Source organism: Aphelocoma coerulescens, chromosome 4 (genome assembly GCF_041296385.1).
Source record: "Aphelocoma coerulescens isolate FSJ_1873_10779 chromosome 4, UR_Acoe_1.0, whole genome shotgun sequence".
NCBI classification, from domain to species: Eukaryota; Metazoa; Chordata; class Aves; order Passeriformes; family Corvidae; genus Aphelocoma; species Aphelocoma coerulescens.
Window position 1 is genome coordinate 38,572,087 of NC_091017.1, and position 138,552 is coordinate 38,710,638.

Consider the following 138,552-nt stretch of genomic DNA (forward strand, 5'->3'; position numbering starts at 1 on the left):
TGAGCTCCTGGCTTTGTGGTTTTCTCAAGCCTAACCCTAGGCGGAACACTAGCCCTAACCCTAGTTTGAGCCAGCAATCGGGCATACGGCTGTGAAGAGTACTAAGCTGATGGAAGAAGAGGGAGCAAGATTTGGGCTGCGTTGCGCTCACTTTCGCCTTCCTTTCGCACGGTCTGTGTCCCTGGAGCTCCTGGCTTTGTGGTTTTCTCAAGCCTAACCCTAGGCCTAACCCTAACCCTAGCTTGAGCCAGCAATCGGGCATTGGGCATTGGCGAGATCCATGGAGAAAGAAGAAGAGTGAGCATGACTTGGGCTGCGCTGCGCTCACCTTGACCTGCCTTTCGCATGGTCAGTGCCCATTGAGCTCCTGGCTTTGTGGTTTTCTCAAGCCTAACCCTAGGCCTAACCCTAACCCTAGTTTGAGCCAGCAATCGGGCATTGGGCTGTGGCGACTTCCATGGAGAAAGAAGAAGAGGGAGCAAGATTTGGGCTGCGCTGCGCTAACCTTGGCCTGCCTTTCGCATGGTCAGTGCCCATTGAGCTCCTGGCTTTGTGGTTTTTTCAAGCCTAACCCTAGGCGGAACCCTAACCCTAGTTTGAGCCAGGAATCAGGCATTGGGCTGTGGCGACTTCCATGGAGAAAGAAGAAGAGTGAGCATCGTTTGGGCCGCACTGCGCTCACCTTGGCCTGCCTTTCGCATGGTCAGTGCCCATTGAGCTCCTGGCTTTGTGGTTTTCTCAAGCCTAACCCTAGGCGGAACACTGGCCCTAACCCTAGTTTGAGCCAGCAATCGGGCATACGGCTGTGGAGAGTACTAAGCTGATGGAAGAAGAGGGAGCAAGATTTGGGCTGCGTTGCGCTCACTTTCGCCTTCCTTTCGCACGGTCTGTGTCCCTGGAGCTCCTGGCTTTGTGGTTTTCTCAAGCCTAACCCTAGGCGGAACCCTAACCCTAACCCTAGTTTGAGCCAGCAATCGGGCATTGGGCATTGGCGACTTCCATGGAGAAAGAACAAGAGGGAGCAAGATTTGAGCTGCGCTGCGCTCACCTTGGCCTGCTTTTCGCATGGTCAGTGCCCATTGAGCTCCTGGCTTTGCGGTTATCTCAAGCCTAACCCTAGGCGTAACCCTAACCCTGGCCCTAACCCTCATTTAAGCCGGAAATCAGGCATTGGGCTGTGTCGAGTGCCACGGAGCAAGAAGAAGAGGGAGCAAGATTTGGGCTGTGCCGTGCTCACCTTGGCCTGCCTTTCGCATGGTCAGTGTTCCTGGAGCTCCTGGCTTTGTGGTTTTCTCAAGCCTAACCCTAGGCCTAACCCTAGCCCTAACCCTAGTTTGAGCCAGCAATCCGGCATAGGGCTGTGGTGTCTTACAAGCAGAAAGAAGAAGAGGGAGCAAGGTTTTGGCTGTTTCATGTTCATCTTGGCTTGCCTTTCGCATGGTCAGTATCCCTGGAGCTCCTGGCTTTGTGGTTTTCTCAAGCCTAACCCTAGGCGGAACCCTAACCCTAGCCCTAACCCTCATTTAAGCCGGAAATCAGGCATTGGGCAGTGTCGAGTCCCAAAGAGAAAGAAGAAGAGGGAGCAAGATTTAGGCTGTGCCGTGCTCACCATGGCCTGCCTTTCGCATGGTCAGTGCCCATTGAGCTCCTGGCTTTGCGGTTATCTCAAGCCTAACCCTAGGCGGAACCCTAACCCTAGCCCTAACCCTCATTTAAGCCGGAAATCAGGCATTGGGCTGTGTCGAGTTCCACGGAGCAAGAAGAAGAGGGAGCAAGATTTGGGCTGTGCCGTGCTCACCTTGGCCTGCCTTTCGCATGGTCAGTGCCCATTGAGCTCCTGGCTTTGTGGTTTTCTCAAGCCTAAGCCCAGGCCTAACCCTAGCCCTAACCCTAGTTTGAGCCAGCAATCCGGCATAGGGCTGTGGTGTCTTACAAGCAGAAAGAAGATGAGGGAGCAAGGTTTTGGCTGTGTCATGTTCATCTTGGCTTGCCTTTCGCATGGTCAGTATCCCTGGAGCTCCGGGCTTTGTGGTTTTCTCAAGCCTAACCCTAGGCGGAACCCTAACCCTAGCTTGAGCCAGCAATCGGGCATTGGGCTGTGGCGAGATCCATGGAGAAAGAAGAAGAGTGAGCATGATTGGGGCTGCGCTGCGCTCACCTTGGCCTGCCATTGGCATGGTCAGTGCCCATTGAGATCCTGGCTTTGTGGTTTTCTCAAGCCTAACCCTAGGCGGAACACTAGCCCTAACCCTAGTTTGAGCCAGCAATCGGGCATACGGCTGTGGAGAGTACTAAGCTGATGGAAGAAGAGGGAGCAAGATTTGGGCTGCGTTGCGCTCACTTTCGCCTTCCTTTCGCACGGTCTGTGTTCCTGGAGCTCCTGGCTTTGTGGTTTTCTCAAGCCTAACCCTAGGCGGAACCCTAACCCTAAGCCTAGTTTGAGCCAGCAATCGGGCATTGGGCATTGGCGACTTCCATGGAGAAAGAACAAGAGGGAGCAAGATTTGAGCTGCGCTGCGCTCACCTTGGCCTGCTTTTCGCATGGTCAGTGCCCATTGAGCTCCTGGCTTTGCGGTTATCTCAAGCCTAACCCTAGGTGTAACCCTAACCCTAGCCCTAACCCTCATTTAAGCCGGAAATCAGGCATTGGGCTGTGTCGAGTTCCACGGAGCAAGAAGAAGAGGGAGCAAGATTTGGGCTGTGCCGTGCTCACCTTGGCCTGCCTTTCGCATGGTCAGTGTTCCTGGAGCTCCTGGCTTTGTGGTTTTCTCAAGCCTAACCCTAGGCCTAACCCTAGCCCTAACCCTAGTTTGAGCCAGCAATCCGGCATAGGGCTGTGGTGTCTTACAGGCAGAAAGAAGAAGAGGGAGCAAGGTTTTGGCTGTGTCATGTTCATCTTGGCTTGCCTTTGGCATGGTCAGTATCCCTGGAGCTCCGGGCTTTGTGGTTTTCTCAAGCCTAACCCTAGGCGGAACCCTAACCCTAGTTTGAGCCAGCAATCGGGCATTGGGCTGTGGCGAGATCCATGGAGAAAGAAGAAGAGGGAGCAAGATTTGGGCTGCGCTGCGCTCACCTTGGCCTGCCTTTCGCATGGTCAGTGCCCATTGAGCTCCTGGCTTTGTGGTTTTCTCAAGCCTAACCCTAGGCGGAACCCTAACCCTAGCCCTAAACCTAGTTTGAGCCGGAAATCAGGCATATGGCTGTTGCGAGTACCAAGCAGATGTAAGAAGAGGGAGCAAGATTTGGGCTGTGCCGTGCTCACCTTGGCCTGCCTTTCGCATGGTCAGTGTTCCTGGAGCTCCTGGCTTTGTGGTTTTCTCAAGCCTAACCCTAGGCCTAACCCTAGCCCTAACCCTAGTTTGAGCCAGCAATCCGGCATAGGGCTGTGGTGTCTTACAAGCAGAAAGAAGAAGAGGGAGCAAGGTTTTGGCTGTGTCATGTTCATCTTGGCCTGCCTTTCGCATGGTCAGTATCCCTGGAGCTCCGGGCTTTGTGGTTTTCTCAAGCCTAACCCTAGGCGGAACCCTAACCCTAGCCCTAACCCTAGTTTGAGGTGGACATCGGGAATATGGCTGTGGCGAGTACCAAGCAGATGTAAGAAGAGGGAGCAAGATTTGGGCTGTGCCATGCTCACCTTGGCCTGCCTTTGGCATGGGCAGTGCCCATTGAGCTCCTGGCTTTGTGGTTTTCTCAAGCCTAACCCTAGGCGGAACACTAGCCCTAACCCTAGTCTGAGCCAGCAATCGGGCATACGGCTGTGGAGAGTACTAAGCTGATGGAAGAAGAGGGAGCAAGATTTGGGCTGCGTTGCGCTCACCTTCGCCTTCCTTTCGCACGGTCTGTGTCCCTGGAGCTCCTGGCTTTGTGGTTTTCTCAAGCCTAACCCTAGGCGGAACCCTAACCCTAGTTTGAGCCAGCAATCGGGCATTGGGCATTGGCGACTTCCATGGAGCAAGAAGAAGAGGGAGCAAGATTTGGGCTGTGCCGTGCTCACCTTGGCCTGCCTTTCGCATGGTCAGTGTTCCTGGAGCTCCTGGCTTTGTGGTTTTCTCAAGCCTAACCCTAGGCCTAACCCTAGTTTGAGCCAGCAATCCGGCATAGGGCTGTGGTGTCTTACAAGCAGAAAGAAGAAGAGGGAGCAAGGTTTTGGCTGTGTCATGTTCATCTTGGCTTGCCTTTCGCATGGTCAGTATCCCTGGAGCTCCGGGCTTTGTGGTTTTCTCAAGCCTAACCCTAGGCGGAACCCTAACCCTAACCCTAGTTTGAACCAGCAATCGGGCATTGGGCTGTGGCGAGATCCATGGAGAAAGAAGAAGAGTGAGCATGATTTGGGCTGCGCTGTGCTCACCTTGGCCTGCCTTTCGCATGGTCAGTGCCCATTGAGCTCCTGGCTTTGTGGTTTTCTCAAGCCTAACCCTAGGCGGAACCCTAACCCTAGTTTGAGCCAGGAATCAGGCATTGGGCTGTGGCGACTTCCATGGAGAAAGAAGAAGAGGGAGCATCGTTTGGGCTGCACTGCGCTCACCTTGGCCTGCCTTTCGCAGGGTCAGTGCCCATTGAGATCCTGGGTTTGTGGTTTTCTCAAGCCTAACCCTAGGCGGAACACTTGCCCTAACCCTAGTTTGAGCCAGCAATCGGGCATACGGCTCTGGAGAGTACTAAGCTGATGGAAGAAGAGGGAGCAAGATTTGGGCTGCGTTGCGCTCACTTTCGCCTTCCTTTCACACGGTCTGTGTCCCTGGAGCTCCTGGCTTTGTGGTTTTCTCAAGCCTAACCCTAGGCGGAACCCTAACCCTAACCCTAGCTTGAGCCAGCAATCGGGCATTGGGCTGTGGCGACTTCCATGGAGAAAGAACAAGAGGGAGCAAGATTTGAGCTGTGCCGTGCTCACCTTGGCCTGCTTTTCGCATGGTCAGTGCCCATTGAGCTCCTGGCTTTGTGGTTTTCTCAAGCCTAACCCTAGGCGTAACCCTAACCCTAGCCCTAACCCTCATTTAAGCCGGAAATCAGGCATTGGGCTGTGTCGAGTTCCACGGAGCAAGAAGAAGAGGGAGCAAGATTTGGGCTGTGCCGTGCTCACCTTGGCCTGCCTTTCGCATGGTCAGTGCCCATTGAGCTCCTGGCTTTGTGGTTTTCTCAAGCCTAAGCCCAGGCCTAACCCTAGCCCTAACCCTAGTTTGAGCCAGCAATCCGGCATAGGGCTGTGGTGTCTTACAAGCAGAAAGAAGATGAGGGAGCAAGGTTTTGGCTGTGTCATGTTCATCTTGGCTTGCCTTTCGCATGGTCAGTATCCCTGGAGCTCCGGGCTTTGTGGTTTTCTCAAGCCTAACCCTAGGCGGAACCCTAACCCTAGCTTGAGCCAGCAATCGGGCATTGGGCTGTGGCGAGATCCATGGAGAAAGAAGAAGAGTGAGCATGATTGGGGCTGCGCTGCGCTCACCTTGGCCTGCCATTGGCATGGTCAGTGCCCATTGAGATCCTGGCTTTGTGGTTTTCTCAAGCCTAACCCTAGGTGTAACCCTAACCCTAGCCCTAACCCTCATTTAAGCCGGAAATCAGGCATTGGGCTGTATCGAGTTCCACGGAGCAAGAAGAAGAGGGAGCAAGATTTGGGCTGTGCCGTGCTCACCTTGGCCTGCCTTTCGCATGGTCAGTGTTCCTGGAGCTCCTGGCTTTGTGGTTTTCTCAAGCCTAACCCTAGGCCTAACCCTAGCCCTAACCCTAGTTTGAGCCAGCAATCCGGCATAGGGCTGTGGTGTCTTACAGGCAGAAAGAAGAAGAGGGAGCAAGGTTTTGGCTGTGTCATGTTCATCTTGGCTTGCCTTTGGCATGGTCAGTATCCCTGGAGCTCCGGGCTTTGTGGTTTTCTCAAGCCTAACCCTAGGCGGAACCCTAACCCTAGTTTGAGCCAGCAATCGGGCATTGGGCTGTGGCGAGATCCATGGAGAAAGAAGAAGAGGGAGCAAGATTTGGGCTGCGCTGCGCTCACCTTGGCCTGCCTTTCGCATGGTCAGTGCCCATTGAGCTCCTGGCTTTGTGGTTTTCTCAAGCCTAACCCTAGGCGGAACCCTAACCCTAGCCCTAAACCTAGTTTGAGCCGGAAATCAGGCATATGGCTGTTGCGAGTACCAAGCAGATGTAAGAAGAGGGAGCAAGATTTGGGCTGTGCCGTGCTCACCTTGGCCTGCCTTTCGCATGGTCAGTGTTCCTGGAGCTCCTGGCTTTGTGGTTTTCTCAAGCCTAACCCTAGGCCTAACCCTAGCCCTAACCCTAGTTTGAGCCAGCAATCCGGCATAGGGCTGTGGTGTCTTACAAGCAGAAAGAAGAAGAGGGAGCAAGGTTTTGGCTGTGTCATGTTCATCTTGGCCTGCCTTTCGCATGGTCAGTATCCCTGGAGCTCCGGGCTTTGTGGTTTTCTCAAGCCTAACCCTAGGCGGAACCCTAACCCTAGCCCTAACCCTAGTTTGAGGTGGACATCGGGAATATGGCTGTGGCGAGTACCAAGCAGATGTAAGAAGAGGGAGCAAGATTTGGGCTGTGCCATGCTCACCTTGGCCTGCCTTTGGCATGGGCAGTGCCCATTGAGCTCCTGGCTTTGTGGTTTTCTCAAGCCTAACCCTAGGCGGAACACTAGCCCTAACCCTAGTCTGAGCCAGCAATCGGGCATACGGCTGTGGAGAGTACTAAGCTGATGGAAGAAGAGGGAGCAAGATTTGGGCTGCGTTGCGCTCACCTTCGCCTTCCTTTCGCACGGTCTGTGTCCCTGGAGCTCCTGGCTTTGTGGTTTTCTCAAGCCTAACCCTAGGCGGAACCCTAACCCTAGTTTGAGCCAGCAATCGGGCATTGGGCATTGGCGACTTCCATGGAGCAAGAAGAAGAGGGAGCAAGATTTGGGCTGTGCCGTGCTCACCTTGGCCTGCCTTTCGCATGGTCAGTGTTCCTGGAGCTCCTGGCTTTGTGGTTTTCTCAAGCCTAACCCTAGGCCTAACCCTAGTTTGAGCCAGCAATCCGGCATAGGGCTGTGGTGTCTTACAAGCAGAAAGAAGAAGAGGGAGCAAGGTTTTGGCTGTGTCATGTTCATCTTGGCTTGCCTTTCGCATGGTCAGTATCCCTGGAGCTCCGGGCTTTGTGGTTTTCTCAAGCCTAACCCTAGGCGGAACCCTAACCCTAACCCTAGTTTGAACCAGCAATCGGGCATTGGGCTGTGGCGAGATCCATGGAGAAAGAAGAAGAGTGAGCATGATTTGGGCTGCGCTGTGCTCACCTTGGCCTGCCTTTCGCATGGTCAGTGCCCATTGAGCTCCTGGCTTTGTGGTTTTCTCAAGCCTAACCCTAGGCGGAACCCTAACCCTAGCCCTAACCCTCATTTAAGCCGGAAATCAGGCATTGGGCTGTGTCAAGTCCCAAAGAGAAAGAAGAAGAGGGTGCAAGATTTGGGCTGCGCTGCACTCACCTTGGCCTGCCTTTCGCATGGTCAGTGCCCATTGAGCTCCTGGCTTTGTGGTTTTCTCAAGCCTAACCCTAGGCGGAACCCTAACCCTAGCCCTAACCCTAGTTTGAGCCGGAAATCGGGAATATGGCTGTGGCGAGTACCAAGCAGATGTAAGAAGAGGGAGCAAGATTTGGGCTGTGCCATGCTCACCTTGGCCTGCCTTTCGCATGGTCAGTGCCCATTGAGCTCCTGGCTTTGTGGTTTTCTCAAGCCTAACCCTAGGCGGAACACTAGCCCTAACCCTAGTTTGAGCCAGCAATCGGGCATACGGCTGTGAAGAGTACTAAGCTGATGGAAGAAGAGGGAGCAAGATTTGGGCTGCGTTGCGCTCACTTTCGCCTTCCTTTCGCACGGTCTGTGTCCCTGGAGCTCCTGGCTTTGTGGTTTTCTCAAGCCTAACCCTAGGCCTAACCCTAACCCTAGCTTGAGCCAGCAATCGGGCATTGGGCATTGGCGAGATCCATGGAGAAAGAAGAAGAGTGAGCATGACTTGGGCTGCGCTGCGCTCACCTTGACCTGCCTTTCGCATGGTCAGTGCCCATTGAGCTCCTGGCTTTGTGGTTTTCTCAAGCCTAACCCTAGGCCTAACCCTAACCCTAGTTTGAGCCAGCAATCGGGCATTGGGCTGTGGCGACTTCCATGGAGAAAGAAGAAGAGGGAGCATCGTTTGGGCTGCACTGCGCTCACCTTGGCCTGCCTTTCGCATGGTCAGTGCCCATTGAGCTCCTGGCTTTGTGGTTTTCTCAAGCCTAACCCTAGGCGGAACACTAGCCCTAACCCTAGTTTGAGCCGGAAATCGAGCATATGGCTGTGGCGAGTACCAAGCAGATGTAAGAAGAGGGAGCAAGATTTGGGCTGTGCCATTCTCACCTTGGCCTGCCTTTCGCATGGTCAGTGCCCATTGAGCTCCTGGCTTTGTGGTTTTCTCAAGCCTAACCCTAGGCGGAACCCTAACCCTAGCCCTAACCCTAGTTTGAGCCGGAAATCGGGAATATGGCTGTGGCGAGTACCAAGCAGATGTAAGAAGAGGGAGCAAGATTTGGGCTGTGCCATGCTCACCTTGGCCTGCCTTTCGCATGGTCAGTGCCCATTGAGCTCCTGGCTTTGTGGTTTTCTCAAGCCTAACCCTAGGCGGAACACTAGCCCTAACCCTAGTTTGAGCCAGCAATCGGGCATACGGCTGTGAAGAGTACTAAGCTGATGGAAGAAGAGGGAGCAAGATTTGGGCTGCGTTGCGCTCACTTTCGCCTTCCTTTCGCACGGTCTGTGTCCCTGGAGCTCCTGGCTTTGTGGTTTTCTCAAGCCTAACCCTAGGCCTAACCCTAACCCTAGCTTGAGCCAGCAATCGGGCATTGGGCATTGGCGAGATCCATGGAGAAAGAAGAAGAGTGAGCATGACTTGGGCTGCGCTGCGCTCACCTTGACCTGCCTTTCGCATGGTCAGTGCCCATTGAGCTCCTGGCTTTGTGGTTTTCTCAAGCCTAACCCTAGGCCTAACCCTAACCCTAGTTTGAGCCAGCAATCGGGCATTGGGCTGTGGCGACTTCCATGGAGAAAGAAGAAGAGGGAGCAAGATTTGGGCTGCGCTGCGCTCACCTTGGCCTGCCTTTCACATGGTCAGTGCCCATTGAGCTCCTGGCTTTGTGGTTTTCTCAAGCCTAACCCTAGGCCTAACCCTAACCCTAGTTTGAGCCAGCAATCGGGCATTGGGCTGTGGCGACTTCCATGGAGAAAGAAGAAGAGGGAGCAAGATTTGGGCTGCGCTGCGCTAACCTTGGCCTGCCTTTCGCATGGTCAGTGCCCATTGAGCTCCTGGCTTTGTGGTTTTTTCAAGCCTAACCCTAGGCGGAACCCTAACCCTAGTTTGAGCCAGGAATCAGGCATTGGGCTGTGGCGACTTCCATGGAGAAAGAAGAAGAGTGAGCATCGTTTGGGCCGCACTGCGCTCACCTTGGCCTGCCTTTCGCATGGTCAGTGCCCATTGAGCTCCTGGCTTTGTGGTTTTCTCAAGCCTAACCCTAGGCGGAACACTGGCCCTAACCCTAGTTTGAGCCAGCAATCGGGCATACGGCTGTGGAGAGTACTAAGCTGATGGAAGAAGAGGGAGCAAGATTTGGGCTGCGTTGCGCTCACTTTCGCCTTCCTTTCGCACGGTCTGTGTCCCTGGAGCTCCTGGCTTTGTGGTTTTCTCAAGCCTAACCCTAGGCGGAACCCTAACCCTAACCCTAGTTTGAGCCAGCAATCGGGCATTGGGCATTGGCGACTTCCATGGAGAAAGAACAAGAGGGAGCAAGATTTGAGCTGCGCTGCGCTCACCTTGGCCTGCTTTTCGCATGGTCAGTGCCCATTGAGCTCCTGGCTTTGCGGTTATCTCAAGCCTAACCCTAGGCGGAACCCTAACCCTGGCCCTAACCCTCATTTAAGCCGGAAATCAGGCATTGGGCTGTGTCGAGTGCCACGGAGCAAGAAGAAGAGGGAGCAAGATTTGGGCTGTGCCGTGCTCACCTTGGCCTGCCTTTCGCATGGTCAGTGTTCCTGGAGCTCCTGGCTTTGTGGTTTTCTCAAGCCTAACCCTAGGCCTAACCCTAGCCCTAACCCTAGTTTGAGCCAGCAATCCGGCATAGGGCTGTGGTGTCTTACAAGCAGAAAGAAGAAGAGGGAGCAAGGTTTTGGCTGTTTCATGTTCATCTTGGCTTGCCTTTCGCATGGTCAGTATCCCTGGAGCTCCGGGCTTTGTGGTTTTCTCAAGCCTAACCCTAGGCGGAACCCTAACCCTAGCCCTAACCCTCATTTAAGCCGGAAATCAGGCATTGGGCAGTGTCGAGTCCCAAAGAGAAAGAAGAAGAGGGAGCAAGATTTAGGCTGTGCCGTGCTCACCATGGCCTGCCTTTCGCATGGTCAGTGCCCATTGAGCTCCTGGCTTTGCGGTTATCTCAAGCCTAACCCTAGGCGGAACCCTAACCCTAGCCCTAACCCTCATTTAAGCCGGAAATCAGGCATTGGGCTGTGTCGAGTTCCACGGAGCAAGAAGAAGAGGGAGCAAGATTTGGGCTGTGCCGTGCTCACCTTGGCCTGCCTTTCGCATGGTCAGTGCCCATTGAGCTCCTGGCTTTGTGGTTTTCTCAAGCCTAAGCCCAGGCCTAACCCTAGCCCTAACCCTAGTTTGAGCCAGCAATCCGGCATAGGGCTGTGGTGTCTTACAAGCAGAAAGAAGATGAGGGAGCAAGGTTTTGGCTGTGTCATGTTCATCTTGGCTTGCCTTTCGCATGGTCAGTATCCCTGGAGCTCCGGGCTTTGTGGTTTTCTCAAGCCTAACCCTAGGCGGAACCCTAACCCTAGTTTGAGCCAGCAATCGGGCATTGGGCTGTGGCGAGATCCATGGAGAAAGAAGAAGAGTGAGCATGATTGGGGCTGCGCTGCGCTCACCTTGGCCTGCCATTGGCATGGTCAGTGCCCATTGAGATCCTGGCTTTGTGGTTTTCTCAAGCCTAACCCTAGGCGGAACACTAGCCCTAACCCTAGTTTGAGCCAGCAATCGGGCATACGGCTGTGGAGAGTACTAAGCTGATGGAAGAAGAGGGAGCAAGATTTGGGCTGCGTTGCGCTCACTTTCGCCTTCCTTTCGCACGGTCTGTGTTCCTGGAGCTCCTGGCTTTGTGGTTTTCTCAAGCCTAACCCTAGGCGGAACCCTAACCCTAACCCTAGTTTGAGCCAGCAATCGGGCATTGGGCATTGGCGACTTCCATGGAGAAAGAACAAGAGGGAGCAAGATTTGAGCTGCGCTGCGCTCACCTTGGCCTGCTTTTCGCATGGTCAGTGCCCATTGAGCTCCTGGCTTTGCGGTTATCTCAAGCCTAACCCTAGGTGTAACCCTAACCCTAGCCCTAACCCTCATTTAAGCCGGAAATCAGGCATTGGGCTGTGTCGAGTTCCACGGAGCAAGAAGAAGAGGGAGCAAGATTTGGGCTGTGCCGTGCTCACCTTGGCCTGCCTTTCGCATGGTCAGTGTTCCTGGAGCTCCTGGCTTTGTGGTTTTCTCAAGCCTAACCCTAGGCCTAACCCTAGCCCTAACCCTAGTTTGAGCCAGCAATCCGGCATAGGGCTGTGGTGTCTTACAGGCAGAAAGAAGAAGAGGGAGCAAGGTTTTGGCTGTGTCATGTTCATCTTGGCTTGCCTTTGGCATGGTCAGTATCCCTGGAGCTCCGGGCTTTGTGGTTTTCTCAAGCCTAACCCTAGGCGGAACCCTAACCCTAGTTTGAGCCAGCAATCGGGCATTGGGCTGTGGCGAGATCCATGGAGAAAGAAGAAGAGGGAGCAAGATTTGGGCTGCGCTGCGCTCACCTTGGCCTGCCTTTCGCATGGTCAGTGCCCATTGAGCTCCTGGCTTTGTGGTTTTCTCAAGCCTAACCCTAGGCGGAACCCTAACCCTAGCCCTAAACCTAGTTTGAGCCGGAAATCAGGCATATGGCTGTTGCGAGTACCAAGCAGATGTAAGAAGAGGGAGCAAGATTTGGGCTGTGCCGTGCTCACCTTGGCCTGCCTTTCGCATGGTCAGTGTTCCTGGAGCTCCTGGCTTTGTGGTTTTCTCAAGCCTAACCCTAGGCCTAACCCTAGCCCTAACCCTAGTTTGAGCCAGCAATCCGGCATAGGGCTGTGGTGTCTTACAAGCAGAAAGAAGAAGAGGGAGCAAGGTTTTGGCTGTGTCATGTTCATCTTGGCCTGCCTTTCGCATGGTCAGTATCCCTGGAGCTCCGGGCTTTGTGGTTTTCTCAAGCCTAACCCTAGGCGGAACCCTAACCCTAGCCCTAACCCTAGTTTGAGGTGGACATCGGGAATATGGCTGTGGCGAGTACCAAGCAGATGTAAGAAGAGGGAGCAAGATTTGGGCTGTGCCATGCTGACCTTGGCCTGCCTTTGGCATGGGCAGTGCCCATTGAGCTCCTGGCTTTGTGGTTTTCTCAAGCCTAACCCTAGGCGGAACACTAGCCCTAACCCTAGTCTGAGCCAGCAATCGGGCATACGGCTGTGGAGAGTACTAAGCTGATGGAAGAAGAGGGAGCAAGATTTGGGCTGCGTTGCGCTCACCTTCGCCTTCCTTTCGCACGGTCTGTGTCCCTGGAGCTCCTGGCTTTGTGGTTTTCTCAAGCCTAACCCTAGGCGGAACCCTAACCCTAGTTTGAGCCAGCAATCGGGCATTGGGCATTGGCGACTTCCATGGAGCAAGAAGAAGAGGGAGCAAGATTTGGGCTGTGCCGTGCTCACCTTGGCCTGCCTTTCGCATGGTCAGTGTTCCTGGAGCTCCTGGCTTTGTGGTTTTCTCAAGCCTAACCCTAGGCCTAACCCTAGTTTGAGCCAGCAATCCGGCATAGGGCTGTGGTGTCTTACAAGCAGAAAGAAGAAGAGGGAGCAAGGTTTTGGCTGTGTCATGTTCATCTTGGCTTGCCTTTCGCATGGTCAGTATCCCTGGAGCTCCGGGCTTTGTGGTTTTCTCAAGCCTAACCCTAGGCGGAACCCTAACCCTAACCCTAGTTTGAACCAGCAATCGGGCATTGGGCTGTGGCGAGATCCATGGAGAAAGAAGAAGAGTGAGCATGATTTGGGCTGCGCTGTGCTCACCTTGGCCTGCCTTTCGCATGGTCAGTGCCCATTGAGCTCCTGGCTTTGTGGTTTTCTCAAGCCTAACCCTAGGCGGAACCCTAACCCTAGCCCTAACCCTCATTTAAGCCGGAAATCAGGCATTGGGCTGTGTCAAGTCCCAAAGAGAAAGAAGAAGAGGGTGCAAGATTTGGGCTGCGCTGCACTCACCTTGGCCTGCCTTTCGCATGGTCAGTGCCCATTGAGCTCCTGGCTTTGTGGTTTTCTCAAGCCTAACCCTAGGCGGAACCCTAACCCTAGCCCTAACCCTAGTTTGAGCCGGAAATCGGGAATATGGCTGTGGCGAGTACCAAGCAGATGTAAGAAGAGGGAGCAAGATTTGGGCTGTGCCGTGCTCACCTTGGCCTGCCTTTCGCATGGTCAGTGTTCCTGGAGCTCCTGGCTTTGTGGTTTTCTCAAGCCTAACCCTAGGCGGAACACTAGCCCTAACCCTAGTTTGAGCCAGCAATCGGGCATACGGCTGTGAAGAGTACTAAGCTGATGGAAGAAGAGGGAGCAAGATTTGGGCTGCGTTGCGCTCACTTTCGCCTTCCTTTCGCACGGTCTGTGTCCCTGGAGCTCCTGGCTTTGTGGTTTTCTCAAGCCTAACCCTAGGCCTAACCCTAACCCTAGCTTGAGCCAGCAATCGGGCATTGGGCATTGGCGAGATCCATGGAGAAAGAAGAAGAGTGAGCATGACTTGGGCTGCGCTGCGCTCACCTTGACCTGCCTTTCGCATGGTCAGTGCCCATTGAGCTCCTGGCTTTGTGGTTTTCTCAAGCCTAACCCGAGGCCTAACCCTAACCCTAGTTTGAGCCAGCAATCGGGCATTGGGCTGTGGCGACTTCCATGGAGAAAGAAGAAGAGGGAGCAAGATTTGGGCTGCGCTGCGCTCACCTTGGCCTGCCTTTCGCATGGTCAGTGCCCATTGAGCTCCTGGCTTTGTGGTTTTCTCAAGCCTAACCCTAGGCGGAACCCTAACCCTAGTTTGAGCCAGCAATCGGGCATTGGGCTGTGGCGACTTCCATGGAGAAAGAAGAAGAGGGAGCAAGATTTGGGCCGCACTGCGCTCACCTTGGCCTGCCTTTCGCATGGTCAGTGCCCATTGAGCTCCTGGCTTTGTGGTTTTCTCAAGCCTAACCCTAGGCGGAACACTGGCCCTAACCCTAGTTTGAGCCAGCAATCGGGCATACGGCTGTGGAGAGTACTAAGCTGATGGAAGAAGAGGGAGCAAGATTTGGGCTGCGTTGCGCTCACTTTCGCCTTCCTTTCGCACGGTCTGTGTCCCTGGAGCTCCTGGCTTTGTGGTTTTCTCAAGCCTAACCCTAGGCGGAACCCTAACCCTAACCCTAGTTTGAGCCAGCAATCGGGCATTGGGCATTGGCGACTTCCATGGAGAAAGAACAAGAGGGAGCAAGATTTGAGCTGCGCTGCGCTCACCTTGGCCTGCTTTTCGCATGGTCAGTGCCCATTGAGCTCCTGGCTTTGCGGTTATCTCAAGCCTAACCCTAGGCGTAACCCTAACCCTGGCCCTAACCCTCATTTAAGCCGGAAATCAGGCATTGGGCTGTGTCGAGTGCCACGGAGCAAGAAGAAGAGGGAGCAAGATTTGGGCTGTGCCGTGCTCACCTTGGCCTGCCTTTCGCATGGTCAGTGTTCCTGGAGCTCCTGGCTTTGTGGTTTTCTCAAGCCTAACCCTAGGCCTAACCCTAGCCCTAACCCTAGTTTGAGCCAGCAATCCGGCATAGGGCTGTGGTGTCTTACAAGCAGAAAGAAGAAGAGGGAGCAAGGTTTTGGCTGTTTCATGTTCATCTTGGCTTGCCTTTCGCATGGTCAGTATCCCTGGAGCTCCGGGCTTTGTGGTTTTCTCAAGCCTAACCCTAGGCGGAACCCTAACCCTAGCCCTAACCCTCATTTAAGCCGGAAATCAGGCATTGGGCTGTGTCGAGTCCCAAAGAGAAAGAAGAAGAGGGAGCAAGATTTAGGCTGTGCCGTGCTCACCATGGCCTGCCTTTCGCATGGTCAGTGCCCATTGAGCTCCTGGCTTTGCGGTTATCTCAAGCCTAACCCTAGGCGGAACCCTAACCCTAGCCCTAACCCTCATTTAAGCCGGAAATCAGGCATTGGGCTGTGTCGAGTTCCACGGAGCAAGAAGAAGAGGGAGCAAGATTTGGGCTGTGCCGTGCTCACCTTGGCCTGCCTTTCGCATGGTCAGTGCCCATTGAGCTCCTGGCTTTGTGGTTTTCTCAAGCCTAAGCCCAGGCCTAACCCTAGCCCTAACCCTAGTTTGAGCCAGCAATCCGGCATAGGGCTGTGGTGTCTTACAAGCAGAAAGAAGATGAGGGAGCAAGGTTTTGGCTGTGTCATGTTCATCTTGGCTTGCCTTTCGCATGGTCAGTATCCCTGGAGCTCCGGGCTTTGTGGTTTTCTCAAGCCTAACCCTAGGCGGAACCCTAACCCTAGCTTGAGCCAGCAATCGGGCATTGGGCTGTGGCGAGATCCATGGAGAAAGAAGAAGAGTGAGCATGATTGGGGCTGCGCTGCGCTCACCTTGGCCTGCCATTGGCATGGTCAGTGCCCATTGAGATCCTGGCTTTGTGGTTTTCTCAAGCCTAACCCTAGGCGGAACACTAGCCCTAACCCTAGTTTGAGCCAGCAATCGGGCATACGGCTGTGGAGAGTACTAAGCTGATGGAAGAAGAGGGAGCAAGATTTGGGCTGCGTTGCGCTCACTTTCGCCTTCCTTTCGCACGGTCTGTGTTCCTGGAGCTCCTGGCTTTGTGGTTTTCTCAAGCCTAACCCTAGGCGGAACCCTAACCCTAACCCTAGTTTGAGCCAGCAATCGGGCATTGGGCATTGGCGACTTCCATGGAGAAAGAACAAGAGGGAGCAAGATTTGAGCTGCGCTGCGCTCACCTTGGCCTGCTTTTCGCATGGTCAGTGCCCATTGAGCTCCTGGCTTTGCGGTTATCTCAAGCCTAACCCTAGGTGTAACCCTAACCCTAGCCCTAACCCTCATTTAAGCCGGAAATCAGGCATTGGGCTGTGTCGAGTTCCACGGAGCAAGAAGAAGAGGGAGCAAGACTTGGGCTGTGCCGTGCTCACCTTGGCCTGCCTTTCGCATGGTCAGTGTTCCTGGAGCTCCTGGCTTTGTGGTTTTCTCAAGCCTAACCCTAGGCCTAACCCTAGCCCTAACCCTAGTTTGAGCCAGCAATCCGGCATAGGGCTGTGGTGTCTTACAAGCAGAAAGAAGAAGAGGGAGCAAGGTTTTGGCTGTGTCATGTTCATCTTGGCCTGCCTTTCGCATGGTCAGTATCCCTGGAGCTCCGGGCTTTGTGGTTTTCTCAAGCCTAACCCTAGGCGGAACCCTAACCCTAGCCCTAACCCTAGTTTGAGGTGGACATCGGGAATATGGCTGTGGCGAGTACCAAGCAGATGTAAGAAGAGGGAGCAAGATTTGGGCTGTGCCATGCTCACCTTGGCCTGCCTTTGGCATGGGCAGTGCCCATTGAGCTCCTGGCTTTGTGGTTTTCTCAAGCCTAACCCTAGGCGGAACACTAGCCCTAACCCTAGTCTGAGCCAGCAATCGGGCATACGGCTGTGGAGAGTACTAAGCTGATGGAAGAAGAGGGAGCAAGATTTGGGCTGCGTTGCGCTCACCTTCGCCTTCCTTTCGCACGGTCTGTGTCCCTGGAGCTCCTGGCTTTGTGGTTTTCTCAAGCCTAACCCTAGGCGGAACCCTAACCCTAGTTTGAGCCAGCAATCGGGCATTGGGCATTGGCGACTTCCATGGAGCAAGAAGAAGAGGGAGCAAGATTTGGGCTGTGCCGTGCTCACCTTGGCCTGCCTTTCGCATGGTCAGTGTTCCTGGAGCTCCTGGCTTTGTGGTTTTCTCAAGCCTAACCCTAGGCCTAACCCTAGTTTGAGCCAGCAATCCGGCATAGGGCTGTGGTGTCTTACAAGCAGAAAGAAGAAGAGGGAGCAAGGTTTTGGCTGTGTCATGTTCATCTTGGCTTGCCTTTCGCATGGTCAGTATCCCTGGAGCTCCGGGCTTTGTGGTTTTCTCAAGCCTAACCCTAGGCGGAACCCTAACCCTAACCCTAGTTTGAACCAGCAATCGGGCATTGGGCTGTGGCGAGATCCATGGAGAAAGAAGAAGAGTGAGCATGATTTGGGCTGCGCTGTGCTCACCTTGGCCTGCCTTTCGCATGGTCAGTGCCCATTGAGCTCCTGGCTTTGTGGTTTTCTCAAGCCTAACCCTAGGCGGAACCCTAACCCTAGCCCTAACCCTCATTTAAGCCGGAAATCAGGCATTGGGCTGTGTCAAGTCCCAAAGAGAAAGAAGAAGAGGGTGCAAGATTTGGGCTGCGCTGCACTCACCTTGGCCTGCCTTTCGCATGGTCAGTGCCCATTGAGCTCCTGGCTTTGTGGTTTTCTCAAGCCTAACCCTAGGCGGAACCCTAACCCTAGCCCTAACCCTAGTTTGAGCCGGAAATCGGGAATATGGCTGTGGCGAGTACCAAGCAGATGTAAGAAGAGGGAGCAAGATTTGGGCTGTGCCATGCTCACCTTGGCCTGCCTTTCGCATGGTCAGTGCCCATTGAGCTCCTGGCTTTGTGGTTTTCTCAAGCCTAACCCTAGGCGGAACACTAGCCCTAACCCTAGTTTGAGCCAGCAATCGGGCATACGGCTGTGAAGAGTACTAAGCTGATGGAAGAAGAGGGAGCAAGATTTGGGCTGCGTTGCGCTCACTTTCGCCTTCCTTTCGCACGGTCTGTGTCCCTGGAGCTCCTGGCTTTGTGGTTTTCTCAAGCCTAACCCTAGGCCTAACCCTAACCCTAGCTTGAGCCAGCAATCGGGCATTGGGCATTGGCGAGATCCATGGAGAAAGAAGAAGAGTGAGCATGACTTGGGCTGCGCTGCGCTCACCTTGACCTGCCTTTCGCATGGTCAGTGCCCATTGAGCTCCTGGCTTTGTGGTTTTCTCAAGCCTAACCCTAGGCCTAACCCTAACCCTAGTTTGAGCCAGCAATCGGGCATTGGGCTGTGGCGACTTCCATGGAGAAAGAAGAAGAGGGAGCATCGTTTGGGCTGCACTGCGCTCACCTTGGCCTGCCTTTCGCATGGTCAGTGCCCATTGAGCTCCTGGCTTTGTGGTTTTCTCAAGCCTAACCCTAGGCGGAACACTAGCCCTAACCCTAGTTTGAGCCGGAAATCGAGCATATGGCTGTGGCGAGTACCAAGCAGATGTAAGAAGAGGGAGCAAGATTTGGGCTGTGCCATTCTCACCTTGGCCTGCCTTTCGCATGGTCAGTGCCCATTGAGCTCCTGGCTTTGTGGTTTTCTCAAGCCTAACCCTAGGCGGAACCCTAACCCTAGCCCTAACCCTAGTTTGAGCCGGAAATCGGGAATATGGCTGTGGCGAGTACCAAGCAGATGTAAGAAGAGGGAGCAAGATTTGGGCTGTGCCATGCTCACCTTGGCCTGCCTTTCGCATGGTCAGTGCCCATTGAGCTCCTGGCTTTGTGGTTTTCTCAAGCCTAACCCTAGGCGGAACACTAGCCCTAACCCTAGTTTGAGCCAGCAATCGGGCATACGGCTGTGAAGAGTACTAAGCTGATGGAAGAAGAGGGAGCAAGATTTGGGCTGCGTTGCGCTCACTTTCGCCTTCCTTTCGCACGGTCTGTGTCCCTGGAGCTCCTGGCTTTGTGGTTTTCTCAAGCCTAACCCTAGGCCTAACCCTAACCCTAGCTTGAGCCAGCAATCGGGCATTGGGCATTGGCGAGATCCATGGAGAAAGAAGAAGAGTGAGCATGACTTGGGCTGCGCTGCGCTCACCTTGACCTGCCTTTCGCATGGTCAGTGCCCATTGAGCTCCTGGCTTTGTGGTTTTCTCAAGCCTAACCCTAGGCCTAACCCTAACCCTAGTTTGAGCCAGCAATCGGGCATTGGGCTGTGGCGACTTCCATGGAGAAAGAAGAAGAGGGAGCAAGATTTGGGCTGCGCTGCGCTCACCTTGGCCTGCCTTTCACATGGTCAGTGCCCATTGAGCTCCTGGCTTTGTGGTTTTCTCAAGCCTAACCCTAGGCCTAACCCTAACCCTAGTTTGAGCCAGCAATCGGGCATTGGGCTGTGGCGACTTCCATGGAGAAAGAAGAAGAGGGAGCAAGATTTGGGCTGCGCTGCGCTAACCTTGGCCTGCCTTTCGCATGGTCAGTGCCCATTGAGCTCCTGGCTTTGTGGTTTTTTCAAGCCTAACCCTAGGCGGAACCCTAACCCTAGTTTGAGCCAGGAATCAGGCATTGGGCTGTGGCGACTTCCATGGAGAAAGAAGAAGAGTGAGCATCGTTTGGGCCGCACTGCGCTCACCTTGGCCTGCCTTTCGCATGGTCAGTGCCCATTGAGCTCCTGGCTTTGTGGTTTTCTCAAGCCTAACCCTAGGCGGAACACTGGCCCTAACCCTAGTTTGAGCCAGCAATCGGGCATACGGCTCTGGAGAGTACTAAGCTGATGGAAGAAGAGGGAGCAAGATTTGGGCTGCGTTGCGCTCACTTTCGCCTTCCTTTCGCACGGTCTGTGTCCCTGGAGCGCCTGGCTTTGTGGTTTTCTCAAGCCTAACCCTAGGCGGAACCCTAACCCTAACCCTAGTTTGAGCCAGCAATCGGGCATTGGGCATTGGCGACTTCCATGGAGAAAGAACAAGAGGGAGCAAGATTTGAGCTGCGCTGCGCTCCCCTTGGCCTTCTTTTCGCATGGTCAGTGCCCATTGAGCTCCTGGCTTTGCGGTTATCTCAAGCCTAACCCTAGGCGTAACCCTAACCCTGGCCCTAACCCTCATTTAAGCCGGAAATCAGGCATTGGGCTGTGTCGAGTGCCACGGAGCAAGAAGAAGAGGGAGCAAGATTTGGGCTGTGCCGTGCTCACCTTGGCCTGCCTTTCGCATGGTCAGTGTTCCTGGAGCTCCTGGCTTTGTGGTTTTCTCAAGCCTAACCCTAGGCCTAACCCTAGCCCTAACCCTAGTTTGAGCCAGCAATCCGGCATAGGGCTGTGGTGTCTTACAAGCAGAAAGAAGAAGAGGGAGCAAGGTTTTGGCTGTTTCATGTTCATCTTGGCTTGCCTTTCGCATGGTCAGTATCCCTGGAGCTCCGGGCTTTGTGGTTTTCTCAAGCCTAACCCTAGGCGGAACCCTAACCCTAGCCCTAACCCTCATTTAAGCCGGAAATCAGGCATTGGGCAGTGTCGAGTCCCAAAGAGAAAGAAGAAGAGGGAGCAAGATTTAGGCTGTGCCGTGCTCACCATGGCCTGCCTTTCGCATGGTCAGTGCCCATTGAGCTCCTGGCTTTGCGGTTATCTCAAGCCTAACCCTAGGCGGAACCCTAACCCTAGCCCTAACCCTCATTTAAGCCGGAAATCAGGCATTGGGCTGTGTCGAGTTCCACGGAGCAAGAAGAAGAGGGAGCAAGATTTGGGCTGTGCCGTGCTCACCTTGGCCTGCCTTTCGCATGGTCAGTGCCCATTGAGCTCCTGGCTTTGTGGTTTTCTCAAGCCTAAGCCCAGGCCTAACCCTAGCCCTAACCCTAGTTTGAGCCAGCAATCCGGCATAGGGCTGTGGTGTCTTACAAGCAGAAAGAAGAAGAGGGAGCAAGGTTTTGGCTGTGTCATGTTCATCTTGGCCTGCCTTTCGCATGGTCAGTATCCCTGGAGCTCCGGGCTTTGTGGTTTTCTCAAGCCTAACCCTAGGCGGAACCCTAACCCTAGCTTGAGCCAGCAATCGGGCATTGGGCTGTGGCGAGATCCATGGAGAAAGAAGAAGAGTGAGCATGATTGGGGCTGCGCTGCGCTCACCTTGGCCTGCCATTGGCATGGTCAGTGCCCATTGAGATCCTGGCTTTGTGGTTTTCTCAAGCCTAGCCCTAGGCGGAACACTAGCCCTAACCCTAGTTTGAGCCAGCAATCGGGCATACGGCTGTGGAGAGTACTAAGCTGATGGAAGAAGAGGGAGCAAGATTTGGGCTGCGTTGCGCTCACTTTCGCCTTCCTTTCGCACGGTCTGTGTTCCTGGAGCTCCTGGCTTTGTGGTTTTCTCAAGCCTAACCCTAGGCGGAACCCTAACCCTAACCCTAGTTTGAGCCAGCAATCGGGCATTGGGCATTGGCGACTTCCATGGAGAAAGAACAAGAGGGAGCAAGATTTGAGCTGCGCTGCGCTCACCTTGGCCTGCTTTTCGCATGGTCAGTGCCCATTGAGCTCCTGGCTTTGCGGTTATCTCAAGCCTAACCCTAGGTGTAACCCTAACCCTAGCCCTAACCCTCATTTAAGCCGGAAATCAGGCATTGGGCTGTGTCGAGTTCCACGGAGCAAGAAGAAGAGGGAGCAAGATTTGGGCTGTGCCGTGCTCACCTTGGCCTGCCTTTCGCATGGTCAGTGTTCCTGGAGCTCCTGGCTTTGTGGTTTTCTCAAGCCTAACCCTAGGCCTAACCCTAGCCCTAACCCTAGTTTGAGCCAGCAATCCGGCATAGGGCTGTGGTGTCTTACAGGCAGAAAGAAGAAGAGGGAGCAAGGTTTTGGCTGTGTCATGTTCATCTTGGCTTGCCTTTGGCATGGTCAGTATCCCTGGAGCTCCGGGCTTTGTGGTTTTCTCAAGCCTAACCCTAGGCGGAACCCTAACCCTAGTTTGAGCCAGCAATCGGGCATTGGGCTGTGGCGAGATCCATGGAGAAAGAAGAAGAGGGAGCAAGATTTGGGCTGCGCTGCGCTCACCTTGGCCTGCCTTTCGCATGGTCAGTGCCCATTGAGCTCCTGGCTTTGTGGTTTTCTCAAGCCTAACCCTAGGCGGAACCCTAACCCTAGCCCTAAACCTAGTTTGAGCCGGAAATCAGGCATATGGCTGTTGCGAGTACCAAGCAGATGTAAGAAGAGGGAGCAAGATTTGGGCTGTGCCGTGCTCACCTTGGCCTGCCTTTCGCATGGTCAGTGTTCCTGGAGCTCCTGGCTTTGTGGTTTTCTCAAGCCTAACCCTAGGCCTAACCCTAGCCCTAACCCTAGTTTGAGCCAGCAATCCGGCATAGGGCTGTGGTGTCTTACAAGCAGAAAGAAGAAGAGGGAGCAAGGTTTTGGCTGTGTCATGTTCATCTTGGCCTGCCTTTCGCATGGTCAGTATCCCTGGAGCTCCGGGCTTTGTGGTTTTCTCAAGCCTAACCCTAGGCGGAACCCTAACCCTAGCCCTAACCCTAGTTTGAGGTGGACATCGGGAATATGGCTGTGGCGAGTACCAAGCAGATGTAAGAAGAGGGAGCAAGATTTGGGCTGTGCCATGCTCACCTTGGCCTGCCTTTGGCATGGGCAGTGCCCATTGAGCTCCTGGCTTTGTGGTTTTCTCAAGCCTAACCCTAGGCGGAACACTAGCCCTAACCCTAGTCTGAGCCAGCAATCGGGCATACGGCTGTGGAGAGTACTAAGCTGATGGAAGAAGAGGGAGCAAGATTTGGGCTGCGTTGCGCTCACCTTCGCCTTCCTTTCGCACGGTCTGTGTCCCTGGAGCTCCTGGCTTTGTGGTTTTCTCAAGCCTAACCCTAGGCGGAACCCTAACCCTAGTTTGAGCCAGCAATCGGGCATTGGGCATTGGCGACTTCCATGGAGCAAGAAGAAGAGGGAGCAAGATTTGGGCTGTGCCGTGCTCACCTTGGCCTGCCTTTCGCATGGTCAGTGTTCCTGGAGCTCCTGGCTTTGTGGTTTTCTCAAGCCTAACCCTAGGCCTAACCCTAGTTTGAGCCAGCAATCCGGCATAGGGCTGTGGTGTCTTACAAGCAGAAAGAAGAAGAGGGAGCAAGGTTTTGGCTGTGTCATGTTCATCTTGGCTTGCCTTTCGCATGGTCAGTATCCCTGGAGCTCCGGGCTTTGTGGTTTTCTCAAGCCTAACCCTAGGCGGAACCCTAACCCTAACCCTAGTTTGAACCAGCAATCGGGCATTGGGCTGTGGCGAGATCCATGGAGAAAGAAGAAGAGTGAGCATGATTTGGGCTGCGCTGTGCTCACCTTGGCCTGCCTTTCGCATGGTCAGTGCCCATTGAGCTCCTGGCTTTGTGGTTTTCTCAAGCCTAACCCTAGGCGGAACCCTAACCCTAGTTTGAGCCAGGAATCAGGCATTGGGCTGTGGCGACTTCCATGGAGAAAGAAGAAGAGGGAGCATCGTTTGGGCTGCACTGCGCTCACCTTGGCCTGCCTTTCGCAGGGTCAGTGCCCATTGAGATCCTGGGTTTGTGGTTTTCTCAAGCCTAACCCTAGGCGGAACACTTGCCCTAACCCTAGTTTGAGCCAGCAATCGGGCATACGGCTCTGGAGAGTACTAAGCTGATGGAAGAAGAGGGAGCAAGATTTGGGCTGCGTTGCGCTCACTTTCGCCTTCCTTTCACACGGTCTGTGTCCCTGGAGCTCCTGGCTTTGTGGTTTTCTCAAGCCTAACCCTAGGCGGAACCCTAACCCTAACCCTAGCTTGAGCCAGCAATCGGGCATTGGGCTGTGGCGACTTCCATGGAGAAAGAACAAGAGGGAGCAAGATTTGAGCTGTGCCGTGCTCACCTTGGCCTGCTTTTCGCATGGTCAGTGCCCATTGAGCTCCTGGCTTTGTGGTTTTCTCAAGCCTAACCCTAGGCGTAACCCTAACCCTAGCCCTAACCCTCATTTAAGCCGGAAATCAGGCATTGGGCTGTGTCGAGTTCCACGGAGCAAGAAGAAGAGGGAGCAAGATTTGGGCTGTGCCGTGCTCACCTTGGCCTGCCTTTCGCATGGTCAGTGCCCATTGAGCTCCTGGCTTTGTGGTTTTCTCAAGCCTAAGCCCAGGCCTAACCCTAGCCCTAACCCTAGTTTGAGCCAGCAATCCGGCATAGGGCTGTGGTGTCTTACAAGCAGAAAGAAGATGAGGGAGCAAGGTTTTGGCTGTGTCATGTTCATCTTGGCTTGCCTTTCGCATGGTCAGTATCCCTGGAGCTCCGGGCTTTGTGGTTTTCTCAAGCCTAACCCTAGGCGGAACCCTAACCCTAGCTTGAGCCAGCAATCGGGCATTGGGCTGTGGCGAGATCCATGGAGAAAGAAGAAGAGTGAGCATGATTGGGGCTGCGCTGCGCTCACCTTGGCCTGCCATTGGCATGGTCAGTGCCCATTGAGATCCTGGCTTTGTGGTTTTCTCAAGCCTAACCCTAGGTGTAACCCTAACCCTAGCCCTAACCCTCATTTAAGCCGGAAATCAGGCATTGGGCTGTATCGAGTTCCACGGAGCAAGAAGAAGAGGGAGCAAGATTTGGGCTGTGCCGTGCTCACCTTGGCCTGCCTTTCGCATGGTCAGTGTTCCTGGAGCTCCTGGCTTTGTGGTTTTCTCAAGCCTAACCCTAGGCCTAACCCTAGCCCTAACCCTAGTTTGAGCCAGCAATCCGGCATAGGGCTGTGGTGTCTTACAGGCAGAAAGAAGAAGAGGGAGCAAGGTTTTGGCTGTGTCATGTTCATCTTGGCTTGCCTTTGGCATGGTCAGTATCCCTGGAGCTCCGGGCTTTGTGGTTTTCTCAAGCCTAACCCTAGGCGGAACCCTAACCCTAGTTTGAGCCAGCAATCGGGCATTGGGCTGTGGCGAGATCCATGGAGAAAGAAGAAGAGGGAGCAAGATTTGGGCTGCGCTGCGCTCACCTTGGCCTGCCTTTCGCATGGTCAGTGCCCATTGAGCTCCTGGCTTTGTGGTTTTCTCAAGCCTAACCCTAGGCGGAACCCTAACCCTAGCCCTAAACCTAGTTTGAGCCGGAAATCAGGCATATGGCTGTTGCGAGTACCAAGCAGATGTAAGAAGAGGGAGCAAGATTTGGGCTGTGCCGTGCTCACCTTGGCCTGCCTTTCGCATGGTCAGTGTTCCTGGAGCTCCTGGCTTTGTGGTTTTCTCAAGCCTAACCCTAGGCCTAACCCTAGCCCTAACCCTAGTTTGAGCCAGCAATCCGGCATAGGGCTGTGGTGTCTTACAAGCAGAAAGAAGAAGAGGGAGCAAGGTTTTGGCTGTGTCATGTTCATCTTGGCCTGCCTTTCGCATGGTCAGTATCCCTGGAGCTCCGGGCTTTGTGGTTTTCTCAAGCCTAACCCTAGGCGGAACCCTAACCCTAGCCCTAACCCTAGTTTGAGGTGGACATCGGGAATATGGCTGTGGCGAGTACCAAGCAGATGTAAGAAGAGGGAGCAAGATTTGGGCTGTGCCATGCTCACCTTGGCCTGCCTTTGGCATGGGCAGTGCCCATTGAGCTCCTGGCTTTGTGGTTTTCTCAAGCCTAACCCTAGGCGGAACACTAGCCCTAACCCTAGTCTGAGCCAGCAATCGGGCATACGGCTGTGGAGAGTACTAAGCTGATGGAAGAAGAGGGAGCAAGATTTGGGCTGCGTTGCGCTCACCTTCGCCTTCCTTTCGCACGGTCTGTGTCCCTGGAGCTCCTGGCTTTGTGGTTTTCTCAAGCCTAACCCTAGGCGGAACCCTAACCCTAGTTTGAGCCAGCAATCGGGCATTGGGCATTGGCGACTTCCATGGAGCAAGAAGAAGAGGGAGCAAGATTTGGGCTGTGCCGTGCTCACCTTGGCCTGCCTTTCGCATGGTCAGTGTTCCTGGAGCTCCTGGCTTTGTGGTTTTCTCAAGCCTAACCCTAGGCCTAACCCTAGTTTGAGCCAGCAATCCGGCATAGGGCTGTGGTGTCTTACAAGCAGAAAGAAGAAGAGGGAGCAAGGTTTTGGCTGTGTCATGTTCATCTTGGCTTGCCTTTCGCATGGTCAGTATCCCTGGAGCTCCGGGCTTTGTGGTTTTCTCAAGCCTAACCCTAGGCGGAACCCTAACCCTAACCCTAGTTTGAACCAGCAATCGGGCATTGGGCTGTGGCGAGATCCATGGAGAAAGAAGAAGAGTGAGCATGATTTGGGCTGCGCTGTGCTCACCTTGGCCTGCCTTTCGCATGGTCAGTGCCCATTGAGCTCCTGGCTTTGTGGTTTTCTCAAGCCTAACCCTAGGCGGAACCCTAACCCTAGCCCTAACCCTCATTTAAGCCGGAAATCAGGCATTGGGCTGTGTCAAGTCCCAAAGAGAAAGAAGAAGAGGGTGCAAGATTTGGGCTGCGCTGCACTCACCTTGGCCTGCCTTTCGCATGGTCAGTGCCCATTGAGCTCCTGGCTTTGTGGTTTTCTCAAGCCTAACCCTAGGCGGAACCCTAACCCTAGCCCTAACCCTAGTTTGAGCCGGAAATCGGGAATATGGCTGTGGCGAGTACCAAGCAGATGTAAGAAGAGGGAGCAAGATTTGGGCTGTGCCATGCTCACCTTGGCCTGCCTTTCGCATGGTCAGTGCCCATTGAGCTCCTGGCTTTGTGGTTTTCTCAAGCCTAACCCTAGGCGGAACACTAGCCCTAACCCTAGTTTGAGCCAGCAATCGGGCATACGGCTGTGAAGAGTACTAAGCTGATGGAAGAAGAGGGAGCAAGATTTGGGCTGCGTTGCGCTCACTTTCGCCTTCCTTTCGCACGGTCTGTGTCCCTGGAGCTCCTGGCTTTGTGGTTTTCTCAAGCCTAACCCTAGGCCTAACCCTAACCCTAGCTTGAGCCAGCAATCGGGCATTGGGCATTGGCGAGATCCATGGAGAAAGAAGAAGAGTGAGCATGACTTGGGCTGCGCTGCGCTCACCTTGACCTGCCTTTCGCATGGTCAGTGCCCATTGAGCTCCTGGCTTTGTGGTTTTCTCAAGCCTAACCCTAGGCCTAACCCTAACCCTAGTTTGAGCCAGCAATCGGGCATTGGGCTGTGGCGACTTCCATGGAGAAAGAAGAAGAGGGAGCATCGTTTGGGCTGCACTGCGCTCACCTTGGCCTGCCTTTCGCATGGTCAGTGCCCATTGAGCTCCTGGCTTTGTGGTTTTCTCAAGCCTAACCCTAGGCGGAACACTAGCCCTAACCCTAGTTTGAGCCGGAAATCGAGCATATGGCTGTGGCGAGTACCAAGCAGATGTAAGAAGAGGGAGCAAGATTTGGGCTGTGCCATTCTCACCTTGGCCTGCCTTTCGCATGGTCAGTGCCCATTGAGCTCCTGGCTTTGTGGTTTTCTCAAGCCTAACCCTAGGCGGAACCCTAACCCTAGCCCTAACCCTAGTTTGAGCCGGAAATCGGGAATATGGCTGTGGCGAGTACCAAGCAGATGTAAGAAGAGGGAGCAAGATTTGGGCTGTGCCATGCTCACCTTGGCCTGCCTTTCGCATGGTCAGTGCCCATTGAGCTCCTGGCTTTGTGGTTTTCTCAAGCCTAACCCTAGGCGGAACACTAGCCCTAACCCTAGTTTGAGCCAGCAATCGGGCATACGGCTGTGAAGAGTACTAAGCTGATGGAAGAAGAGGGAGCAAGATTTGGGCTGCGTTGCGCTCACTTTCGCCTTCCTTTCGCACGGTCTGTGTCCCTGGAGCTCCTGGCTTTGTGGTTTTCTCAAGCCTAACCCTAGGCCTAACCCTAACCCTAGCTTGAGCCAGCAATCGGGCATTGGGCATTGGCGAGATCCATGGAGAAAGAAGAAGAGTGAGCATGACTTGGGCTGCGCTGCGCTCACCTTGACCTGCCTTTCGCATGGTCAGTGCCCATTGAGCTCCTGGCTTTGTGGTTTTCTCAAGCCTAACCCTAGGCCTAACCCTAACCCTAGTTTGAGCCAGCAATCGGGCATTGGGCTGTGGCGACTTCCATGGAGAAAGAAGAAGAGGGAGCAAGATTTGGGCTGCGCTGCGCTCACCTTGGCCTGCCTTTCACATGGTCAGTGCCCATTGAGCTCCTGGCTTTGTGGTTTTCTCAAGCCTAACCCTAGGCCTAACCCTAACCCTAGTTTGAGCCAGCAATCGGGCATTGGGCTGTGGCGACTTCCATGGAGAAAGAAGAAGAGGGAGCAAGATTTGGGCTGCGCTGCGCTAACCTTGGCCTGCCTTTCGCATGGTCAGTGCCCATTGAGCTCCTGGCTTTGTGGTTTTTTCAAGCCTAACCCTAGGCGGAACCCTAACCCTAGTTTGAGCCAGGAATCAGGCATTGGGCTGTGGCGACTTCCATGGAGAAAGAAGAAGAGTGAGCATCGTTTGGGCCGCACTGCGCTCACCTTGGCCTGCCTTTCGCATGGTCAGTGCCCATTGAGCTCCTGGCTTTGTGGTTTTCTCAAGCCTAACCCTAGGCGGAACACTGGCCCTAACCCTAGTTTGAGCCAGCAATCGGGCATACGGCTGTGGAGAGTACTAAGCTGATGGAAGAAGAGGGAGCAAGATTTGGGCTGCGTTGCGCTCACTTTCGCCTTCCTTTCGCACGGTCTGTGTCCCTGGAGCTCCTGGCTTTGTGGTTTTCTCAAGCCTAACCCTAGGCGGAACCCTAACCCTAACCCTAGTTTGAGCCAGCAATCGGGCATTGGGCATTGGCGACTTCCATGGAGAAAGAACAAGAGGGAGCAAGATTTGAGCTGCGCTGCGCTCACCTTGGCCTGCTTTTCGCATGGTCAGTGCCCATTGAGCTCCTGGCTTTGCGGTTATCTCAAGCCTAACCCTAGGCGGAACCCTAACCCTGGCCCTAACCCTCATTTAAGCCGGAAATCAGGCATTGGGCTGTGTCGAGTGCCACGGAGCAAGAAGAAGAGGGAGCAAGATTTGGGCTGTGCCGTGCTCACCTTGGCCTGCCTTTCGCATGGTCAGTGTTCCTGGAGCTCCTGGCTTTGTGGTTTTCTCAAGCCTAACCCTAGGCCTAACCCTAGCCCTAACCCTAGTTTGAGCCAGCAATCCGGCATAGGGCTGTGGTGTCTTACAAGCAGAAAGAAGAAGAGGGAGCAAGGTTTTGGCTGTTTCATGTTCATCTTGGCTTGCCTTTCGCATGGTCAGTATCCCTGGAGCTCCGGGCTTTGTGGTTTTCTCAAGCCTAACCCTAGGCGGAACCCTAACCCTAGCCCTAACCCTCATTTAAGCCGGAAATCAGGCATTGGGCAGTGTCGAGTCCCAAAGAGAAAGAAGAAGAGGGAGCAAGATTTAGGCTGTGCCGTGCTCACCATGGCCTGCCTTTCGCATGGTCAGTGCCCATTGAGCTCCTGGCTTTGCGGTTATCTCAAGCCTAACCCTAGGCGGAACCCTAACCCTAGCCCTAACCCTCATTTAAGCCGGAAATCAGGCATTGGGCTGTGTCGAGTTCCACGGAGCAAGAAGAAGAGGGAGCAAGATTTGGGCTGTGCCGTGCTCACCTTGGCCTGCCTTTCGCATGGTCAGTGCCCATTGAGCTCCTGGCTTTGTGGTTTTCTCAAGCCTAAGCCCAGGCCTAACCCTAGCCCTAACCCTAGTTTGAGCCAGCAATCCGGCATAGGGCTGTGGTGTCTTACAAGCAGAAAGAAGATGAGGGAGCAAGGTTTTGGCTGTGTCATGTTCATCTTGGCTTGCCTTTCGCATGGTCAGTATCCCTGGAGCTCCGGGCTTTGTGGTTTTCTCAAGCCTAACCCTAGGCGGAACCCTAACCCTAGTTTGAGCCAGCAATCGGGCATTGGGCTGTGGCGAGATCCATGGAGAAAGAAGAAGAGTGAGCATGATTGGGGCTGCGCTGCGCTCACCTTGGCCTGCCATTGGCATGGTCAGTGCCCATTGAGATCCTGGCTTTGTGGTTTTCTCAAGCCTAACCCTAGGCGGAACACTAGCCCTAACCCTAGTTTGAGCCAGCAATCGGGCATACGGCTGTGGAGAGTACTAAGCTGATGGAAGAAGAGGGAGCAAGATTTGGGCTGCGTTGCGCTCACTTTCGCCTTCCTTTCGCACGGTCTGTGTTCCTGGAGCTCCTGGCTTTGTGGTTTTCTCAAGCCTAACCCTAGGCGGAACCCTAACCCTAACCCTAGTTTGAGCCAGCAATCGGGCATTGGGCATTGGCGACTTCCATGGAGAAAGAACAAGAGGGAGCAAGATTTGAGCTGCGCTGCGCTCACCTTGGCCTGCTTTTCGCATGGTCAGTGCCCATTGAGCTCCTGGCTTTGCGGTTATCTCAAGCCTAACCCTAGGTGTAACCCTAACCCTAGCCCTAACCCTCATTTAAGCCGGAAATCAGGCATTGGGCTGTGTCGAGTTCCACGGAGCAAGAAGAAGAGGGAGCAAGATTTGGGCTGTGCCGTGCTCACCTTGGCCTGCCTTTCGCATGGTCAGTGTTCCTGGAGCTCCTGGCTTTGTGGTTTTCTCAAGCCTAACCCTAGGCCTAACCCTAGCCCTAACCCTAGTTTGAGCCAGCAATCCGGCATAGGGCTGTGGTGTCTTACAGGCAGAAAGAAGAAGAGGGAGCAAGGTTTTGGCTGTGTCATGTTCATCTTGGCTTGCCTTTGGCATGGTCAGTATCCCTGGAGCTCCGGGCTTTGTGGTTTTCTCAAGCCTAACCCTAGGCGGAACCCTAACCCTAGTTTGAGCCAGCAATCGGGCATTGGGCTGTGGCGAGATCCATGGAGAAAGAAGAAGAGGGAGCAAGATTTGGGCTGCGCTGCGCTCACCTTGGCCTGCCTTTCGCATGGTCAGTGCCCATTGAGCTCCTGGCTTTGTGGTTTTCTCAAGCCTAACCCTAGGCGGAACCCTAACCCTAGCCCTAAACCTAGTTTGAGCCGGAAATCAGGCATATGGCTGTTGCGAGTACCAAGCAGATGTAAGAAGAGGGAGCAAGATTTGGGCTGTGCCGTGCTCACCTTGGCCTGCCTTTCGCATGGTCAGTGTTCCTGGAGCTCCTGGCTTTGTGGTTTTCTCAAGCCTAACCCTAGGCCTAACCCTAGCCCTAACCCTAGTTTGAGCCAGCAATCCGGCATAGGGCTGTGGTGTCTTACAAGCAGAAAGAAGAAGAGGGAGCAAGGTTTTGGCTGTGTCATGTTCATCTTGGCCTGCCTTTCGCATGGTCAGTATCCCTGGAGCTCCGGGCTTTGTGGTTTTCTCAAGCCTAACCCTAGGCGGAACCCTAACCCTAGCCCTAACCCTAGTTTGAGGTGGACATCGGGAATATGGCTGTGGCGAGTACCAAGCAGATGTAAGAAGAGGGAGCAAGATTTGGGCTGTGCCATGCTGACCTTGGCCTGCCTTTGGCATGGGCAGTGCCCATTGAGCTCCTGGCTTTGTGGTTTTCTCAAGCCTAACCCTAGGCGGAACACTAGCCCTAACCCTAGTCTGAGCCAGCAATCGGGCATACGGCTGTGGAGAGTACTAAGCTGATGGAAGAAGAGGGAGCAAGATTTGGGCTGCGTTGCGCTCACCTTCGCCTTCCTTTCGCACGGTCTGTGTCCCTGGAGCTCCTGGCTTTGTGGTTTTCTCAAGCCTAACCCTAGGCGGAACCCTAACCCTAGTTTGAGCCAGCAATCGGGCATTGGGCATTGGCGACTTCCATGGAGCAAGAAGAAGAGGGAGCAAGATTTGGGCTGTGCCGTGCTCACCTTGGCCTGCCTTTCGCATGGTCAGTGTTCCTGGAGCTCCTGGCTTTGTGGTTTTCTCAAGCCTAACCCTAGGCCTAACCCTAGTTTGAGCCAGCAATCCGGCATAGGGCTGTGGTGTCTTACAAGCAGAAAGAAGAAGAGGGAGCAAGGTTTTGGCTGTGTCATGTTCATCTTGGCTTGCCTTTCGCATGGTCAGTATCCCTGGAGCTCCGGGCTTTGTGGTTTTCTCAAGCCTAACCCTAGGCGGAACCCTAACCCTAACCCTAGTTTGAACCAGCAATCGGGCATTGGGCTGTGGCGAGATCCATGGAGAAAGAAGAAGAGTGAGCATGATTTGGGCTGCGCTGTGCTCACCTTGGCCTGCCTTTCGCATGGTCAGTGCCCATTGAGCTCCTGGCTTTGTGGTTTTCTCAAGCCTAACCCTAGGCGGAACCCTAACCCTAGCCCTAACCCTCATTTAAGCCGGAAATCAGGCATTGGGCTGTGTCAAGTCCCAAAGAGAAAGAAGAAGAGGGTGCAAGATTTGGGCTGCGCTGCACTCACCTTGGCCTGCCTTTCGCATGGTCAGTGCCCATTGAGCTCCTGGCTTTGTGGTTTTCTCAAGCCTAACCCTAGGCGGAACCCTAACCCTAGCCCTAACCCTAGTTTGAGCCGGAAATCGGGAATATGGCTGTGGCGAGTACCAAGCAGATGTAAGAAGAGGGAGCAAGATTTGGGCTGTGCCGTGCTCACCTTGGCCTGCCTTTCGCATGGTCAGTGTTCCTGGAGCTCCTGGCTTTGTGGTTTTCTCAAGCCTAACCCTAGGCGGAACACTAGCCCTAACCCTAGTTTGAGCCAGCAATCGGGCATACGGCTGTGAAGAGTACTAAGCTGATGGAAGAAGAGGGAGCAAGATTTGGGCTGCGTTGCGCTCACTTTCGCCTTCCTTTCGCACGGTCTGTGTCCCTGGAGCTCCTGGCTTTGTGGTTTTCTCAAGCCTAACCCTAGGCCTAACCCTAACCCTAGCTTGAGCCAGCAATCGGGCATTGGGCATTGGCGAGATCCATGGAGAAAGAAGAAGAGTGAGCATGACTTGGGCTGCGCTGCGCTCACCTTGACCTGCCTTTCGCATGGTCAGTGCCCATTGAGCTCCTGGCTTTGTGGTTTTCTCAAGCCTAACCCGAGGCCTAACCCTAACCCTAGTTTGAGCCAGCAATCGGGCATTGGGCTGTGGCGACTTCCATGGAGAAAGAAGAAGAGGGAGCAAGATTTGGGCTGCGCTGCGCTCACCTTGGCCTGCCTTTCGCATGGTCAGTGCCCATTGAGCTCCTGGCTTTGTGGTTTTCTCAAGCCTAACCCTAGGCGGAACCCTAACCCTAGTTTGAGCCAGCAATCGGGCATTGGGCTGTGGCGACTTCCATGGAGAAAGAAGAAGAGGGAGCAAGATTTGGGCCGCACTGCGCTCACCTTGGCCTGCCTTTCGCATGGTCAGTGCCCATTGAGCTCCTGGCTTTGTGGTTTTCTCAAGCCTAACCCTAGGCGGAACACTGGCCCTAACCCTAGTTTGAGCCAGCAATCGGGCATACGGCTGTGGAGAGTACTAAGCTGATGGAAGAAGAGGGAGCAAGATTTGGGCTGCGTTGCGCTCACTTTCGCCTTCCTTTCGCACGGTCTGTGTCCCTGGAGCTCCTGGCTTTGTGGTTTTCTCAAGCCTAACCCTAGGCGGAACCCTAACCCTAACCCTAGTTTGAGCCAGCAATCGGGCATTGGGCATTGGCGACTTCCATGGAGAAAGAACAAGAGGGAGCAAGATTTGAGCTGCGCTGCGCTCACCTTGGCCTGCTTTTCGCATGGTCAGTGCCCATTGAGCTCCTGGCTTTGCGGTTATCTCAAGCCTAACCCTAGGCGTAACCCTAACCCTGGCCCTAACCCTCATTTAAGCCGGAAATCAGGCATTGGGCTGTGTCGAGTGCCACGGAGCAAGAAGAAGAGGGAGCAAGATTTGGGCTGTGCCGTGCTCACCTTGGCCTGCCTTTCGCATGGTCAGTGTTCCTGGAGCTCCTGGCTTTGTGGTTTTCTCAAGCCTAACCCTAGGCCTAACCCTAGCCCTAACCCTAGTTTGAGCCAGCAATCCGGCATAGGGCTGTGGTGTCTTACAAGCAGAAAGAAGAAGAGGGAGCAAGGTTTTGGCTGTTTCATGTTCATCTTGGCTTGCCTTTCGCATGGTCAGTATCCCTGGAGCTCCGGGCTTTGTGGTTTTCTCAAGCCTAACCCTAGGCGGAACCCTAACCCTAGCCCTAACCCTCATTTAAGCCGGAAATCAGGCATTGGGCTGTGTCGAGTCCCAAAGAGAAAGAAGAAGAGGGAGCAAGATTTAGGCTGTGCCGTGCTCACCATGGCCTGCCTTTCGCATGGTCAGTGCCCATTGAGCTCCTGGCTTTGCGGTTATCTCAAGCCTAACCCTAGGCGGAACCCTAACCCTAGCCCTAACCCTCATTTAAGCCGGAAATCAGGCATTGGGCTGTGTCGAGTTCCACGGAGCAAGAAGAAGAGGGAGCAAGATTTGGGCTGTGCCGTGCTCACCTTGGCCTGCCTTTCGCATGGTCAGTGCCCATTGAGCTCCTGGCTTTGTGGTTTTCTCAAGCCTAAGCCCAGGCCTAACCCTAGCCCTAACCCTAGTTTGAGCCAGCAATCCGGCATAGGGCTGTGGTGTCTTACAAGCAGAAAGAAGATGAGGGAGCAAGGTTTTGGCTGTGTCATGTTCATCTTGGCTTGCCTTTCGCATGGTCAGTATCCCTGGAGCTCCGGGCTTTGTGGTTTTCTCAAGCCTAACCCTAGGCGGAACCCTAACCCTAGCTTGAGCCAGCAATCGGGCATTGGGCTGTGGCGAGATCCATGGAGAAAGAAGAAGAGTGAGCATGATTGGGGCTGCGCTGCGCTCACCTTGGCCTGCCATTGGCATGGTCAGTGCCCATTGAGATCCTGGCTTTGTGGTTTTCTCAAGCCTAACCCTAGGCGGAACACTAGCCCTAACCCTAGTTTGAGCCAGCAATCGGGCATACGGCTGTGGAGAGTACTAAGCTGATGGAAGAAGAGGGAGCAAGATTTGGGCTGCGTTGCGCTCACTTTCGCCTTCCTTTCGCACGGTCTGTGTTCCTGGAGCTCCTGGCTTTGTGGTTTTCTCAAGCCTAACCCTAGGCGGAACCCTAACCCTAACCCTAGTTTGAGCCAGCAATCGGGCATTGGGCATTGGCGACTTCCATGGAGAAAGAACAAGAGGGAGCAAGATTTGAGCTGCGCTGCGCTCACCTTGGCCTGCTTTTCGCATGGTCAGTGCCCATTGAGCTCCTGGCTTTGCGGTTATCTCAAGCCTAACCCTAGGTGTAACCCTAACCCTAGCCCTAACCCTCATTTAAGCCGGAAATCAGGCATTGGGCTGTGTCGAGTTCCACGGAGCAAGAAGAAGAGGGAGCAAGACTTGGGCTGTGCCGTGCTCACCTTGGCCTGCCTTTCGCATGGTCAGTGTTCCTGGAGCTCCTGGCTTTGTGGTTTTCTCAAGCCTAACCCTAGGCCTAACCCTAGCCCTAACCCTAGTTTGAGCCAGCAATCCGGCATAGGGCTGTGGTGTCTTACAAGCAGAAAGAAGAAGAGGGAGCAAGGTTTTGGCTGTGTCATGTTCATCTTGGCCTGCCTTTCGCATGGTCAGTATCCCTGGAGCTCCGGGCTTTGTGGTTTTCTCAAGCCTAACCCTAGGCGGAACCCTAACCCTAGCCCTAACCCTAGTTTGAGGTGGACATCGGGAATATGGCTGTGGCGAGTACCAAGCAGATGTAAGAAGAGGGAGCAAGATTTGGGCTGTGCCATGCTCACCTTGGCCTGCCTTTGGCATGGGCAGTGCCCATTGAGCTCCTGGCTTTGTGGTTTTCTCAAGCCTAACCCTAGGCGGAACACTAGCCCTAACCCTAGTCTGAGCCAGCAATCGGGCATACGGCTGTGGAGAGTACTAAGCTGATGGAAGAAGAGGGAGCAAGATTTGGGCTGCGTTGCGCTCACCTTCGCCTTCCTTTCGCACGGTCTGTGTCCCTGGAGCTCCTGGCTTTGTGGTTTTCTCAAGCCTAACCCTAGGCGGAACCCTAACCCTAGTTTGAGCCAGCAATCGGGCATTGGGCATTGGCGACTTCCATGGAGCAAGAAGAAGAGGGAGCAAGATTTGGGCTGTGCCGTGCTCACCTTGGCCTGCCTTTCGCATGGTCAGTGTTCCTGGAGCTCCTGGCTTTGTGGTTTTCTCAAGCCTAACCCTAGGCCTAACCCTAGTTTGAGCCAGCAATCCGGCATAGGGCTGTGGTGTCTTACAAGCAGAAAGAAGAAGAGGGAGCAAGGTTTTGGCTGTGTCATGTTCATCTTGGCTTGCCTTTCGCATGGTCAGTATCCCTGGAGCTCCGGGCTTTGTGGTTTTCTCAAGCCTAACCCTAGGCGGAACCCTAACCCTAACCCTAGTTTGAACCAGCAATCGGGCATTGGGCTGTGGCGAGATCCATGGAGAAAGAAGAAGAGTGAGCATGATTTGGGCTGCGCTGTGCTCACCTTGGCCTGCCTTTCGCATGGTCAGTGCCCATTGAGCTCCTGGCTTTGTGGTTTTCTCAAGCCTAACCCTAGGCGGAACCCTAACCCTAGCCCTAACCCTCATTTAAGCCGGAAATCAGGCATTGGGCTGTGTCAAGTCCCAAAGAGAAAGAAGAAGAGGGTGCAAGATTTGGGCTGCGCTGCACTCACCTTGGCCTGCCTTTCGCATGGTCAGTGCCCATTGAGCTCCTGGCTTTGTGGTTTTCTCAAGCCTAACCCTAGGCGGAACCCTAACCCTAGCCCTAACCCTAGTTTGAGCCGGAAATCGGGAATATGGCTGTGGCGAGTACCAAGCAGATGTAAGAAGAGGGAGCAAGATTTGGGCTGTGCCATGCTCACCTTGGCCTGCCTTTCGCATGGTCAGTGCCCATTGAGCTCCTGGCTTTGTGGTTTTCTCAAGCCTAACCCTAGGCGGAACACTAGCCCTAACCCTAGTTTGAGCCAGCAATCGGGCATACGGCTGTGAAGAGTACTAAGCTGATGGAAGAAGAGGGAGCAAGATTTGGGCTGCGTTGCGCTCACTTTCGCCTTCCTTTCGCACGGTCTGTGTCCCTGGAGCTCCTGGCTTTGTGGTTTTCTCAAGCCTAACCCTAGGCCTAACCCTAACCCTAGCTTGAGCCAGCAATCGGGCATTGGGCATTGGCGAGATCCATGGAGAAAGAAGAAGAGTGAGCATGACTTGGGCTGCGCTGCGCTCACCTTGACCTGCCTTTCGCATGGTCAGTGCCCATTGAGCTCCTGGCTTTGTGGTTTTCTCAAGCCTAACCCTAGGCCTAACCCTAACCCTAGTTTGAGCCAGCAATCGGGCATTGGGCTGTGGCGACTTCCATGGAGAAAGAAGAAGAGGGAGCATCGTTTGGGCTGCACTGCGCTCACCTTGGCCTGCCTTTCGCATGGTCAGTGCCCATTGAGCTCCTGGCTTTGTGGTTTTCTCAAGCCTAACCCTAGGCGGAACACTAGCCCTAACCCTAGTTTGAGCCGGAAATCGAGCATATGGCTGTGGCGAGTACCAAGCAGATGTAAGAAGAGGGAGCAAGATTTGGGCTGTGCCATTCTCACCTTGGCCTGCCTTTCGCATGGTCAGTGCCCATTGAGCTCCTGGCTTTGTGGTTTTCTCAAGCCTAACCCTAGGCGGAACCCTAACCCTAGCCCTAACCCTAGTTTGAGCCGGAAATCGGGAATATGGCTGTGGCGAGTACCAAGCAGATGTAAGAAGAGGGAGCAAGATTTGGGCTGTGCCATGCTCACCTTGGCCTGCCTTTCGCATGGTCAGTGCCCATTGAGCTCCTGGCTTTGTGGTTTTCTCAAGCCTAACCCTAGGCGGAACACTAGCCCTAACCCTAGTTTGAGCCAGCAATCGGGCATACGGCTGTGAAGAGTACTAAGCTGATGGAAGAAGAGGGAGCAAGATTTGGGCTGCGTTGCGCTCACTTTCGCCTTCCTTTCGCACGGTCTGTGTCCCTGGAGCTCCTGGCTTTGTGGTTTTCTCAAGCCTAACCCTAGGCCTAACCCTAACCCTAGCTTGAGCCAGCAATCGGGCATTGGGCATTGGCGAGATCCATGGAGAAAGAAGAAGAGTGAGCATGACTTGGGCTGCGCTGCGCTCACCTTGACCTGCCTTTCGCATGGTCAGTGCCCATTGAGCTCCTGGCTTTGTGGTTTTCTCAAGCCTAACCCTAGGCCTAACCCTAACCCTAGTTTGAGCCAGCAATCGGGCATTGGGCTGTGGCGACTTCCATGGAGAAAGAAGAAGAGGGAGCAAGATTTGGGCTGCGCTGCGCTCACCTTGGCCTGCCTTTCACATGGTCAGTGCCCATTGAGCTCCTGGCTTTGTGGTTTTCTCAAGCCTAACCCTAGGCCTAACCCTAACCCTAGTTTGAGCCAGCAATCGGGCATTGGGCTGTGGCGACTTCCATGGAGAAAGAAGAAGAGGGAGCAAGATTTGGGCTGCGCTGCGCTAACCTTGGCCTGCCTTTCGCATGGTCAGTGCCCATTGAGCTCCTGGCTTTGTGGTTTTTTCAAGCCTAACCCTAGGCGGAACCCTAACCCTAGTTTGAGCCAGGAATCAGGCATTGGGCTGTGGCGACTTCCATGGAGAAAGAAGAAGAGTGAGCATCGTTTGGGCCGCACTGCGCTCACCTTGGCCTGCCTTTCGCATGGTCAGTGCCCATTGAGCTCCTGGCTTTGTGGTTTTCTCAAGCCTAACCCTAGGCGGAACACTGGCCCTAACCCTAGTTTGAGCCAGCAATCGGGCATACGGCTCTGGAGAGTACTAAGCTGATGGAAGAAGAGGGAGCAAGATTTGGGCTGCGTTGCGCTCACTTTCGCCTTCCTTTCGCACGGTCTGTGTCCCTGGAGCGCCTGGCTTTGTGGTTTTCTCAAGCCTAACCCTAGGCGGAACCCTAACCCTAACCCTAGTTTGAGCCAGCAATCGGGCATTGGGCATTGGCGACTTCCATGGAGAAAGAACAAGAGGGAGCAAGATTTGAGCTGCGCTGCGCTCCCCTTGGCCTTCTTTTCGCATGGTCAGTGCCCATTGAGCTCCTGGCTTTGCGGTTATCTCAAGCCTAACCCTAGGCGTAACCCTAACCCTGGCCCTAACCCTCATTTAAGCCGGAAATCAGGCATTGGGCTGTGTCGAGTGCCACGGAGCAAGAAGAAGAGGGAGCAAGATTTGGGCTGTGCCGTGCTCACCTTGGCCTGCCTTTCGCATGGTCAGTGTTCCTGGAGCTCCTGGCTTTGTGGTTTTCTCAAGCCTAACCCTAGGCCTAACCCTAGCCCTAACCCTAGTTTGAGCCAGCAATCCGGCATAGGGCTGTGGTGTCTTACAAGCAGAAAGAAGAAGAGGGAGCAAGGTTTTGGCTGTTTCATGTTCATCTTGGCTTGCCTTTCGCATGGTCAGTATCCCTGGAGCTCCGGGCTTTGTGGTTTTCTCAAGCCTAACCCTAGGCGGAACCCTAACCCTAGCCCTAACCCTCATTTAAGCCGGAAATCAGGCATTGGGCAGTGTCGAGTCCCAAAGAGAAAGAAGAAGAGGGAGCAAGATTTAGGCTGTGCCGTGCTCACCATGGCCTGCCTTTCGCATGGTCAGTGCCCATTGAGCTCCTGGCTTTGCGGTTATCTCAAGCCTAACCCTAGGCGGAACCCTAACCCTAGCCCTAACCCTCATTTAAGCCGGAAATCAGGCATTGGGCTGTGTCGAGTTCCACGGAGCAAGAAGAAGAGGGAGCAAGATTTGGGCTGTGCCGTGCTCACCTTGGCCTGCCTTTCGCATGGTCAGTGCCCATTGAGCTCCTGGCTTTGTGGTTTTCTCAAGCCTAAGCCCAGGCCTAACCCTAGCCCTAACCCTAGTTTGAGCCAGCAATCCGGCATAGGGCTGTGGTGTCTTACAAGCAGAAAGAAGAAGAGGGAGCAAGGTTTTGGCTGTGTCATGTTCATCTTGGCCTGCCTTTCGCATGGTCAGTATCCCTGGAGCTCCGGGCTTTGTGGTTTTCTCAAGCCTAACCCTAGGCGGAACCCTAACCCTAGCTTGAGCCAGCAATCGGGCATTGGGCTGTGGCGAGATCCATGGAGAAAGAAGAAGAGTGAGCATGATTGGGGCTGCGCTGCGCTCACCTTGGCCTGCCATTGGCATGGTCAGTGCCCATTGAGATCCTGGCTTTGTGGTTTTCTCAAGCCTAGCCCTAGGCGGAACACTAGCCCTAACCCTAGTTTGAGCCAGCAATCGGGCATACGGCTGTGGAGAGTACTAAGCTGATGGAAGAAGAGGGAGCAAGATTTGGGCTGCGTTGCGCTCACTTTCGCCTTCCTTTCGCACGGTCTGTGTTCCTGGAGCTCCTGGCTTTGTGGTTTTCTCAAGCCTAACCCTAGGCGGAACCCTAACCCTAACCCTAGTTTGAGCCAGCAATCGGGCATTGGGCATTGGCGACTTCCATGGAGAAAGAACAAGAGGGAGCAAGATTTGAGCTGCGCTGCGCTCACCTTGGCCTGCTTTTCGCATGGTCAGTGCCCATTGAGCTCCTGGCTTTGCGGTTATCTCAAGCCTAACCCTAGGTGTAACCCTAACCCTAGCCCTAACCCTCATTTAAGCCGGAAATCAGGCATTGGGCTGTGTCGAGTTCCACGGAGCAAGAAGAAGAGGGAGCAAGATTTGGGCTGTGCCGTGCTCACCTTGGCCTGCCTTTCGCATGGTCAGTGTTCCTGGAGCTCCTGGCTTTGTGGTTTTCTCAAGCCTAACCCTAGGCCTAACCCTAGCCCTAACCCTAGTTTGAGCCAGCAATCCGGCATAGGGCTGTGGTGTCTTACAGGCAGAAAGAAGAAGAGGGAGCAAGGTTTTGGCTGTGTCATGTTCATCTTGGCTTGCCTTTGGCATGGTCAGTATCCCTGGAGCTCCGGGCTTTGTGGTTTTCTCAAGCCTAACCCTAGGCGGAACCCTAACCCTAGTTTGAGCCAGCAATCGGGCATTGGGCTGTGGCGAGATCCATGGAGAAAGAAGAAGAGGGAGCAAGATTTGGGCTGCGCTGCGCTCACCTTGGCCTGCCTTTCGCATGGTCAGTGCCCATTGAGCTCCTGGCTTTGTGGTTTTCTCAAGCCTAACCCTAGGCGGAACCCTAACCCTAGCCCTAAACCTAGTTTGAGCCGGAAATCAGGCATATGGCTGTTGCGAGTACCAAGCAGATGTAAGAAGAGGGAGCAAGATTTGGGCTGTGCCGTGCTCACCTTGGCCTGCCTTTCGCATGGTCAGTGTTCCTGGAGCTCCTGGCTTTGTGGTTTTCTCAAGCCTAACCCTAGGCCTAACCCTAGCCCTAACCCTAGTTTGAGCCAGCAATCCGGCATAGGGCTGTGGTGTCTTACAAGCAGAAAGAAGAAGAGGGAGCAAGGTTTTGGCTGTGTCATGTTCATCTTGGCCTGCCTTTCGCATGGTCAGTATCCCTGGAGCTCCGGGCTTTGTGGTTTTCTCAAGCCTAACCCTAGGCGGAACCCTAACCCTAGCCCTAACCCTAGTTTGAGGTGGACATCGGGAATATGGCTGTGGCGAGTACCAAGCAGATGTAAGAAGAGGGAGCAAGATTTGGGCTGTGCCATGCTCACCTTGGCCTGCCTTTGGCATGGGCAGTGCCCATTGAGCTCCTGGCTTTGTGGTTTTCTCAAGCCTAACCCTAGGCGGAACACTAGCCCTAACCCTAGTATGAGCCAGCAATCGGGCATACGGCTGTGGAGAGTACTAAGCTGATGGAAGAAGAGGGAGCAAGATTTGGGCTGCGTTGCGCTCACCTTCGCCTTCCTTTCGCACGGTCTGTGTCCCTGGAGCTCCTGGCTTTGTGGTTTTCTCAAGCCTAACCCTAGGCGGAACCCTAACCCTAGTTTGAGCCAGCAATCGGGCATTGGGCATTGGCGACTTCCATGGAGCAAGAAGAAGAGGGAGCAAGATTTGGGCTGTGCCGTGCTCACCTTGGCCTGCCTTTCGCATGGTCAGTGTTCCTGGAGCTCCTGGCTTTGTGGTTTTCTCAAGCCTAACCCTAGGCCTAACCCTAGTTTGAGCCAGCAATCCGGCATAGGGCTGTGGTGTCTTACAAGCAGAAAGAAGAAGAGGGAGCAAGGTTTTGGCTGTGTCATGTTCATCTTGGCTTGCCTTTCGCATGGTCAGTATCCCTGGAGCTCCGGGCTTTGTGGTTTTCTCAAGCCTAACCCTAGGCGGAACCCTAACCCTAACCCTAGTTTGAACCAGCAATCGGGCATTGGGCTGTGGCGAGATCCATGGAGAAAGAAGAAGAGTGAGCATGATTTGGGCTGCGCTGTGCTCACCTTGGCCTGCCTTTCGCATGGTCAGTGCCCATTGAGCTCCTGGCTTTGTGGTTTTCTCAAGCCTAACCCTAGGCGGAACCCTAACCCTAGCCCTAACCCTCATTTAAGCCGGAAATCAGGCATTGGGCTGTGTCAAGTCCCAAAGAGAAAGAAGAAGAGGGTGCAAGATTTGGGCTGCGCTGCACTCACCTTGGCCTGCCTTTCGCATGGTCAGTGCCCATTGAGCTCCTGGCTTTGTGGTTTTCTCAAGCCTAACCCTAGGCGGAACCCTAACCCTAGCCCTAACCCTAGTTTGAGCCGGAAATCGGGAATATGGCTGTGGCGAGTACCAAGCAGATGTAAGAAGAGGGAGCAAGATTTGGGCTGTGCCGTGCTCACCTTGGCCTGCCTTTCGCATGGTCAGTGTTCCTGGAGCTCCTGGCTTTGTGGTTTTCTCAAGCCTAACCCTAGGCGGAACACTAGCCCTAACCCTAGTTTGAGCCAGCAATCGGGCATACGGCTGTGAAGAGTACTAAGCTGATGGAAGAAGAGGGAGCAAGATTTGGGCTGCGTTGCGCTCACTTTCGCCTTCCTTTCGCACGGTCTGTGTCCCTGGAGCTCCTGGCTTTGTGGTTTTCTCAAGCCTAACCCTAGGCCTAACCCTAACCCTAGCTTGAGCCAGCAATCGGGCATTGGGCATTGGCGAGATCCATGGAGAAAGAAGAAGAGTGAGCATGACTTGGGCTGCGCTGCGCTCACCTTGACCTGCCTTTCGCATGGTCAGTGCCCATTGAGCTCCTGGCTTTGTGGTTTTCTCAAGCCTAACCCGAGGCCTAACCCTAACCCTAGTTTGAGCCAGCAATCGGGCATTGGGCTGTGGCGACTTCCATGGAGAAAGAAGAAGAGGGAGCAAGATTTGGGCTGCGCTGCGCTCACCTTGGCCTGCCTTTCGCATGGTCAGTGCCCATTGAGCTCCTGGCTTTGTGGTTTTCTCAAGCCTAACCCTAGGCGGAACCCTAACCCTAGTTTGAGCCAGCAATCGGGCATTGGGCTGTGGCGACTTCCATGGAGAAAGAAGAAGAGGGAGCAAGATTTGGGCCGCACTGCGCTCACCTTGGCCTGCCTTTCGCATGGTCAGTGCCCATTGAGCTCCTGGCTTTGTGGTTTTCTTAAGCCTAACCCTAGGCGGAACACTGGCCCTAACCCTAGTTTGAGCCAGCAATCGGGCATACGGCTGTGGAGAGTACTAAGCTGATGGAAGAAGAGGGAGCAAGATTTGGGCTGCGTTGCGCTCACTTTCGCCTTCCTTTCGCACGGTCTGTGTCCCTGGAGCTCCTGGCTTTGTGGTTTTCTCAAGCCTAACCCTAGGCGGAACCCTAACCCTAACCCTAGTTTGAGCCAGCAATCGGGCATTGGGCATTGGCGACTTCCATGGAGAAAGAACAAGAGGGAGCAAGATTTGAGCTGCGCTGCGCTCACCTTGGCCTGCTTTTCGCATGGTCAGTGCCCATTGAGCTCCTGGCTTTGCGGTTATCTCAAGCCTAACCCTAGGCGTAACCCTAACCCTGGCCCTAACCCTCATTTAAGCCGGAAATCAGGCATTGGGCTGTGTCGAGTGCCACGGAGCAAGAAGAAGAGGGAGCAAGATTTGGGCTGTGCCGTGCTCACCTTGGCCTGCCTTTCGCATGGTCAGTGTTCCTGGAGCTCCTGGCTTTGTGGTTTTCTCAAGCCTAACCCTAGGCCTAACCCTAGCCCTAACCCTAGTTTGAGCCAGCAATCCGGCATAGGGCTGTGGTGTCTTACAAGCAGAAAGAAGAAGAGGGAGCAAGGTTTTGGCTGTTTCATGTTCATCTTGGCTTGCCTTTCGCATGGTCAGTATCCCTGGAGCTCCGGGCTTTGTGGTTTTCTCAAGCCTAACCCTAGGCGGAACCCTAACCCTAGCCCTAACCCTCATTTAAGCCGGAAATCAGGCATTGGGCTGTGTCGAGTGCCACGGAGCAAGAAGAAGAGGGAGCAAGATTTGGGCTGTGCCGTGCTCACCTTGGCCTGCCTTTCGCATGGTCAGTGTTCCTGGAGCTCCTGGCTTTGCGGTTATCTCAAGCCTAACCCTAGGCGGAACCCTAACCCTAGCCCTAACCCTCATTTAAGCCGGAAATCAGGCATTGGGCTGTGTCGAGTTCCACGGAGCAAGAAGAAGAGGGAGCAAGATTTGGGCTGTGCCGTGCTCACCTTGGCCTGCCTTTCGCATGGTCAGTGCCCATTGAGCTCCTGGCTTTGTGGTTTTCTCAAGCCTAAGCCCAGGCCTAACCCTAGCCCTAACCCTAGTTTGAGCCAGCAATCCGGCATAGGGCTGTGGTGTCTTACAAGCAGAAAGAAGATGAGGGAGCAAGGTTTTGGCTGTGTCATGTTCATCTTGGCTTGCCTTTCGCATGGTCAGTATCCCTGGAGCTCCGGGCTTTGTGGTTTTCTCAAGCCTAACCCTAGGCGGAACCCTAACCCTAGCTTGAGCCAGCAATCGGGCATTGGGCTGTGGCGAGATCCATGGAGAAAGAAGAAGAGTGAGCATGATTGGGGCTGCGCTGCGCTCACCTTGGCCTGCCATTGGCATGGTCAGTGCCCATTGAGATCCTGGCTTTGTGGTTTTCTCAAGCCTAACCCTAGGCGGAACACTAGCCCTAACCCTAGTTTGAGCCAGCAATCGGGCATACGGCTGTGGAGAGTACTAAGCTGATGGAAGAAGAGGGAGCAAGATTTGGGCTGCGTTGCGCTCACTTTCGCCTTCCTTTCGCACGGTCTGTGTTCCTGGAGCTCCTGGCTTTGTGGTTTTCTCAAGCCTAACCCTAGGCGGAACCCTAACCCTAACCCTAGTTTGAGCCAGCAATCGGGCATTGGGCATTGGCGACTTCCATGGAGAAAGAACAAGAGGGAGCAAGATTTGAGCTGCGCTGCGCTCACCTTGGCCTGCTTTTCGCATGGTCAGTGCCCATTGAGCTCCTGGCTTTGCGGTTATCTCAAGCCTAACCCTAGGTGTAACCCTAACCCTAGCCCTAACCCTCATTTAAGCCGGAAATCAGGCATTGGGCTGTGTCGAGTTCCACGGAGCAAGAAGAAGAGGGAGCAAGATTTGGGCTGTGCCGTGCTCACCTTGGCCTGCCTTTCGCATGGTCAGTGTTCCTGGAGCTCCTGGCTTTGTGGTTTTCTCAAGCCTAACCCTAGGCCTAACCCTAGCCCTAACCCTAGTTTGAGCCAGCAATCCGGCATAGGGCTGTGGTGTCTTACAGGCAGAAAGAAGAAGAGGGAGCAAGGTTTTGGCTGTGTCATGTTCATCTTGGCTTGCCTTTGGCATGGTCAGTATCCCTGGAGCTCCGGGCTTTGTGGTTTTCTCAAGCCTAACCCTAGGCGGAACCCTAACCCTAGTTTGAGCCAGCAATCGGGCATTGGGCTGTGGCGAGATCCATGGAGAAAGAAGAAGAGGGAGCAAGATTTGGGCTGCGCTGCGCTCACCTTGGCCTGCCTTTCGCATGGTCAGTGCCCATTGAGCTCCTGGCTTTGTGGTTTTCTCAAGCCTAACCCTAGGCGGAACCCTAACCCTAGCCCTAAACCTAGTTTGAGCCGGAAATCAGGCATATGGCTGTTGCGAGTACCAAGCAGATGTAAGAAGAGGGAGCAAGATTTGGGCTGTGCCGTGCTCACCTTGGCCTGCCTTTCGCATGGTCAGTGTTCCTGGAGCTCCTGGCTTTGTGGTTTTCTCAAGCCTAACCCTAGGCCTAACCCTAGCCCTAACCCTAGTTTGAGCCAGCAATCCGGCATAGGGCTGTGGTGTCTTACAAGCAGAAAGAAGAAGAGGGAGCAAGGTTTTGGCTGTGTCATGTTCATCTTGGCCTGCCTTTCGCATGGTCAGTATCCCTGGAGCTCCGGGCTTTGTGGTTTTCTCAAGCCTAACCCTAGGCGGAACCCTAACCCTAGCCCTAACCCTAGTTTGAGGTGGACATCGGGAATATGGCTGTGGCGAGTACCAAGCAGATGTAAGAAGAGGGAGCAAGATTTGGGCTGTGCCATGCTCACCTTGGCCTGCCTTTGGCATGGTCAGTGCCCATTGAGCTCCTGGCTTTGTGGTTTTCTCAAGCCTAACCCTAGGCGGAACACTAGCCCTAACCCTAGTCTGAGCCAGCAATCGGGCATACGGCTGTGGAGAGTACTAAGCTGATGGAAGAAGAGGGAGCAAGATTTGGGCTGCGTTGCGCTCACCTTCGCCTTCCTTTCGCACGGTCTGTGTCCCTGGAGCTCCTGGCTTTGTGGTTTTCTCAAGCCTAACCCTAGGCGGAACCCTAACCCTAGTTTGAGCCAGCAATCGGGCATTGGGCATTGGCGACTTCCATGGAGCAAGAAGAAGAGGGAGCAAGATTTGGGCTGTGCCGTGCTCACCTTGGCCTGCCTTTCGCATGGTCAGTGTTCCTGGAGCTCCTGGCTTTGTGGTTTTCTCAAGCCTAACCCTAGGCCTAACCCTAGTTTGAGCCAGCAATCCGGCATAGGGCTGTGGTGTCTTACAAGCAGAAAGAAGAAGAGGGAGCAAGGTTTTGGCTGTGTCATGTTCATCTTGGCTTGCCTTTCGCATGGTCAGTATCCCTGGAGCTCCGGGCTTTGTGGTTTTCTCAAGCCTAACCCTAGGCGGAACCCTAACCCTAACCCTAGTTTGAACCAGCAATCGGGCATTGGGCTGTGGCGAGATCCATGGAGAAAGAAGAAGAGTGAGCATGATTTGGGCTGCGCTGTGCTCACCTTGGCCTGCCTTTCGCATGGTCAGTGCCCATTGAGCTCCTGGCTTTGTGGTTTTCTCAAGCCTAACCCTAGGCGGAACCCTAACCCTAGCCCTAACCCTCATTTAAGCCGGAAATCAGGCATTGGGCTGTGTCAAGTCCCAAAGAGAAAGAAGAAGAGGGTGCAAGATTTGGGCTGCGCTGCACTCACCTTGGCCTGCCTTTCGCATGGTCAGTGCCCATTGAGCTCCTGGCTTTGTGGTTTTCTCAAGCCTAACCCTAGGCGGAACCCTAACCCTAGCCCTAACCCTAGTTTGAGCCGGAAATCGGGAATATGGCTGTGGCGAGTACCAAGCAGATGTAAGAAGAGGGAGCAAGATTTGGGCTGTGCCGTGCTCACCTTGGCCTGCCTTTCGCATGGTCAGTGTTCCTGGAGCTCCTGGCTTTGTGGTTTTCTCAAGCCTAACCCTAGGCGGAACACTAGCCCTAACCCTAGTTTGAGCCAGCAATCGGGCATACGGCTGTGAAGAGTACTAAGCTGATGGAAGAAGAGGGAGCAAGATTTGGGCTGCGTTGCGCTCACTTTCGCCTTCCTTTCGCACGGTCTGTGTCCCTGGAGCTCCTGGCTTTGTGGTTTTCTCAAGCCTAACCCTAGGCCTAACCCTAACCCTAGCTTGAGCCAGCAATCGGGCATTGGGCATTGGCGAGATCCATGGAGAAAGAAGAAGAGTGAGCATGACTTGGGCTGCGCTGCGCTCACCTTGACCTGCCTTTCGCATGGTCAGTGCCCATTGAGCTCCTGGCTTTGTGGTTTTCTCAAGCCTAACCCGAGGCCTAACCCTAACCCTAGTTTGAGCCAGCAATCGGGCATTGGGCTGTGGCGACTTCCATGGAGAAAGAAGAAGAGGGAGCAAGATTTGGGCTGCGCTGCGCTCACCTTGGCCTGCCTTTCGCATGGTCAGTGCCCATTGAGCTCCTGGCTTTGTGGTTTTTTCAAGCCTAACCCTAGGCGGAACCCTAACCCTAGTTTGAGCCAGCAATCGGGCATTGGGCTGTGGCGACTTCCATGGAGAAAGAAGAAGAGGGAGCAAGATTTGGGCCGCACTGCGCTCACCTTGGCCTGCCTTTCGCATGGTTAGTGCCCATTGAGCTCCTGGCTTTGTGGTTTTCTCAAGCCTAACCCTAGGCGGAACACTGGCCCTAACCCTAGTTTGAGCCAGCAATCGGGCATACGGCTGTGGAGAGTACTAAGCTGATGGAAGAAGAGGGAGCAAGATTTGGGCTGCGTTGCGCTCACTTTCGCCTTCCTTTCGCACGGTCTGTGTCCCTGGAGCTCCTGGCTTTGTGGTTTTCTCAAGCCTAACCCTAGGCGGAACCCTAACCCTAACCCTAGTTTGAGCCAGCAATCGGGCATTGGGCATTGGCGACTTCCATGGAGAAAGAACAAGAGGGAGCAAGATTTGAGCTGCGCTGCGCTCACCTTGGCCTGCTTTTCGCATGGTCAGTGCCCATTGAGCTCCTGGCTTTGCGGTTATCTCAAGCCTAACCCTAGGCGTAACCCTAACCCTGGCCCTAACCCTCATTTAAGCCGTAAATCAGGCATTGGGCTGTGTCGAGTGCCACGGAGCAAGAAGAAGAGGGAGCAAGATTTGGGCTGTGCCGTGCTCACCTTGGCCTGCCTTTCGCATGGTCAGTGTTCCTGGAGCTCCTGGCTTTGTGGTTTTCTCAAGCCTAACCCTAGGCCTAACCCTAGCCCTAACCCTAGTTTGAGCCAGCAATCCGGCATAGGGCTGTGGTGTCTTACAAGCAGAAAGAAGAAGAGGGAGCAAGGTTTTGGCTGTTTCATGTTCATCTTGGCTTGCCTTTGGCATGGTCAGTATCCCTGGAGCTCCGGGCTTTGTGGTTTTCTCAAGCCTAACCCTAGGCGGAACCCTAACCCTAGCCCTAACCCTCATTTAAGCCGGAAATCAGGCATTGGGCTGTGTCGAGTCCCAAAGAGAAAGAAGAAGAGGGAGCAAGATTTGGGCTGTGCCGTGCTCACCATGGCCTGCCTTTCGCATGGTCAGTGCCCATTGAGCTCCTGGCTTTGCGGTTATCTCAAGCCTAACCCTAGGCGTAACCCTAACCCTAGCCCTAACCCTCATTTAAGCCGGAAATCAGGCATTGGGCTGTGTCGAGTTCCACGGAGCAAGAAGAAGAGGGAGCAAGATTTGGGCTGTGCCGTGCTCACCTTGGCCTGCCTTTCGCATGGTCAGTGCCCATTGAGCTCCTGGCTTTGTGGTTTTCTCAAGCCTAAGCCCAGGCCTAACCCTAGCCCTAACCCTAGTTTGAGCCAGCAATCCGGCATAGGGCTGTGGTGTCTTACAAGCAGAAAGAAGATGAGGGAGCAAGGTTTTGGCTGTGTCATGTTCATCTTGGCTTGCCTTTCGCATGGTCAGTATCCCTGGAGCTCCGGGCTTTGTGGTTTTCTCAAGCCTAACCCTAGGCGGAACCCTAACCCTAGCTTGAGCCAGCAATCGGGCATTGGGCTGTGGCGAGATCCATGGAGAAAGAAGAAGAGTGAGCATGATTGGGGCTGCGCTGCGCTCACCTTGGCCTGCCATTGGCATGGTCAGTGCCCATTGAGATCCTGGCTTTGTGGTTTTCTCAAGCCTAACCCTAGGCGGAACACTAGCCCTAACCCTAGTTTGAGCCAGCAATCGGGCATACGGCTGTGGAGAGTACTAAGCTGATGGAAGAAGAGGGAGCAAGATTTGGGCTGCGTTGCGCTCACTTTCGCCTTCCTTTCGCACGGTCTGTGTTCCTGGAGCTCCTGGCTTTGTGGTTTTCTCAAGCCTAACCCTAGGCGGAACCCTAACCCTAGCCCTAACCCTCATTTAAGCCGGAAATCGGGCATTGGGCTGTGTCGAGTCCCAAAGAGAAAGAAGAAGAGGTTCAAGATTTGGGCGGCGCTGCGCTCACCTTGGCCTGCCTTTCGCATGGTCAGTGCCCATTGAGATCCTGGGTTTGTGGTTTTCTCAAGCCTAACCCTAGGCGGAACCCTAACCCTAGCCCTAACCCTAGTTTGAGGCGGAAATCGGGAATATGGCTGTGGCGAGTACCAAGCAGATGTAAGAAGAGGGAGCAAGATTTGGGCTGTGCCATGCTCACCTTGGCCTGCCTTTCGCATGGTCAGTATCCCTGGAGCTCCGGGCTTTGTGGTTTTCTCAAGCCTAACCCTAGGCGGAACCCTAACCCTAGCTTGAGCCAGCAATCGGGCATTGGGCTGTGGCGAGATCCATGGAGAAAGAAGAAGAGTGAGCATGATTTGGGCTGCGCTGCGCTCACCTTGGCCTGCCTTTCGCATGGTCAGTGCCCATTGAGATCCTGGCTTTGTGGTTTTCTCAAGCCTAACCCTAGGCGGAACCCTAACCCTAGTTTGAGCCAGGAATCAGGCATTGGGCTGTGGCGACTTCCATGGAGAAAGAAGAAGAGGGAGCATCGTTTGGGCTGCACTGCGCTCACCTTGGCCTGCCTTTCGCAGGGTCAGTGCCCATTGAGATCCTGGGTTTGTGGTTTTCTCAAGCCTAACCCTAGGCGGAACACTTGCCCTAACCCTAGTTTGAGCCAGCAATCGGGCATACGGCTCTGGAGAGTACTAAGCTGATGGAAGAAGAGGGAGCAAGATTTGGGCTGCGTTGCGCTCACTTTCGCCTTCCTTTCACACGGTCTGTGTCCCTGGAGCTCCTGGCTTTGTGGTTTTCTCAAGCCTAACCCTAGGCGGAACCCTAACCCTAACCCTAGCTTGAGCCAGCAATCGGGCATTGGGCATTGGCGACTTCCATGGAGAAAGAACAAGAGGGAGCAAGATTTGAGCTGCGCTGCGCTCCCCTTGGCCTTCTTTTCGCATGGTCAGTGCCCATTGAGCTCCTGGCTTTGCGGTTATCTCAAGCCTAACCCTAGGCGGAACCCTAACCCTAGCCCTAACCCTCATTTAAGCCGGAAATCAGGCATTGGGCTGTGTCGAGTTCCACGGAGCAAGAAGAAGAGGGAGCAAGATTTGGGCTGTGCCGTGCTCACCTTGGCCTTCTTTTCGCATGGTCAGTGCCCATTGAGCTCCTGGCTTTGTGGTTTTCTCAAGCCTAACCCTAGGCGGAACCCTAACCCTAACCCTAGCTTGAGCCAGCAATCGGGCATTGGGCTGTGGCGAGATCCATGGAGAAAGAAGAAGAGTGAGCATGACTTGGGCCGCGCTGCGCTCACCTTGACCTGCCTTTCGCATGGTCAGTGCCCATTGAGCTCCTGGCTTTGTGGTTTTCTCAAGCCTAAGCCCAGGCCTAACCCTAGCCCTAACCCTAGTTTGAGCCAGCAATCCGGCATAGGGCTGTGGTGTCTTACAAGCAGAAAGAAGATGAGGGAGCAAGGTTTTGGCTGTGTCATGTTCATCTTGGCTTGCCTTTCGCATGGTCAGTATCCCTGGAGCTCCGGGCTTTGTGGTTTTCTCAAGCCTAACCCTAGGCGGAACCCTAACCCTAGCTTGAGCCAGCAATCGGGCATTGGGCTGTGGCGAGATCCATGGAGAAAGAAGAAGAGTGAGCATGATTGGGGCTGCGCTGCGCTCACCTTGGCCTGCCATTGGCATGGTCAGTGCCCATTGAGATCCTGGCTTTGTGGTTTTCTCAAGCCTAACCCTAGGCGGAACACTAGCCCTAACCCTAGTTTGAGCCAGCAATCGGGCATACGGCTGTGGAGAGTACTAAGCTGATGGAAGAAGAGGGAGCAAGATTTGGGCTGCGTTGCGCTCACTTTCGCCTTCCTTTCGCACGGTCTGTGTTCCTGGAGCTCCTGGCTTTGTGGTTTTCTCAAGCCTAACCCTAGGCGGAACCCTAACCCTAGTTTGAGCCAGCAATCGGGCATTGGGCATTGGCGACTTCCATGGAGAAAGAACAAGAGGGAGCAAGATTTGAGCTGCGCTGCGCTCACCTTGGCCTGCTTTTCGCATGGTCAGTGCCTATTGAGCTCCTGGCTTTGCGGTTATCTCAAGCCTAACCCTAGGTGTAACCCTAACCCTAGCCCTAACCCTCATTTAAGCCGGAAATCAGGCATTGGGCTGTGTCGAGTTCCACGGAGCAAGAAGAAGAGGGAGCAAGATTTGGGCTGTGCCGTGCTCACCTTGGCCTGCCTTTCGCATGGTCAGTGTTCCTGGAGCTCCTGGCTTTGTGGTTTTCTCAAGCCTAACCCTAGGCCTAACCCTAGCCCTAACCCTAGTTTGAGCCAGCAATCCGGCATAGGGCTGTGGTGTCTTACAGGCAGAAAGAAGAAGAGGGAGCAAGGTTTTGGCTGTGTCATGTTCATCTTGGCTTGCCTTTGGCATGGTCAGTATCCCTGGAGCTCCGGGCTTTGTGGTTTTCTCAAGCCTAACCCTAGGCGGAACCCTAACCCTAGTTTGAGCCAGCAATGGGGCATTGGGCTGTGGCGAGATCCATGGAGAAAGAAGAAGAGGGAGCAAGATTTGGGCTGCGCTGCGCTCACCTTGGCCTGCCTTTCGCATGGTCAGTGCCCATTGAGCTCCTGGCTTTGTGGTTTTCTCAAGCCTAACCCTAGGCGGAACCCTAACCCTAGCCCTAAACCTAGTTTGAGCCGGAAATCAGGCATATGGCTGTTGCGAGTACAAAGCAGATGTAAGAAGAGGGAGCAAGATTTGGGCTGTGCCGTGCTCACCTTGGCCTGCCTTTCGCATGGTCAGTGTTCCTGGAGTTCCTGGCTTTGTGGTTTTCTCAAGCCTAACCCTAGGCCTAACCCTAGCCCTAACCCTAGTTTGAGCCAGCAATCCGGCATAGGGCTGTGGTGTCTTACAAGCAGAAAGAAGAAGAGGGAGCAAGGTTTCGGCTGTGTCATGTTCATCTTGGCCTGCCTTTCGCATGGTCAGTATCCCTGGAGCTCCGGGCTTTGTGGTTTTCTCAAGCCTAACCCTAGGCGGAACCCTAACCCTAGCCCTAACCCTAGTTTGAGGTGGACATCGGGAATATGGCTGTGGCGAGTACCAAGCAGATGTAAGAAGAGGGAGCAAGATTTGGGCTGTGCCATGCTCACCTTGGCCTGCCTTTGGCATGGGCAGTGCCCATTGAGCTCCTGGCTTTGTGGTTTTCTCAAGCCTAACCCCAGGTGGAACACTAGCCCTAACCCTAGTCTGAGCCAGCAATCGGGCATACGGCTGTGAAGAGTACTAAGCTGATGGAAGAAGAGGGAGCAAGATTTGGGCTGCGTTGCGCTCACCTTCGCCTTCCTTTCGCACGGTCTGTGTCCCTGGAGCTCCTGGCTTTGTGGTTTTCTCAAGCCTAACCCTAGGCGGAACCCTAACCCTAGTTTGAGCCAGCAATCGGGCATTGGGCATTGGCGACTTCCATGGAGCAAGAAGAAGAGGGAGCAAGATTTGGACTGTGCCGTGCTCACCTTGGCCTGCCTTTCGCATGGTCAGTGTTCCTGGAGCTCCTGGCTTTGTGGTTTTCTCAAGCCTAACCCTAGGCCTAACCCTAGTTTGAGCCAGCAATCCGGCATAGGGCTGTGGTGTCTTACAAGCAGAAAGAAGAAGAGGGAGCAAGGTTTTGGCTGTGTCATGTTCATCTTGGCTTGCCTTTCGCATGGTCAGTATCCCTGGAGCTCCGGGCTTTGTGGTTTTCTCAAGCCTAACCCTAGGCGGAACCCTAACCCTAACCCTAGTTTGAACCAGCAATCGGGCATTGGGCTGTGGCGAGATCCATGGAGAAAGAAGAAGAGTGAGCATGATTTGGGCTGCGCTGTGCTCACCTTGGCCTGCCTTTCGCATGGTCAGTGCCCATTGAGCTCCTGGCTTTGTGGTTTTCTCAAGCCTAACCCTAGGCGGAACCCTAACCCTAGCCCTAACCCTCATTTAAGCCGGAAATCAGGCATTGGGCTGTGTCAAGTCCCAAAGAGAAAGAAGAAGAGGGTGCAAGATTTGGGCTGCGCTGCACTCACCTTGGCCTGCCTTTCGCATGGTCAGTGCCCATTGAGCTCCTGGCTTTGTGGTTTTCTCAAGCCTAACCCTAGGCGGAACCCTAACCCTAGCCCTAACCCTAGTTTGAGCCGGAAATCGGGAATATGGCTGTGGCGAGTACCAAGCAGATGTAAGAAGAGGGAGCAAGATTTGGGCTGTGCCATGCTCACCTTGGCCTGCCTTTCGCATGGTCAGTGCCCATTGAGCTCCTGGCTTTGTGGTTTTCTCAAGCCTAACCCTAGGCGGAACACTAGCCCTAACCCTAGTTTGAGCCAGCAATCGGGCATACGGCTGTGAAGAGTACTAAGCTGATGGAAGAAGAGGGAGCAAGATTTGGGCTGCGTTGCGCTCACTTTCGCCTTCCTTTCGCACGGTCTGTGTCCCTGGAGCTCCTGGCTTTGTGGTTTTCTCAAGCCTAACCCGAGGCCTAACCCTAACCCTAGCTTGAGCCAGCAATCGGGCATTGGGCATTGGCGAGATCCATGGAGAAAGAAGAAGAGTGAGCATGACTTGGGCTGCGCTGCGCTCACCTTGACCTGCCTTTCGCATGGTCAGTGCCCATTGAGCTCCTGGCTTTGTGGTTTTCTCAAGCCTAACCCTAGGCCTAACCCTAACCCTAGTTTGAGCCAGCAATCGGGCATTGGGCTGTGGCGACTTCCATGGAGAAAGAAGAAGAGGGAGCATCGTTTGGGCTGCACTGCGCTCACCTTGGCCTGCCTTTCGCATGGTCAGTGCCCATTGAGCTCCTGGCTTTGTGGTTTTCTCAAGCCTAACCCTAGGCGGAACACTAGCCCTAACCCTAGTTCGAGCCGGAAATCGGGCATATGGCTGTGGCGAGTACCAAGCAGATGTAAGAAGAGGGAGCAAGATTTGGGCTGTGCCATTCTCACCTTGGCCTGCCTTTCGCATGGTCAGTGCCCATTGAGCTCCTGGCTTTGTGGTTTTCTCAAGCCTAACCCTAGGCGGAACCCTAACCCAAACCCTAAAACTAATTTATGATGGAAATCAGGCATTGGGCTGTGTCGAGTACCAAGCAGATGTAAGAAGAGGGAGCAAGATTTGGGCTGCGCTGCGCTCACCTTGGCCTGCCTTTCGCATGGTCAGTGCCCATTGAGCGCCTGGCTTTGTGGTTTTCTCAAGCCTAAGCCCAGGCCTAACCCTAGCCCTAACCCTAGTTTGAGCCAGCAATCCGGCATAGGGCTGTGGTGTCTTACAAGCAGAAAGAAGAAGAGGGAGCAAGGTTTTGGCTGTGTCATGTTCATCTTGGCTTGCCTTTCGCATGGTCAGTATCCCTGGAGCTCCGGGCTTTGTGGTTTTCTCAAGCCTAACCCTAGGCGGAACCCTAACCCTAGCTTGAGCCAGCAATCGGGCATTGGGCTGTGGCGAGATCCATGGAGAAAGAAGAAGAGTGAGCATGATTTGGGCTGCGCTGCGCTCACCTTGGCCTGCCTTTCGCATGGTCAGTGCCCATTGAGCTCCTGGCTTTGTGGTTTTTTCAAGCCTAACCCTAGGCGGAACCCTAACCCTAGTTTGAGCCAGGAATCAGGCATTGGGCTGTGGCGACTTCCATGGAGAAAGAAGAAGAGTGAGCATCGTTTGGGCCGCACTGCGCTCACCTTGGCCTGCCTTTCGCATGGTCAGTGCCCATTGAGCTCCTGGCTTTGTGGTTTTCTCAAGCCTAACCCTAGGCGGAACACTGGCCCTAACCCTAGTTTGAGCCAGCAATCGGGCATACGGCTGTGGAGAGTACTAAGCTGATGGAAGAAGAGGGAGCAAGATTTGGGCTGCGTTGCGCTCACTTTCGCCTTCCTTTCGCACGGTCTGTGTCCCTGGAGCTCCGGACTTTGTGGTTTTCTCAAGCCTAACCCTAGGCGGAACCCTAACCCTAACCCTAGTTTGAGCCAGCAATCGGGCATGGGGCATTGGCGACTTCCATGGAGAAAGAACAAGAGGGAGCAAGATTTGAGCTGCGCTGCGCTCACCTTGGCCTGCTTTTCGCATGGTCAGTGCCCATTGAGCTCCTGGCTTTGCGGTTATCTCAAGCATAACCCTAGGCCTAACCCTAACCCTGGCCCTAACCCTCATTTAAGCCGGAAATCAGGCATTGGGCTGTGTCGAGTGCCACGGAGCAAGAAGAAGAGGGAGCAAGATTTGGGCTGTGCCGTGCTCACCTTGGCCTGCCTTTCGCATGGTCAGTGTTCCTGGAGCTCCTGGCTTTGTGGTTTTCTCAAGCCTAACCCTAGGCCTAACCCTAGCCCTAACCCTAGTTTGAGCCAGCAATCCGGCATAGGGCTGTGGTGTCTTACAAGCAGAAAGAAGAAGAGGGAGCAAGGTTTTGGCTGTTTCATGTTCATCTTGGCTTGCCTTTCGCATGGTCAGTATCCCTGGAGCTCCGGGCTTTGTGGTTTTCTCAAGCCTAACCCTAGGCGGAACCCTAACCCTAGCCCTAACCCTCATTTAAGCCGGAAATCAGGCATTGGGCTGTGTAGAGTCCCAAAGAGAAAGAAGAAGAGGGAGCAAGATTTAGGCTGTGCCGTGCTCACCATGGCCTGCCTTTCGCATGGTCAGTGCCCATTGAGCTCCGGGCTTTGTGGTTTTCTCAAGCCTAACCCTAGGCGGAACCCTAACCCTAACCCTAGTTTGAGCCAGCAATCGGGCATTGGGCATTGGCGACTTCCATGGAGAAAGAAGAAGAGGGAGCAAGATTTGGGCTGCGCTGCGCTCACCTTGGCCTGGCTTTCGCATGGTCAGTGCCCATTGAGCTCCTGGCTTTGTGGTTTTCTCAAGCCTAACCCTAGGCCTAACCCTAACCCTAGCTTGAGCCAGCAATCGGGCATTGGGCTGTGGCGAGATCCATGGAGAAAGAAGAAGAGTGAGCATGATTTGGGCTGTGCTGTGCTCACCTTGGCCTGCCTTTCGCATGGTCAGTGCCCATTGAGCTCCTGGCTTTGTGGTTTTCTCAAGCCTAACCCTAGGCGGAACCCTAACCCTAACCCTAGTTTGAGCCAGCAATTGGGCATTGGGCATTGGCGACTTCCATGGAGAAAGAACAAGAGGGAGCAAGATTTGAGCTGCGCTGCGCTCACCTTGGCCTGCTTTTCGCATGGTCAGTGCCCATTGAGCTCCTGGCTTTGCGGTTATCTCAAGCCTAACCCTAGGCGTAACCCTAACCCTAGCCCTAACCCTCATTTAAGCCGGAAATCAGGCATTGGGCTGTGTCGAGTTCCACGGAGCAAGAAGAAGAGGGAGCAAGATTTGGGCTGTGCCGTGCTCACCTTGGCCTGCCTTTCGCATGGTCAGTGCCCATTGAGCTCCTGGCTTTGTGGTTTTCTCAAGCCTAAGCCGCGGCCTAACCCTAGCCCTAACTCTAGTTTGAGCCAGCAATCCGGCATAGGGCTGTGGTGTCTTACAGGCAGAAAGAAGAAGAGGGAGCAAGGTTTTGGCTGTGCCATTCTCACCTTGGCCTGCCTTTCGCATGGTCAGTATTCCTGGAGCTCCTGGCTTTGTGGTTTTCTCAAGCCTAACCCTAGGCGGAACCCTAACCCTAGCCCTAACCCTCATTTAACCCGGAAATCAGGCATTGGGCTGTGTCGAGTTCCACGGAGCAAGAAGAAGAGGGAGCAAGATTTGGGCTGTGCCGTGCTCACCTTGGCCTGCCTTTCGCATGGTCAGTGCCCATTGAGCTCCTGGCTTTGTGGTTTTCTCAAGCCTAACCCTAGGCGGAACCCTAACCCTAACCCTAGTTTGAGCCAGCAATCGGGCATTGGGCATTGGCGACTTCCATGGAGAAAGAAGAAGAGGGAGCAAGATTTGGGCTGCGCTGCGCTCACCTTGGCCTGCCTTTCGCATGGTCAGTGCCCATTGAGCTCCTGGCTTTGTGGTTTTCTCAAGCCTAACCCTAGGCCTAACCCTAACCCTAGCTTGAGCCAGCAATCGGGCATTGGGCTGTGGCGAGATCCATGGAGAAAGAAGAAGAGTGAGCATGATTTGGGCTGCGCTGCGCTCACCTTGGCCTGCCATTGGCATGGTCAGTGCCCATTGAGATCCTGGCTTTGTGGTTTTCTCAAGCCTAACCCTAGGCGGAACACTAGCCCTAACCCTAGTTTGAGCCAGCAATCGGGCATACGGCTGTGGAGAGTACTAAGCTGATGGAAGAAGAGGGAGCAAGATTTGGGCTGCGTTGCGCTCACTTTCGCCTTCCTTTCGCACGGTCTGTGTTCCTGGAGCTCCTGGCTTTGTGGTTTTCTCAAGCCTAACCCTAGGCGGAACCCTAACCCTAACCCTAGTTTGAGCCAGCAATCGGGCATTGGGCATTGGCGACTTCCATGGAGAAAGAACAAGAGGGAGCAAGATTTGAGCTGCGCTGCGCTCACCTTGGCCTGCTTTTCGCATGGTCAGTGCCCATTGAGCTCCTGGCTTTGCGGTTATCTCAAGCCTAACCCTAGGTGTAACCCTAACCCTAGCCCTAACCCTCATTTAAGCCGGAAATCAGGCATTGGGCTGTGTCGAGTTCCACGGAGCAAGAAGAAGAGGGAGCAAGATTTGGGCTGTGCCGTGCTCACCTTGGCCTGCCTTTCGCATGGTCAGTGTTCCTGGAGCTCCTGGCTTTGTGGTTTTCTCAAGCCTAACCCTAGGCCTAACCCTAGCCCTAACCCTAGTTTGAGCCAGCAATCCGGCATAGGGCTGTGGTGTCTTACAGGCAGAAAGAAGAAGAGGGAGCAAGGTTTTGGCTGTGTCATGTTCATCTTGGCTTGCCTTTGGCATGGTCAGTATCCCTGGAGCTCCGGGCTTTGTGGTTTTCTCAAGTCTAACCCTAGGCGGAACCCTAACCCTAGTTTGAGCCAGCAATCGGGCATTGGGCTGTGGCGAGATCCATGGAGAAAGAAGAAGAGGGAGCAAGATTTGGGCTGCGCTGCGCTCACCTTGGCCTGCCTTTCGCATGGTCAGTGCCCATTGAGCTCCTGGCTTTGTGGTTTTCTCAAGCCTAACCCTAGGCGTAACCCTAACCCTGGCCCTAACCCTCATTTAAGCCGGAAATCAGGCATTGGGCTGTGTCGAGTGCCACGGAGCAAGAAGAAGAGGGAGCAAGATTTGGGCTGTGCCGTGCTCACCTTGGCCTGCCTTTCGCATGGTCAGTGTTCCTGGAGCTCCTGGCTTTGTGGTTTTCTCAAGCCTAACCCCAGGTGGAACACTAGCCCTAACCCTAGTTTGAGCCAGCAATCCGGCATAGGGCTGTGGTGTCTTACAAGCAGAAAGAAGAAGAGGGAGCAAGGTTTTGGCTGTGTCATGTTCATCTTGGCTTGCCTTTGGCATGGTCAGTATCCCTGGAGCTCCGGGCTTTGTGGTTTTCTCAAGCCTAACCCTAGGCGGAACACTAACCCTAACCCTAACCCTAACCCTCATTTAAGCCGGAAATCAGGCATTGGGCTGTGTCGAGTTCCATGGAGAAAGAAGAAGGAGTAAGATAGGCTGTTCTGCACTCACTTTCGCCTGCCTTTCACATGGTCACTGTCCTTTGAGCTCTTGGCTTTGTGGTTTTCTCAAGCCTACCCTTAGGCCTAACCGTAACCCCAACCATAGCTTCAGCCAGCAATCGGGCATAGGGCTGTGGTGTCTTACAAGCAGAAAAGAGAAGAGGGGGAAAGGTTTTGGCTGCGACATAATCACCTTGGCCTGCCTTTCGCATGGTCACTCTGCCTGGAGCTCTTGGCTTTCTGTTTTTCTCAAGCCTAACCCTAGGCGTAAACCTAACCCTAACCCTAGTTTGAGCCAGCAATCCGGCATAGGGCTGTGGTGTCTTACAAGCACAAAGAAGAAGAGGGAGCAAGATTTAGGCTGTGCCGTGCTCACCATGGCCTGCCTTTCGCATGGTCAGTGCCCATTGAGCTCCTGGCTTTGTGGTTTTCTCAAGCCTAACCCTAGGCGGAACCCTAACCCTAGCCCTAACCCTCATTTAAGCCGGAAATCAGGCATTGGGCTGTGTCGAGTTCCACGGAGCAAGAAGAAGAGCGAGCAAGATTTGGGCTGTGCCGTGCTCACCTTGGCCTGCCTTTCGCATGGTCAGTGCCCATTGAGCTCCTGGCTTTGCGGTTATCTCAAGCCTAACCCTAGGTGTAACCCTAACCCTAACCCTAGTTTGAGCCAGCAATCGGGCATTGGGCATTGGCGACTTCCATGGAGAAAGAAGAAGAGGGAGCAAGATTTGGGCTGCGCTGCGCTCACCTTGGCCTGCCTTTCGCATGGTCAGTGTCCCATTGAGCTCCTGGCTTTGTGGTTTTCTCAAGCCTAACCCTAGGCCTAACCCTAACCCTAGCTTGAGCCAGCAATCGGGCATTGGGCATTGGCGAGATCCATGGAGAAAGAAGAAGAGTGAGCATGATTTGGGCTGCGCTGCGCTCACCTTGGCCTGCCTTTCGCATGGTCAGTGCCCATTGAGCTCCTGGCTTTGTGGTTTTCTCAAGCCTAACCCTAGGCGGAACCCTAACCCTAGCCCTAACCCTAGTTTGAGCCGGAAATCGGGAATATGGCTGTGGCGAGTACCAAGCAGATGTAAGAAGAGGGAGCAAGATTTGGGCTGTGCCATGCTCACCTTGGCCTGCCTTTCGCATGGTCAGTGCCCATTGAGCTCCTGGCTTTGTGGTTTTCTCAAGCCTAACCCTAGGCGGAACCCTAACCCTAGCCCTAAAACTAGTTTGAGCCGGAAATCGGGCATATGGCTGTGGAGAGTACTAAGCTGATGGAAGAAGAGGGAGCAAGATTTGGGCTGCGTTGCGCTCACTTTCGCCTTCCTTTCGCACGGTCTGTGTCCCTGGAGCTCCTGGCTTTGTGGTTTTCTCAAGCCTAACCCTAGGCCTAACCCTAACCCTAGCTTGAGCCAGCAATCGGGCATTGGGCATTGGCGAGATCCATGGAGAAAGAAGAAGAGTGAGCATGACTTGGGCTGCGCTGCGCTCACCTTGACCTGCCTTTCGCATGGTCAGTGCCCATTGAGCTCCTGGCTTTGTGGTTTTCTCAAGCCTAACCCTAGGCGGAACACTAGCCCTAACCCTAGTTTGAGCCAGCAATCGGGCATACGGCTGTGGAGAGTACTAAGCTGATGGAAGAAGAGGGAGCAAGATTTGGGCTGCGTTGCGCTCACTTTCGCCTTCCTTTCGCACGGTCTGTGTCCCTGGAGCTCCTGGCTTTGTGGTTTTCTCAAGCCTAACCCTAGGCGGAACCCTAACCCGAGCCCTAACCCTCATTTAAGCCGGAAATCAGGCATTGGGCTGTGTCGAGTTCCACGGAGCAAGAAGAAGAGGGAGCAAGATTTGGGCTGTGCCGTGCTCACCTTGGCCTGCCTTTCGCATGGTCAGTGTTCCTGGAGCTCCTGGCTTTGTGGTTTTCTCAAGCCTAACCCTAGGCCTAACCCTAGCCCTAACCCTAGTTTGAGCCAGCAATCCGGCATAGGGCTGTGGTGTCTTACAAGCAGAAAGAAGAAGAGGGAGCAAGGTTTTGGCTGTGTCATGTTCATCTTGGCTTGCCTTTCGCATGGTCAGTATCCCTGGAGCTCCGGGCTTTGTGGTTTTCTCAAGCCTAACCCTAGGCGGAACCCTAACCCTAACCCTAGTTTGAACCAGCAATCGGGCATTGGGCTGTGGCGAGATCCATGGAGAAAGAAGAAGAGTGAGCATGATTTGGGCTGCGCTGTGCTCACCTTGGCCTGCCTTTCGCATGGTCAGTGCCCATTGAGCTCCTGGCTTTGTGGTTTTCTCAAGCCTAACCCTAGGCGGAACCCTAACCCTAGCCCTAACCCTCATTTAAGCCGGAAATCAGGCATTGGGCTGTGTCGAGTCCCAAAGAGAAAGAAGAAGAGGGTGCAAGATTTGGGCTGCGCTGCACTCACCTTGGCCTGCCTTTCGCATGGTCAGTGCCCATTGAGCTCCTGGCTTTGTGGTTTTCTCAAGCCTAACCCTAGGCGGAACACTAGCCCTAACCCTAGTTTGAGCCAGCAATCGGGCATACGGCTGTGAAGAGTACTAAGCTGATGGAAGAAGAGGGAGCAAGATTTGGGCTGCGTTGCGCTCACTTTCGCCTTCCTTTCGCACGGTCTGTGTCCCTGGAGCTCCTGGCTTTGTGGTTTTCTCAAGCCTAACCCTAGGCGGAACCCTAACCCTAGCTTGAGCCAGCAATCGGGCATTGGGCATTGGCGAGATCCATGGAGAAAGAAGAAGAGTGAGCATGATCTGGGCTGCGCTGCGCTCACCTTGACCTGCCTTTCGCATGGTCAGTGCCCATTGAGCTCCTGGCTTTGTGGTTTTCTCAAGCCTAACCCGAGGCCTAACCCTAACCCTAGTTTGAGCCAGCAATCGGGCATTGGGCTGTGGCGACTTCCATGGAGAAAGAAGAAGAGGGAGCAAGATTTGGGCTGCGCTGCGCTCACCTTGGCCTGCCTTTCGCATGGTCAGTGCCCATTGAGCTCCTGGCTTTGTGGTTTTCTCAAGCCTAACCCTAGGCCTAACCCTAACCCTAGTTTGAGCCAGCAATCGGGCATTGGGCTGTGGCGACTTCCATGGAGAAAGAAGAAGAGGGAGCAAGATTTGGGCTGCGCTGCGCTCACCTTGGCCTGCCTTTCGCATGGTCAGTGCCCATTGAGCTCCTGGCTTTGTGGTTTTCTCAAGCCTAACCCTAGGCGGAACCCTAACCCAAACCCTAAAACTAATTTATGATGGAAATCAGGCATTGGGCTGTGTCGAGTACCAAGCAGATGTAAGAAGAGGGAGCAAGATTTGGGCTGCGCTGCGCTCACCTTGGCCTGCCTTTCGCATGGTCAGTGCCCATTGAGCGCCTGGCTTTGTGGTTTTCTCAAGCCTAAGCCCAGGCCTAACCCTAGCCCTAACCCTAGTTTGAGCCAGCAATCCGGCATAGGGCTGTGGTGTCTTACAAGCAGAAAGAAGAAGAGGGAGCAAGGTTTTGGCTGTGTCATGTTCATCTTGGCTTGCCTTTCGCATGGTCAGTATCCCTGGAGCTCCGGGCTTTGTGGTTTTCTCAAGCCTAACCCTAGGCGGAACCCTAACCCTAGCTTGAGCCAGCAATCGGGCATTGGGCTGTGGCGAGATCCATGGAGAAAGAAGAAGAGTGAGCATGATTTGGGCTGCGCTGCGCTCACCTTGGCCTGCCTTTCGCATGGTCAGTGCCCATTGAGCTCCGGGCTTTGTGGTTTTCTCAAGCCTAACCCTAGGCGGAACACTGGCCCTAACCCTAGTTTGAGCCAGCAATCGGGCATACGGCTGTGGAGAGTACTAAGCTGATGGAAGAAGAGGGAGCAAGATTTGGGCTGCGTTGCGCTCACTTTCGCCTTCCTTTCGCACGGTCTGTGTCCCTGGAGCTCCTGGCTTTGTGGTTTTCTCAAGCCTAACCCTAGGCGGAACCCTAACCCTAACCCTAGTTTGAGCCAGCAATCGGGCATTGGGCATTGGCGACTTCCATGGAGAAAGAACAAGAGGGAGCAAGATTTGAGCTGCGCTGCGCTCACCTTGGCCTGCTTTTCGCATGGTCAGTGCCCATTGAGCTCCTGGCTTTGCGGTTATCTCAAGCCTAACCCTAGGCGTAACCCTAACCCTGGCCCTAACCCTCATTTAAGCCGGAAATCAGGCATTGGGCTGTGTCGAGTGCCACGGAGCAAGAAGAAGAGGGAGCAAGATTTGGGCTGTGCCGTGCTCACCTTGGCCTGCCTTTCGCATGGTCAGTGTTCCTGGAGCTCCTGGCTTTGTGGTTTTCTCAAGCCTAACCCTAGGCCTAACCCTAGCCCTAACCCTAGTTTGAGCCAGCAATCCGGCATAGGGCTGTGGTGTCTTACAAGCAGAAAGAAGAAGAGGGAGCAAGGTTTTGGCTGTTTCATGTTCATCTTGGCTTGCCTTTCGCATGGTCAGTATCCCTGGAGCTCCGGGCTTTGTGGTTTTCTCAAGCCTAACCCTAGGCGGAACCCTAACCCTAGCCCTAACCCTCATTTAAGCCGGAAATCAGGCATTGGGCTGTGTCGAGTCCCAAAGAGAAAGAAGAAGAGGGAGCAAGATTTAGGCTGTGCCGTGCTCACCATGGCCTGCCTTTCGCATGGTCAGTGCCCATTGAGCTCCGGGCTTTGTGGTTTTCTCAAGCCTAACCCTAGGCGGAACCCTAACCCTAACCCTAGTTTGAGCCAGCAATCGGGCATTGGGCATTGGCGACTTCCATGGAGAAAGAAGAAGAGGGAGCAAGATTTGGGCTGCGCTGCGCCCACCTTGGCCTGCCTTTCGCATGGTCAGTGCCCATTGAGCTCCTGGCTTTGTGGTTTTCTCAAGCCTAACCCTAGGCCTAACCCTAACCCTAGCTTGAGCCAGCAATCGGGCATTGGGCTGTGGCGAGATCCATGGAGAAAGAAGAAGAGTGAGCATGATTTGGGCTGCGCTGCGCTCACCTTGGCCTGCTATTGGCATGGTCAGTGCCCATTGAGCTCCTGGCTTTGTGGTTTTCTCAAGCCTAACCCTAGGCGGAACCCTAACCCTAGCCCTAACCCTCATTTAAGCCGGAAATCAGGCATTGGGCTGTGTCGAGTTCCACGGAGCAAGAAGAAGAGGGAGCAAGATTTGGGCTGTGCCGTGCTCACCTTGGCCTGCCTTTCGCATGGTCAGTGTTCCTGGAGCTCCTGGCTTTGTGGTTTTCTCAAGCCTAACCCTAGGCGGAACCCTAACCCAAACCCTAAAACTAATTTATGATGGAAATCAGGCATTGGGCTGTGTCGAGTACCAAGCAGATGTAAGAAGAGGGAGCAAGATTTGGGCTGCGCTGCGCTCACCTTGGCCTGCCTTTCGCATGGTCAGTGCCCATTGAGCGCCTGGCTTTGTGGTTTTCTCAAGCCTAAGCCCAGGCCTAACCCTAGCCCTAACCCTAGTTTGAGCCAGCAATCCGGCATAGGGCTGTGGTGTCTTACAAGCAGAAAGAAGAAGAGGGAGCAAGGTTTTGGCTGTGTCATGTTCATCTTGGCTTGCCTTTCGCATGGTCAGTATCCCTGGAGCTCCGGGCTTTGTGGTTTTCTCAAGCCTAACCCTAGGCGGAACCCTAACCCTAACCCTAGTTTGAACCAGCAATCGGGCATTGGGCTGTGGCGAGATCCATGGAGAAAGAAGAAGAGTGAGCATGATTTGGGCTGCGCTGCGCTCACCTTGGCCTGCCTTTCGTATGGTCAGTGCCCATTGAGCTCCTGGCTTTGTGGTTTTCTCAAGCCTAACCCTAGGCGGAACCCTAACCCTAGCCCTAACCCTCATTTAAGCCGGAAATCGGTCATTGGGCTGTGTCGAGTCCCAAAGAGAAAGAAGAAGAGGTTCAAGATTTGGGCGGCGCTGCACTCACCTTGGCCTGCCTTTCGCATGGTCAGTGCCCATTGAGCTCCTGGCTTTGTGGTTTTCTCAAGCCTAACCCTAGGCGGAACCCTAACCCTAGCCCTAACCCTAGTTTGAGCCGGAAATCGGGAATATGGCTGTGGTGAGTACCAAGCAGATGTAAGAAGAGGGAGCAAGATTTGGGCTGTGCCATGCTCACCTTGGCCTGCCTTTCGCATGGTCAGTATCCCTGGAGCTCCGGGCTTTGTGGTTTTCTCAAGCCTAACCCTAGGCGGAACCCTAACCCTAGCCCTAACCCTAGTTTGAGGCGGACATCGGGAATATGGCTGTGGCGAGTACCAAGCAGATGTAAGAAGAGGGAGCAAGATTTGGGCTGTGCCATGCTCACCTTGGCCTGCCTTTGGCATGGGCAGTGCCCATTGAGCTCCTGGCTTTGTGGTTTTCTCAAGCCTAACCCCAGGTGGAACACTAGCCCTAACCCTAGTCTGAGCCAGCAATCGGGCATACGGCTGTGGAGAGTACTAAGCTGATGGAAGAAGAGGGAGCAAGATTTGGGCTGCGTTGCGCTCACCTTCGCCTTCCTTTCGCACGGTCTGTGTCCCTGGAGCTCCTGGCTTTGTGGTTTTCTCAAGCCTAACCCTAGGCGGAACCCTAACCCTAGTTTGAGCCAGCAATCGGGCATTGGGCATTGGCGACTTCCATGGAGCAAGAAGAAGAGGGAGCAAGATTTGGGCTGTGCCGTGCTCACCTTGGCCTGCCTTTCGCATGGTCAGTATCCCTGGAGCTCCGGGCTTTGTGGTTTTCTCAAGCCTAACCCTAGGCGGAACCCTAAGCCTAGCCCTAACCCTAGTTTGAGCCGGAAATCGGGCATATGGCTGTGGCAAGTACCAAGCAGATGTATGAAGAGGGAGCAAGATTTGGGCTGTGCTGCGCTCAACCTGGCCAGCCTTTCGCATGGTCAGTGCCCATTGAGCTCCTGGCTTTGCGGGTTTCTCAAGCCTAAGCCTTAGCGGAACCCTAACCCTAATCCTAACTCTCATTTAAGCCGGAAATCAGGCATTGGGCTGTGTCGAGTTCCACGGAGAAAGAAGAAGAGGGAGCAAGACTGGGCTGGGCTGCACTCACCTTGGCCTGCCTTTCGCATGGTCAGTGCACCTGGAGCTCCTGACTTTGTGGTTTTCTCAAGCCTAACCTTAGGCGGAACCCTAACCCTAACCCTAGTTTGAGCCAGCAATCCGGCATAGGGCTGTGGTGTCTTACAAGCAGAAAGAAGAAGAGGGAGCAAGGTTTTGGCTGTGTCATGTTCATCTTGGCTTGCCTTTCGCATGGTCAGTATCCCTGGAGCTCCTGGCTTTGTGGTTTTCTCAAGCCTAACCCTAGGCGGAACACTAACCCTAACCCTAACCCTAACCCTCATTTAAGCCGGAAATCAGGCATTGGGCTGTGTCGAGTTCCATGGAGAAAGAAGAAGGAGTAAGATAGGCTGTTCTGCACTCACTTTCGCCTGCCTTTCACATGGTCACTGTCCTTTGAGCTCTTGGCTTTGTGGTTTTCTCAAGCCTACCCTTAGGCCTAACCGTAACCCCAACCATAGCTTCAGCCAGCAATCGGGCATAGGGCTGTGGTGTCTTACAAGCAGAAAAGAGAAGAGGGGGAAAGGTTTTGGCTGCGACATAATCACCTTGGCCTGCCTTTCGCATGGTCACTCTGCCTGGAGCTCTTGGCTTTCTGTTTTTCTCAAGCCTAACCCTAGGCGTAAACCTAACCCTAACCCTAGTTTGAGCCAGCAATCCGGCATAGGGCTGTGGTGTCTTACAAGCACAAAGAAGAAGAGGGAGCAAGATTTAGGCTGTGCCGTGCTCACCATGGCCTGCCTTTCGCATGGTCAGTGCCCATTGAGCTCCTGGCTTTGTGGTTTTCTCAAGCCTAACCCTAGGCCTAACCCTAGCCCTAACCCTAGTTTGAGCCAGCAATCGGGCATTGGGCATTGGCGACTTCCATGGAGAAAGAAGAAGAGGGAGCAAGATTTGGGCTGCGCTGCGCTCACCTTGGCCTGCCTTTCGCATGGTCAGTGCCCATTGAGCTCCTGGCTTTGTGGTTTTCTCAAGCCTAACCCTAGGCCTAACCCTAACCCTAGCTTGAGCCAGCAATCGGGCATTGGGCTGTGGCGAGATCCATGGAGAAAGAAGAAGAGTGAGCATGATTTGGGCTGCGCTGCGCTCACCTTGGCCTGCCTTTGGCATGGTCAGTGCCCATTGAGCTCCTGGCTTTGTGGTTTTCTCAAGCCTAACCCTAGGCGGAACCCTAACCCTAGCCCTAACCCTAGTTTGAGCCGGAAATCGGGAATATGGCTGTGGCGAGTACCAAGCAGATGTAAGAAGAGGGAGCAAGATTTGGGCTGTGCCATGCTCACCTTGGCCTGCCTTTCGCATGGTCAGTGCCCATTGAGCTCCTGGCTTTGTGGTTTTCTCAAGCCTAACCCTAGGCGGAACACTAGCCCTAACCCTAGTTTGAGCCAGCAATCGGGCATACGGCTGTGAAGAGTACTAAGCTGATGGAAGAAGAGGGAGCAAGATTTGGGCTGCGTTGCGCTCACTTTCGCCTTCCTTTCGCACGGTCTGTGTCCCTGGAGCTCCTGGCTTTGTGGTTTTCTCAAGCCTAACCCTAGGCGGAACCCTAACCCTAGCCCTAAACCTAGTTTGAGCCGGAAATCGGGCATATGGCTGTGGAGAGTACTAAGCTGATGGAAGAAGAGGGAGCAAGATTTGGGCTGTGTTGCGCTCACTTTCGCCTTCCTTTCGCACGGTCTGTGTCCCTGGAGCTCCTGGCTTTGTGGTTTTCTCAAGCCTAACCCTAGGCCTAACCCTAACCCTAGCTTGAGCCAGCAATCGGGCATTGGGCATTGGCGAGATCCATGGAGAAAGAAGAAGAGTGAGCATGACTTGGGCTGCGCTGCGCTCACCTTGGCCTGCCTTTCGCATGGTCAGTGCCCATTGAGCTCCTGGCTTTGTGGTTTTCTCAAGCCTAACCCTAGGCGGAACACTAGCCCTAACCCTAGTTTGAGCCAGCAATCGGGCATACGGCTGTGGAGAGTACTAAGCTGATGGAAGAAGAGGGAGCAAGATTTGGGCTGCGTTGCGCTCACTTTCGCCTTCCTTTCGCACGGTCTGTGTCCCTGGAGCTCCTGGCTTTGTGGTTTTCTCAAGCCTAACCCTAGGCGGAACCCTAACCCTAGCTTGAGCCAGCAATCGGGCATTGGGCTGTGGCGAGATCCATGGAGAAAGAAGAAGAGTGAGCATGATTTGGGCTGCGCTGCGCTCACCTTGGCCTGCCATTGGCATGGTCAGTGCCCATTGAGATCATGGCTTTGTGGTTTTCTCAAGCCTAACCCTAGGCGGAACCCTAACCCTAGCCCTAACCCTAGTTTGAGCTGGAAATCGGGCATATGGCTGTGGCGAGTACCAAGCAGATGTAAGAAGAGGGAGCAAGATTTGGGCTGTGCCATGCTCACCTTGGCCTGCCTTTCGCATGGTCAGTGCCCATTGAGCTCCTGGCTTTGTGGTTTTCTCAAGCCTAACCCTAGGCGGAACACTAGCCCTAACCCTAGTTTGAGCCAGCAATCGGGCATACGGCTGTGAAGAGTACTAAGCTGATGGAAGAAGAGGGAGCAAGATTTGGGCTGCGTTGCGCTCACTTTCGCCTTCCTTTCGCACGGTCTGTGTCCCTGGAGCTCCTGGCTTTGTGGTTTTCTCAAGCCTAACCCTAGGCGGAACCCTAACCCTAGCCCTAAACCTAGTTTGAGCCGGAAATCGGGCATATGGCTGTGGAGAGTACTAAGCTGATGGAAGAAGAGGGAGCAAGATTTGGGCTGCGTTGCGCTCACTTTCGCCTTCCTTTCGCACGGTCTGTGTCCCTGGAGCTCCTGGCTTTGTGGTTTTCTCAAGCCTAACCCTAGGCCTAACCCTAACCCTAGCTTGAGCCAGCAATCGGGCATTGGGCATTGGCGAGATCCATGGAGAAAGAAGAAGAGTGAGCATGACTTGGGCTGCGCTGCGCTCACCTTGACCTGCCTTTCGCATGGTCAGTGCCCATTGAGCTCCTGGCTTTGTGGTTTTCTCAAGCCTAACCCTAGGCGGAACACTAGCCCTAACCCTAGTTGGAGCCAGCAATCGGGCATACGGCTGTGGAGAGTACTAAGCTGATGGAAGAAGAGGGAGCAAGATTTGGGCTGCGTTGCGCTCACTTTCGCCTTCCTTTCGCACGGTCTGTGTCCCTGGAGCTCCTGGCTTTGTGGTTTTCTCAAGCCTAACCCTAGGCGGAACCCTAACCCTAGCCCTAACCCTCATTTAAGCCGGAAATCAGGCATTGGGCTGTGTCGAGTTCCACGGAGCAAGAAGAAGAGGGAGCAAGATTTGGGCTGTGCCGTGCTCACCTTGGCCTGCCTTTCGCATGGTCAGTGCCCATTGAGCTCCTGGCTTTGTGGTTTTCTCAAGCCTAACCCTAGGCGGAACCCTAACCCTAGCCCTAACCCTCATTTAAGCCGGAAATCAGGCATTGGGCTGTGTCGAGTTCCACGGAGCAAGAAGAAGAGCGAGCAAGATTTGGGCTGTGCCGTGCTCACCTTGGCCTGCCTTTCGCATGGTCAGTGCCCATTGAGCTCCTGGCTTTGTGGTTTTCTCAAGCCTAACCCTAGGCGGAACCCTAACCCTAACCCTAGTTTGAGCCAGCAATCGGGCATTGGGCATTGGCGACTTCCATGGAGAAAGAAGAAGAGGGAGCAAGATTTGGGCTGCGCTGCACTCACCTTGGCCTGCCTTTCGCATGGTCAGTGCCCATTGAGCTCCTGGCTTTGTGGTTTTCTCAAGCCTAACCCTAGGCCTAACCCTAACCCTAGCTTGAGCCAGCAATCGGGCATTGGGCTGTGGCGAGATCCATGGAGAAAGAAGAAGAGTGAGCATGATTTGGGCTGCGCTGCGCTCACCTTGGCCTGCTATTGGCATGGTCAGTGCCCATTGAGCTCCTGGCTTTGTGGTTTTCTCAAGCCTAACCCTAGGCGGAACACTAGCCCTAACCCTAGTTTGAGCCAGCAATCGGGCATACGGCTGTGGAGAGTACTAAGCTGATGGAAGAAGAGGGAGCAAGATTTGGGCTGCGTTGCGCTCACTTTCGCCTTCCTTTCGCACGGTCTGTGTCCCTGGAGCTCCTGGCTTTGTGGTTTTCTCAAGCCTAACCCTAGGCGGAACCCTAACCCTAACCCTAGCTTGAGCCAGCAATCGGGCATTGGGCATTGGCGAGATCCATGGAGAAAGAAGAAGAGAGAGCAAGATTTGGGCTGCGCTGCGCTCACCTTGGCCTGCCTTTGGCATGGTCAGTGCCCATTGAGCGCCTGGCTTTGTGGTTTTCTCAAGCCTAAGCCCAGGCCTAACCCTAGCCCTAACCCTAGTTTGAGCCAGCAATCCGGCATTGGGCTGTGGTGTCTTACAAGCAGAAAGAAGAAGAGGGAGCAAGGTTTTGGCTGTGTCATGTTCATCTTGGCTTGCCTTTCGCATGGTCAGTATCCCTGGAGCGCCGGGCTTTGTGGTTTTCTCAAGCCTAACCCTAGGCGGAACCCTAACCCTAGCTTGAGCCAGCAATCGGCCATTGGGCTGTGGCGAGATCCATGGAGAAAGAAGAAGAGTGAGCATGATTTGGGCTGCGCTGCGCTCACCTTGGCCTGCCTTTCGCATGGTCAGTGCCCATTGAGCTCCTGGCTTTGTGGTTTTTTCAAGCCTAACCCTAGGCGGAACCCTAAACCTAGTTTGAGCCAGGAATCAGGCATTGGGCTGTGGCGACTTCCATGGAGAAAGAAGAAGAGTGAGCATCGTTTGGGCCGCACTGCGCTCACCTTGGCCTGCCTTTCGCATGGTCAGTGCCCATTGAGCTCCTGGCTTTGTGGTTTTCTCAAGCCTAACCCTAGGCGGAACACTGGCCCTAACCCTAGTTTGAGCCAGCAATCGGGCATACGGCTGTGGAGAGTACTAAGCTGATGGAAGAAGAGGGAGCAAGATTTGGGCTGCGTTGCGCTCACCTTCGCCTTCCTTTCGCACGGTCTGTGTCCCTGGAGCTCCTGGCTTTGTGGTTTTCTCAAGCCTAACCCTAGGCCTAACCCTAACCCTAGCTTGAGCCAGCAATCGGGCATTGGGCATTGGCGAGATCCATGGAGAAAGAAGAAGAGTGAGCATGACTTGGGCTGCGCTGCGCTCACCTTGACCTGCCTTTCGCATGGTCAGTGCCCATTGAGCTCCTGGCTTTGTGGTTTTCTCAAGCCTAACCCTAGGCGGAACACTAGCCCTAACCCTAGTTTGAGCCAGCAATCGGGCATACGGCTGTGGAGAGTACTAAGCTTATGGAAGAAGAGGGAGCAAGATTTGGGCTGCGTTGCGCTCACTTTCGCCTTCCTTTCGCACGGTCTGTGTCCCTGGAGCTCCTGGCTTTGTGGTTTTCTCAAGCCTAACCCTAGGCGGAACCCTAACCCTAGCCCTAACCCTCATTTAAGCCGGAAATCAGGCATTGGGCTGTGTCGAGTTCCACGGAGCAAGAAGAAGAGGGAGCAAGATTTGGGCTGTGCCGTGCTCACCTTGGCCTGCCTTTCGCATGGTCAGTGTTCCTGGAGCTCCTGGCTTTGTGGTTTTCTCAAGCCTAACCCTAGGCCTAACCCTAGCCCTAACCCTAGTTTGAGCCAGCAATCCGGCATAGGGCTGTGGTGTCTTACAAGCAGAAAGAAGAAGAGGGAGCAAGGTTTTGGCTGTGTCATGTTCATCTTGGCTTGCCTTTCGCATGGTCAGTATCCCTGGAGCTCCGGGCTTTGTGGTTTTCTCAAGCCTAACCCTAGGCGGAACCCTAACCCTAACCCTAGTTTGAACCAGCAATCGGGCATTGGGCTGTGGCGAGATCCATGGAGAAAGAAGAAGAGTGAGCATGATTTGGGCTGCGCTGCGCTCACCTTGGCCTGCCTTTCGTATGGTCAGTGCCCATTGAGCTCCTGGCTTTGTGGTTTTCTCAAGCCTAACCCTAGGCGGAACCCTAACCCTAGCCCTAACCCTCATTTAAGCCGGAAATCAGGCATTGGGCTGTGTCGAGTCCCAAAGAGAAAGAAGAAGAGGGTGCAAGATTTGGGCTGCGCTGCACTCACCTTGGCCTGCCTTTCGCATGGTCAGTGCCCATTGAGCTCCTGGCTTTGTGGTTTTCTCAAGCCTAACCCTAGGCGGAACCCTAACCCTAGCCCTAACCCTAGTTTGAGCCGGAAATCGGGAATATGGCTGTGGCGAGTACCAAGCAGATGTAAGAAGAGGGAGCAAGATTTGGGCTGTGCCATGCTCACCTTGGCCTGCCTTTCGCATGGTCAGTGCCCATTGAGCTCCTGGCTTTGTGGTTTTCTCAAGCCTAACCCTAGGCGGAACACTAGCCCTAACCCTAGTTGGAGCCAGCAATCGGGCATACGGCTGTGAAGAGTACTAAGCTGATGGAAGAAGAGGGAGCAAGATTTGGGCTGCGTTGCGCTCACTTTCGCCTTCCTTTCGCACGGTCTGTGTCCCTGGAGCTCCTGGCTTTGTGGTTTTCTCAAGCCTAACCCTAGGCGGAACCCTAACCCTAGCCCTAAACCTAGTTTGAGCCGGAAATCGGGCATATGGCTGTGGAGAGTACTAAGCTGATGGAAGAAGAGGGAGAAAGATTTGGGCTGCGTTGCGCTCACTTTCGCCTTCCTTTCGCACGGTCTGTGTCCCTGGAGCTCCTGGCTTTGTGGTTTTCTCAAGCCTAACCCTAGGCCTAACCCTAACCCTAGCTTGAGCCAGCAATCGGGCATTGGGCATTGGCGAGATCCATGGAGAAAGAAGAAGAGTGAGCATGACTTGGGCTGCGCTGCGCTCACCTTGGCCTGCCTTTCGCATGGTCAGTGCCCATTGAGCTCCTGGCTTTGTGGTTTTCTCAAGCCTAACCCTAGGCCTAACCCTAACCCTAGTTTGAGCCAGCAATCGGGCATTGGGCTGTGGCGACTTCCATGGAGAAAGAAGAAGAGGGAGCATCGTTTGGGCTGCACTGCGCTCACCTTGGCCTGCCTTTCGCATGGTCAGTGCCCATTGAGCTCCTGGCTTTGTGGTTTTCTCAAGCCTAACCCTAGGCGGAACACTAGCCCTAACCCTAGTTTGAGCCGGAAATCGGGCATATGGCTGTGGCGAGTACCAAGCAGATGTAAGAAGAGGGAGCAAGATTTGGGCTGTGCCATGCTCACCTTGGCCTGCCTTTCGCATGGTCAGTGCCCATTGAGCTCCTGGCTTTGTGGTTTTCTCAAGCCTAACCCTAGGCGGAACACTGGCCCTAACCCTAGTTTGAGCCAGCAATCGGGCATACGGCTGTGGAGAGTACTAAGCTGATGGAAGAAGAGGGAGCAAGATTTGGGCTGCGTTGCGCTCACTTTCGCCTTCCTTTCGCACGGTCTGTGTCCCTGGAGCTCCTGGCTTTGTGGTTTTCTCAAGCCTAACCCTAGGCGGAACCCTAACCCTAGCTTGAGCCAGCAATCGGGCATTGGGCATTGGCGAGATCCATGGAGAAAGAAGAAGAGTGAGCATGATCTGGGCTGCGCTGCGCTCACCTTGACCTGCCTTTCGCATGGTCAGTGCCCATTGAGCTCCTGGCTTTGTGGTTTTCTCAAGCCTAACCCGAGGCCTAACCCTAACCCTAGTTTGAGCCAGCAATCGGGCATTGGGCTGTGGCGACTTCCATGGAGAAAGAAGAAGAGGGAGCAAGATTTGGGCTGCGCTGCGCTCACCTTGGCCTGCCTTTCGCATGGTCAGTGCCCATTGAGCTCCTGGCTTTGTGGTTTTCTCAAGCCTAACCCTAGGCCTAACCCTAACCCTAGTTTGAGCCAGCAATCGGGCATTGGGCTGTGGCGACTTCCATGGAGAAAGAAGAAGAGGGAGCAAGATTTGGGCTGCGCTGCGCTCACCTTGGCCTGCCTTTCGCATGGTCAGTGCCCATTGAGCTCCTGGCTTTGTGGTTTTCTCAAGCCTAACCCTAGGCGGAACCCTAACCCAAACCCTAAAACTAATTTATGATGGAAATCAGGCATTGGGCTGTGTCGAGTACCAAGCAGATGTAAGAAGAGGGAGCAAGATTTGGGCTGCGCTGCGCTCACCTTGGCCTGCCTTTCGCATGGTCAGTGCCCATTGAGCGCCTGGCTTTGTGGTTTTCTCAAGCCTAAGCCCAGGCCTAACCCTAGCCCTAACCCTAGTTTGAGCCAGCAATCCGGCATAGGGCTGTGGTGTCTTACAAGCAGAAAGAAGAAGAGGGAGCAAGGTTTTGGCTGTGTCATGTTCATCTTGGCTTGCCTTTCGCATGGTCAGTAACCCTGGAGCTCCGGGCTTTGTGGTTTTCTCAAGCCTAACCCTAGGCGGAACCCTAACCCTAGCTTGAGCCAGCAATCGGGCATTGGGCTGTGGCGAGATCCATGGAGAAAGAAGAAGAGTGAGCATGATTTGGGCTGCGCTGCGCTCACCTTGGCCTGCCTTTCGCATGGTCAGTGCCCATTGAGCTCCTGGCTTTGTGGTTTTCTCAAGCCTAACCCTAGGCGGAACACTGGCCCTAACCCTAGTTTGAGCCAGCAATCGGGCATACGGCTGTGGAGAGTACTAAGCTGATGGAAGAAGAGGGAGCAAGATTTGGGCTGCGTTGCGCTCACTTTCGCCTTCCTTTCGCACGGTCTGTGTCCCTGGAGCTCCTGGCTTTGTGGTTTTCTCAAGCCTAACCCTAGGCGGAACCCTAACCCTAACCCTAGTTTGAGCCAGCAATCGGGCATTGGGCATTGGCGACTTCCATGGAGAAAGAACAAGAGGGAGCAAGATTTGAGCTGCGCTGCGCTCACCTTGGCCTGCTTTTCGCATGGTCAGTGCCCATTGAGCTCCTGGCTTTGCGGTTATCTCAAGCCTAACCCTAGGCCTAACCCTAACCCTGGCCCTAACCCTCATTTAAGCCGGAAATCAGGCATTGGGCTGTGTCGAGTGCCACGGAGCAAGAAGAAGAGGGAGCAAGATTTGGGCTGTGCCGTGCTCACCTTGGCCTGCCTTTCGCATGGTCAGTGTTCCTGGAGCTCCTGGCTTTGTGGTTTTCTCAAGCCTAAGCCGCGGCCTAACCCTAGCCCTAACCCTAGTTTGAGCCAGCAATCCGGCATAGGGCTGTGGTGTCTTACAAGCAGAAAGAAGAAGAGGGAGCAAGGTTTTGGCTGTTTCATGTTCATCTTGGCTTGCCTTTCGCATGGTCAGTATCCCTGGAGCTCCGGGCTTTGTGGTTTTCTCAAGCCTAACCCTAGGCGGAACCCTAACCCTAGCCCTAACCCTCATTTAAGCCGGAAATCAGGCATTGGGCTGTGTCGAGTCCCAAAGAGAAAGAAGAAGAGGGAGCAAGATTTAGGCTGTGCCGTGCTCACCATGGCCTGCCTTTCGCATGGTCAGTGCCCATTGAGCTCCGGGCTTTGTGGTTTTCTCAAGCCTAACCCTAGGCGGAACCCTAACCCTAACCCTAGTTTGAGCCAGCAATCGGGCATTGGGCATTGGCGACTTCCATGGAGAAAGAAGAAGAGGGAGCAAGATTTGGGCTGCGCTGCGCCCACCTTGGCCTGCCTTTCGCATGGTCAGTGCCCATTGAGCTCCTGGCTTTGTGGTTTTCTCAAGCCTAACCCTAGGCCTAACCCTAACCCTAGCTTGAGCCAGCAATCGGGCATTGGGCTGTGGCGAGATCCATGGAGAAAGAAGAAGAGTGAGCATGATTTGGGCTGCGCTGTGCTCACCTTGGCCTGCCTTTCGCATGGTCAGTGCCCATTGAGCTCCTGGCTTTGTGGTTTTCTCAAGCCTAACCCTAGGCGGAACCCTAACCCTAACCCTAGTTTGAGCCAGCAATTGGGCATTGGGCATTGGCGACTTCCATGGAGAAAGAACAAGAGGGAGCAAGATTTGAGCTGCGCTGCGCTCACCTTGGCCTGCTTTTCGCATGGTCAGTGCCCATTGAGCTCCTGGCTTTGCGGTTATCTCAAGCCTAACCCTAGGCGGAACCCTAATCCTGGCCCTAACCCTCATTTAAGCCGGAAATCAGGCATTGGGCTGTGTCGAGTTCCACGGAGCAAGAAGAAGAGGGAGCAAGATTTGGGCTGTGCCGTGCTCACCTTGGCCTGCCTTTCGCATGGTCAGTGTTCCTGGAGCTCCTGGCTTTGTGGTTTTCTCAAGCCTAAGCCGCGGCCTAACCCTAGCCCTAACTCTAGTTTGAGCCAGCAATCCGGCATAGGGCTGTGGTGTCTTACAGGCAGAAAGAAGAAGAGGGAGCAAGGTTTTGGCTGTGCCATTCTCACCTTGGCCTGCCTTTCGCATGGTCAGTATTCCTGGAGCTCCTGGCTTTGTGGTTTTCTCAAGCCTAACCCTAGGCGGAACCCTAACCCTAGCCCTAACCCTCATTTAACCCGGAAATCAGGCATTGGGCTGTGTCGAGTTCCACGGAGCAAGAAGAAGAGGGAGCAAGATTTGGGCTGTGCCGTGCTCACTTTCGCCTTCCTTTCGCACGGTCTGTGTCCCTGGAGCTCCTGGCTTTGTGGTTTTCTCAAGCCTAACCCTAGGCGGAACCCTAACCCTAACCCTAGTTTGAACCAGCAATCGGGCATTGGGCTGTGGCGAGATCCATGGAGAAAGAAGAAGAGTGAGCATGATTTGGGCTGCGCTGCGCTCACCTTGGCCTGCCTTTCGTATGGTCAGTGCCCATTGAGCTCCTGGCTTTGTGGTTTTCTCAAGCCTAACCCTAGGCGTAACCCTAACCCTAGCCCTAACCCTCATTTAAGCCGGAAATCAGGCATTGGGCTGTGTCGAGTCCCAAAGAGAAAGAAGAAGAGGGTGCAAGATTTGGGCTGCGCTGCACTCACCTTGGCCTGCCTTTGGCATGGTCAGTGCCCATTGAGCTCCTGGCTTTGTGGTTTTCTCAAGCCTAACCCTAGGCGGAACCCTAACCCTAGCCCTAACCCTAGTTTGAGGCGGAAATCGGGAATATGGCTGTGGCGAGTACCAAGCAGATGTAAGAAGAGGGAGCAAGATTTGGGCTGTGCCATGCTCACCTTGGCCTGCCTTTCGCATGGTCAGTGCCCATTGAGCTCCTGGCTTTGTGGTTTTCTCAAGCCTAACCCTAGGCGGAACACTAGCCCTAACCCTAGTTTGAGCCAGCAATCGGGCATACGGCTGTGGAGAGTACTAAGCTGATGGAAGAAGAGGGAGCAAGATTTGGGCTGCGTTGCGCTCACTTTCGCCTTCCTTTCGCACGGTCTGTGTCCCTGGAGCTCCTGGCTTTGTGGTTTTCTCAAGCCTAACCCTAGGCGGAACCCTAACCCTAGCCCTAAACCTAGTTTGAGCCGGAAATCGGGCATATGGCTGTGGAGAGTACTAAGCTGATGGAAGAAGAGGGAGCAAGATTTGGGCTGCGTTGCGCTCACTTTCGCCTTCCTTTCGCACGGTCTGTGTCCCTGGAGCTCCTGGCTTTGTGGTTTTCTCAAGCCTAACCCTAGGCCTAACCCTAACCCTAGCTTGAGCCAGCAATCGGGCATTGGGCATTGGCGAGATCCATGGAGAAAGAAGAAGAGTGAGCATGACTTGGGCTGCGCTGCGCTCACCTTGGCCTGCCTTTCGCATGGTCAGTGCCCATTGAGCTCCTGGCTTTGTGGTTTTCTCAAGCCTAACCCTAGGCCTAACCCTAACCCTAGTTTGAGCCAGCAATCGGGCATTGGGCTGTGGCGACTTCCATGGAGAAAGAAGAAGAGGGAGCATCGTTTGGGCTGCACTGCGCTCACCTTGGCCTGCCTTTCGCATGGTCAGTGCCCATTGAGCTCCTGGCTTTGTGGTTTTCTCAAGCCTAACCCTAGGCGGAACACTAGCCCTAACCCTAGTTTGAGCCGGAAATCGGGCATATGGCTGTGGCGAGTACCAAGCAGATGTAAGAAGAGGGAGCAAGATTTGGGCTGTGCCATGCTCACCTTGGCCTGCCTTTCGCATGGTCAGTGCCCATTGAGCTCCTGGCTTTGTGGTTTTCTCAAGCCTAACCCTAGGCGGAACACTAGCCCTAACCCTAGTTTGAGCCAGCAATCGGGCACACGGCTGTGGAGAGTACTAAGCTGATGGAAGAAGAGGGAGCAAGATTTGGGCTGCGTTGCGCTCACTTTCGCCTTCCTTTCGCACGGTCTGTGTCCCTGGAGCTCCTGGCTTTGTGGTTTTCTCAAGCCTAACCCTAGGCGGAACCCTAACCCTAGCTTGAGCCAGCAATCGGGCATTGGGCATTGGCGAGATCCATGGAGAAAGAAGAAGAGTGAGCATGATCTGGGCTGCGCTGCGCTCACCTTGACCTGCCTTTCGCATGGTCAGTGCCCATTGAGCTCCTGGCTTTGTGGTTTTCTCAAGCCTAACCCGAGGCCTAACCCTAACCCTAGTTTGAGCCAGCAATCGGGCATTGGGCTGTGGCGACTTCCATGGAGAAAGAAGAAGAGGGAGCAAGATTTGGGCTGCGCTGCGCTCACCTTGGCCTGCCTTTCGCATGGTCAGTGCCCATTGAGCTCCTGGCTTTGTGGTTTTCTCAAGCCTAACCCTAGGCCTAACCCTAACCCTAGTTTGAGCCAGCAATCGGGCATTGGGCTGTGGCGACTTCCATGGAGAAAGAAGAAGAGGGAGCAAGATTTGGGCTGCGCTGCGCTCACCTTGGCCTGCCTTTCGCATGGTCAGTGCCCATTGAGCTCCTGGCTTTGTGGTTTTCTCAAGCCTAACCCTAGGCGGAACCCTAACCCAAACCCTAAAACTAATTTATGATGGAAATCAGGCATTGGGCTGTGTCGAGTACCAAGCAGATGTAAGAAGAGGGAGCAAGATTTGGGCTGCGCTGCGCTCACCTTGGCCTGCCTTTCGCATGGTCAGTGCCCATTGAGCGCCTGGCTTTGTGGTTTTCTCAAGCCTAAGCCCAGGCCTAACCCTAGCCCTAACCCTAGTTTGAGCCAGCAATCCGGCATAGGGCTGTGGTGTCTTACAAGCAGAAAGAAGAAGAGGGAGCAAGGTTTTGGCTGTGTCATGTTCATCTTGGCTTGCCTTTCGCATGGTCAGTATCCCTGGAGCTCCGGGCTTTGTGGTTTTCTCAAGCCTAACCCTAGGCGGAACCCTAACCCTAGCTTGAGCCAGCAATCGGGCATTGGGCTGTGGCGAGATCCATGGAGAAAGAAGAAGAGTGAGCATGATTTGGGCTGCGCTGCGCTCACCTTGGCCTGCCTTTCGCATGGTCAGTGCCCATTGAGCTCCTGGCTTTGTGGTTTTCTCAAGCCTAACCCTAGGCGGAACACTGGCCCTAACCCTAGTTTGAGCCAGCAATCGGGCATACGGCTGTGGAGAGTACTAAGCTGATGGAAGAAGAGGGAGCAAGATTTGGGCTGCGTTGCGCTCACTTTCGCCTTCCTTTCGCACGGTCTGTGTCCCTGGAGCTCCTGGCTTTGTGGTTTTCTCAAGCCTAACCCTAGGCGGAACCCTAACCCTAACCCTAGTTTGAGCCAGCAATCGGGCATTGGGCATTGGCGACTTCCATGGAGAAAGAACAAGAGGGAGCAAGATTTGAGCTGCGCTGCGCTCACCTTGGCCTGCTTTTCGCATGGTCAGTGCCCATTGAGCTCCTGGCTTTGCGGTTATCTCAAGCCTAACCCTAGGCCTAACCCTAACCCTGGCCCTAACCCTCATTTAAGCCGGAAATCAGGCATTGGGCTGTGTCGAGTGCCACGGAGCAAGAAGAAGAGGGAGCAAGATTTGGGCTGTGCCGTGCTCACCTTGGCCTGCCTTTCGCATGGTCAGTGTTCCTGGAGCTCCTGGCTTTGTGGTTTTCTCAAGCCTAAGCCGCGGCCTAACCCTAGCCCTAACCCTAGTTTGAGCCAGCAATCCGGCATAGGGCTGTGGTGTCTTACAAGCAGAAAGAAGAAGAGGGAGCAAGGTTTTGGCTGTTTCATGTTCATCTTGGCTTGCCTTTCGCATGGTCAGTATCCCTGGAGCTCCGGGCTTTGTGGTTTTCTCAAGCCTAACCCTAGGCGGAACCCTAACCCTAGCCCTAACCCTCATTTAAGCCGGAAATCAGGCATTGGGCTGTGTCGAGTCCCAAAGAGAAAGAAGAAGAGGGAGCAAGATTTAGGCTGTGCCGTGCTCACCATGGCCTGCCTTTCGCATGGTCAGTGCCCATTGAGCTCCGGGCTTTGTGGTTTTCTCAAGCCTAACCCTAGGCGGAACCCTAACCCTAACCCTAGTTTGAGCCAGGAATCAGGCATTGGGCTGTGGCGACTTCCATGGAGAAAGAAGAAGAGTGAGCATGATTTGGGCTGCGCTGTGCTCACCTTGGCCTGCCTTTCGCATGGTCAGTGCCCATTGAGCTCCTGGCTTTGTGGTTTTCTCAAGCCTAACCCTAGGCGGAACCCTAACCCTAACCCTAGTTTGAGCCAGCAATTGGGCATTGGGCATTGGCGACTTCCATGGAGAAAGAACAAGAGGGAGCAAGATTTGAGCTGCGCTGCGCTCACCTTGGCCTGCTTTTCGCATGGTCAGTGCCCATTGAGCTCCTGGCTTTGCGGTTATCTCAAGCCTAACCCTAGGCGTAACCCTAACCCTAGCCCTAACCCTCATTTAAGCCGGAAATCAGGCATTGGGCTGTGTCGAGTTCCACGGAGCAAGAAGAAGAGGGAGCAAGATTTGGGCTGTGCCGTGCTCACCTTGGCCTGCCTTTCGCATGGTCAGTGTTCCTGGAGCTCCTGGCTTTGTGGTTTTCTCAAGCCTAAGCCGCGGCCTAACCCTAGCCCTAACTCTAGTTTGAGCCAGCTATCCGGCATAGGGCTGTGGTGTCTTACAGGCAGAAAGAAGAAGAGGGAGCAAGGTTTTGGCTGTGCCATTCTCACCTTGGCCTGCCTTTCGCATGGTCAGTATTCCTGGAGCTCCTGGCTTTGTGGTTTTCTCAAGCCTAACCCTAGGCGGAACCCTAACCCTAGCCCTAACCCTCATTTAACCCGGAAATCAGGCATTGGGCTGTGTCGAGTTCCACGGAGCAAGAAGAAGAGGGAGCAAGATTTGGGCTGTGCCGTGCTCACCTTGGCCTGCCTTTCGCATGGTCAGTGCCCATTGAGCTCCTGGCTTTGTGGTTTTCTCAAGCCTAACCCTAGGCGGAACCCTAACCCTAACCCTAGTTTGAGCCAGCAATCGGGCATTGGGCATTGGCGACTTCCATGGAGAAAGAAGAAGAGGGAGCAAGATTTGGGCTGCGCTGCGCTCACCTTGGCCTGCCTTTCGCATGGTCAGTGCCCATTGAGCTCCTGGCTTTGTGGTTTTCTCAAGCCTAACCCTAGGCCTAACCCTAACCCTAGCTTGAGCCAGCAATCGGGCATTGGGCTGTGGCGAGATCCATGGAGAAAGAAGAAGAGTGAGCATGATTTGGGCTGCGCTGCGCTCACCTTGGCCTGCTATTGGCATGGTCAGTGCCCATTGAGCTCCTGGCTTTGTGGTTTTCTCAAGCCTAACCCTAGGCGGAACACTAACCCTAGCCCTAACCCTCATTTAAGCCGGAAATCAGGCATTGGGCTGTGTCGAGTTCCACGGAGCAAGAAGAAGAGGGAGCAAGATTTGGGCTGTGCCGTGCTCACCTTGGCCTGCCTTTCGCATGGTCAGTGTTCCTGGAGCTCCTGGCTTTGTGGTTTTCTCAAGCCTAACCCTAGGCCTAACCCTAGCCCTAACCCTAGTTTGAGCCAGCAATCCGGCATAGGGCTGTGGTGTCTTACAAGCAGAAAGAAGAAGAGGGAGCAAGGTTTTGGCTGTGTCATGTTCATCTTGGCTTGCCTTTCGCATGGTCAGTATCCCTGGAGCTCCGGGCTTTGTGGTTTTCTCAAGCCTAACCCTAGGCGGAACCCTAACCCTAACCCTAGTTTGAACCAGCAATCGGGCATTGGGCTGTGGCGAGATCCATGGAGAAAGAAGAAGAGTGAGCATGATTTGGGCTGCGCTGCGCTCACCTTGGCCTGCCTTTCGTATGGTCAGTGCCCATTGAGCTCCTGGCTTTGTGGTTTTCTCAAGCCTAACCCTAGGCGGAACCCTAACCCTAGCCCTAACCCTCATTTAAGCCGGAAATCGGCCATTGGGCTGTGTCGAGTCCCAAAGAGAAAGAAGAAGAGGTTCAAGATTTGGGCGGCGCTGCGCTCACCTTGGCCTGCCTTTCGCATGGTCAGTGCCCATTGAGCTCCTGGCTTTGTGGTTTTCTCAAGCCTAACCCTAGGCGGAACCCTAACCCTAGCCCTAACCCTAGTTTGAGCCGGAAATCGGGAATATGGCTGTGGTGAGTACCAAGCAGATGTAAGAAGAGGGAGCAAGATTTGGGCTGTGCCATGCTCACCTTGGCCTGCCTTTCGCATGGTCAGTATCCCTGGTGCTCCGGGCTTTGTGGTTTTCTCAAGCCTAACCCTAGGCGGAACCCTAACCCTAGCCCTAACCCTAGTTTGAGGCGGACATCGGGAATATGGCTGTGGCGAGTACCAAGCAGATGTAAGAAGAGGGAGCAAGATTTGGGCTGTGCCATGCTCACCTTGGCCTGCCTTTGGCATGGGCAGTGCCCATTGAGCTCCTGGCTTTGTGGTTTTCTCAAGCCTAACCCCAGGTGGAACACTAGCCCTAACCCTAGTCTGAGCCAGCAATCGGGCATACGGCTGTGGAGAGTACTAAGCTGATGGAAGAAGAGGGAGCAAGATTTGGGCTGCGTTGCGCTCACCTTCGCCTTCCTTTCGCACGGTCTGTGTCCCTGGAGCTCCTGGCTTTGTGGTTTTCTCAAGCCTAACCCTAGGCGGAACCCTAAGCCTAGCCCTAACCCTAGTTTGAGCCGGAAATCGGGCATATGGCTGTGGCAAGTACCAAGCAGATGTATGAAGAGGGAGCAAGATTTGGGCTGTGCTGCGCTCAACCTGGCCAGCCTTTCGCATGGTCAGTGCCCATTGAGCTCCTGGCTTTGCGGGTTTCTCAAGCCTAAGCCTTAGTGGAACCCTAACCCTAATCCTAACTCTCATTTAAGCCGGAAATCAGGCATTGGGCTGTGTCGAGTTCCACGGAGAAAGAAGAAGAGGGAGCAAGACTGGGCTGGGCTGCACTCACCTTGGCCTGCCTTTCGCATGGTCAGTGCACCTGGAGCTCCTGACTTTGTGGTTTTCTCAAGCCTAACCTTAGGCGGAACCCTAACCCTAACCCTAGTTTGAGCCAGCAATCCGGCATAGGGCTGTGGTGTCTTACAAGCAGAAAGAAGAAGAGGGAGCAAGGTTTTGGCTGTGTCATGTTCATCTTGGCTTGCCTTTCGCATGGTCAGTATCCCTGGAGCTCCGGGCTTTGTGGTTTTCTCAAGCCTAACCCTAGGCGGAACACTAACCCTAACCCTAACCCTAACCCTCATTTAAGCCGGAAATCAGGCATTGGGCTGTGTCGAGTTCCATGGAGAAAGAAGAAGGAGTAAGATAGGCTGTTCTGCACTCACTTTCGCCTGCCTTTCACATGGTCACTGTCCTTTGAGCTCTTGGCTTTGTGGTTTTCTCAAGCCTACCCTTAGGCCTAACCGTAACCCCAACCATAGCTTCAGCCAGCAATCGGGCATAGGGCTGTGGTGTCTTACAAGCAGAAAAGAGAAGAGGGGGAAAGGTTTTGGCTGCGACATAATCACCTTGGCCTGCCTTTCGCATGGTCACTCTGCCTGGAGCTCTTGGCTTTCTGTTTTTCTCAAGCCTAACCCTAGGCGTAAACCTAACCCTAACCGTAGTTTGAGCCAGCAATCCGGCATAGGGCTGTGGTATCTTACAAGCACAAAGAAGAAGAGGGAGCAAGATTTAGGCTGTGCCGTGCTCACCATGGCCTGCCTTTCGCATGGTCAGTGCCCATTGAGCTCCTGGCTTTGTGGTTTTCTCAAGCCTAACCCTAGGCGGAACCCTAACCCTAACCCTAGTTTGAGCCAGCAATCGGGCATTGGGCATTGGCGACTTCCATGGAGAAAGAAGAAGAGGGAGCAAGATTTGGGCTGCGCTGCGCTCACCTTGGCCTGCCTTTCGCATGGTCAGTGCCCATTGAGCTCCTGGCTTTGTGGTTTTCTCAAGCCTAACCCTAGGCCTAACCCTAACCCTAGCTTGAGCCAGCAATCGGGCATTGGGCTGTGGCGAGATCCATGGAGAAAGAAGAAGAGTGAGCATGATTTGGGCTGCGCTGCGCTCACCTTGGCCTGCCTTTGGCATGGTCAGTGCCCATTGAGCTCCTGGCTTTGTGGTTTTCTCAAGCCTAACCCTAGGCGGAACCCTAACCCTAGCCCTAACCCTAGTTTGAGCCGGAAATCGGGAATATGGCTGTGGCGAGTACCAAGCAGATGTAAGAAGAGGGAGCAAGATTTGGGCTGTGCCATGCTCACCTTGGCCTGCCTTTCGCATGGTCAGTGCCCATTGAGCTCCTGGCTTTGTGGTTTTCTCAAGCCTAACCCTAGGCGGAACACTAGCCCTAACCCTAGTTTGAGCCAGCAATCGGGCATACGGCTGTGAAGAGTACTAAGCTGATGGAAGAAGAGGGAGCAAGATTTGGGCTGCGTTGCGCTCACTTTCGCCTTCCTTTCGCACGGTCTGTGTCCCTGGAGCTCCTGGCTTTGTGGTTTTCTCAAGCCTAACCCTAGGCCTAACCCTAACCCTAGCTTGAGCCAGCAATCGGGCATTGGGCATTGGCGAGATCCATGGAGAAAGAAGAAGAGTGAGCATGACTTGGGCTGCGCTGCGCTCACCTTGACCTGCCTTTCGCATGGTCAGTGCCCATTGAGCTCCTGGCTTTGTGGTTTTCTCAAGCCTAACCCTAGGCGGAACACTAGCCCTAACCCTAGTTTGAGCCAGCAATCGGGCATACGGCTGTGGAGAGTACTAAGCTGATGGAAAAAGAGGGAGCAAGATTTGGGCTGCGTTGCGCTCACTTTCGCCTTCCTTTCGCACGGTCTGTGTCCCTGGAGCTCCTGGCTTTGTGGTTTTCTCAAGCCTAACCCTAGGCGGAACCCTAACCCTAGCTTGAGCCAGCAATCGGGCATTGGGCTGTGGCGAGATCCATGGAGAAAGAAGAAGAGTGAGCATGATTTGGGCTGCGCTGCGCTCACCTTGGCCTGCCATTGGCATGGTCAGTGCCCATTGAGATCCTGGCTTTGTGGTTTTCTCAAGCCTAACCCTAGGCGGAACCCTAACCCTAGTTTGAGCCAGCAATCGGGCATTGGGCATTGGCGACTTCCATGGAGAAAGAAGAAGAGGGAGCAAGATTTGGGCTGCGCTGCGCTCACCTTGGCCTGCCTTTCGCATGGTCAGTGCCCATTGAGCTCCTGGCTTTGTGGTTTTCTCAAGCCTAACCCTAGGCCTAACCCTAACCCTAGCTTGAGCCAGCAATCGGGCATTGGGCTGTGGCGAGATCCATGGAGAAAGAAGAAGAGTGAGCATGATTTGGGCTGCGCTGCGCTCACCTTGGCCTGCCTTTGGCATGGTCAGTGCCCATTGAGCTCCTGGCTTTGTGGTTTTCTCAAGCCTAACCCTAGGCGGAACCCTAACCCTAGCCCTAACCCTAGTTTGAGCCGGAAATCGGGAATATGGCTGTGGCGAGTACCAAGCAGATGTAAGAAGAGGGAGCAAGATTTGGGCTGTGCCATGCTCACCTTGGCCTGCCTTTCGCATGGTCAGTGCCCATTGAGCTCCTGGCTTTGTGGTTTTCTCAAGCCTAACCCTAGGTGGAACACTAGCCCTAACCCTAGTTTGAGCCAGCAATCGGGCATACGGCTGTGAAGAGTACTAAGCTGATGGAAGAAGAGGGAGCAAGATTTGGGCTGCGTTGCGCTCACTTTCGCCTTCCTTTCGCACGGTCTGTGTCCCTGGAGCTCCTGGCTTTGTGGTTTTCTCAAGCCTAACCCTAGGCCTAACCCTAACCCTAGCTTGAGCCAGCAATCGGGCATTGGGCTGTGGCGAGATCCATGGAGAAAGAAGAAGAGTGAGCATGACTTGGGCTGCGCTGCGCTCACCTTGACCTGCCTTTCGCATGGTCAGTGCCCATTGAGCTCCTGGCTTTGTGGTTTTCTCAAGCCTAACCCTAGGCGGAACACTAGCCCTAACCCTAGTTTGAGCCAGCAATCGGGCATACGGCTGTGGAGAGTACTAAGCTGATGGAAGAAGAGGGAGCAAGATTGGGGCTGCGTTGCGCTCACTTTCGCCTTCCTTTCGCACGGTCTGTGTCCCTGGAGCTCCTGGCTTTGTGGTTTTCTCAAGCCTAACCCTAGGCGGAACCCTAACCCTAGCTTGAGCCAGCAATCGGGCATTGGGCTGTGGCGAGATCCATGGAGAAAGAAGAAGAGTGAGCATGATTGGGGCTGCGCTGCGCTCACCTTGGCCTGCCATTGGCATGGTCAGTGCCCATTGAGATCCTGGCTTTGTGGTTTTCTCAAGCCTAACCCTAGGCGGAACACTAGCCCTAACCCTAGTTTGAGCCAGCAATCGGGCATACGGCTGTGGAGAGTACTAAGCTGATGGAAGAAGAGGGAGCAAGATTTGGGCTGCGTTGCGCTCACTTTCGCCTTCCTTTCGCACGGTCTGTGTCCCTGGAGCTCCTGGCTTTGTGGTTTTCTCAAGCCTAACCCTAGGCCTAACCCTAGCCCTAACCCTAGTTTGAGCCAGCAATCCGGCATAGGGCTGTGGTGTCTTACAAGCAGAAAGAAGAAGAGGGAGCAAGGTTTTGGCTGTGTCATGTTCATCTTGGCTTGCCTTTCGCATGGTCAGTATCCCTGGAGCGCCGGGCTTTGTGGTTTTCTCAAGCCTAACCCTAGGCGGAACCCTAACCCTAACCCTAGTTTGAACCAGCAATCGGGCATTGGGCTGTGGCGAGATCCATGGAGAAAGAAGAAGAGTGAGCATGATTTGGGCTGCGCTGTGCTCACCTTGGCCTGCCTTTCGCATGGTCAGTGCCCATTGAGCTCCTGGCTTTGTGGTTTTCTCAAGCCTAACCCTAGGCGGAACCCTAACCCTAGCCCTAACCCTCATTTAAGCCGGAAATCAGGCATTGGGCTGTGTCGAGTCCCAAAGAGAAAGAAGAAGAGGGTGCAAGATTTGGGCTGCGCTGCACTCACCTTGGCCTGCCTTTCGCATGGTCAGTGCCCATTGAGCTCCTGGCTTTGTGGTTTTCTCAAGCCTAACCCTAGGCGGAACCCTAACCCTAGCCCTAACCCTAGTTTGAGCCGGAAATCGGGAATATGGCTGTGGCGAGTACCAAGCAGATGTAAGAAGAGGGAGCAAGATTTGGGCTGTGCCATGCTCACCTTGGCCTGCCTTTGGCATGGGCAGTGCCCATTGAGCTCCTGGCTTTGTGGTTTTCTCAAGCCTAACCCCAGGTTGAACACTAGCCCTAACCCTAGTCTGAGCCAGCAATCGGGCATACAGCTGTGGAGAGTACTAAGCTGATGGAAGAAGAGGGAGCAAGATTTGGGCTGCGTTGCGCTCACCTTCGCCTTCCTTTCGCACGGTCTGTGTCCCTGGAGCTCCTGGCTTTGTGGTTTTCTCAAGCCTAACCCTAGGCGGAACACTAACCCTAACCCTAACCCTAACCCTCATTTAAGCCGGAAATCAGGCATTGGGCTGTGTCGAGTTCCATGGAGAAAGAAGAAGGAGTAAGATAGGCTGTTCTGCACTCACTTTCGCCTGCCTTTCACATGGTCACTGTCCTTTGAGCTCTTGGCTTTGTGGTTTTCTCAAGCCTACCCTTAGGCCTAACCGTAACCCCAACCATAGCTTCAGCCAGCAATCGGGCATAGGGCTGTGGTGTCTTACAAGCAGAAAAGAGAAGAGGGGGAAAGGTTTTGGCTGCGACATAATCACCTTGGCCTGCCTTTCGCATGGTCACTCTGCCTGGAGCTCTTGGCTTTCTGTTTTTCTCAAGCCTAACCCTAGGCGTAAACCTAACCCTAACCCTAGTTTGAGCCAGCAATCCGGCATAGGGCTGTGGTGTCTTACAAGCACAAAGAAGAAGAGGGAGCAAGATTTAGGCTGTGCCGTGCTCACCATGGCCTGCCTTTCGCATGGTCAGTGCCCATTGAGCTCCTGGCTTTGTGGTTTTCTCAAGCCTAACCCTAGGCGGAACCCTAACCCTAGCCCTAACCCTCATTTAAGCCGGAAATCAGGCATTGGGCTGTGTCGAGTTCCACGGAGCAAGAAGAAGAGGGAGCAAGATTTGGGCTGTGCCGTGCTCACCTTGGCCTGCCTTTCGCATGGTCAGTGCCCATTGAGCTCCTGGCTTTGCGGTTATCTCAAGCCTAACCCTAGGTGTAACCCTAACCCTAGCCCTAACCCTCATTTAAGCCGGAAATCAGGCATTGGGCTGTGTCGAGTTCCACGGAGCAAGAAGAAGAGCGAGCAAGATTTGGGCTGTGCCGTGCTCACCTTGGCCTGCCTTTCGCATGGTCAGTGCCCATTGAGCTCCTGGCTTTGTGGTTTTCTCAAGCCTAACCCTAGGCGGAACCCTAACCCTAACCCTAGTTTGAGCCAGCAATCGGGCATTGGGCATTGGCGACTTCCATGGAGAAAGAAGAAGAGGGAGCAAGATTTGGGCTGCGCTGCGCTCACCTTGGCCTGCCTTTCGCATGGTCAGTGCCCATTGAGCTCCTGGCTTTGTGGTTTTCTCAAGCCTAACCCTAGGCCTAACCCTAACCCTAGCTTGAGCCAGCAATCGGGCATTGGGCTGTGGCGAGATCCATGGAGAAAGAAGAAGAGTGAGCATGATTTGGGCTGCGCTGCGCTCACCTTGGCCTGCTATTGGCATGGTCAGTGCCCATTGAGCTCCTGGCTTTGTGGTTTTCTCAAGCCTAACCCTAGGCGGAACACTAACCCTAGCCCTAACCCTCATTTAAGCCGGAAATCAGGCATTGGGCTGTGTCGAGTTCCACGGAGCAAGAAGAAGAGGGAGCAAGATTTGGGCTGTGCCGTGCTCACCTTGGCCTGCCTTTCGCATGGTCAGTGTTCCTGGAGCTCCTGGCTTTGTGGTTTTCTCAAGCCTAACCCTAGGCCTAACCCTAGCCCTAACCCTAGTTTGAGCCAGCAATCCGGCATAGGGCTGTGGTGTCTTACAAGCAGAAAGAAGAAGAGGGAGCAAGGTTTTGGCTGTGTCATGTTCATCTTGGCTTGCCTTTCGCATGGTCAGTATCCCTGGAGCTCCGGGCTTTGTGGTTTTCTCAAGCCTAACCCTAGGCGGAACCCTAACCCTAACCCTAGTTTGAACCAGCAATCGGGCATTGGGCTGTGGCGAGATCCATGGAGAAAGAAGAAGAGTGAGCATGATTTGGGCTGCGCTGCGCTCACCTTGGCCTGCCTTTCGTATGGTCAGTGCCCATTGAGCTCCTGGCTTTGTGGTTTTCTCAAGCCTAACCCTAGGCGGAACCCTAACCCTAGCCCTAACCCTCATTTAAGCCGGAAATCGGCCATTGGGCTGTGTCGAGTCCCAAAGAGAAAGAAGAAGAGGTTCAAGATTTGGGCGGCGCTGCGCTCACCTTGGCCTGCCTTTCGCATGGTCAGTGCCCATTGAGCTCCTGGCTTTGTGGTTTTCTCAAGCCTAACCCTAGGCGGAACCCTAACCCTAGCCCTAACCCTAGTTTGAGCCGGAAATCGGGAATATGGCTGTGGTGAGTACCAAGCAGATGTAAGAAGAGGGAGCAAGATTTGGGCTGTGCCATGCTCACCTTGGCCTGCCTTTCGCATGGTCAGTATCCCTGGAGCTCCGGGCTTTGTGGTTTTCTCAAGCCTAACCCTAGGCGGAACCCTAACCCTAGCCCTAACCCTAGTTTGAGGCGGACATCGGGAATATGGCTGTGGCGAGTACCAAGCAGATGTAAGAAGAGGGAGCAAGATTTGGGCTGTGCCATGCTCACCTTGGCCTGCCTTTGGCATGGGCAGTGCCCATTGAGCTCCTGGCTTTGTGGTTTTCTCAAGCCTAACCCCAGGTGGAACACTAGCCCTAACCCTAGTCTGAGCCAGCAATCGGGCATACGGCTGTGGAGAGTACTAAGCTGATGGAAGAAGAGGGAGCAAGATTTGGGCTGCGTTGCGCTCACCTTCGCCTTCCTTTCGCACGGTCTGTGTCCCTGGAGCTCCTGGCTTTGTGGTTTTCTCAAGCCTAACCCTAGGCGGAACCCTAAGCCTAGCCCTAACCCTAGTTTGAGCCGGAAATCGGGCATATGGCTGTGGCAAGTACCAAGCAGATGTATGAAGAGGGAGCAAGATTTGGGCTGTGCTGCGCTCAACCTGGCCAGCCTTTCGCATGGTCAGTGCCCATTGAGCTCCTGGCTTTGCGGGTTTCTCAAGCCTAAGCCTTAGCGGAACCCTAACCCTAATCCTAACTCTCATTTAAGCCGGAAATCAGGCATTGGGCTGTGTCGAGTTCCACGGAGAAAGAAGAAGAGGGAGCAAGACTGGGCTGGGCTGCACTCACCTTGGCCTGCCTTTCGCATGGTCAGTGCACCTGGAGCTCCTGACTTTGTGGTTTTCTCAAGCCTAACCTTAGGCGGAACCCTAACCCTAACCCTAGTTTGAGCCAGCAATCCGGCATAGGGCTGTGGTGTCTTACAAGCAGAAAGAAGAAGAGGGAGCAAGGTTTTGGCTGTGTCATGTTCATCTTGGCTTGCCTTTCGCATGGTCAGTATCCCTGGAGCTCCTGGCTTTGTGGTTTTCTCAAGCCTAACCCTAGGCGGAACACTAACCCTAACCCTAACCCTAACCCTCATTTAAGCCGGAAATCAGGCATTGGGCTGTGTCGAGTTCCATGGAGAAAGAAGAAGGAGTAAGATAGGCTGTTCTGCACTCACTTTCGCCTGCCTTTCACATGGTCACTGTCCTTTGAGCTCTTGGCTTTGTGGTTTTCTCAAGCCTACCCTTAGGCCTAACCGTAACCCCAACCATAGCTTCAGCCAGCAATCGGGCATAGGGCTGTGGTGTCTTACAAGCAGAAAAGAGAAGAGGGGGAAAGGTTTTGGCTGCGACATAATCACCTTGGCCTGCCTTTCGCATGGTCACTCTGCCTGGAGCTCTTGGCTTTCTGTTTTTCTCAAGCCTAACCCTAGGCGTAAACCTAACCCTAACCCTAGTTTGAGCCAGCAATCCGGCATAGGGCTGTGGTGTCTTACAAGCACAAAGAAGAAGAGGGAGCAAGATTTAGGCTGTGCCGTGCTCACCATGGCCTGCCTTTCGCATGGTCAGTGCCCATTGAGCTCCTGGCTTTGTGGTTTTCTCAAGCCTAACCCTAGGCGGAACCCTAGCCCTAACCCTAGTTTGAGCCAGCAATCGGGCATTGGGCATTGGCGACTTCCATGGAGAAAGAAGAAGAGGGAGCAAGATTTGGGCTGCGCTGCGCTCACCTTGGCCTGCCTTTGGCATGGTCAGTGCCCATTGAGCTCCTGGCTTTGTGGTTTTCTCAAGCCTAACCCTAGGCCTAACCCTAACCCTAGCTTGAGCCAGCAATCGGGCATTGGGCTGTGGCGAGATCCATGGAGAAAGAAGAAGAGTGAGCATGATTTGGGCTGCGCTGCGCTCACCTTGGCCTGCCTTTGGCATGGTCAGTGCCCATTGAGCTCCTGGCTTTGTGGTTTTCTCAAGCCTAACCCTAGGCGGAACCCTAACCCTAGCCCTAACCCTAGTTTGAGCCGGAAATCGGGAATATGGCTGTGGCGAGTACCAAGCAGATGTAAGAAGAGGGAGCAAGATTTGGGCTGTGCCATGCTCACCTTGGCCTGCCTTTCGCATGGTCAGTGCCCATTGAGCTCCTGGCTTTGTGGTTTTCTCAAGCCTAACCCTAGGCGGAACACTAGCCCTAACCCTAGTTTGAGCCAGCAATCGGGCATACGGCTGTGAAGAGTACTAAGCTGATGGAAGAAGAGGGAGCAAGATTTGGGCTGCGTTGCGCTCACTTTCGCCTTCCTTTCGCACGGTCTGTGTCCCTGGAGCTCCTGGCTTTGTGGTTTTCTCAAGCCTAACCCTAGGCCTAACCCTAACCCTAGCTTGAGCCAGCAATCGGGCATTGGGCATTGGCGAGATCCATGGAGAAAGAAGAAGAGTGAGCATGACTTGGGCTGCGCTGCGCTCACCTTGACCTGCCTTTCGCATGGTCAGTGCCCATTGAGCTCCTGGCTTTGTGGTTTTCTCAAGCCTAACCCTAGGCGGAACACTAGCCCTAACCCTAGTTTGAGCCAGCAATCGGGCATACGGCTGTGGAGAGTACTAAGCTGATGGAAAAAGAGGGAGCAAGATTTGGGCTGCGTTGCGCTCACTTTCGCCTTCCTTTCGCACGGTCTGTGTCCCTGGAGCTCCTGGCTTTGTGGTTTTCTCAAGCCTAACCCTAGGCGGAACCCTAACCCTAGCTTGAGCCAGCAATCGGGCATTGGGCTGTGGCGAGATCCATGGAGAAAGAAGAAGAGTGAGCATGATTTGGGCTGCGCTGCGCTCACCTTGGCCTGCCATTGGCATGGTCAGTGCCCATTGAGATCCTGGCTTTGTGGTTTTCTCAAGCCTAACCCTAGGCGGAACCCTAACCCTAGTTTGAGCCAGCAATCGGGCATTGGGCATTGGCGACTTCCATGGAGAAAGAAGAAGAGGGAGCAAGATTTGGGCTGCGCTGCGCTCACCTTGGCCTGCCTTTCGCATGGTCAGTGCCCATTGAGCTCCTGGCTTTGTGGTTTTCTCAAGCCTAACCCTAGGCCTAACCCTAACCCTAGCTTGAGCCAGCAATCGGGCATTGGGCTGTGGCGAGATCCATGGAGAAAGAAGAAGAGTGAGCATGATTTGGGCTGCGCTGCGCTCACCTTGGCCTGCCTTTGGCATGGTCAGTGCCCATTGAGCTCCTGGCTTTGTGGTTTTCTCAAGCCTAACCCTAGGCGGAACCCTAACCCTAGGCCTAACCCTAGTTTGAGCCGGAAATCGGGAATATGGCTGTGGCGAGTACCAAGCAGATGTAAGAAGAGGGAGCAAGATTTGGGCTGTGCCATGCTCACCTTGGCCTGCCTTTCGCATGGTCAGTGCCCATTGAGCTCCTGGCTTTGTGGTTTTCTCAAGCCTAACCCTAGGCGGAACACTAGCCCTAACCCTAGTTTGAGCCAGCAATCGGGCATACGGCTGTGAAGAGTACTAAGCTGATGGAAGAAGAGGGAGCAAGATTTGGGCTGCGTTGCGCTCACTTTCGCCTTCCTTTCGCACGGTCTGTGTCCCTGGAGCTCCTGGCTTTGTGGTTTTCTCAAGCCTAACCCTAGGCGGAACCCTAACCCTAGCCCTAAACCTAGTTTGAGCCGGAAATCGGGCATATGGCTGTGGAGAGTACTAAGCTGATGGAAGAAGAGGGAGCAAGATTTGGGCTGCGTTGCGCTCACTTTCGCCTTCCTTTCGCATGGTCAGTGTCCCTGGAGCTCCTGGCTTTGTGGTTTTCTCAAGCCTAACCCTAGGCCTAACCCTAACCCTAGCTTGAGCCAGCAATCGGGCATTGGGCTGTGGCGAGATCCATGGAGAAAGAAGAAGAGTGAGCATGACTTGGGCTGCGCTGCGCTCACCTTGACCTGCCTTTCGCATGGTCAGTGCCCATTGAGCTCCTGGCTTTGTGGTTTTCTCAAGCCTAACCCTAGGCGGAACACTAGCCCTAACCCTAGTTTGAGCCAGCAATCGGGCATACGGCTGTGGAGAGTACTAAGCTGATGGAAGAAGAGGGAGCAAGATTTGGGCTGCGTTGCGCTCACTTTCGCCTTCCTTTCGCACGGTCTGTGTCCCTGGAGCTCCTGGCTTTGTGGTTTTCTCAAGCCTAACCCTAGGCGGAACCCTAACCCTAGCTTGAGCCAGCAATCGGGCATTGGGCTGTGGCGAGATCCATGGAGAAAGAAGAAGAGTGAGCATGATTGGGGCTGCGCTGCGCTCACCTTGGCCTGCCATTGGCATGGTCAGTGCCCATTGAGATCCTGGCTTTGTGGTTTTCTCAAGCCTAACCCTAGGCGGAACACTAGCCCTAACCCTAGTTTGAGCCAGCAATCGGGCATACGGCTGTGGAGAGTACTAAGCTGATGGAAGAAGAGGGAGCAAGATTTGGGCTGCGTTGCGCTCACTTTCGCCTTCCTTTCGCACGGTCTGTGTCCCTGGAGCTCCTGGCTTTGTGGTTTTCTCAAGCCTAACCCTAGGCCTAACCCTAGCCCTAACCCTAGTTTGAGCCAGCAATCCGGCATAGGGCTGTGGTGTCTTACAAGCAGAAAGAAGAAGAGGGAGCAAGGTTTTGGCTGTGTCATGTTCATCTTGGCTTGCCTTTCGCATGGTCAGTATCCCTGGAGCGCCGGGCTTTGTGGTTTTCTCAAGCCTAACCCTAGGCGGAACCCTAACCCTAACCCTAGTTTGAACCAGCAATCGGGCATTGGGCTGTGGCGAGATCCATGGAGAAAGAAGAAGAGTGAGCATGATTTGGGCTGCGCTGTGCTCACCTTGGCCTGCCTTTCGCATGGTCAGTGCCCATTGAGCTCCTGGCTTTGTGGTTTTCTCAAGCCTAACCCTAGGCGGAACCCTAACCCTAGCCCTAACCCTCATTTAAGCCGGAAATCAGGCATTGGGCTGTGTCGAGTCCCAAAGAGAAAGAAGAAGAGGGTGCAAGATTTGGGCTGCGCTGCACTCACCTTGGCCTGCCTTTCGCATGGTCAGTGCCCATTGAGCTCCTGGCTTTGTGGTTTTCTCAAGCCTAACCCTAGGCGGAACCCTAACCCTAGCCCTAACCCTAGTTTGAGCCGGAAATCGGGCATTGGGCTGTGGCGAGTACCAAGCAGATGTAAGAAGAGGGAGCAAGATTTGGGCTGTGCCATGCTCACCTTGGCCTGCCTTTGGCATGGGCAGTGCCCATTGAGCTCCTGGCTTTGTGGTTTTCTCAAGCCTAACCCCAGGTTGAACACTAGCCCTAACCCTAGTCTGAGCCAGCAATCGGGCATACAGCTGTGGAGAGTACTAAGCTGATGGAAGAAGAGGGAGCAAGATTTGGGCTGCGTTGCGCTCACCTTCGCCTTCCTTTCGCACGGTCTGTGTCCCTGGAGCTCCTGGCTTTGTGGTTTTCTCAAGCCTAACCCTAGGCGGAACACTAACCCTAACCCTAACCCTAACCCTCATTTAAGCCGGAAATCAGGCATTGGGCTGTGTCGAGTTCCATGGAGAAAGAAGAAGGAGTAAGATAGGCTGTTCTGCACTCACTTTCGCCTGCCTTTCACATGGTCACTGTCCTTTGAGCTCTTGGCTTTGTGGTTTTCTCAAGCCTACCCTTAGGCCTAACCGTAACCCCAACCATAGCTTCAGCCAGCAATCGGGCATAGGGCTGTGGTGTCTTACAAGCAGAAAAGAGAAGAGGGGGAAAGGTTTTGGCTGCGACATAATCACCTTGGCCTGCCTTTCGCATGGTCACTCTGCCTGGAGCTCTTGGCTTTCTGTTTTTCTCAAGCCTAACCCTAGGCGTAAACCTAACCCTAACCCTAGTTTGAGCCAGCAATCCGGCATAGGGCTGTGGTGTCTTACAAGCACAAAGAAGAAGAGGGAGCAAGATTTAGGCTGTGCCGTGCTCACCATGGCCTGCCTTTCGCATGGTCAGTGCCCATTGAGCTCCTGGCTTTGTGGTTTTCTCAAGCCTAACCCTAGGCGGAACCCTAACCCTAGCCCTAACCCTCATTTAAGCCGGAAATCAGGCATTGGGCTGTGTCGAGTTCCACGGAGCAAGAAGAAGAGGGAGCAAGATTTGGGCTGTGCCGTGCTCACCTTGGCCTGCCTTTCGCATGGTCAGTGCCCATTGAGCTCCTGGCTTTGCGGTTATCTCAAGCCTAACCCTAGGTGTAACCCTAACCCTAGCCCTAACCCTCATTTAAGCCGGAAATCAGGCATTGGGCTGTGTCGAGTTCCACGGAGCAAGAAGAAGAGCGAGCAAGATTTGGGCTGTGCCGTGCTCACCTTGGCCTGCCTTTCGCATGGTCAGTGCCCATTGAGCTCCTGGCTTTGTGGTTTTCTCAAGCCTAACCCTAGGCGGAACCCTAACCCTAACCCTAGTTTGAGCCAGCAATCGGGCATTGGGCATTGGCGACTTCCATGGAGAAAGAAGAAGAGGGAGCAAGATTTGGGCTGCGCTGCGCTCACCTTGGCCTGCCTTTCGCATGGTCAGTGCCCATTGAGCTCCTGGCTTTGTGGTTTTCTCAAGCCTAACCCTAGGCCTAACCCTAACCCTAGCTTGAGCCAGCAATCGGGCATTGGGCTGTGGCGAGATCCATGGAGAAAGAAGAAGAGTGAGCATGATTTGGGCTGCGCTGCGCTCACCTTGGCCTGCCTTTCGCATGGTCAGTGCCCATTGAGCTCCTGGCTTTGTGGTTTTCTCAAGCCTAACCCTAGGCGGAACACTAGCCCTAACCCTAGTTTGAGCCAGCAATCGGGCATACGGCTGTGGAGAGTACTAAGCTGATGGAAGAAGAGGGAGCAAGATTTGGGCTGCGTTGCGCTCACTTTCGCCTTCCTTTCGCACGGTCTGTGTCCCTGGAGCTCCTGGCTTTGTGGTTTTCTCAAGCCTAACCCTAGGCGGAACCCTAACCCTAACCCTAGCTTGAGCCAGCAATCGGGCATTGGGCATTGGCGAGATCCATGGAGAAAGAAGAAGAGAGAGCAAGATTTGGGCTGCGCTGCGCTCACCTTGGCCTGCCTTTGGCATGGTCAGTGCCCATTGAGCGCCTGGCTTTGTGGTTTTCTCAAGCCTAAGCCCAGGCCTAACCCTAGCCCTAACCCTAGTTTGAGCCAGCAATCCGGCATAGGGCTGTGGTGTCTTACAAGCAGAAAGAAGAAGAGGGAGCAAGGTTTTGGCTGTGTCATGTTCATCTTGGCTTGCCTTTCGCATGGTCAGTATCCCTGGAGCTCCGGGCTTTGTGGTTTTCTCAAGCCTAACCCTAGGCGGAACCCTAACCCTAGCTTGAGCCAGCAATCGGCCATTGGGCTGTGGCGAGATCCATGGAGAAAGAAGAAGAGTGAGCATGATTTGGGCTGCGCTGCGCTCACCTTGGCCTGCCTTTCGCATGGTCAGTGCCCATTGAGCTCCTGGCTTTGTGGTTTTTTCAAGCCTAACCCTAGGCGGAACCCTAAACCTAGTTTGAGCCAGGAATCAGGCATTGGGCTGTGGCGACTTCCATGGAGAAAGAAGAAGAGTGAGCATCGTTTGGGCCGCACTGCGCTCACCTTGGCCTGCCTTTCGCATGGTCAGTGCCCATTGAGCTCCTGGCTTTGTGGTTTTCTCAAGCCTAACCCTAGGCCTAACCCTAACCCTAGCTTGAGCCAGCAATCGGGCATTGGGCTGTGGCGAGATCCATGGAGAAAGAAGAAGAGTGAGCATGATTTGGGCTGCGCTGCGCTCACCTTGGCCTGCCTTTCGCATGGTCAGTGCCCATTGAGCTCCTGGCTTTGCGGGTTTCTCAAGCCTAAGCCTTAGCGGAACCCTAACCCTAATCCTAACTCTCATTTAAGCCGGAAATCAGGCATTGGGCTGTGTCGAGTTCCACGGAGAAAGAAGAAGAGGGAGCAAGACTGGGCTGGGCTGCACTCACCTTGGCCTGCCTTTCGCATGGTCAGTGCACCTGGAGCTCCTGACTTTGTGGTTTTCTCAAGCCTAACCTTAGGCGGAACCCTAACCCTAACCCTAGTTTGAGCCAGCAATCCGGCATAGGGCTGTGGTGTCTTACAAGCAGAAAGAAGAAGAGGGAGCAAGGTTTTGGCTGTGTCATGTTCATCTTGGCTTGCCTTTCGCATGGTCAGTATCCCTGGAGCTCCTGGCTTTGTGGTTTTCTCAAGCCTAACCCTAGGCGGAACACTAACCCTAACCCTAACCCTAACCCTCATTTAAGCCGGAAATCAGGCATTGGGCTGTGTCGAGTTCCATGGAGAAAGAAGAAGGAGTAAGATAGGCTGTTCTGCACTCACTTTCGCCTGCCTTTCACATGGTCACTGTCCTTTGAGCTCTTGGCTTTGTGGTTTTCTCAAGCCTACCCTTAGGCCTAACCGTAACCCCAACCATAGCTTCAGCCAGCAATCGGGCATAGGGCTGTGGTGTCTTACAAGCAGAAAAGAGAAGAGGGGGAAAGGTTTTGGCTGCGACATAATCACCTTGGCCTGCCTTTCGCATGGTCACTCTGCCTGGAGCTCTTGGCTTTCTGTTTTTCTCAAGCCTAACCCTAGGCGTAAACCTAACCCTAACCCTAGTTTGAGCCAGCAATCCGGCATAGGGCTGTGGTATCTTACAAGCACAAAGAAGAAGAGGGAGCAAGATTTAGGCTGTGCCGTGCTCACCATGGCCTGCCTTTCGCATGGTCAGTGCCCATTGAGCTCCTGGCTTTGTGGTTTTCTCAAGCCTAACCCTAGGCGGAACCCTAACCCTAACCCTAGTTTGAGCCAGCAATCGGGCATTGGGCATTGGCGACTTCCATGGAGAAAGAAGAAGAGGGAGCAAGATTTGGGCTGCGCTGCGCTCACCTTGGCCTGCCTTTGGCATGGTCAGTGCCCATTGAGCTCCTGGCTTTGTGGTTTTCTCAAGCCTAACCCTAGGCGGAACCCTAACCCTAGCCCTAACCCTAGTTTGAGCCGGAAATCGGGAATATGGCTGTGGCGAGTACCAAGCAGATGTAAGAAGAGGGAGCAAGATTTGGGCTGTGCCATGCTCACCTTGGCCTGCCTTTCGCATGGTCAGTGCCCATTGAGCTCCTGGCTTTGTGGTTTTCTCAAGCCTAACCCTAGGCGGAACACTAGCCCTAACCCTAGTTTGAGCCAGCAATCGGGCATACGGCTGTGAAGAGTACTAAGCTGATGGAAGAAGAGGGAGCAAGATTTGGGCTGCGTTGCGCTCACTTTCGCCTTCCTTTCGCACGGTCTGTGTCCCTGGAGCTCCTGGCTTTGTGGTTTTCTCAAGCCTAACCCTAGGCCTAACCCTAACCCTAGCTTGAGCCAGCAATCGGGCATTGGGCATTGGCGAGATCCATGGAGAAAGAAGAAGAGTGAGCATGACTTGGGCTGCGCTGCGCTCACCTTGACCTGCCTTTCGCATGGTCAGTGCCCATTGAGCTCCTGGCTTTGTGGTTTTCTCAAGCCTAACCCTAGGCGGAACACTAGCCCTAACCCTAGTTTGAGCCAGCAATCGGGCATACGGCTGTGGAGAGTACTAAGCTGATGGAAAAAGAGGGAGCAAGATTTGGGCTGCGTTGCGCTCACTTTCGCCTTCCTTTCGCACGGTCTGTGTCCCTGGAGCTCCTGGCTTTGTGGTTTTCTCAAGCCTAACCCTAGGCGGAACCCTAACCCTAGCTTGAGCCAGCAATCGGGCATTGGGCTGTGGCGAGATCCATGGAGAAAGAAGAAGAGTGAGCATGATTTGGGCTGCGCTGCGCTCACCTTGGCCTGCCATTGGCATGGTCAGTGCCCATTGAGATCCTGGCTTTGTGGTTTTCTCAAGCCTAACCCTAGGCGGAACCCTAACCCTAGTTTGAGCCAGCAATCGGGCATTGGGCATTGGCGACTTCCATGGAGAAAGAAGAAGAGGGAGCAAGATTTGGGCTGCGCTGCGCTCACCTTGGCCTGCCTTTCGCATGGTCAGTGCCCATTGAGCTCCTGGCTTTGTGGTTTTCTCAAGCCTAACCCTAGGCCTAACCCTAACCCTAGCTTGAGCCAGCAATCGGGCATTGGGCTGTGGCGAGATCCATGGAGAAAGAAGAAGAGTGAGCATGATTTGGGCTGCGCTGCGCTCACCTTGGCCTGCCTTTGGCATGGTCAGTGCCCATTGAGCTCCTGGCTTTGTGGTTTTCTCAAGCCTAACCCTAGGCGGAACCCTAACCCTAGCCCTAACCCTAGTTTGAGCCGGAAATCGGGAATATGGCTGTGGCGAGTACCAAGCAGATGTAAGAAGAGGGAGCAAGATTTGGGCTGTGCCATGCTCACCTTGGCCTGCCTTTCGCATGGTCAGTGCCCATTGAGCTCCTGGCTTTGTGGTTTTCTCAAGCCTAACCCTAGGTGGAACACTAGCCCTAACCCTAGTTTGAGCCAGCAATCGGGCATACGGCTGTGAAGAGTACTAAGCTGATGGAAGAAGAGGGAGCAAGATTTGGGCTGCGTTGCGCTCACTTTCGCCTTCCTTTCGCACGGTCTGTGTCCCTGGAGCTCCTGGCTTTGTGGTTTTCTCAAGCCTAACCCTAGGCCTAACCCTAACCCTAGCTTGAGCCAGCAATCGGGCATTGGGCTGTGGCGAGATCCATGGAGAAAGAAGAAGAGTGAGCATGACTTGGGCTGCGCTGCGCTCACCTTGACCTGCCTTTCGCATGGTCAGTGCCCATTGAGCTCCTGGCTTTGTGGTTTTCTCAAGCCTAACCCTAGGCGGAACACTAGCCCTAACCCTAGTTTGAGCCAGCAATCGGGCATACGGCTGTGGAGAGTACTAAGCTGATGGAAGAAGAGGGAGCAAGATTTGGGCTGCGTTGCGCTCACTTTCGCCTTCCTTTCGCACGGTCTGTGTCCCTGGAGCTCCTGGCTTTGTGGTTTTCTCAAGCCTAACCCTAGGCGGAACCCTAACCCTAGCTTGAGCCAGCAATCGGGCATTGGGCTGTGGCGAGATCCATGGAGAAAGAAGAAGAGTGAGCATGATTGGGGCTGCGCTGCGCTCACCTTGGCCTGCCATTGGCATGGTCAGTGCCCATTGAGATCCTGGCTTTGTGGTTTTCTCAAGCCTAACCCTAGGCGGAACACTAGCCCTAACCCTAGTTTGAGCCAGCAATCGGGCATACGGCTGTGGAGAGTACTAAGCTGATGGAAGAAGAGGGAGCAAGATTTGGGCTGCGTTGCGCTCACTTTCGCCTTCCTTTCGCACGGTCTGTGTCCCTGGAGCTCCTGGCTTTGTGGTTTTCTCAAGCCTAACCCTAGGCCTAACCCTAGCCCTAACCCTAGTTTGAGCCAGCAATCCGGCATAGGGCTGTGGTGTCTTACAAGCAGAAAGAAGAAGAGGGAGCAAGGTTTTGGCTGTGTCATGTTCATCTTGGCTTGCCTTTCGCATGGTCAGTATCCCTGGAGCGCCGGGCTTTGTGGTTTTCTCAAGCCTAACCCTAGGCGGAACCCTAACCCTAACCCTAGTTTGAACCAGCAATCGGGCATTGGGCTGTGGCGAGATCCATGGAGAAAGAAGAAGAGTGAGCATGATTTGGGCTGCGCTGTGCTCACCTTGGCCTGCCTTTCGCATGGTCAGTGCCCATTGAGCTCCTGGCTTTGTGGTTTTCTCAAGCCTAACCCTAGGCGGAACCCTAACCCTAGCCCTAACCCTCATTTAAGCCGGAAATCAGGCATTGGGCTGTGTCGAGTCCCAAAGAGAAAGAAGAAGAGGGTGCAAGATTTGGGCTGCGCTGCACTCACCTTGGCCTGCCTTTCGCATGGTCAGTGCCCATTGAGCTCCTGGCTTTGTGGTTTTCTCAAGCCTAACCCTAGGCGGAACCCTAACCCTAGCCCTAACCCTAGTTTGAGCCGGAAATCGGGAATATGGCTGTGGCGAGTACCAAGCAGATGTAAGAAGAGGGAGCAAGATTTGGGCTGTGCCATGCTCACCTTGGCCTGCCTTTGGCATGGGCAGTGCCCATTGAGCTCCTGGCTTTGTGGTTTTCTCAAGCCTAACCCCAGGTTGAACACTAGCCCTAACCCTAGTCTGAGCCAGCAATCGGGCATACAGCTGTGGAGAGTACTAAGCTGATGGAAGAAGAGGGAGCAAGATTTGGGCTGCGTTGCGCTCACCTTCGCCTTCCTTTCGCACGGTCTGTGTCCCTGGAGCTCCTGGCTTTGTGGTTTTCTCAAGCCTAACCCTAGGCGGAACACTAACCCTAACCCTAACCCTAACCCTCATTTAAGCCGGAAATCAGGCATTGGGCTGTGTCGAGTTCCATGGAGAAAGAAGAAGGAGTAAGATAGGCTGTTCTGCACTCACTTTCGCCTGCCTTTCACATGGTCACTGTCCTTTGAGCTCTTGGCTTTGTGGTTTTCTCAAGCCTACCCTTAGGCCTAACCGTAACCCCAACCATAGCTTCAGCCAGCAATCGGGCATAGGGCTGTGGTGTCTTACAAGCAGAAAAGAGAAGAGGGGGAAAGGTTTTGGCTGCGACATAATCACCTTGGCCTGCCTTTCGCATGGTCACTCTGCCTGGAGCTCTTGGCTTTCTGTTTTTCTCAAGCCTAACCCTAGGCGTAAACCTAACCCTAACCCTAGTTTGAGCCAGCAATCCGGCATAGGGCTGTGGTGTCTTACAAGCACAAAGAAGAAGAGGGAGCAAGATTTAGGCTGTGCCGTGCTCACCATGGCCTGCCTTTCGCATGGTCAGTGCCCATTGAGCTCCTGGCTTTGTGGTTTTCTCAAGCCTAACCCTAGGCGGAACCCTAACCCTAGCCCTAACCCTCATTTAAGCCGGAAATCAGGCATTGGGCTGTGTCGAGTTCCACGGAGCAAGAAGAAGAGGGAGCAAGATTTGGGCTGTGCCGTGCTCACCTTGGCCTGCCTTTCGCATGGTCAGTGCCCATTGAGCTCCTGGCTTTGCGGTTATCTCAAGCCTAACCCTAGGTGTAACCCTAACCCTAGCCCTAACCCTCATTTAAGCCGGAAATCAGGCATTGGGCTGTGTCGAGTTCCACGGAGCAAGAAGAAGAGCGAGCAAGATTTGGGCTGTGCCGTGCTCACCTTGGCCTGCCTTTCGCATGGTCAGTGCCCATTGAGCTCCTGGCTTTGTGGTTTTCTCAAGCCTAACCCTAGGCGGAACCCTAACCCTAACCCTAGTTTGAGCAAGCAATCGGGCATTGGGCATTGGCGACTTCCATGGAGAAAGAAGAAGAGGGAGCAAGATTTGGGCTGCGCTGCGCTCACCTTGGCCTGCCTTTCGCATGGTCAGTGCCCATTGAGCTCCTGGCTTTGTGGTTTTCTCAAGCCTAACCCTAGGCCTAACCCTAACCCTAGCTTGAGCCAGCAATCGGGCATTGGGCTGTGGCGAGATCCATGGAGAAAGAAGAAGAGTGAGCATGATTTGGGCTGCGCTGCGCTCACCTTGGCCTGCTATTGGCATGGTCAGTGCCCATTGAGCTCCTGGCTTTGTGGTTTTCTCAAGCCTAACCCTAGGCGGAACACTAACCCTAGCCCTAACCCTCATTTAAGCCGGAAATCAGGCATTGGGCTGTGTCGAGTTCCACGGAGCAAGAAGAAGAGGGAGCAAGATTTGGGCTGTGCCGTGCTCACCTTGGCCTGCCTTTCGCATGGTCAGTGTTCCTGGAGCTCCTGGCTTTGTGGTTTTCTCAAGCCTAACCCTAGGCCTAACCCTAGCCCTAACCCTAGTTTGAGCCAGCAATCCGGCATAGGGCTGTGGTGTCTTACAAGCAGAAAGAAGAAGAGGGAGCAAGGTTTTGGCTGTGTCATGTTCATCTTGGCTTGCCTTTCGCATGGTCAGTATCCCTGGAGCTCCGGGCTTTGTGGTTTTCTCAAGCCTAACCCTAGGCGGAACCCTAACCCTAACCCTAGTTTGAACCAGCAATCGGGCATTGGGCTGTGGCGAGATCCATGGAGAAAGAAGAAGAGTGAGCATGATTTGGGCTGCGCTGCGCTCACCTTGGTCTGCCTTTCGTATGGTCAGTGCCCATTGAGCTCCTGGCTTTGTGGTTTTCTCAAGCCTAACCCTAGGCGGAACCCTAACCCTAGCCCTAACCCTCATTTAAGCCGGAAATCGGCCATTGGGCTGTGTCGAGTCCCAAAGAGAAAGAAGAAGAGGTTCAAGATTTGGGCGGCGCTGCGCTCACCTTGGCCTGCCTTTCGCATGGTCAGTGCCCATTGAGCTCCTGGCTTTGTGGTTTTCTCAAGCCTAACCCTAGGCGGAACCCTAACCCTAGCCCTAACCCTAGTTTGAGCCGGAAATCGGGAATATGGCTGTGGTGAGTACCAAGCAGATGTAAGAAGAGGGAGCAAGATTTGGGCTGTGCCATGCTCACCTTGGCCTGCCTTTCGCATGGTCAGTATCCCTGGAGCTCCGGGCTTTGTGGTTTTCTCAAGCCTAACCCTAGGCGGAACCCTAACCCTAGCCCTAACCCTAGTTTGAGGCGGACATCGGGAATATGGCTGTGGCGAGTACCAAGCAGATGTAAGAAGAGGGAGCAAGATTTGGGCTGTGCCATGCTCACCTTGGCCTGCCTTTGGCATGGGCAGTGCCCATTGAGCTCCTGGCTTTGTGGTTTTCTCAAGCCTAACCCCAGGTGGAACACTAGCCCTAACCCTAGTCTGAGCCAGCAATCGGGCATACGGCTGTGGAGAGTACTAAGCTGATGGAAGAAGAGGGAGCAAGATTTGGGCTGCGTTGCGCTCACCTTCGCCTTCCTTTCGCACGGTCTGTGTCCCTGGAGCTCCTGGCTTTGTGGTTTTCTCAAGCCTAACCCTAGGCGGAACCCTAAGCCTAGCCCTAACCCTAGTTTGAGCCGGAAATCGGGCATATGGCTGTGGCAAGTACCAAGCAGATGTATGAAGAGGGAGCAAGATTTGGGCTGTGCTGCGCTCAACCTGGCCAGCCTTTCGCATGGTCAGTGCCCATTGAGCTCCTGGCTTTGCGGGTTTCTCAAGCCTAAGCCTTAGCGGAACCCTAACCCTAATCCTAACTCTCATTTAAGCCGGAAATCAGGCATTGGGCTATGTCGAGTTCCACGGAGAAAGAAGAAGAGGGAGCAAGACTGGGCTGGGCTGCACTCACCTTGGCCTGTCAGTGCACCTGGAGCTCCTGACTTTGTGGTTTTCTCAAGCCTAACCTTAGGCGGAACCCTAACCCTAACCCTAGTTTGAGCCAGCAATCCGGCATAGGGCTGTGGTGTCTTACAAGCAGAAAGAAGAAGAGGGAGCAAGGTTTTGGCTGTGTCATGTTCATCTTGGCTTGCCTTTCGCATGGTCAGTATCCCTGGAGCTCCTGGCTTTGTGGTTTTCTCAAGCCTAACCCTAGGCGGAACACTAACCCTAACCCTAACCCTAACCCTCATTTAAGCCGGAAATCAGGCATTGGGCTGTGTCGAGTTCCATGGAGAAAGAAGAAGGAGTAAGATAGGCTGTTCTGCACTCACTTTCGCCTGCCTTTCACATGGTCACTGTCCTTTGAGCTCTTGGCTTTGTGGTTTTCTCAAGCCTACCCTTAGGCCTAACCGTAACCCCAACCATAGCTTCAGCCAGCAATCGGGCATAGGGCTGTGGTGTCTTACAAGCAGAAAAGAGAAGAGGGGGAAAGGTTTTGGCTGCGACATAATCACCTTGGCCTGCCTTTCGCATGGTCACTCTGCCTGGAGCTCTTGGCTTTCTGTTTTTCTCAAGCCTAACCCTAGGCGTAAACCTAACCCTAACCCTAGTTTGAGCCAGCAATCCGGCATAGGGCTGTGGTGTCTTACAAGCACAAAGAAGAAGAGGGAGCAAGATTTAGGCTGTGCCGTGCTCACCATGGCCTGCCTTTCGCATGGTCAGTGCCCATTGAGCTCCTGGCTTTGTGGTTTTCTCAAGCCTAACCCTAGGCGGAACCCTAACCCTAACCCTAGTTTGAGCCAGCAATCGGGCATTGGGCATTGGCGACTTCCATGGAGAAAGAAGAAGAGGGAGCAAGATTTGGGCTGCGCTGCGCTCACCTTGGCCTGCCTTTGGCATGGTCAGTGCCCATTGAGCTCCTGGCTTTGTGGTTTTCTCAAGCCTAACCCTAGGCCTAACCCTAACCCTAGCTTGAGCCAGCAATCGGGCATTGGGCTGTGGCGAGATCCATGGAGAAAGAAGAAGAGTGAGCATGATTTGGGCTGCGCTGCGCTCACCTTGGCCTGCCTTTGGCATGGTCAGTGCCCATTGAGCTCCTGGCTTTGTGGTTTTCTCAAGCCTAACCCTAGGCGGAACCCTAACCCTAGCCCTAACCCTAGTTTGAGCCGGAAATCGGGAATATGGCTGTGGCGAGTACCAAGCAGATGTAAGAAGAGGGAGCAAGATTTGGGCTGTGCCATGCTCACCTTGGCCTGCCTTTCGCATGGTCAGTGCCCATTGAGCTCCTGGCTTTGTGGTTTTCTCAAGCCTAACCCTAGGCGGAACACTAGCCCTAACCCTAGTTTGAGCCAGCAATCGGGCATACGGCTGTGAAGAGTACTAAGCTGATGGAAGAAGAGGGAGCAAGATTTGGGCTGCGTTGCGCTCACTTTCGCCTTCCTTTCGCACGGTCTGTGTCCCTGGAGCTCCTGGCTTTGTGGTTTTCTCAAGCCTAACCCTAGGCCTAACCCTAACCCTAGCTTGAGCCAGCAATCGGGCATTGGGCATTGGCGAGATCCATGGAGAAAGAAGAAGAGTGAGCATGACTTGGGCTGCGCTGCGCTCACCTTGACCTGCCTTTCGCATGGTCAGTGCCCATTGAGCTCCTGGCTTTGTGGTTTTCTCAAGCCTAACCCTAGGCGGAACACTAGCCCTAACCCTAGTTTGAGCCAGCAATCGGGCATACGGCTGTGGAGAGTACTAAGCTGATGGAAAAAGAGGGAGCAAGATTTGGGCTGCGTTGCGCTCACTTTCGCCTTCCTTTCGCACGGTCTGTGTCCCTGGAGCTCCTGGCTTTGTGGTTTTCTCAAGCCTAACCCTAGGCGGAACCCTAACCCTAGCTTGAGCCAGCAATCGGGCATTGGGCTGTGGCGAGATCCATGGAGAAAGAAGAAGAGTGAGCATGATTTGGGCTGCGCTGCGCTCACCTTGGCCTGCCTTTCGCATGGTCAGTGCCCATTGAGCTCCTGGCTTTGTGGTTTTCTCAAGCCTAACCCTAGGCCTAACCCTAACCCTAGCTTGAGCCAGCAATCGGGCATTGGGCTGTGGCGAGATCCATGGAGAAAGAAGAAGAGTGAGCATGATTTGGGCTGCGCTGCGCTCACCTTGGCCTGCCTTTGGCATGGTCAGTGCCCATTGAGCTCCTGGCTTTGTGGTTTTCTCAAGCCTAACCCTAGGCGGAACCCTAACCCTAGCCCTAACCCTAGTTTGAGCCGGAAATCGGGAATATGGCTGTGGCGAGTACCAAGCAGATGTAAGAAGAGGGAGCAAGATTTGGGCTGTGCCATGCTCACCTTGGCCTGCCTTTCGCATGGTCAGTGCCCATTGAGCTCCTGGCTTTGTGGTTTTCTCAAGCCTAACCCTAGGCGGAACACTAGCCCTAACCCTAGTTTGAGCCAGCAATCGGGCATACGGCTGTGAAGAGTACTAAGCTGATGGAAGAAGAGGGAGCAAGATTTGGGCTGCGTTGCGCTCACTTTCGCCTTCCTTTCGCACGGTCTGTGTCCCTGGAGCTCCTGGCTTTGTGGTTTTCTCAAGCCTAACCCTAGGCGGAACCCTAACCCTAGCCCTAAACCTAGTTTGAGCCGGAAATCGGGCATATGGCTGTGGAGAGTACTAAGCTGATGGAAGAAGAGGGAGCAAGATTTGGGCTGCGTTGCGCTCACTTTCGCCTTCCTTTCGCATGGTCAGTGTCCCTGGAGCTCCTGGCTTTGTGGTTTTCTCAAGCCTAACCCTAGGCCTAACCCTAACCCTAGCTTGAGCCAGCAATCGGGCATTGGGCTGTGGCGAGATCCATGGAGAAAGAAGAAGAGTGAGCATGACTTGGGCTGCGCTGCGCTCACCTTGACCTGCCTTTCGCATGGTCAGTGCCCATTGAGCTCCTGGCTTTGTGGTTTTCTCAAGCCTAACCCTAGGCGGAACACTAGCCCTAACCCTAGTTTGAGCCAGCAATCGGGCATACGGCTGTGGAGAGTACTAAGCTGATGGAAGAAGAGGGAGCAAGATTTGGGCTGCGTTGCGCTCACTTTCGCCTTCCTTTCGCACGGTCTGTGTCCCTGGAGCTCCTGGCTTTGTGGTTTTCTCAAGCCTAACCCTAGGCGGAACCCTAACCCTAGCTTGAGCCAGCAATCGGGCATTGGGCTGTGGCGAGATCCATGGAGAAAGAAGAAGAGTGAGCATGATTGGGGCTGCGCTGCGCTCACCTTGGCCTGCCATTGGCATGGTCAGTGCCCATTGAGATCCTGGCTTTGTGGTTTTCTCAAGCCTAACCCTAGGCGGAACACTAGCCCTAACCCTAGTTTGAGCCAGCAATCGGGCATACGGCTGTGGAGAGTACTAAGCTGATGGAAGAAGAGGGAGCAAGATTTGGGCTGCGTTGCGCTCACTTTCGCCTTCCTTTCGCACGGTCTGTGTCCCTGGAGCTCCTGGCTTTGTGGTTTTCTCAAGCCTAACCCTAGGCCTAACCCTAGCCCTAACCCTAGTTTGAGCCAGCAATCCGGCATAGGGCTGTGGTGTCTTACAAGCAGAAAGAAGAAGAGGGAGCAAGGTTTTGGCTGTGTCATGTTCATCTTGGCTTGCCTTTCGCATGGTCAGTATCCCTGGAGCGCCGGGCTTTGTGGTTTTCTCAAGCCTAACCCTAGGCGGAACCCTAACCCTAACCCTAGTTTGAACCAGCAATCGGGCATTGGGCTGTGGCGAGATCCATGGAGAAAGAAGAAGAGTGAGCATGATTTGGGCTGCGCTGTGCTCACCTTGGCCTGCCTTTCGCATGGTCAGTGCCCATTGAGCTCCTGGCTTTGTGGTTTTCTCAAGCCTAACCCTAGGCGGAACCCTAACCCTAGCCCTAACCCTCATTTAAGCCGGAAATCAGGCATTGGGCTGTGTCGAGTCCCAAAGAGAAAGAAGAAGAGGGTGCAAGATTTGGGCTGCGCTGCACTCACCTTGGCCTGCCTTTGGCATGGTCAGTGCCCATTGAGCTCCTGGCTTTGTGGTTTTCTCAAGCCTAACCCTAGGCGGAACCCTAACCCTAGCCCTAACCCTAGTTTGAGCCGGAAATCGGGCATTGGGCTGTGGCGAGTACCAAGCAGATGTAAGAAGAGGGAGCAAGATTTGGGCTGTGCCATGCTCACCTTGGCCTGCCTTTGGCATGGGCAGTGCCCATTGAGCTCCTGGCTTTGTGGTTTTCTCAAGCCTAACCCCAGGTTGAACACTAGCCCTAACCCTAGTCTGAGCCAGCAATCGGGCATACAGCTGTGGAGAGTACTAAGCTGATGGAAGAAGAGGGAGCAAGATTTGGGCTGCGTTGCGCTCACCTTCGCCTTCCTTTCGCACGGTCTGTGTCCCTGGAGCTCCTGGCTTTGTGGTTTTCTCAAGCCTAACCCTAGGCGGAACACTAACCCTAACCCTAACCCTAACCCTCATTTAAGCCGGAAATCAGGCATTGGGCTGTGTCGAGTTCCATGGAGAAAGAAGAAGGAGTAAGATAGGCTGTTCTGCACTCACTTTCGCCTGCCTTTCACATGGTCACTGTCCTTTGAGCTCTTGGCTTTGTGGTTTTCTCAAGCCTACCCTTAGGCCTAACCGTAACCCCAACCATAGCTTCAGCCAGCAATCGGGCATAGGGCTGTGGTGTCTTACAAGCAGAAAAGAGAAGAGGGGGAAAGGTTTTGGCTGCGACATAATCACCTTGGCCTGCCTTTCGCATGGTCACTCTGCCTGGAGCTCTTGGCTTTCTGTTTTTCTCAAGCCTAACCCTAGGCGTAAACCTAACCCTAACCCTAGTTTGAGCCAGCAATCCGGCATAGGGCTGTGGTGTCTTACAAGCACAAAGAAGAAGAGGGAGCAAGATTTAGGCTGTGCCGTGCTCACCATGGCCTGCCTTTCGCATGGTCAGTGCCCATTGAGCTCCTGGCTTTGTGGTTTTCTCAAGCCTAACCCTAGGCGGAACCCTAACCCTAGCCCTAACCCTCATTTAAGCCGGAAATCAGGCATTGGGCTGTGTCGAGTTCCACGGAGCAAGAAGAAGAGGGAGCAAGATTTGGGCTGTGCCGTGCTCACCTTGGCCTGCCTTTCGCATGGTCAGTGCCCATTGAGCTCCTGGCTTTGCGGTTATCTCAAGCCTAACCCTAGGTGTAACCCTAACCCTAGCCCTAACCCTCATTTAAGCCGGAAATCAGGCATTGGGCTGTGTCGAGTTCCACGGAGCAAGAAGAAGAGCGAGCAAGATTTGGGCTGTGCCGTGCTCACCTTGGCCTGCCTTTCGCATGGTCAGTGCCCATTGAGCTCCTGGCTTTGTGGTTTTCTCAAGCCTAACCCTAGGCGGAACCCTAACCCTAACCCTAGTTTGAGCCAGCAATCGGGCATTGGGCATTGGCGACTTCCATGGAGAAAGAAGAAGAGGGAGCAAGATTTGGGCTGCGCTGCGCTCACCTTGGCCTGCCTTTCGCATGGTCAGTGCCCATTGAGCTCCTGGCTTTGTGGTTTTCTCAAGCCTAACCCTAGGCCTAACCCTAACCCTAGCTTGAGCCAGCAATCGGGCATTGGGCTGTGGCGAGATCCATGGAGAAAGAAGAAGAGTGAGCATGATTTGGGCTGCGCTGCGCTCACCTTGGCCTGCCTTTCGCATGGTCAGTGCCCATTGAGCTCCTGGCTTTGTGGTTTTCTCAAGCCTAACCCTAGGCGGAACACTAGCCCTAACCCTAGTTTGAGCCAGCAATCGGGCATACGGCTGTGGAGAGTACTAAGCTGATGGAAGAAGAGGGAGCAAGATTTGGGCTGCGTTGCGCTCACTTTCGCCTTCCTTTCGCACGGTCTGTGTCCCTGGAGCTCCTGGCTTTGTGGTTTTCTCAAGCCTAACCCTAGGCGGAACCCTAACCCTAACCCTAGCTTGAGCCAGCAATCGGGCATTGGGCATTGGCGAGATCCATGGAGAAAGAAGAAGAGAGAGCAAGATTTGGGCTGCGCTGCGCTCACCTTGGCCTGCCTTTGGCATGGTCAGTGCCCATTGAGCGCCTGGCTTTGTGGTTTTCTCAAGCCTAAGCCCAGGCCTAACCCTAGCCCTAACCCTAGTTTGAGCCAGCAATCCGGCATAGGGCTGTGGTGTCTTACAAGCAGAAAGAAGAAGAGGGAGCAAGGTTTTGGCTGTGTCATGTTCATCTTGGCTTGCCTTTCGCATGGTCAGTATCCCTGGAGCTCCGGGCTTTGTGGTTTTCTCAAGCCTAACCCTAGGCGGAACCCTAACCCTAGCTTGAGCCAGCAATCGGCCATTGGGCTGTGGCGAGATCCATGGAGAAAGAAGAAGAGTGAGCATGATTTGGGCTGCGCTGCGCTCACCTTGGCCTGCCTTTCGCATGGTCAGTGCCCATTGAGCTCCTGGCTTTGTGGTTTTTTCAAGCCTAACCCTAGGCGGAACCCTAAACCTAGTTTGAGCCAGGAATCAGGCATTGGGCTGTGGCGACTTCCATGGAGAAAGAAGAAGAGTGACCATCGTTTGGGCCGCACTGCGCTCACCTTGGCCTGCCTTTCGCATGGTCAGTGCCCATTGAGCTCCTGGCTTTGTGGTTTTCTCAAGCCTAACCCTAGGCCTAACCCTAACCCTAGCTTGAGCCAGCAATCGGGCATTGGGCTGTGGCGAGATCCATGGAGAAAGAAGAAGAGTGAGCATGATTTGGGCTGCGCTGCGCTCACCTTGGCCTGCCTTTCGCATGGTCAGTGCCCATTGAGCTCCTGGCTTTGTGGTTTTCTCAAGCCTAACCCTAGGCGGAACACTAGCCCTAACCCTAGTTTGAGCCAGCAATCGGGCATACGGCTGTGGAGAGTACTAAGCTGATGGAAGAAGAGGGAGCAAGATTTGGGCTGCGTTGCGCTCACTTTCGCCTTCCTTTCGCACGGTCTGTGTCCCTGGAGCTCCTGGCTTTGTGGTTTTCTCAAGCCTAACCCTAGGCGGAACCCTAACCCTAACCCTAGCTTGAGCCAGCAATCGGGCATTGGGCATTGGCGAGATCCATGGAGAAAGAAGAAGAGAGAGCAAGATTTGGGCTGCGCTGCGCTCACCTTGGCCTGCCTTTGGCATGGTCAGTGCCCATTGAGCGCCTGGCTTTGTGGTTTTCTCAAGCCTAAGCCCAGGCCTAACCCTAGCCCTAACCCTAGTTTGAGCCAGCAATCCGGCATAGGGCTGTGGTGTCTTACAAGCAGAAAGAAGAAGAGGGAGCAAGGTTTTGGCTGTGTCATGTTCATCTTGGCTTGCCTTTCGCATGGTCAGTATCCCTGGAGCTCCGGGCTTTGTGGTTTTCTCAAGCCTAACCCTAGGCGGAACCCTAACCCTAGCTTGAGCCAGCAATCGGCCATTGGGCTGTGGCGAGATCCATGGAGAAAGAAGAAGAGTGAGCATGATTTGGGCTGCGCTGCGCTCACCTTGGCCTGCCTTTCGCATGGTCAGTGCCCATTGAGCTCCTGGCTTTGTGGTTTTTTCAAGCCTAACCCTAGGCGGAACCCTAAACCTAGTTTGAGCCAGGAATCAGGCATTGGGCTGTGGCGACTTCCATGGAGAAAGAAGAAGAGTGAGCATCGTTTGGGCCGCACTGCGCTCACCTTGGCCTGCCTTTCGCATGGTCAGTGCCCATTGAGCTCCTGGCTTTGTGGTTTTCTCAAGCCTAACCCTAGGCGGAACACTGGCCCTAACCCTAGTTTGAGCCAGCAATCGGGCATACGGCTGTGGAGAGTACTAAGCTGATGGAAGAAGAGGGAGCAAGATTTGGGCTGCGTTGCGCTCACTTTCGCCTTCCTTTCGCACGGTCTGTGTCCCTGGAGCTCCTGGCTTTGTGGTTTTCTCAAGCCTAACCCTAGGCCTAACCCTAACCCTAGCTTGAGCCAGCAATCGGGCATTGGGCATTGGCGAGATCCATGGAGAAAGAAGAAGAGTGAGCATGACTTGGGCTGCGCTGCGCTCACCTTGACCTGCCTTTCGCATGGTCAGTGCCCATTGAGCTCCTGGCTTTGTGGTTTTCTCAAGCCTAACCCTAGGCGGAACACTAGCCCTAACCCTAGTTTGAGCCAGCAATCGGGCATACGGCTGTGGAGAGTACTAAGCTGATGGAAGAAGAGGGAGCAAGATTTGGGCTGCGTTGCGCTCACTTTCGCCTTCCTTTCGCACGGTCTGTGTCCCTGGAGCTCCTGGCTTTGTGGTTTTCTCAAGCCTAACCCTAGGCGGAACCCTAACCCTAGCCCTAACCCTCATTTAAGCCGGAAATCAGGCATTGGGCTGTGTCGAGTTCCACGGAGCAAGAAGAAGAGGGAGCAAGATTTGGGCTGTGCCGTGCTCACCTTGGCCTGCCTTTCGCATGGTCAGTGTTCCTGGAGCTCCTGGCTTTGTGGTTTTCTCAAGCCTAACCCTAGGCCTAACCCTAGCCCTAACCCTAGTTTGAGCCAGCAATCCGGCATAGGGCTGTGGTGTCTTACAAGCAGAAAGAAGAAGAGGGAGCAAGGTTTTGGCTGTGTCATGTTCATCTTGGCTTGCCTTTCGCATGGTCAGTATCCCTGGAGCTCCGGGCTTTGTGGTTTTCTCAAGCCTAACCCTAGGCGGAACCCTAACCCTAACCCTAGTTTGAACCAGCAATCGGGCATTGGGCTGTGGCGAGATCCATGGAGAAAGAAGAAGAGTGAGCATGATTTGGGCTGCGCTGCGCTCACCTTGGCCTGCCTTTCGTATGGTCAGTGCCCATTGAGCTCCTGGCTTTGTGGTTTTCTCAAGCCTAACCCTAGGCGGAACCCTAACCCTAGCCCTAACCCTCATTTAAGCCGGAAATCAGGCATTGGGCTGTGTCGAGTCCCAAAGAGAAAGAAGAAGAGGGAGCAAGATTTAGGCTGTGCCGTGCTCACCATGGCCTGCCTTTCGCATGGTCAGTGCCCATTGAGCTCCGGGCTTTGTGGTTTTCTCAAGCCTAACCCTAGGCGGAACCCTAACCCTAACCCTAGTTTGAGCCAGCAATCGGGCATTGGGCATTGGCGACTTCCATGGAGAAAGAAGAAGAGGGAGCAAGATTTGGGCTGCGCTGCGCCCACCTTGGCCTGCCTTTCGCATGGTCAGTGCCCATTGAGCTCCTGGCTTTGTGGTTTTCTCAAGCCTAACCCTAGGCCTAACCCTAACCCTAGCTTGAGCCAGCAATCGGGCATTGGGCTGTGGCGAGATCCATGGAGAAAGAAGAAGAGTGAGCATGATTTGGGCTGCGCTGTGCTCACCTTGGCCTGCCTTTCGCATGGTCAGTGCCCATTGAGCTCCTGGCTTTGTGGTTTTCTCAAGCCTAACCCTAGGCGGAACCCTAACCCTAACCCTAGTTTGAGCCAGCAATTGGGCATTGGGCATTGGCGACTTCCATGGAGAAAGAACAAGAGGGAGCAAGATTTGAGCTGCGCTGCGCTCACCTTGGCCTGCTTTTCGCATGGTCAGTGCCCATTGAGCTCCTGGCTTTGCGGTTATCTCAAGCCTAACCCTAGGCGTAACCCTAACCCTGGCCCTAACCCTCATTTAAGCCGGAAATCAGGCATTGGGCTGTGTCGAGTTCCACGGAGCAAGAAGAAGAGGGAGCAAGATTTGGGCTGTGCCGTGCTCACCTTGGCCTGCCTTTCGCATGGTCAGTGTTCCTGGAGCTCCTGGCTTTGTGGTTTTCTCAAGCCTAAGCCGCGGCCTAACCCTAGCCCTAACTCTAGTTTGAGCCAGCTATCCGGCATAGGGCTGTGGTGTCTTACAGGCAGAAAGAAGAAGAGGGAGCAAGGTTTTGGCTGTGCCATTCTCACCTTGGCCTGCCTTTCGCATGGTCAGTATTCCTGGAGCTCCTGGCTTTGTGGTTTTCTCAAGCCTAACCCTAGGCGGAACCCTAACCCTAGCCCTAACCCTCATTTAACCCGGAAATCAGGCATTGGGCTGTGTCGAGTTCCACGGAGCAAGAAGAAGAGGGAGCAAGATTTGGGCTGTGCCGTGCTCACCTTGGCCTGCCTTTCGCATGGTCAGTGCCCATTGAGCTCCTGGCTTTGTGGTTTTCTCAAGCCTAACCCTAGGCGGAACCCTAACCCTAACCCTAGTTTGAGCCAGCAATCGGGCATTGGGCATTGGCGACTTCCATGGAGAAAGAAGAAGAGGGAGCAAGATTTGGGCTGCGCTGCGCTCACCTTGGCCTGCCTTTCGCATGGTCAGTGCCCATTGAGCTCCTGGCTTTGTGGTTTTCTCAAGCCTAACCCTAGGCCTAACCCTAACCCTAGCTTGAGCCAGCAATCGGGCATTGGGCTGTGGCGAGATCCATGGAGAAAGAAGAAGAGTGAGCATGATTTGGGCTGCGCTGCGCTCACCTTGGCCTGCTATTGGCATGGTCAGCGCCCATTGAGCTCCTGGCTTTGTGGTTTTCTCAAGCCTAACCCTAGGCGGAACACTAACCCTAGCCCTAACCCTCATTTAAGCCGGAAATCAGGCATTGGGCTGTGTCGAGTTCCACGGAGCAAGAAGAAGAGGGAGCAAGATTTGGGCTGTGCCGTGCTCACCTTGGCCTGCCTTTCGCATGGTCAGTGTTCCTGGAGCTCCTGGCTTTGTGGTTTTCTCAAGCCTAACCCTAGGCCTAACCCTAGCCCTAACCCTAGTTTGAGCCAGCAATCCGGCATAGGGCTGTGGTGTCTTACAAGCAGAAAGAAGAAGAGGGAGCAAGGTTTTGGCTGTGTCATGTTCATCTTGGCTTGCCTTTCGCATGGTCAGTATCCCTGGAGCTCCGGGCTTTGTGGTTTTCTCAAGCCTAACCCTAGGCGGAACCCTAACCCTAACCCTAGTTTGAACCAGCAATCGGGCATTGGGCTGTGGCGAGATCCATGGAGAAAGAAGAAGAGTGAGCATGATTTGGGCTGCGCTGCGCTCACCTTGGCCTGCCTTTCGTATGGTCAGTGCCCATTGAGCTCCTGGCTTTGTGGTTTTCTCAAGCCTAACCCTAGGCGGAACCCTAACCCTAGCCCTAACCCTCATTTAAGCCGGAAATCGGCCATTGGGCTGTGTCGAGTCCCAAAGAGAAAGAAGAAGAGGTTCAAGATTTGGGCGGCGCTGCGCTCACCTTGGCCTGCCTTTCGCATGGTCAGTGCCCATTGAGCTCCTGGCTTTGTGGTTTTCTCAAGCCTAACCCTAGGCGGAACCCTAACCCTAGCCCTAACCCTAGTTTGAGCCGGAAATCGGGAATATGGCTGTGGTGAGTACCAAGCAGATGTAAGAAGAGGGAGCAAGATTTGGGCTGTGCCATGCTCACCTTGGCCTGCCTTTCGCATGGTCAGTATCCCTGGAGCTCCGGGCTTTGTGGTTTTCTCAAGCCTAACCCTAGGCGGAACCCTAACCCTAGCCCTAACCCTAGTTTGAGGCGGACATCGGGAATATGGCTGTGGCGAGTACCAAGCAGATGTAAGAAGAGGGAGCAAGATTTGGGCTGTGCCATGCTCACCTTGGCCTGCCTTTGGCATGGGCAGTGCCCATTGAGCTCCTGGCTTTGTGGTTTTCTCAAGCCTAACCCCAGGTGGAACACTAGCCCTAACCCTAGTCTGAGCCAGCAATCGGGCATACGGCTGTGGAGAGTACTAAGCTGATGGAAGAAGAGGGAGCAAGATTTGGGCTGCGTTGCGCTCACCTTCGCCTTCCTTTCGCACGGTCTGTGTCCCTGGAGCTCCTGGCTTTGTGGTTTTCTCAAGCCTAACCCTAGGCGGAACCCTAAGCCTAGCCCTAACCCTAGTTTGAGCCGGAAATCGGGCATATGGCTGTGGCAAGTACCAAGCAGATGTATGAAGAGGGAGCAAGATTTGGGCTGTGCTGCGCTCAACCTGGCCAGCCTTTCGCATTGTCAGTGCCCATTGAGCTCCTGGCTTTGCGGGTTTCTCAAGCCTAAGCCTTAGCGGAACCCTAACCCTAATCCTAACTCTCATTTAAGCCGGAAATCAGGCATTGGGCTGTGTCGAGTTCCACGGAGAAAGAAGAAGAGGGAGCAAGACTGGGCTGGGCTGCACTCACCTTGGCCTGCCTTTCGCATGGTCAGTGCACCTGGAGCTCCTGACTTTGTGGTTTTCTCAAGCCTAACCTTAGGCGGAACCCTAACCCTAACCCTAGTTTGAGCCAGCAATCCGGCATAGGGCTGTGGTGTCTTACAAGCAGAAAGAAGAAGAGGGAGCAAGGTTTTGGCTGTGTCATGTTCATCTTGGCTTGCCTTTCGCATGGTCAGTATCCCTGGAGCTCCTGGCTTTGTGGTTTTCTCAAGCCTAACCCTAGGCGGAACACTAACCCTAACCCTAACCCTAACCCTCATTTAAGCCGGAAATCAGGCATTGGGCTGTGTCGAGTTCCATGGAGAAAGAAGAAGGAGTAAGATAGGCTGTTCTGCACTCACTTTCGCCTGCCTTTCACATGGTCACTGTCCTTTGAGCTCTTGGCTTTGTGGTTTTCTCAAGCCTACCCTTAGGCCTAACCGTAACCCCAACCATAGCTTCAGCCAGCAATCGGGCATAGGGCTGTGGTGTCTTACAAGCAGAAAAGAGAAGAGGGGGAAAGGTTTTGGCTGCGACATAATCACCTTGGCCTGCCTTTCGCATGGTCACTCTGCCTGGAGCTCTTGGCTTTCTGTTTTTCTCAAGCCTAACCCTAGGCGTAAACCTAACCCTAACCCTAGTTTGAGCCAGCAATCCGGCATAGGGCTGTGGTGTCTTACAAGCACAAAGAAGAAGAGGGAGCAAGATTTAGGCTGTGCCGTGCTCACCATGGCCTGCCTTTCGCATGGTCAGTGCCCATTGAGCTCCTGGCTTTGTGGTTTTCTCAAGCCTAACCCTAGGCGGAACCCTAACCCTAACCCTAGTTTGAGCCAGCAATCGGGCATTGGGCATTGGCGACTTCCATGGAGAAAGAAGAAGAGGGAGCAAGATTTGGGCTGCGCTGCGCTCACCTTGGCCTGCCTTTGGCATGGTCAGTGCCCATTGAGCTCCTGGCTTTGTGGTTTTCTCAAGCCTAACCCTAGGCGGAACCCTAACCCTAGCCCTAACCCTAGTTTGAGCCGGAAATCGGGAATATGGCTGTGGCGAGTACCAAGCAGATGTAAGAAGAGGGAGCAAGATTTGGGCTGTGCCATGCTCACCTTGGCCTGCCTTTCGCATGGTCAGTGCCCATTGAGCTCCTGGCTTTGTGGTTTTCTCAAGCCTAACCCTAGGCGGAACACTAGCCCTAACCCTAGTTTGAGCCAGCAATCGGGCATACGGCTGTGAAGAGTACTAAGCTGATGGAAGAAGAGGGAGCAAGATTTGGGCTGCGTTGCGCTCACTTTCGCCTTCCTTTCGCACGGTCTGTGTCCCTGGAGCTCCTGGCTTTGTGGTTTTCTCAAGCCTAACCCTAGGCGGAACCCTAACCCTAGCCCTAAACCTAGTTTGAGCCGGAAATCGGGCATATGGCTGTGGAGAGTACTAAGCTGATGGAAGAAGAGGGAGCAAGATTTGGGCTGCGTTGCGCTCACTTTCGCCTTCCTTTCGCACGGTCTGTGTCCCTGGAGCTCCTGGCTTTGTGGTTTTCTCAAGCCTAACCCTAGGCCTAACCCTAACCCTAGCTTGAGCCAGCAATCGGGCATTGGGCATTGGCGAGATCCATGGAGAAAGAAGAAGAGTGAGCATGACTTGGGCTGCGCTGCGCTCACCTTGACCTGCCTTTCGCATGGTCAGTGCCCATTGAGCTCCTGGCTTTGTGGTTTTCTCAAGCCTAACCCTAGGCGGAACACTAGCCCTAACCCTAGTTTGAGCCAGCAATCGGGCATACGGCTGTGGAGAGTACTAAGCTGATGGAAAAAGAGGGAGCAAGATTTGGGCTGCGTTGCGCTCACTTTCGCCTTCCTTTCGCACGGTCTGTGTCCCTGGAGCTCCTGGCTTTGTGGTTTTCTCAAGCCTAACCCTAGGCGGAACCCTAACCCTAGCTTGAGCCAGCAATCGGGCATTGGGCTGTGGCGAGATCCATGGAGAAAGAAGAAGAGTGAGCATGATTTGGGCTGCGCTGCGCTCACCTTGGCCTGCCATTGGCATGGTCAGTGCCCATTGAGATCCTGGCTTTGTGGTTTTCTCAAGCCTAACCCTAGGCGGAACCCTAACCCTAGTTTGAGCCAGCAATCGGGCATTGGGCATTGGCGACTTCCATGGAGAAAGAAGAAGAGGGAGCAAGATTTGGGCTGCGCTGCGCTCACCTTGGCCTGCCTTTCGCATGGTCAGTGCCCATTGAGCTCCTGGCTTTGTGGTTTTCTCAAGCCTAACCCTAGGCCTAACCCTAACCCTAGCTTGAGCCAGCAATCGGGCATTGGGCTGTGGCGAGATCCATGGAGAAAGAAGAAGAGTGAGCATGATTTGGGCTGCGCTGCGCTCACCTTGGCCTGCCTTTGGCATGGTCAGTGCCCATTGAGCTCCTGGCTTTGTGGTTTTCTCAAGCCTAACCCTAGGCGGAACCCTAACCCTAGCCCTAACCCTAGTTTGAGCCGGAAATCGGGAATATGGCTGTGGCGAGTACCAAGCAGATGTAAGAAGAGGGAGCAAGATTTGGGCTGTGCCATGCTCACCTTGGCCTGCCTTTCGCATGGTCAGTGCCCATTGAGCTCCTGGCTTTGTGGTTTTCTCAAGCCTAACCCTAGGCGGAACACTAGCCCTAACCCTAGTTTGAGCCAGCAATCGGGCATACGGCTGTGAAGAGTACTAAGCTGATGGAAGAAGAGGGAGCAAGATTTGGGCTGCGTTGCGCTCACTTTCGCCTTCCTTTCGCACGGTCTGTGTCCCTGGAGCTCCTGGCTTTGTGGTTTTCTCAAGCCTAACCCTAGGCGGAACCCTAACCCTAGCCCTAAACCTAGTTTGAGCCGGAAATCGGGCATATGGCTGTGGAGAGTACTAAGCTGATGGAAGAAGAGGGAGCAAGATTTGGGCTGCGTTGCGCTCACTTTCGCCTTCCTTTCGCACGGTCTGTGTCCCTGGAGCTCCTGGCTTTGTGGTTTTCTCAAGCCTAACCCTAGGCCTAACCCTAACCCTAGCTTGAGCCAGCAATCGGGCATTGGGCTGTGGCGAGATCCATGGAGAAAGAAGAAGAGTGAGCATGACTTGGGCTGCGCTGCGCTCACCTTGACCTGCCTTTCGCATGGTCAGTGCCCATTGAGCTCCTGGCTTTGTGGTTTTCTCAAGCCTAACCCTAGGCGGAACACTAGCCCTAACCCTAGTTTGAGCCAGCAATCGGGCATACGGCTGTGGAGAGTACTAAGCTGATGGAAGAAGAGGGAGCAAGATTTGGGCTGCGTTGCGCTCACTTTCGCCTTCCTTTCGCACGGTCTGTGTCCCTGGAGCTCCTGGCTTTGTGGTTTTCTCAAGCCTAACCCTAGGCGGAACCCTAACCCTAGCTTGAGCCAGCAATCGGGCATTGGGCTGTGGCGAGATCCATGGAGAAAGAAGAAGAGTGAGCATGATTGGGGCTGCGCTGCGCTCACCTTGGCCTGCCATTGGCATGGTCAGTGCCCATTGAGATCCTGGCTTTGTGGTTTTCTCAAGCCTAACCCTAGGCGGAACACTAGCCCTAACCCTAGTTTGAGCCAGCAATCGGGCATACGGCTGTGGAGAGTACTAAGCTGATGGAAGAAGAGGGAGCAAGATTTGGGCTGCGTTGCGCTCACTTTCGCCTTCCTTTCGCACGGTCTGTGTCCCTGGAGCTCCTGGCTTTGTGGTTTTCTCAAGCCTAACCCTAGGCCTAACCCTAGCCCTAACCCTAGTTTGAGCCAGCAATCCGGCATAGGGCTGTGGTGTCTTACAAGCAGAAAGAAGAAGAGGGAGCAAGGTTTTGGCTGTGTCATGTTCATCTTGGCTTGCCTTTCGCATGGTCAGTATCCCTGGAGCGCCGGGCTTTGTGGTTTTCTCAAGCCTAACCCTAGGCGGAACCCTAACCCTAACCCTAGTTTGAACCAGCAATCGGGCATTGGGCTGTGGCGAGATCCATGGAGAAAGAAGAAGAGTGAGCATGATTTGGGCTGCGCTGTGCTCACCTTGGCCTGCCTTTCGCATGGTCAGTGCCCATTGAGCTCCTGGCTTTGTGGTTTTCTCAAGCCTAACCCTAGGCGGAACCCTAACCCTAGCCCTAACCCTAGTTTGAGCCGGAAATCGGGAATATGGCTGTGGCGAGTACCAAGCAGATGTAAGAAGAGGGAGCAAGATTTGGGCTGTGCCATGCTCACCTTGGCCTGCCTTTGGCATGGGCAGTGCCCATTGAGCTCCTGGCTTTGTGGTTTTCTCAAGCCTAACCCCAGGTTGAACACTAGCCCTAACCCTAGTCTGAGCCAGCAATCGGGCATACAGCTGTGGAGAGTACTAAGCTGATGGAAGAAGAGGGAGCAAGATTTGGGCTGCGTTGCGCTCACCTTCGCCTTCCTTTCGCACGGTCTGTGTCCCTGGAGCTCCTGGCTTTGTGGTTTTCTCAAGCCTAACCCTAGGCGGAACACTAACCCTAACCCTAACCCTAACCCTCATTTAAGCCGGAAATCAGGCATTGGGCTGTGTCGAGTTCCATGGAGAAAGAAGAAGGAGTAAGATAGGCTGTTCTGCACTCACTTTCGCCTGCCTTTCACATGGTCACTGTCCTTTGAGCTCTTGGCTTTGTGGTTTTCTCAAGCCTACCCTTAGGCCTAACCGTAACCCCAACCATAGCTTCAGCCAGCAATCGGGCATAGGGCTGTGGTGTCTTACAAGCAGAAAAGAGAAGAGGGGGAAAGGTTTTGGCTGCGACATAATCACCTTGGCCTGCCTTTCGCATGGTCACTCTGCCTGGAGCTCTTGGCTTTCTGTTTTTCTCAAGCCTAACCCTAGGCGTAAACCTAACCCTAACCCTAGTTTGAGCCAGCAATCCGGCATAGGGCTGTGGTGTCTTACAAGCACAAAGAAGAAGAGGGAGCAAGATTTAGGCTGTGCCGTGCTCACCATGGCCTGCCTTTCGCATGGTCAGTGCCCATTGAGCTCCTGGCTTTGTGGTTTTCTCAAGCCTAACCCTAGGCGGAACCCTAACCCTAGCCCTAACCCTCATTTAAGCCGGAAATCAGGCATTGGGCTGTGTCGAGTTCCACGGAGCAAGAAGAAGAGGGAGCAAGATTTGGGCTGTGCCGTGCTCACCTTGGCCTGCCTTTCGCATGGTCAGTGCCCATTGAGCTCCTGGCTTTGCGGTTATCTCAAGCCTAACCCTAGGTGTAACCCTAACCCTAGCCCTAACCCTCATTTAAGCCGGAAATCAGGCATTGGGCTGTGTCGAGTTCCACGGAGCAAGAAGAAGAGCGAGCAAGATTTGGGCTGTGCCGTGCTCACCTTGGCCTGCCTTTCGCATGGTCAGTGCCCATTGAGCTCCTGGCTTTGTGGTTTTCTCAAGCCTAACCCTAGGCGGAACCCTAACCCTAACCCTAGTTTGAGCCAGCAATCGGGCATTGGGCATTGGCGACTTCCATGGAGAAAGAAGAAGAGGGAGCAAGATTTGGGCTGCGCTGCGCTCACCTTGGCCTGCCTTTCGCATGGTCAGTGCCCATTGAGCTCCTGGCTTTGTGGTTTTCTCAAGCCTAACCCTAGGCCTAACCCTAACCCTAGCTTGAGCCAGCAATCGGGCATTGGGCTGTGGCGAGATCCATGGAGAAAGAAGAAGAGTGAGCATGATTTGGGCTGCGCTGCGCTCACCTTGGCCTGCTATTGGCATGGTCAGTGCCCATTGAGCTCCTGGCTTTGTGGTTTTCTCAAGCCTAACCCTAGGCGGAACACTAGCCCTAACCCTAGTTTGAGCCAGCAATCGGGCATACGGCTGTGGAGAGTACTAAGCTGATGGAAGAAGAGGGAGCAAGATTTGGGCTGCGTTGCGCTCACTTTCGCCTTCCTTTCGCACGGTCTGTGTCCCTGGAGCTCCTGGCTTTGTGGTTTTCTCAAGCCTAACCCTAGGCGGAACCCTAACCCTAACCCTAGCTTGAGCCAGCAATCGGGCATTGGGCATTGGCGAGATCCATGGAGAAAGAAGAAGAGAGAGCAAGATTTGGGCTGCGCTGCGCTCACCTTGGCCTGCCTTTGGCATGGTCAGTGCCCATTGAGCGCCTGGCTTTGTGGTTTTCTCAAGCCTAAGCCCAGGCCTAACCCTAGCCCTAACCCTAGTTTGAGCCAGCAATCCGGCATAGGGCTGTGGTGTCTTACAAGCAGAAAGAAGAAGAGGGAGCAAGGTTTTGGCTGTGTCATGTTCATCTTGGCTTGCCTTTCGCATGGTCAGTATCCCTGGAGCTCCGGGCTTTGTGGTTTTCTCAAGCCTAACCCTAGGCGGAACCCTAACCCTAGCTTGAGCCAGCAATCGGCCATTGGGCTGTGGCGAGATCCATGGAGAAAGAAGAAGAGTGAGCATGATTTGGGCTGCGCTGCGCTCACCTTGGCCTGCCTTTCGCATGGTCAGTGCCCATTGAGCTCCTGGCTTTGTGGTTTTTTCAAGCCTAACCCTAGGCGGAACCCTAAACCTAGTTTGAGCCAGGAATCAGGCATTGGGCTGTGGCGACTTCCATGGAGAAAGAAGAAGAGTGAGCATCGTTTGGGCCGCACTGCGCTCACCTTGGCCTGCCTTTCGCATGGTCAGTGCCCATTGAGCTCCTGGCTTTGTGGTTTTCTCAAGCCTAACCCTAGGCGGAACACTAGCCCTAACCCTAGTTTGAGCCAGCAATCGGGCATACGGCTGTGGAGAGTACTAAGCTGATGGAAGAAGAGGGAGCAAGATTTGGGCTGCGTTGCGCTCACTTTCGCCTTCCTTTCGCACGGTCTGTGTCCCTGGAGCTCCTGGCTTTGTGGTTTTCTCAAGCCTAACCCTAGGCCTAACCCTAACCCTAGCTTGAGCCAGCAATCGGGCATTGGGCATTGGCGAGATCCATGGAGAAAGAAGAAGAGTGAGCATGACTTGGGCTGCGCTGCGCTCACCTTGACCTGCCTTTCGCATGGTCAGTGCCCATTGAGCTCCTGGCTTTGTGGTTTTCTCAAGCCTAACCCTAGGCGGAACACTAGCCCTAACCCTAGTTTGAGCCAGCAATCGGGCATACGGCTGTGGAGAGTACTAAGCTGATGGAAGAAGAGGGAGCAAGATTTGGGCTGCGTTGCGCTCACTTTCGCCTTCCTTTCGCACGGTCTGTGTCCCTGGAGCTCCTGGCTTTGTGGTTTTCTCAAGCCTAACCCTAGGCGGAACCCTAACCCTAGCCCTAACCCTCATTTAAGCCGGAAATCAGGCATTGGGCTGTGTCGAGTTCCACGGAGCAAGAAGAAGAGGGAGCAAGATTTGGGCTGTGCCGTGCTCACCTTGGCCTGCCTTTCGCATGGTCAGTGTTCCTGGAGCTCCTGGCTTTGTGGTTTTCTCAAGCCTAACCCTAGGCCTAACCCTAGCCCTAACCCTAGTTTGAGCCAGCAATCCGGCATAGGGCTGTGGTGTCTTACAAGCAGAAAGAAGAAGAGGGAGCAAGGTTTTGGCTGTGTCATGTTCATCTTGGCTTGCCTTTCGCATGGTCAGTATCCCTGGAGCTCCGGGCTTTGTGGTTTTCTCAAGCCTAACCCTAGGCGGAACCCTAACCCTAACCCTAGTTTGAACCAGCAATCGGGCATTGGGCTGTGGCGAGATCCATGGAGAAAGAAGAAGAGTGAGCATGATTTGGGCTGCGCTGCGCTCACCTTGGCCTGCCTTTCGTATGGTCAGTGCCCATTGAGCTCCTGGCTTTGTGGTTTTCTCAAGCCTAACCCTAGGCGGAACCCTAACCCTAGCCCTAACCCTCATTTAAGCCGGAAATCAGGCATTGGGCTGTGTCGAGTCCCAAAGAGAAAGAAGAAGAGGGTGCAAGATTTGGGCTGCGCTGCACTCACCTTGGCCTGCCTTTCGCATGGTCAGTGCCCATTGAGCTCCTGGCTTTGTGGTTTTCTCAAGCCTAACCCTAGGCGGAACCCTAACCCTAGCCCTAACCCTAGTTTGAGCCGGAAATCGGGAATATGGCTGTGGCGAGTACCAAGCAGATGTAAGAAGAGGGAGCAAGATTTGGGCTGTGCCATGCTCACCTTGGCCTGCCTTTCGCATGGTCAGTGCCCATTGAGCTCCTGGCTTTGTGGTTTTCTCAAGCCTAACCCTAGGCGGAACACTAGCCCTAACCCTAGTTTGAGCCAGCAATCGGGCATACGGCTGTGAAGAGTACTAAGCTGATGGAAGAAGAGGGAGCAAGATTTGGGCTGCGTTGCGCTCACTTTCGCCTTCCTTTCGCACGGTCTGTGTCCCTGGAGCTCCTGGCTTTGTGGTTTTCTCAAGCCTAACCCTAGGCGGAACCCTAACCCTAGCCCTAAACCTAGTTTGAGCCGGAAATCGGGCATATGGCTGTGGAGAGTACTAAGCTGATGGAAGAAGAGGGAGCAAGATTTGGGCTGCGTTGCGCTCACTTTCGCCTTCCTTTCGCACGGTCTGTGTCCCTGGAGCTCCTGGCTTTGTGGTTTTCTCAAGCCTAACCCTAGGCCTAACCCTAACCCTAGCTTGAGCCAGCAATCGGGCATTGGGCATTGGCGAGATCCATGGAGAAAGAAGAAGAGTGAGCATGACTTGGGCTGCGCTGCGCTCACCTTGACCTGCCTTTCGCATGGTCAGTGCCCATTGAGCTCCTGGCTTTGTGGTTTTCTCAAGCCTAACCCTAGGCCTAACCCTAACCCTAGTTTGAGCCAGCAATCGGGCATTGGGCTGTGGCGACTTCCATGGAGAAAGAAGAAGAGGGAGCATCGTTTGGGCTGCACTGCGCTCACCTTGGCCTGCCTTTCGCATGGTCAGTGCCCATTGAGCTCCTGGCTTTGTGGTTTTCTCAAGCCTAACCCTAGGCGGAACACTAGCCCTAACCCTAGTTTGAGCCGGAAATCGGGCATATGGCTGTGGCGAGTACCAAGCAGATGTAAGAAGAGGGAGCAAGATTTGGGCTGTGCCATGCTCACCTTGGCCTGCCTTTCGCATGGTCAGTGCCCATTGAGCTCCTGGCTTTGTGGTTTTCTCAAGCCTAACCCTAGGCGGAACACTAGCCCTAACCCTAGTTTGAGCCAGCAATCGGGCACACGGCTGTGGAGAGTACTAAGCTGATGGAAGAAGAGGGAGCAAGATTTGGGCTGCGTTGCGCTCACTTTCGCCTTCCTTTCGCACGGTCTGTGTCCCTGGAGCTCCTGGCTTTGTGGTTTTCTCAAGCCTAACCCTAGGCGGAACCCTAACCCTAGCTTGAGCCAGCAATCGGGCATTGGGCATTGGCGAGATCCATGGAGAAAGAAGAAGAGTGAGCATGATCTGGGCTGCGCTGCGCTCACCTTGACCTGCCTTTCGCATGGTCAGTGCCCATTGAGCTCCTGGCTTTGTGGTTTTCTCAAGCCTAACCCGAGGCCTAACCCTAACCCTAGTTTGAGCCAGCAATCGGGCATTGGGCTGTGGCGACTTCCATGGAGAAAGAAGAAGAGGGAGCAAGATTTGGGCTGCGCTGCGCTCACCTTGGCCTGCCTTTCGCATGGTCAGTGCCCATTGAGCTCCTGGCTTTGTGGTTTTCTCAAGCCTAACCCTAGGCCTAACCCTAACCCTAGTTTGAGCCAGCAATCGGGCATTGGGCTGTGGCGACTTCCATGGAGAAAGAAGAAGAGGGAGCAAGATTTGGGCTGCGCTGCGCTCACCTTGGCCTGCCTTTCGCATGGTCAGTGCCCATTGAGCTCCTGGCTTTGTGGTTTTCTCAAGCCTAACCCTAGGCGGAACCCTAACCCAAACCCTAAAACTAATTTATGATGGAAATCAGGCATTGGGCTGTGTCGAGTACCAAGCAGATGTAAGAAGAGGGAGCAAGATTTGGGCTGCGCTGCGCTCACCTTGGCCTGCCTTTCGCATGGTCAGTGCCCATTGAGCGCCTGGCTTTGTGGTTTTCTCAAGCCTAAGCCCAGGCCTAACCCTAGCCCTAACCCTAGTTTGAGCCAGCAATCCGGCATAGGGCTGTGGTGTCTTACAAGCAGAAAGAAGAAGAGGGAGCAAGGTTTTGGCTGTGTCATGTTCATCTTGGCTTGCCTTTCGCATGGTCAGTATCCCTGGAGCTCCGGGCTTTGTGGTTTTCTCAAGCCTAACCCTAGGCGGAACCCTAACCCTAGCTTGAGCCAGCAATCGGGCATTGGGCTGTGGCGAGATCCATGGAGAAAGAAGAAGAGTGAGCATGATTTGGGCTGCGCTGCGCTCACCTTGGCCTGCCTTTCGCATGGTCAGTGCCCATTGAGCTCCTGGCTTTGTGGTTTTCTCAAGCCTAACCCTAGGCGGAACACTGGCCCTAACCCTAGTTTGAGCCAGCAATCGGGCATACGGCTGTGGAGAGTACTAAGCTGATGGAAGAAGAGGGAGCAAGATTTGGGCTGCGTTGCGCTCACTTTCGCCTTCCTTTCGCACGGTCTGTGTCCCTGGAGCTCCTGGCTTTGTGGTTTTCTCAAGCCTAACCCTAGGCGGAACACTGGCCCTAACCCTAGTTTGAGCCAGCAATCGGGCATACGGCTGTGGAGAGTACTAAGCTGATGGAAGAAGAGGGAGCAAGATTTGGGCTGCGTTGCGCTCACTTTCGCCTTCCTTTCGCACGGTCTGTGTCCCTGGAGCTCCTGGCTTTGTGGTTTTCTCAAGCCTAACCCTAGGCGGAACCCTAACCCTAACCCTAGTTTGAGCCAGCAATCGGGCATTGGGCATTGGCGACTTCCATGGAGAAAGAACAAGAGGGAGCAAGATTTGAGCTGCGCTGCGCTCACCTTGGCCTGCTTTTCGCATGGTCAGTGCCCATTGAGCTCCTGGCTTTGCGGTTATCTCAAGCCTAACCCTAGGCGTAACCCTAACCCTGGCCCTAACCCTCATTTAAGCCGGAAATCAGGCATTGGGCTGTGTCGAGTGCCACGGAGCAAGAAGAAGAGGGAGCAAGATTTGGGCTGTGCCGTGCTCACCTTGGCCTGCCTTTCGCATGGTCAGTGTTCCTGGAGCTCCTGGCTTTGTGGTTTTCTCAAGCCTAAGCCGCGGCCTAACCCTAGCCCTAACTCTAGTTTGAGCCAGCTATCCGGCATAGGGCTGTGGTGTCTTACAGGCAGAAAGAAGAAGAGGGAGCAAGGTTTTGGCTGTGCCATTCTCACCTTGGCCTGCCTTTCGCATGGTCAGTATTCCTGGAGCTCCTGGCTTTGTGGTTTTCTCAAGCCTAACCCTAGGCGGAACCCTAACCCTAGCCCTAACCCTCATTTAACCCGGAAATCAGGCATTGGGCTGTGTCGAGTTCCACGGAGCAAGAAGAAGAGGGAGCAAGATTTGGGCTGTGCCGTGCTCACCTTGGCCTGCCTTTCGCATGGTCAGTGCCCATTGAGCTCCTGGCTTTGTGGTTTTCTCAAGCCTAACCCTAGGCGGAACCCTAACCCTAACCCTAGTTTGAGCCAGCAATCGGGCATTGGGCATTGGCGACTTCCATGGAGAAAGAAGAAGAGGGAGCAAGATTTGGGCTGCGCTGCGCTCACCTTGGCCTGCCTTTCGCATGGTCAGTGCCCATTGAGCTCCTGGCTTTGTGGTTTTCTCAAGCCTAACCCTAGGCCTAACCCTAACCCTAGCTTGAGCCAGCAATCGGGCATTGGGCTGTGGCGAGATCCATGGAGAAAGAAGAAGAGTGAGCATGATTTGGGCTGCGCTGCGCTCACCTTGGCCTGCTATTGGCATGGTCAGCGCCCATTGAGCTCCTGGCTTTGTGGTTTTCTCAAGCCTAACCCTAGGCGGAACACTAACCCTAGCCCTAACCCTCATTTAAGCCGGAAATCAGGCATTGGGCTGTGTCGAGTTCCACGGAGCAAGAAGAAGAGGGAGCAAGATTTGGGCTGTGCCGTGCTCACCTTGGCCTGCCTTTCGCATGGTCAGTGTTCCTGGAGCTCCTGGCTTTGTGGTTTTCTCAAGCCTAACCCTAGGCCTAACCCTAGCCCTAACCCTAGTTTGAGCCAGCAATCCGGCATAGGGCTGTGGTGTCTTACAAGCAGAAAGAAGAAGAGGGAGCAAGGTTTTGGCTGTGTCATGTTCATCTTGGCTTGCCTTTCGCATGGTCAGTATCCCTGGAGCTCCGGGCTTTGTGGTTTTCTCAAGCCTAACCCTAGGCGGAACCCTTACCCTAACCCTAGTTTGAACCAGCAATCGGGCATTGGGCTGTGGCGAGATCCATGGAGAAAGAAGAAGAGTGAGCATGATTTGGGCTGCGCTGCGCTCACCTTGGCCTGCCTTTCGTATGGTCAGTGCCCATTGAGCTCCTGGCTTTGTGGTTTTCTCAAGCCTAACCCTAGGCGGAACCCTAACCCTAGCCCTAACCCTCATTTAAGCCGGAAATCGGCCATTGGGCTGTGTCGAGTCCCAAAGAGAAAGAAGAAGAGGTTCAAGATTTGGGCGGCGCTGCGCTCACCTTGGCCTGCCTTTCGCATGGTCAGTGCCCATTGAGCTCCTGGCTTTGTGGTTTTCTCAAGCCTAACCCTAGGCGGAACCCTAACCCTAGCCCTAACCCTAGTTTGAGCCGGAAATCGGGAATATGGCTGTGGTGAGTACCAAGCAGATGTAAGAAGAGGGAGCAAGATTTGGGCTGTGCCATGCTCACCTTGGCCTGCCTTTCGCATGGTCAGTATCCCTGGAGCTCCGGGCTTTGTGGTTTTCTCAAGCCTAACCCTAGGCGGAACCCTAACCCTAGCCCTAACCCTAGTTTGAGGCGGACATCGGGAATATGGCTGTGGCGAGTACCAAGCAGATGTAAGAAGAGGGAGCAAGATTTGGGCTGTGCCATGCTCACCTTGGCCTGCCTTTGGCATGGGCAGTGCCCATTGAGCTCCTGGCTTTGTGGTTTTCTCAAGCCTAACCCCAGGTGGAACACTAGCCCTAACCCTAGTCTGAGCCAGCAATCGGGCATACGGCTGTGGAGAGTACTAAGCTGATGGAAGAAGAGGGAGCAAGATTTGGGCTGCGTTGCGCTCACCTTCGCCTTCCTTTCGCACGGTCTGTGTCCCTGGAGCTCCTGGCTTTGTGGTTTTCTCAAGCCTAACCCTAGGCGGAACCCTAAGCCTAGCCCTAACCCTAGTTTGAGCCGGAAATCGGGCATATGGCTGTGGCAAGTACCAAGCAGATGTATGAAGAGGGAGCAAGATTTGGGCTGTGCTGCGCTCAACCTGGCCAGCCTTTCGCATGGTCAGTGCCCATTGAGCTCCTGGCTTTGCGGGTTTCTCAAGCCTAAGCCTTAGCGGAACCCTAACCCTAATCCTAACTCTCATTTAAGCCGGAAATCAGGCATTGGGCTGTGTCGAGTTCCACGGAGAAAGAAGAAGAGGGAGCAAGACTGGGCTGGGCTGCACTCACCTTGGCCTGCCTTTCGCATGGTCAGTGCACCTGGAGCTCCTGACTTTGTGGTTTTCTCAAGCCTAACCTTAGGCGGAACCCTAACCCTAACCCTAGTTTGAGCCAGCAATCCGGCATAGGGCTGTGGTGTCTTACAAGCAGAAAGAAGAAGAGGGAGCAAGGTTTTGGCTGTGTCATGTTCATCTTGGCTTGCCTTTCGCATGGTCAGTATCCCTGGAGCTCCTGGCTTTGTGGTTTTCTCAAGCCTAACCCTAGGCGGAACACTAACCCTAACCCTAACCCTAACCCTCATTTAAGCCGGAAATCAGGCATTGGGCTGTGTCGAGTTCCATGGAGAAAGAAGAAGGAGTAAGATAGGCTGTTCTGCACTCACTTTCGCCTGCCTTTCACATGGTCACTGTCCTTTGAGCTCTTGGCTTTGTGGTTTTCTCAAGCCTACCCTTAGGCCTAACCGTAACCCCAACCATAGCTTCAGCCAGCAATCGGGCATAGGGCTGTGGTGTCTTACAAGCAGAAAAGAGAAGAGGGGGAAAGGTTTTGGCTGCGACATAATCACCTTGGCCTGCCTTTCGCATGGTCACTCTGCCTGGAGCTCTTGGCTTTCTGTTTTTCTCAAGCCTAACCCTAGGCGTAAACCTAACCCTAACCCTAGTTTGAGCCAGCAATCCGGCATAGGGCTGTGGTGTCTTACAAGCACAAAGAAGAAGAGGGAGCAAGATTTAGGCTGTGCCGTGCTCACCATGGCCTGCCTTTCGCATGGTCAGTGCCCATTGAGCTCCTGGCTTTGTGGTTTTCTCAAGCCTAACCCTAGGCGGAACCCTAACCCTAACCCTAGTTTGAGCCAGCAATCGGGCATTGGGCATTGGCGACTTCCATGGAGAAAGAAGAAGAGGGAGCAAGATTTGGGCTGCGCTGCGCTCACCTTGGCCTGCCTTTGGCATGGTCAGTGCCCATTGAGCTCCTGGCTTTGTGGTTTTCTCAAGCCTAACCCTAGGCGGAACCCTAACCCTAGCCCTAACCCTAGTTTGAGCCGGAAATCGGGAATATGGCTGTGGCGAGTACCAAGCAGATGTAAGAAGAGGGAGCAAGATTTGGGCTGTGCCATGCTCACCTTGGCCTGCCTTTCGCATGGTCAGTGCCCATTGAGCTCCTGGCTTTGTGGTTTTCTCAAGCCTAACCCTAGGCGGAACACTAGCCCTAACCCTAGTTTGAGCCAGCAATCGGGCATACGGCTGTGAAGAGTACTAAGCTGATGGAAGAAGAGGGAGCAAGATTTGGGCTGCGTTGCGCTCACTTTCGCCTTCCTTTCGCACGGTCTGTGTCCCTGGAGCTCCTGGCTTTGTGGTTTTCTCAAGCCTAACCCTAGGCGGAACCCTAACCCTAGCCCTAAACCTAGTTTGAGCCGGAAATCGGGCATATGGCTGTGGAGAGTACTAAGCTGATGGAAGAAGAGGGAGCAAGATTTGGGCTGCGTTGCGCTCACTTTCGCCTTCCTTTCGCACGGTCTGTGTCCCTGGAGCTCCTGGCTTTGTGGTTTTCTCAAGCCTAACCCTAGGCCTAACCCTAACCCTAGCTTGAGCCAGCAATCGGGCATTGGGCATTGGCGAGATCCATGGAGAAAGAAGAAGAGTGAGCATGACTTGGGCTGCGCTGCGCTCACCTTGACCTGCCTTTCGCATGGTCAGTGCCCATTGAGCTCCTGGCTTTGTGGTTTTCTCAAGCCTAACCCTAGGCGGAACACTAGCCCTAACCCTAGTTTGAGCCAGCAATCGGGCATACGGCTGTGGAGAGTACTAAGCTGATGGAAAAAGAGGGAGCAAGATTTGGGCTGCGTTGCGCTCACTTTCGCCTTCCTTTCGCACGGTCTGTGTCCCTGGAGCTCCTGGCTTTGTGGTTTTCTCAAGCCTAACCCTAGGCGGAACCCTAACCCTAGCTTGAGCCAGCAATCGGGCATTGGGCTGTGGCGAGATCCATGGAGAAAGAAGAAGAGTGAGCATGATTTGGGCTGCGCTGCGCTCACCTTGGCCTGCCATTGGCATGGTCAGTGCCCATTGAGATCCTGGCTTTGTGGTTTTCTCAAGCCTAACCCTAGGCGGAACCCTAACCCTAGTTTGAGCCAGCAATCGGGCATTGGGCATTGGCGACTTCCATGGAGAAAGAAGAAGAGGGAGCAAGATTTGGGCTGCGCTGCGCTCACCTTGGCCTGCCTTTCGCATGGTCAGTGCCCATTGAGCTCCTGGCTTTGTGGTTTTCTCAAGCCTAACCCTAGGCCTAACCCTAACCCTAGCTTGAGCCAGCAATCGGGCATTGGGCTGTGGCGAGATCCATGGAGAAAGAAGAAGAGTGAGCATGATTTGGGCTGCGCTGCGCTCACCTTGGCCTGCCTTTGGCATGGTCAGTGCCCATTGAGCTCCTGGCTTTGTGGTTTTCTCAAGCCTAACCCTAGGCGGAACCCTAACCCTAGCCCTAACCCTAGTTTGAGCCGGAAATCGGGAATATGGCTGTGGCGAGTACCAAGCAGATGTAAGAAGAGGGAGCAAGATTTGGGCTGTGCCATGCTCACCTTGGCCTGCCTTTCGCATGGTCAGTGCCCATTGAGCTCCTGGCTTTGTGGTTTTCTCAAGCCTAACCCTAGGCGGAACACTAGCCCTAACCCTAGTTTGAGCCAGCAATCGGGCATACGGCTGTGAAGAGTACTAAGCTGATGGAAGAAGAGGGAGCAAGATTTGGGCTGCGTTGCGCTCACTTTCGCCTTCCTTTCGCACGGTCTGTGTCCCTGGAGCTCCTGGCTTTGTGGTTTTCTCAAGCCTAACCCTAGGCGGAACCCTAACCCTAGCCCTAAACCTAGTTTGAGCCGGAAATCGGGCATATGGCTGTGGAGAGTACTAAGCTGATGGAAGAAGAGGGAGCAAGATTTGGGCTGCGTTGCGCTCACTTTCGCCTTCCTTTCGCACGGTCTGTGTCCCTGGAGCTCCTGGCTTTGTGGTTTTCTCAAGCCTAACCCTAGGCCTAACCCTAACCCTAGCTTGAGCCAGCAATCGGGCATTGGGCTGTGGCGAGATCCATGGAGAAAGAAGAAGAGTGAGCATGACTTGGGCTGCGCTGCGCTCACCTTGACCTGCCTTTCGCATGGTCAGTGCCCATTGAGCTCCTGGCTTTGTGGTTTTCTCAAGCCTAACCCTAGGCGGAACACTAGCCCTAACCCTAGTTTGAGCCAGCAATCGGGCATACGGCTGTGGAGAGTACTAAGCTGATGGAAGAAGAGGGAGCAAGATTTGGGCTGCGTTGCGCTCACTTTCGCCTTCCTTTCGCACGGTCTGTGTCCCTGGAGCTCCTGGCTTTGTGGTTTTCTCAAGCCTAACCCTAGGCGGAACCCTAACCCTAGCTTGAGCCAGCAATCGGGCATTGGGCTGTGGCGAGATCCATGGAGAAAGAAGAAGAGTGAGCATGATTGGGGCTGCGCTGCGCTCACCTTGGCCTGCCATTGGCATGGTCAGTGCCCATTGAGATCCTGGCTTTGTGGTTTTCTCAAGCCTAACCCTAGGCGGAACACTAGCCCTAACCCTAGTTTGAGCCAGCAATCGGGCATACGGCTGTGGAGAGTACTAAGCTGATGGAAGAAGAGGGAGCAAGATTTGGGCTGCGTTGCGCTCACTTTCGCCTTCCTTTCGCACGGTCTGTGTCCCTGGAGCTCCTGGCTTTGTGGTTTTCTCAAGCCTAACCCTAGGCCTAACCCTAGCCCTAACCCTAGTTTGAGCCAGCAATCCGGCATAGGGCTGTGGTGTCTTACAAGCAGAAAGAAGAAGAGGGAGCAAGGTTTTGGCTGTGTCATGTTCATCTTGGCTTGCCTTTCGCATGGTCAGTATCCCTGGAGCGCCGGGCTTTGTGGTTTTCTCAAGCCTAACCCTAGGCGGAACCCTAACCCTAACCCTAGTTTGAACCAGCAATCGGGCATTGGGCTGTGGCGAGATCCATGGAGAAAGAAGAAGAGTGAGCATGATTTGGGCTGCGCTGTGCTCACCTTGGCCTGCCTTTCGCATGGTCAGTGCCCATTGAGCTCCTGGCTTTGTGGTTTTCTCAAGCCTAACCCTAGGCGGAACCCTAACCCTAGCCCTAACCCTAGTTTGAGCCGGAAATCGGGAATATGGCTGTGGCGAGTACCAAGCAGATGTAAGAAGAGGGAGCAAGATTTGGGCTGTGCCATGCTCACCTTGGCCTGCCTTTGGCATGGGCAGTGCCCATTGAGCTCCTGGCTTTGTGGTTTTCTCAAGCCTAACCCCAGGTTGAACACTAGCCCTAACCCTAGTCTGAGCCAGCAATCGGGCATACAGCTGTGGAGAGTACTAAGCTGATGGAAGAAGAGGGAGCAAGATTTGGGCTGCGTTGCGCTCACCTTCGCCTTCCTTTCGCACGGTCTGTGTCCCTGGAGCTCCTGGCTTTGTGGTTTTCTCAAGCCTAACCCTAGGCGGAACACTAACCCTAACCCTAACCCTAACCCTCATTTAAGCCGGAAATCAGGCATTGGGCTGTGTCGAGTTCCATGGAGAAAGAAGAAGGAGTAAGATAGGCTGTTCTGCACTCACTTTCGCCTGCCTTTCACATGGTCACTGTCCTTTGAGCTCTTGGCTTTGTGGTTTTCTCAAGCCTACCCTTAGGCCTAACCGTAACCCCAACCATAGCTTCAGCCAGCAATCGGGCATAGGGCTGTGGTGTCTTACAAGCAGAAAAGAGAAGAGGGGGAAAGGTTTTGGCTGCGACATAATCACCTTGGCCTGCCTTTCGCATGGTCACTCTGCCTGGAGCTCTTGGCTTTCTGTTTTTCTCAAGCCTAACCCTAGGCGTAAACCTAACCCTAACCCTAGTTTGAGCCAGCAATCCGGCATAGGGCTGTGGTGTCTTACAAGCACAAAGAAGAAGAGGGAGCAAGATTTAGGCTGTGCCGTGCTCACCATGGCCTGCCTTTCGCATGGTCAGTGCCCATTGAGCTCCTGGCTTTGTGGTTTTCTCAAGCCTAACCCTAGGCGGAACCCTAACCCTAGCCCTAACCCTCATTTAAGCCGGAAATCAGGCATTGGGCTGTGTCGAGTTCCACGGAGCAAGAAGAAGAGGGAGCAAGATTTGGGCTGTGCCGTGCTCACCTTGGCCTGCCTTTCGCATGGTCAGTGCCCATTGAGCTCCTGGCTTTGCGGTTATCTCAAGCCTAACCCTAGGTGTAACCCTAACCCTAGCCCTAACCCTCATTTAAGCCGGAAATCAGGCATTGGGCTGTGTCGAGTTCCACGGAGCAAGAAGAAGAGCGAGCAAGATTTGGGCTGTGCCGTGCTCACCTTGGCCTGCCTTTCGCATGGTCAGTGCCCATTGAGCTCCTGGCTTTGTGGTTTTCTCAAGCCTAACCCTAGGCGGAACCCTAACCCTAACCCTAGTTTGAGCCAGCAATCGGGCATTGGGCATTGGCGACTTCCATGGAGAAAGAAGAAGAGGGAGCAAGATTTGGGCTGCGCTGCGCTCACCTTGGCCTGCCTTTCGCATGGTCAGTGCCCATTGAGCTCCTGGCTTTGTGGTTTTCTCAAGCCTAACCCTAGGCCTAACCCTAACCCTAGCTTGAGCCAGCAATCGGGCATTGGGCTGTGGCGAGATCCATGGAGAAAGAAGAAGAGTGAGCATGATTTGGGCTGCGCTGCGCTCACCTTGGCCTGCTATTGGCATGGTCAGTGCCCATTGAGCTCCTGGCTTTGTGGTTTTCTCAAGCCTAACCCTAGGCGGAACACTAGCCCTAACCCTAGTTTGAGCCAGCAATCGGGCATACGGCTGTGGAGAGTACTAAGCTGATGGAAGAAGAGGGAGCAAGATTTGGGCTGCGTTGCGCTCACTTTCGCCTTCCTTTCGCACGGTCTGTGTCCCTGGAGCTCCTGGCTTTGTGGTTTTCTCAAGCCTAACCCTAGGCGGAACCCTAACCCTAACCCTAGCTTGAGCCAGCAATCGGGCATTGGGCATTGGCGAGATCCATGGAGAAAGAAGAAGAGAGAGCAAGATTTGGGCTGCGCTGCGCTCACCTTGGCCTGCCTTTGGCATGGTCAGTGCCCATTGAGCGCCTGGCTTTGTGGTTTTCTCAAGCCTAAGCCCAGGCCTAACCCTAGCCCTAACCCTAGTTTGAGCCAGCAATCCGGCATAGGGCTGTGGTGTCTTACAAGCAGAAAGAAGAAGAGGGAGCAAGGTTTTGGCTGTGTCATGTTCATCTTGGCTTGCCTTTCGCATGGTCAGTATCCCTGGAGCTCCGGGCTTTGTGGTTTTCTCAAGCCTAACCCTAGGCGGAACCCTAACCCTAGCTTGAGCCAGCAATCGGCCATTGGGCTGTGGCGAGATCCATGGAGAAAGAAGAAGAGTGAGCATGATTTGGGCTGCGCTGCGCTCACCTTGGCCTGCCTTTCGCATGGTCAGTGCCCATTGAGCTCCTGGCTTTGTGGTTTTTTCAAGCCTAACCCTAGGCGGAACCCTAAACCTAGTTTGAGCCAGGAATCAGGCATTGGGCTGTGGCGACTTCCATGGAGAAAGAAGAAGAGTGAGCATCGTTTGGGCCGCACTGCGCTCACCTTGGCCTGCCTTTCGCATGGTCAGTGCCCATTGAGCTCCTGGCTTTGTGGTTTTCTCAAGCCTAACCCTAGGCGGAACACTAGCCCTAACCCTAGTTTGAGCCAGCAATCGGGCATACGGCTGTGGAGAGTACTAAGCTGATGGAAGAAGAGGGAGCAAGATTTGGGCTGCGTTGCGCTCACTTTCGCCTTCCTTTCGCACGGTCTGTGTCCCTGGAGCTCCTGGCTTTGTGGTTTTCTCAAGCCTAACCCTAGGCCTAACCCTAACCCTAGCTTGAGCCAGCAATCGGGCATTGGGCATTGGCGAGATCCATGGAGAAAGAAGAAGAGTGAGCATGACTTGGGCTGCGCTGCGCTCACCTTGACCTGCCTTTCGCATGGTCAGTGCCCATTGAGCTCCTGGCTTTGTGGTTTTCTCAAGCCTAACCCTAGGCGGAACACTAGCCCTAACCCTAGTTTGAGCCAGCAATCGGGCATACGGCTGTGGAGAGTACTAAGCTGATGGAAGAAGAGGGAGCAAGATTTGGGCTGCGTTGCGCTCACTTTCGCCTTCCTTTCGCACGGTCTGTGTCCCTGGAGCTCCTGGCTTTGTGGTTTTCTCAAGCCTAACCCTAGGCGGAACCCTAACCCTAGCCCTAACCCTCATTTAAGCCGGAAATCAGGCATTGGGCTGTGTCGAGTTCCACGGAGCAAGAAGAAGAGGGAGCAAGATTTGGGCTGTGCCGTGCTCACCTTGGCCTGCCTTTCGCATGGTCAGTGTTCCTGGAGCTCCTGGCTTTGTGGTTTTCTCAAGCCTAACCCTAGGCCTAACCCTAGCCCTAACCCTAGTTTGAGCCAGCAATCCGGCATAGGGCTGTGGTGTCTTACAAGCAGAAAGAAGAAGAGGGAGCAAGGTTTTGGCTGTGTCATGTTCATCTTGGCTTGCCTTTCGCATGGTCAGTATCCCTGGAGCTCCGGGCTTTGTGGTTTTCTCAAGCCTAACCCTAGGCGGAACCCTAACCCTAACCCTAGTTTGAACCAGCAATCGGGCATTGGGCTGTGGCGAGATCCATGGAGAAAGAAGAAGAGTGAGCATGATTTGGGCTGCGCTGCGCTCACCTTGGCCTGCCTTTCGTATGGTCAGTGCCCATTGAGCTCCTGGCTTTGTGGTTTTCTCAAGCCTAACCCTAGGCGGAACCCTAACCCTAGCCCTAACCCTCATTTAAGCCGGAAATCAGGCATTGGGCTGTGTCGAGTCCCAAAGAGAAAGAAGAAGAGGGTGCAAGATTTGGGCTGCGCTGCACTCACCTTGGCCTGCCTTTCGCATGGTCAGTGCCCATTGAGCTCCTGGCTTTGTGGTTTTCTCAAGCCTAACCCTAGGCGGAACCCTAACCCTAGCCCTAACCCTAGTTTGAGCCGGAAATCGGGAATATGGCTGTGGCGAGTACCAAGCAGATGTAAGAAGAGGGAGCAAGATTTGGGCTGTGCCATGCTCACCTTGGCCTGCCTTTCGCATGGTCAGTGCCCATTGAGCTCCTGGCTTTGTGGTTTTCTCAAGCCTAACCCTAGGCGGAACACTAGCCCTAAC